Source organism: Cavia porcellus, unplaced genomic scaffold (assembly GCF_034190915.1).
Source record: "Cavia porcellus strain 051 isolate PalLab524CR breed Dunkin Hartley unplaced genomic scaffold, mCavPor4.1 scaffold_11, whole genome shotgun sequence".
NCBI classification, from domain to species: Eukaryota; Metazoa; Chordata; class Mammalia; order Rodentia; family Caviidae; genus Cavia; species Cavia porcellus.
This window is the reverse complement of record NW_026947494.1, coordinates 57319436-57463614: the sequence shown is the minus strand read 5'-3', so window position 1 is coordinate 57463614 and position 144179 is coordinate 57319436. Positions and strand designations below refer to the sequence as shown.

The following is a 144179-nucleotide window of genomic DNA, read 5'->3' as shown; positions in this document are numbered from 1 at the left end:
GTGATAGTTCCTGTGCAACTAGGGTTTTGTTCATCAAGTCTTTGCCTACACAAATTTGACAATGTTTCCAACTCTCTTTTTCCAGGTCATACTAACCTGTGGGGACAGTGTTAGAACACCTAGGTGAGAGTGGCAGTCACCAACAGTTTTGACTTTGAGGCCCTTCTAGGCAGGATCATCAGGGAAGAGTCAACCCTTCCCTTCCCCTCCTACCTTTTAGGCTCTCTGCTGGTCTTTGTCTTGGTTCTAGGTGGTAGAAGTTTTCTCCCTGAAGACTCTCAGCTCTTCAAATGCCTCTTCTGCTACTGACAACACTGCTTTTTGTCTCGAGGAGTAGTGGCCACAGTTGGGAGTTCATGACTGTGGTGCTGTGCCCGGGAACTCCCTTCCCATCCCTTTTATTAATGCTACTGTTTTCCAGCGGAGGAGCATCCTAACATGGGTTTTTTCTTCCCTGCTTTGGTCAGTACTGGGGCTGGAACTCAGGGCTTTGCATGAGTCAGGCAAATGTTCTATCTTTGAGTTATATCACCTGTCCATGAAGGAACTTTAGGTAACCAGCCCCAGGACTGGGTTGAGGACATTTGAATGGCACTGCACAAAGTTCCACAATTTCTTGTTTTCATCAGCATTGAACTACTGTCTGAAGAAGACAGCCAGGTGCTTCAGTAGTTTAAATATAATGAATGCAATACAGAACTTCAAAAAGTTCTAGTTTTTTTGAGGAGTCTCAACTGAGGGGTTTCTACCTACCCAAAGACACCTCCATGAGAAATTTGGGACAGAGTTTCAGAGACTCTGCCAGTTGATCCTGAAGGCCAAGAAACCTATACATTTCTCAGGTACAGAAATTCCCTGAGAGCTGATTCTGCTCTGATGTTGCTTAGGAGATGGTGATGCAAATTAAATTCTACTTCTGAAGATCTTTTAAAGCATTTTAAAAAGAGAAATTCTTCCATAAATGTGCTGACCTAGTATTTTACTTAAATACCTAGAGTCTTAATTAAACCAATCTTTCAGCCATTTTCTACAGCAGTCCTCTAGGGGTATCAGTGTTCTCTTAAATTTCTGCAAATAGTAATGAGATTATGGAAATTAAATTTTCTGTAAGTCTGGCCATAGCTCTAGCTCCACATCCTGACCATAATTTTTCTTCTACCCTGACCTTTTATTTGCATCAGCAGATTTTGCATTAGGTGGTACGAGCTGTGTAAGTTGATTATCACCGTGTCCTTCCTTGACCAAAGGGATTTATTGAGTGCCTATATGACTGGTACCAGATACCATAAGAAATTAGGGTGAGACATAGTGGTGCAACCTGTAATCCCAGCGTGTGGGAGGCTGAGGCAGGAGGATTGCTGCAAGTTTTAGGCCAGCCTGGGCTACATAATGAGACCCTGTCTCAAAAAACAAAACAAAACAAAACAAGTAACAACAAAAGAAATGATGAGACTCTGCTTTCAAAACCATTGTAGTTTAGTTGGCCCTATTGAGTCAGGGAGGGATAGGATATAGTTTGTAGGACACTAGAAATTGCAGGACATCAGACACCGTATGTTTTGTCTGTCCAAGAGGTGACACAGACCTGAAAGACAGTACTTAAGGTTCTAGCATTTCAGGAAAGATGGAGGATAGTATAGTTTTGCATTGGATTGGTTTTCAAGTCAAAAGGAGCTTATTTTATTTCATCTGAAACATCCATTAGCTATGTGCCTTAGGCAAATGTTTAACATCTTTGTACCCTAGTTTCCTGTTCTATAAAATGTTTTTTTTTTTTTTTTGTACCGAGATTGAATTTATGACCTTGCACTTGCCAGGCAGGTGCTTAGGCACTGAACTAAATCCTCGGCCCAAGATGTGAATGTTTATATAATATCTATCTTATGTAAACTTATTTTGAGAATTAAGTGTGAAAAACAAACAAAAAACTTTTAGCACAGGGCCTAGACTGCAATAAATGACCAACAGTAATCCACCTATTGACCTCTTTATCTTAAGCAGCCTACTGGCCTCCTTTTGGAATCTATTTGTTTTTGAAAGGGCCAAATAGACTGAAATAACTGGAGAAGTATTGAACATTCAGACTCTCCCAAGGCAGAAGCACATTTATTTCTATTGAGAGCCACTGACCCTGATAGAGAAGGATCAATTGAAGAGCTTGTAAAAAACAAACAAATTTGCTACCCCTCTGGGAAATATAAAATTATTGAATTTACTGACTTTTAAGGACAAGGAACATAGTACTTTACTCAATAAATACCTTGAATAGATTTCTAAAACTTAAAGGGGCTTCAGAGGCCATCCAGTATAATTTTTTTAAAATTTAATAGATGAGATAGCTGGGGGCTAGAAATATAAACTGACTTTGTCATAATTATCCTCCTGGACCATAGGAATAAACCCTTTACTTCGAAGTGTAGCTCTTGGTATTTTTCTACTAAACTATGTATCTAGTAGAATAGGAAAGGAGGGGAGAGAAAAGACAAAGGAGCTAGAGAGCAAGGGAGATATGTGAGCTGTGATCTAAAAATATAGTGAATGTTTAAATAAATCATTTATTACAGTAAAAGACACATTGCCATTAGTCCTTCTCAGAACACTACCCTCCCTTCAAACTCACTTCTCCCATTGCTCCTGCTTCTTTCTGGAGTAGTTTTGGAAGTCTTCTTTCTTGAGTGTTTTAGTATGATTCATGGCTGCCTTAAAGTCCTGAATTGATTCAAAATGTTTATTTTTCATGGCAATTTTGACTTTAGGGGAGAACCAAAAGTTGCATGGAGCCAGATCTGGTGAATAAGATGGATTGGTATAGGTCGTGATATTTTTATCAGACTGCCTTTCTGTTGGATGACACTTGGCAGCATCATTCACCATATTTTTGAATATAACTGTGAACATACTCACAAAGGAAGATTTCCAGAACTGCTTCAGAAAGTTTGACATGTACAAGTGTGTTCAAAGTGAAGAGGACTATTTTGAGGGGGCTTAATAGCAATTACTATAATTTAAAGTTACCATTCACTGTATATTTTGACCACCCCGTATACATAGGGAGAGGAAGGGAAGGAGGGAAACAGAGAAAATAAGAAAAAGAAGAAAGAAAGCAGGGCATTTCCAGCAGCAGTAAGGTTTCATTAAGTATCTGTTATGCCAAGCTAATTTGCTCTTTAATGTGCTTTTGTTGTAAGATGTCTGAATAGACAACAGAACCTCATACCTGGTTGAGGATCTATTGCAATAATCCAGGTGAGAATTATCAGTGACTTGATCTAAGATGGCAGCAATCTAGAGATGAGTGCCAAGATTGAATATGGGATTTCACATAGATAGGGGATATATTTTGGAATTGGATGTTGGGAGATAAAAGAATGGAGGAGTACAGGGGGAATCCCAACCTTTTGTCTTGAGTAATTAGGAGGGATGGTGACATCCTTTTTTGTGATAGGGAAGTCTTTGAACATACCATGTTGGACACACCCAAGAAGGGTTCTGAATATGCAGTTGGATTGTTTGAGAATTAGAGATTGGAGAGAATAAGGCTGGAGATATCAGTTTGTCAGTATAAAGATATTTATGGGACTAAATGAGGTCATCTAGAGCTGGACTAAAAATAGAAAAGAGCAGAATGCTATGTACTGCACCTTTTGGAGAGCTAGCCCGAGAAGATGTGCCAGCAAGTGAGACGTAAGCATTGTTACTTGGAAACATTTTAAAAATGTGGGTTATTGGGGTTTTTAAGAAGTAATTTAATAGAATTATTTATAATGGAAGAATGACAATGGATAAATGTGCTCTGGATAGTAGGGTGGATAGGTGAGTTAGAACTTTGCCTGCTAAAAGTAGTAGCAAAGACTAAATTAGTGGGGACTCAACGATTTGTAGGATGCACCTCTGATCTTTCCTCTATCCCATGAATGTAGTTAAACATCCGTTCAGCAAACTTTGGGTCAGTTAGGAAGACAGAAAGATCTTTGCCACAACAGACTAATTATTTTTTCACCAGCCATACTTATTTGCCAAGACATTAATTACAGATAGATTTGATATTTCCATGCCAATGGAGCATCAATATTTTCTATCTGCCTACCTATATTTACATGTTGAATGAGGACTTGACTATAGATCTTATATGTTATGAGAAACCTGAAACATTGGAGTAACTTTATTCTTTATAGTAATTGCCATAGCTTTCATAGGATATGTCCTACCATGAAGACAAATAGCCTTTTGAGGTGCTACAGTTATCACAAATCTACTTTTGGCTGTTCCTTATATTGGAATTAACTTAGTAGAATTTGAGGTGGATTTTCAATTGATAAAGCAACCTTAACACAATTTTTTGCTTTTAATTTTACCATTTATTATCACAACGTTAGTAATAACTCTTAACAATACCTCAGGCATCCACTCAGGTAAAAGTTCATTTTATCCATACTATACACTTAGTAATGAATAAAACACCTAAGATATCTTTAATTGTACTAATTTTAGTTTTATTCTTTCCTAACTTATAGGAGGCCCAGAGAATTACATACCCACATGCCTGCTTAACATTCCTCCACATATTAAATCCTGAGTATTCCATATACACACATGCAACCCTATGTTCCATCCCCAGTAAATCTGGAGGGTTACAGGCTCTAATATTTCCTATCTAATATTAGTTATCATTCCTACTCTTCAGTTATCAAAACAATGAAGTATAACATGCTGTTCTTTAAGTCAATTCCTATCTAAATTCTAGTAGTAAATTTACCTGTACTCACATGGATGAGAGGCCAGTCAGTACAATATTCATTTACTATTATTTATCAGCTAGCATTGACCTTATATTATTTGATTATTTTAATCTTTATACTATTAGTAAGCTCACTAGAAAATAAGCTACAAATATGATGAGTCTTTGTAGTATAAATATTTCTCTAGTCTTGTAAACTAACAATGGAGAATTCATCTTCTAGGAGATTAAAATCAAGAAAGAAGTTTACAGCTTCGACACCAGCAACCTAAATTGTGATTTTAATTAAGCTGTTTCTTCATCAATGTTGTATTCATCTATTGTACCATTTTAAAAACATACTGTTCTTTATGTTTTGTGCTTTAATGCATTGCCCCATTAATAATATATCAAATATCAGCTATACTACATTATAATATATGATCATTAAAATAACCCCATACTTATAAGTAAGGACATAGAACTAAGAAAATACATAGGCCATTAACTTACTTATCCAAACTACAATTCAAAACTATATGAAAATTATCCAAGTGTCTACTAACTTTATGTTGTAGTCAAGCTTTGCAAGAGAAACAATTTAATACAGAATACATAATTTATAAGATTTCTTTTTTTTTGTGGTGCTGGGGATAAAAACCAGGGTCTTGTGCATACAAAGCAAGAACTCTACCACTGAGCCATATCCCCTACCCTATAGGATTATTTTACAATAGTTACCAAAAAAGTGAAATACAAAAGAGTGCAGGATATCTGTCCACACACTAAAGACCCAAAGAATTCATTTGAGGCCTGGATCCATGGCAATGTTCTACATGAGTCCAGCTAAAGACCTCAAGTCCATGAACATGCCCCTGTTGAGTCCAACAGGAGGCCTAGAGCCCACAACGATGTCTCATACAAGTCTGTTTGACAAATCTGCACTGGGAAGGGCCAAAGGTCAGGGGTGGAAGCTAGAAAGTATGTGCCAGTGGGATGAAGGATCTGTGCCAGCAGGCTGAGGGATCTGCACTGAGGCCAGGAAGCAACACTCAAAGTAAAAACCAGAGCTCCCCCAAAAAGTATCATGGCCATCCTCAGTGACAATGAGGTCCTAGCTTCTCAGAGTATGAGAACACATAGCCGAGTTCGTATCAGGAAAGCCAGAGTGACACGTGTCTCCAGGAGATTCAACAGTGTAACATCTTCCCCTCCGGAGCCAGGAAGAGACACTCAGTGTAAGAACCAGAGCTCCCCTATTGTGAACCACAGCCATTCTTGGCAACATGAGGTCTTGAGCTTCTCTGATGATGATAACAGTTGAGTTCATTTCAGGGAAACCAGCACAACCATCCTGTCCAGGACAACAGCACCACCTCTTTCCCTCATTTCTCCTTTTATGCTGTTGGCAACAATCCTCAGGTGGGCCTTCCACACCTAGCACCATGCTGATACAGTTCAGCTGGGTGTTACAAGTTGGCCACCAGTTGTCAATCCACTACACTGTGCATAGGACACATATCTTATTACTCAGCCTTGAGAAGGAGATGAAGTGATGAGAAAGAACTTCAGATGGCTCAGAAGTTCGTAGAGTTATGGACCATGTAATCCTTGTAGTCAGTGCTGCTGACCTGCTTGGTCTGCATGGCGTTGAGTTTGGGACAGTCTGTGATACAATGTCCAAGATGCCCACAGAAGGCACAACCATTCTGTCCTCCAATGTCCAGTCTGGACTTGTCCTGGCCGTGCAGTCCTTTCAGCACTGGTGGCACCTTCTGTTTTGCTGCTAAAAGTAGGTTCTTGAGGTCAGTCAGTACTGACTCATTGCAGGCCTTGTTGATGAAGGTAGTGATAATGCCAGCATTTTCTGAGTGTCCAGTATGGCTGATTTGGCACACATAATTCTTAGTTTCCTCGCGTATATCATGATTGATGATATAGGGAAGTCCAGGACCTTGAAGGCTATGTCTGTGGCCACCAGGATATCTTTCTTGCCTCCTGAAACACTTCATTGGCTTTGGTGTATTTGTCCTGGGCTTTGCCCCATGAAGGGCCACATGGTCAACACTCTTGAGCACCAGGTACTCATGGATAGCATCTATGACTGCCTTCTCGACAAAAATGGGCATAGGTCTTCTGTAGGCACTTGAACAGGTGCACTGCTTTAGCCTCCTCTTTCACATAGTCTACCTCCTGTATGACATCCAGGCTGGTAGCCCAAGCACACACCATGTGACAGGTTTTACTAGGGCACTTTTGGCAACATTTTGAATTTTCTTTGGCATGGTGGCATGAAGGAGCAGTGTCTGCTGCTTGCCTTTGAAGTAGGAGAAGTCAGATGTTGCCCTTGAAGCCACCTCTGTCATTTGGTCAGCCTCATTCAGGGGCAGGTAACAACAGATATCTAGGCTGACCATCTTCTTTGATAGCAAATCCATGAGGCACCAGGGGTAGCCACTATCATGTGCATACCATGTTAGGTGGTCTCCATCTCCTCATTGAGGAATGTGCTCCAATGCAGAGAGCACAATGCAAGAGTGGTGAACCATCTTCCTGCAGCAGATGGCAATAGTACGCCAGGATGCCATGAGTCTGCTGGGCCAGATCCCAGGAGGGGCGAATGATGAGTCCAGAGGGCCCTCATGTGTAGAGAAAGGCAACTGCTTCTCTTGTTCCAGACAGAACATGATGACAAGGAGTGTAGTTACAAGTATTTTTCCTGCCCCGTGGAGGCGATGCCAATCATGTCCTTGCCAGATAGAACAGTGGGGATCCCCTGGAACTGGGTGGGTGTCAGGCAGAGGATGCCTTTCCTTTTTAGGCCTCACAGGATGGCCACAGGAAATTTCATTTCTTTGAAACTCTTGATGGGTGGTGGGACAGCATCTCCTGCCACCATGGTGTGGTACTTCTTCTGTATGTGCTCATGCTGCTCTTCAGACATGCTCAGGGAATAATGGGGCAGTGACCAACTGGTCTGATTAGGTCATTGTATGTGATGCTGTTGGCCCTTACCTCACTGAAATCAGGACTTAGCCCACAGCCACGCTTTCCAGGATCTTCTCTTCTTTTTCTTTTTTTTCTTTTTTTTTTAATTTTATTTAAGGAGAAAAGAAAAAAAGAGCAGGGAAAGGGTACAAGTTACACAGATTTACAGAAAAAAAATGAACAGTAGGAAATCACTAGTTAATGGATTACATATTGTCATCTTAGAAATAATTGTTCAAGTCACAAAATTAAAGCTTGTAAAGTGGACATTCCATCAATGATACTGCAAACAGTTCTGTTCATTGATCCAATTAAACTCTGTGATATCATTTTCTATCTTATACACTTAAATATACATGCAGTTATATAGTTTGGAGCACTTTCTTTTCCTCTCTTTTGTACCATGACTATTACACATTTTGGGTTTCATTGCTCCCACGGTTCTTACTACTTTTTTGGAAGAGAGTAAAACCAAATGTGACATAACAGAACAGAATCGGTCAAGTCAAAAGGGTGGACATAATAGATAATGTAAAAACATAATACAAAGTGATCAACAATGGTTACCATAATGCCTCCCGCTATCTCTAATAGAATTGCCTATATCGTTAGTTATAATACAATTGAACAAAACAGTAAAGAATAAAACCGACAAAACCAAAACATTGGAGACATTGTAGGTCTTCAAAAGTAGATAAAAGTCAACAAGAATGGGCGTCATAATGAATCTCATTATCTTCACAGCTGATGCCTAAACTTTCGAACCTGATACTATCCAGCAAAACAGAATAGGGGAGCATCAGTTAAAAACCAGATGGTGAGAGTAATACAGGGCTTTAAATCAAGGTAATGAAAAGTCAAAGTGGGTTACTATAATATATCCTGCTATTTTTTTTCCTTTAATTAAAAGGATAAAGATAAAAAAGTAAATAATGGAGTGGAGATTGAGATAAAAGAGGGCATAACAACGAAACAGCGCAGATCAAAACATAACCATTTAAGCAGAATAGTGTTTCACCACCAGATAATCCTAACCTAAAAGTGGTTATCATATTGTCTCTTTCTTTGAAATCCTTGAGTACAACTTCGTATACTGTAGCATTAAGTATATCAAAACAATGTAAAACCATTCAAGAGAATGACAGCATTACAGAGTATTTAGAATCGACTAACAGAAAATGAACAATAGTTTCTGTATAGTCTCCTTGTCTTTAAAAGGTTTTTGCTTATACTATCGTACATAATAAAGTCCAATAAGATACAGCCTATTTAGACCATTGGAGACAGAAGGACAAAAGCTAGATGAGACTTCAAAACAAGATGATACTAAATCAGTATTACCTATTAAGATGTCATTTTCTCCAAAATAGCTGTTCCTGTCATCCAATCTTCTCTGCCTCATTTCTGTTGAGCTCTTTTTCTGTCAGTATCTGTCTGTTTGTCTTCTTCATTTTGTTCTCTGCTCCATTTGTTGTGGCCTCTCTGCCATTATTTCTGGATTCTTTGTATTTTTCTTTTTTTAGAATATCCTGCAATACTCTCTGTAGAGTTGAATTGTTGGTTGCAAATTCCCCTAGTTCTTCTTTATCCTGGAAGCACCTTGTTTTTCCATCAATTTCCAGGGACAGTTGTGCAGGATATCGCAATCTTGGCTGGAGATTATTATCTTTCAAAGCTTGAATTATTTCCCCCCACGCTCTTCGTGATTTGATGGTTTGTGCAGAGAAATCTGCTGTAATTCTGATGGGTGTTCCCTTGTAAGTGGTCTGTTTCTTGTCTCTGACAGCTTTTAATATTCTGTTCTTGGATTGAATTTCTGGAATTTTTATTATTATATGCCTGGGTGTTGCTCTGTTTGGGTTGTAGGTAGCTGGGGTCCTGTATGCCTCATACATCTGAGTATCTTTACCTTTTGCTAAATTAGGAAAATTCTCCTGGATTATTTCTGTGAGTAGCTTTTGTAGTTCACTTGTTTGTGTCCCTACTTCTTCTTTTATGTTCTTAATCCTTAAGTTATGGATCCTCTTATCATCTTCTTGTCTTTGTATTATTGCTGTTTGTTTCTTTGTTATTTTTAAGAAGTTTTTCATTTCATTCTCCCATATTACAAGTCTGCCCTCCAGTTCAGATAGTCTGTCCTTAGTTTCTTTCAAGCTGTTATGCCAGTCTTCTATAGACTTCTTAGTATCTTGGTAGTCCCTTCGAACCTGCTTCACGTATTCTATGCTTTCTCTGTTTTCTCCATCAAACAATTCTCCCCTTTTTTTCTGTTCTTCCATTCCACCACCTGTTTTTTTCTTGGGTGGTACTTAGCATTTCTCTAACTATTCTGCATACTTCTAGCTTCAGGTCGTTGATAACTTCATTCCTGAATTGGTCTATGAGGCTCTCTATATGGCGCCTTATGTGTATTGGTGCGGTGTCTGCTATTGCCTGTTTCTCAGAATTGGAGGCCGAGGAGCCTTTCTTGTTGCTGCCTCTTCCCATGCTGCCTCTTCTTCTCTGTTCCTTATATATGCAAGCTTATATGAGCCCCAGCTTCTCTCCCAGTCAGCCACAGCCTGATCGAATTGCGCCAGTTAGGTGTTCCCGCTCACTGCTGTGCACCAGGGAGTTACGGACCAGGCAGCCTACGCGTCTCCCCTCCCGGCCACCGTCAGGCTCTGGGATCTGGGTTGGGACAGCCTACCAGGTCTGCCGGCAGCGTCACGCAGGCCAGGCACTTTTCACCAATCCCGCCCGAGAGGGGGATGTGTGGCTGGAGTCGCCACCGCGCCCTGCTCCCGCAGGACTGCTCGGGCCCAGAAAGTCCTCTGCTGGAGTCGAACTGTGGTAGAAAGTCAGTTTCTCTCACTCACCTCACCACAAGTCAGTGCACGCCTCCCTGCCGTTCGCAGATTGCCGTTCTCAGAGCTTCTGCACGTCTCTCCTTGCCGAGCCACTGTAGAGGCAGCCAGCCGCCGCGTGGCGGGAAACCCAAATCGCGGCTTACAATGGCGCGGGGTCCAGCCTCCACACCGAGGCTTTTCTGTTCCTGTTTTAGCACCAGGACTGCATTCCAAGTTGGTTTCTCTCAGCCCAGTTCGTTCCTGAGTCAGCAGAGCATATCTCCACCTGCTTATGTCTCCTTAGTCCGCACCATTCCTGGCTTCTGAGCCGAGTCTTTCAGAGAGCCTCCGGTAGTTGCTGTTATCTGTCCGCCATGTTCTCCCGGAAGTCCTTCTCTTCTTTTTCATCTGCTTCTACTTTACAGACTCTTGAAGGCTGTAGCCTTCTTTTGGAGGGGTGCTGGTTCAAATCCAGGAGCCTGACATTGCACTGAGGGCCCAACAGGGTGTTGTCCTCATCTCCCTGAGGTTCATGGCAATTGTCCCACTGTTCTTTGTGTCTTCACTGCGGCAGATTCTGGAGCAGTAGCTGTCAGCACTATCACAGTGGCACATAGGGTACATACACCATTTTATTGTCCTCATTCTCAGCCTTGGTGCAAGCTCACTTTCTTTCAGGTTCTGACTCTTCTATCCTTTGCAGGATCAAGAGTGAAAGTGAAAAAGACAGCTGAATGTGCTTTGGTCTGGGGTTATATAGAGTGCTGCTAGGGTGGTTCTCATGTGAGAGGGGTGATTAGGGAGGAATGGCCCTAGGGTATCACCTAGACTCAAGTGGGTGGAGTTGTAGGGGTAGTGAGAGGTGGTCTTCAGTACCTCCAGCCCTTCTAGGCTGTTCTCTCCAAAAAGGAGTATAAAATGGTGCAGAGTGAAGGTAAGTTTATCTGCAGAAAAAAGCGGTACAAAGACACTCTGAAAATTGGGGGCCTCAGAGCTCGGTAACATAATTAGTAGATTTTGAAAGACCTGGCAAGCCATACTAGATGCTCTATGAAGAAGCCTTTTTGTTAAGCCAAGCATGGTGTGATGAGGGCCTGGCCTAAAATCATGTCTGTGGGAGGGTTGGATTGCAACTGAAGAATTGGCAGAATTTTGTGACTGACTAGACATCAGTGTGAGGAAGGAGACTCATATGATTCAAGGACACTATAATTAGTTTATGCAAGGAAGAATAATTTAAAAAAATCATCAGCTTGTAACTTATCCTTTACCAGGATTATTAGCAGCTCTGATAGTTTCAATTTATATACTTTGTTCTGTATATTGATGGAATAATAATTCAGTAAAAATTATAGTGAATTTGCTCTTCCACTCTTAGAAGATTACTAATTAACCAATTAATGTGTTTCCGTTTGTATAAAAACCAATAGCTGAAGCCAAATGGAATAATAAGATCAGTTCAGGCTTCATTTTTGGTGGTTTGCCGGGTGACTCTTGATGATTCCATTTATTTATAAGGCTGTTTGTGCTTGCTTCGGTAGCACATGTATTTTTAAGGTTGCTGATCATGTGAATTTCCCTGTGAGGCCTGGAGTTATTTTACAGAACCATCCTTTCCTGCTTCACTAAATGACATTATTCTCACCCTTCAGAAAGCTGGGACTCTGAGCCAAGTGGAGACTTCTACCCAGTCTACATTTCTCTTAGTTGAAATGTGCAAGTGCCTTGCCTGAAAGACCTGGAGCGTCCCCCTCCCTAGGGACTTGGATGAGCTTCTCAATGGTTTTCCTTAGATGGAGCAGCCACGCTCATTTTCCTCAGGGGGTGGAAATAACCTTGCGAGCGCTTATTTATATAAGCACTAATTTCCATATAATCGTTTTCCTACCCTAGTTTAAACTGAGGTATTTCCTTGAAAGGAATGATTATTATTGCTTTAGAAACTCTCACATTTTGACTTTTCCAGTAGTCTCTATGAAATTAGTCCAGGTTCAAAAGTTTTACTCCATATGTCATTTGGTGCACTTTATCTCTGGTTTGCTTATATAAGAACATCAGCATTTAAACTGAAAGAAAAGTCCTACCTCCTGCCAATTTCTGAACATGACATATATTTAGATGAGCTTAATAAGTATCAGAATAGTAGAAATTTAGAGCTGAAATGGAAATTAGGTGTTATCTATTCAGCTTCTTTTCTTCTTCAGCAGAGGGAACAGAGGTCTACAGAGGTGATGTATTGGCCATGTTCCTACATCTCATCGATTACAGAGATACTGCGCTCACAATGCATCCTAACAGGTGATACATGATTTTGGTTCATAGTTACTAATGATGATAACTTTGATCACTTGATTAAGCTGACACATGCCATATTTTTCCATTAGAAAGCTATTGTTCTTCCTTTAGTGATTTTTGAAGTGTTTTGTGTGGGAAATATTTTGAGCCGATGTGTATATTTCTTTCCTCACCAAACTTTTATTGACTATTATACATTGATACTAATTGGTTGAATTAGTTTTTATTATGCTTATCAAATGGCAATTTAAAAATTCTATTATTTCTTCTGCAAGGATTAGTTGGAATTTTACTGTGAGGAAAAGTTTTCTTTTTCTTTACTTGGGCTTTTGTATTGGTTTTGACTCAGATTTTTATTTATTCAAATGGTTAGAATATAATTACTAGTAACAGTAATGTATGTGTGTTACTTATTTTGATATTCAGTTTGTCCCTGGTAGGAAAATGGGAGGTGCTTCAAGTTAGTTCCTGTGTCTTTGACATCTCTTTGTAATTTTATTTTCCATTTAATTTTTATAGTTACTATATATGATATAAAATTTGCTACCTAATCATTTTTGAATGTGTAACTCAGTGGCACTAACTGTGTAGCCATCATTATTACCTAGTTCCAGAATGATTTTTTCATCATCTCAAATAGAAGCCTTATACCCATTAAGCATTCATTCTCCATCCCTCCTGCCTGGCCACAACAAAATCTCCTTTCTGACTCAATGAATTTTCTTATTGCAAAGTTTCATATAAATGAAACTGGCCAATATGCGATCTTCTGTGTTTTACTTGGTATTTTTCATTCCAGATTCATCTGTGTTGAATTCTTTGTCAGTACTTACTTCTTTTTGTAGTTAGGTAATATTCCATTGTGTGGATATACCACATTTTATTTATCCTTTCATCCTTGATAGATATTTGAAGTTTTTATATCTTTTGGCTATTATGAATACTGCATATGGATTTTTATTGGAATACTTGTTTGCAATTATCTTAGCATATTCTTAGTATTGATTTTGCTAGGTCATAGGTAATTCTATGTTTAACATGTTGACAATCCTCTGAACTGCTTTCTACAAATATTGAATGATTTTATATTCTCATCAGTAATATATGAAGTTATATTGTATTTTTTGATTTGCATTTCCCCTGACTCATATGTTGAGTATCTTTTCACATTCATTTTTGCCTTTTTTATGTTGTCTTTGGAGGAATAAATATTGTACTTAATTTTTAGTTGTTTGTCCTTTGTTGTTGAGTTTTAGGGTTTTTTTTTTTTAATATTTCCTGGATGCTAGAACCATATCAGAAATACAGCTTGCAAGTATTTTGTCCCATTATGCAGTTTTTATTTTCACTCTTGATTCTCTCATTGATGTACAAAATGGTTTTAATTTTGACAAAGTCCGATTTATTTAGTTTTCTTTATTTGCTGTACTTTTGGTGTCATGCTGAAGAAATCATTGACAAATCTTAGGATATGAAGATCTATGTTTTCCCCTAAGAGTTAGAGTTTTAGCTCAGATGTCATGGTCTTTGATCCATTTTGAGAGAGAGAGAGAGAGAGAGAGAGAGAGAGAGAGAGAGAGAGAGAGAGAGAGGTAAGGGTCCAGTTTCATTCTTTTGCAAGTTCTCCCAGCATCATTTGTTGAAGTGACTGTTAGCCTGCTCTCTCCATCATTCTTTGAGCACTTCTTAAAATTTAGACTAGCTCTGAGGTTGCTCTCCAACAAGCCTTGGTTCCCTTTATTGAATATTATTCAGTGACAAATACTGGGGCTAGAAATCCCCAAGACTGAGCCACCATGTCCAGGTCTTTCAGGTACTAATCCTCCTAGGCTCTCTCAGTGGACAGAACTATGTATGTACGTCTCCTCCCACTGAAAAGCACAAGTTCACACCAGTAATTTCAGTTCCAAACCAAAATCGTGGAGTTCATGCCGTAACCTAGTGTGGCTCCTGAGGTTCTTGGGGTTAAGGACCCACGAGAGGATGAGAAAAATAAAGGAAGGACAAAGCTGGGGGTCAGGTAGAGCCCTTACCCTCCTGATGGGAGGAAAGGAACTGCTCAGCCACTGTAGCACCTTTATTTATATAGTGGGAAAGGTGAAGTCAATTTCAGCTCCCCTGCCTAGCAACCCACTGCTTGGCAGGCCTGGGCCCCTTGCCTTCTTGGTGAGAAACAACTTGTTTACATAGCTCGTTTTGATCTTTCTGTTTTTTCTGGGCTGGCCTTGCTGTAGCCCCACACATGTGATCAATCTCCAGCTTCAATGGCTCCCTACAAGTTCATCCTAGCTTTCTTCTTTTATTTGCAACTCTTCTTTAGAATGAAAAATCTTGTCTCCTCCATGTACTTATTATAACCAGTCTATCTCTACCTCCACTCTTCCATGGATGTGACTCAGATGATCGCCTCGCTGTATTTGGGGTTTATGCTGGGTTGCACCCCTCTCTCTTGAGCAGATACCTCTGCCTTTGTGCTTGGAGGACTTTACTGGGCCTTGTGGATGATCTCATTGTGCCCAAGCCAATGAGGTACCCGTGCTGAGCTGTTGTAGCTGCTACCACCTTCCCTGCCACCCCATCCTCCTACCTTGCTTGGATCTACTTCATGGGCGTTGGGCAAAATTATTTACAAATGAAGGAAGGAGGGAGGGAGTATAAGGGGAAGGAAGGAAGAGAAAGGGAAACAAAGAAAATCCATCAATTTCTAGGTCTTTTTTTCTGCAACCCTACAACCTTTCTTTGTGTGTGGTGCTTTTCTTGGTGTGTATCCTTTGGCAGCTGGATTGATTTACTATACAGTTTTAGCATAATGGTGTTCTGTTCTTTTCACTACATTAGAAAAAGATAAGCTTTTTTTTGGAAATTATTTTAGACTTAACAAGAAAAGTAGCAGAGGTAACATAGTTTTCTGTGTGCTTGTCACTGATGTTTCCCCTCAGCTTAACATGTTAGGTGACTACCTGTTTGTACTTGTGAGATGCTATTTCTTTTTGTTGTTGTTGTTTGTTTGTTTTTTGAGACAGAATCTTGCTATGCAATTCAGGCTGGCCTGGAACTCACTGTGTAGCCCAGAGTGGTCTCAAACTCTCAGGATCTTCCTGCCTCAGCCTCTTGAATGCTGGGATTACAGGTGTGTGCCAACACACTTGGCTGAGATGTTGTTTAATTAACTTCTGACACTTTTTTAACATGGAATCTTCTCTCAGTACAGCTGTCACTGTTTTAAGTTATTCATTTTTTCTCTCAAATGGATTTTAAGGTTGCTATTTACCCTTCTACAATTAAATTTCAATGTATCACAATTTTGATTTATTTGTTTTACTCTGCTTGGTATTTTGATTGTGCTGATTGGAAAATTCAGCAAATTTTCCTTAATTTTGGAAAATTAGCAGTAACAATGCCTTTAGATATTGCTGTCATATTTTGGAATGCTTATTTATTAAAATACTGGAGCCTCTCAATCTTATAAACTTCCCATGTTTTGTAACTGCTATTTAAATCCCTCTATCATTCAAGCAATCAAACTTTATGAGAACAGTCACAAAGTTTGAAGAGTCCAGTCCTGTTTATTGTAATTTAAAATTTAATCTGTATATTTTATCTCTGATTTTGATTATTTTAAATATTCACTTATTTTTGACCTTGACATTTTGGTCTGGGGGGTGAAACTCAGAGCTATGCACATGGTAAGCAAGTTCTGTACCATTGAGCTGCTCTAGCCCTTTTCTTTGTCTTTGTTGAAGAATTTTGTATTCTTTTTCTGGACTTGATCCCCAGCACTACAAAAAGAAAAAGAATATATTCTATTCTAGCAAAAGTCATGCTGCATTTTTTTTCTCTCTTTTTCCTCTAAATGCTCTAATTGGTGCCTTTGTTGGACCACTTTATGAAGTTAACTTTCCAGAGTGAATGCATGGGTATTAATTTCGTTGGTTTTCTTTCGTAGCAACAGTTTTTCCATTTTTAAAAAAAAATTTTGGGTTGCCAGTAATTTTAAGACTTTTTATTTTTCATTCCTCTCTCTCTTACATCCCCTCATCTACCTTTCTGTCCAGCATTTTATTTTTTGAATTTTCCCTTTACACTGGCCTTTTTATTTTGAGACAAGGTCTTACTATGTGGTCCAAGTTGATCTGGAACTCATTGTGTAGCCCAGGATAGTCTTAAACTTATGGCAGTTCTCCTGCCTCTGCCTCCCAAGTGCTGAAATTATAGGCATAGGCATATAGCTGTACCTTGAGAGTATAATATTAAGTGAAATAAATCAGACAAATATACTTAAGTCTCATCTTGTTTCTCTCATGTGACAAACCCACAGGGTAAATAAGGAGCAAAGTAGATTGAGAAGTAGGAAGACAGTCTTCGAATGGGAAGAGAAATAAGTGGGGTAGGAAGGGAAGGGAGGAAATAGAAATTTTTAAAAAGTAAAAAAGAATGGAAGGAAAACAGTAGAAACAAAGTTTTGTAAAGTGAGCGGGGAAGAATGGAAAGGAAGAGAGGGAAATGGGGAAAACAAACAAACAAACAAACAGTGCATAGGTATTGTAACCCAAATAGCGAGTTCAGTCATCCAAGTATTATAATCCTCTTTCTAGTTTTCCTCACAATCCAAAAGATTATATTTGTAATCCCATTGAGACGTTACTGGAATCCCAGCAAGTTAATTCCAATCTACCACCACCAATGCAACCCACAGCAAGAGTAAAAACACCAAGACATATTCCAAGTTAAGGGTAGCCAAGGGGTCCTAAATCTAATCCCCATAAGGACATGCAGACAAAGGCCTTGATCCTAGGTCTCTCCCAGAATTTATTATCTGTGGCTCAGGGATGCGTGATAGTGAGGATGGTGGGAATTACCTGAGTAACTTGAGCTGGCTGGCCAAGTGCAAGATTGGTGTAAGTTGCAGAGATAAGGATATGCAAAAGGATCTATTTACATAATCTAATTAAGGTAGCAGTGGAATTGTTTTGAGGGCTATCATTTCAATTTCTTTATTTTATTTTATTTTATTTATTTTTTTTTTTTATTGGTACCAGGGATCAAACTCACAACCATGGGCTTGCAAGGCAGGCGCTTATGCTGCTGAGCTAAATCCCTAGCCCCTCACTTTGATTTCTGATATGCAAACTGTTGTGCCCTGGCGAGTCATAGCCTCTTGTCTTGAGGCTCTACCCAGTTGACATTCCTGGAACTATTTGCTCTAACATCTCCTGTGTTCATATCTGTATGCGAGGAAACAGGACTGTCTGTTGGCTATAGAGATTGCATATTGGCACCTCGGCTAGCCTTATTTGCAAAGCTGAGAGCCAATTGAAGAGAGAAGGAAATACTCTAGCCAGTTTTTTACATATCAGTATAAGGAAATAAGTCTCCAAATAATCAAAGTCACAGAAATTGTTTTGGATTCAAAGGGAGTCACTGGAGTTGTCTCCCACACATAGGTACAAATTCCCTATGATGAACATGATCATTATGTATGTGAAAAATGTACCAATAAAATTACTTTAAAAAAGAGTAAGTGGTGAGGGATAAGTGTATTTAAAGCAGTGAGGGGGAACCATTCGGCAGGGGATTAATGGCAATGCATCTTTTACTTTAAAAATGCAAACATTGACTGCATTTAAAAAAATCATATCTCATATTAATACATGTAAAACACTTAGAACTAACACTGGTAAGTACTCAGCAAGCCATAGCTACTACTGCATTTTCTCTCCCATTTTCCTGATTTTGTCTTTATGCCTTTATTTCTGTGAGAGTTCCTTGACTTTATCTTCCAAATACTTTACTGACTTTTTTCTTTTGGTTCTTTTAGTTTTGATTTCCAGGGTTTTTTTTCTTAATTGTTCACTTATTCTTTTTTTGTAGTTTTCTAGTCTTACTTTAGTTTTTTGGTACTGGGAATTGAACTACGGACTTTGTACTTGTCAGGAAGTCACTGTGCTGCTGAGATATATCCCTTGGTCTCTAGTCTTACTTTAAAATCTAGTGTTTTTATGAGGTCTCCTGGAGCATATTAAAAGTTGTTTAAAAAAGCTCTCTCCCCAGCACATCATCTCATTTTATTTTTAATTTTATTTTAAAGAGAATAAAACCATTTTTACCAGACTCCCCCATCTCACAATAAAATGCATCAACAAGTCTGAAAAAAAAAAGAGAATTAAACCAAACAAAATGAGGCAGAATAAATCCCATAAAAACAAAACAATAAGAGCAACACAGGACTTCAAACAAGATAATAGAAAATCAACAATGGCTACCATAATGCCTCATGTTATCTCCAAAATAGCTGCCCATGCCATAAGACATATCAAACAAAACAGAAAAGAATAAAATCGATCAAAACTAAACAATGAAAATCATATAGGACTTCAAAGCAAGATAATTGGAAATCAACAATGACTACCATTGTTATCTTCAAAATCATTTCATTTTCATCTGGGTTGTTTTCTTCTCATGTTATATGCTTTCTCTGAAGTCCTAGGTTGCCCATTCATATTATGAATGAGGAACTTACGAGTACTTGGGTAAAGCTTGCTGAATGCTGGGCTTCTCTTGACCACTGCAAGAGATCTGTTTGATGGAAGACTCCCTTATGTTGCCAAGAGTCTTTTTAATCGTACTTGAGAAAAGTTTTCTGATCTTCTGACTGGTTTGATGGTGTTCTAAGGTGTTGAATATAAAAGATTTGGAGTTGAACTATGTTCTACATGTACTTTTAATTTCTGTGGGTTCAGCCCTCAGCCTTGATCTGTACTAGATAGAGTCTTCTATTATCAGATTCCTAGTATCTCCTTTTAATTTCACTTAAGAGAGATTCTTGAGGCTAATCGAGCTCTGAATGTGGGAAGGGAAGAGGCAGATCAGCAATGGTCATGTAAACTCACCCTTTTCTTAGTTACTCCCATTGCTGAGACAAAATACCTGACATCCAGAATTAAAGGAGGAAATGTTTATTTAGCTCACCGTCTGTAGAGGTTTCAGTCTGTAATTGGCTGATTCCAAGGCAGGGTAGCTTTGCAGAGGAGAAACAGTTCATAGTGGGCTGAAGGTAGCAAAGCAGCAAGGGAGAAGATACGCCTTTTTCTGTCCCTTACATTGTATCCAGGCTACTGGGATTAGAACAGTGCCAAACCAATCAGTGGGCTGATTTAGTAATTATCTACCCTTAATCTTAGTACCCTTAATCCTAGAATTGAACCATGAATCAATTACATAGTGTAGACCCAGACACCTCTAAAAAAGTCCCACCCATGACCACATGTGGCTTTAGCAGGACATCTAGACACAAGCTATAGCCCCCTTGTTGCTCTTTTTACTTCCTGCCTCATTTCTGCCCACCGATGAACTTGAGTGTCTGTGGTTTTTTGGTGATAAATTGTCTCTGTTAGCTTTGTCTCTGCCTGTGTTCTTGCTGCACTCCCATATATTTCAGGATTTTCCTGATGCAGTTTATAGACCCCTTTGTCTCTTAGACTTAATGAACTTGATTTAAAGAAGAGAGTCTTTCAAACTTCAGTAAAGTTTGCAGGCTACAAAGTAGAATTATTTCTTTTGATCAGAGAAAATTATTTTGCAAAATTTTTTGTTGATTTTGCATATTATCCATATAACGATTTACAAAACACAATAGAAAATACAAGCAAAAATGCAAGAAAAACCATTCATAACTTTGTTGCCAAGTTTGGTGTATCTTATTTTGGTTCAAAATATATTTGTATTATTGGGTTAGTATCTATTGTTCTATATCTTAGTCCACTGAATCATCAGTTATTTTCATGTTTAGATTCTTTCAAATCTTCTACTATTATAAAAAATGTTTTGTTATTATAAATGACATTTTTGTGAACACTTTTGTCTATATTGGTGCATTCATTTGTTAGGAAGATTTCTGGAGTTTCAGAGGTGCTTTGATTGTCTCTAACTAGGAAAGAGACGAGCCTTTTTGACCATGCCCTGGGAAATACCAGGACTTGAGTGAGTGTTATCAAGGGAACAAGGAGTCAAAGACAGCGCTAAGGATTTGGCAGGGTAGATGAATGAAATAGCTGTGAAAACTCTAAGGAAACAACTTGGAAGTACAATTTTCAGTTCCTAAGGAAAGATTTTGTGAAATTATGAAAATCTGGAAGTATATAGCTATATTTTTATTGACACCAGCCATTGAAATAAATAAAAAGAAAAATGTTATAAGGTCAAAGTGATTGGAGGACTTCATAATATATTATGGCCACTCTTATGTCTGGAATTTACTTTTTTTCTCTTTATTGCATTAGCTCCAAGTTAACTTTTTCAGCTTTGCATCATGTACTCTGGTGGTCTTCCTTATCTTCGGATTCAGGTTGTAGAACAGGATTCAAATGAGGGATTAATATTTGAAAATTGGAGCAACCAGTCAGCTAGGGAAGAAAGTAAAATATGAAAGCTTTCCCAAGGATGAATCATCAAGATGTGAAATTCAGTGTATCTGTTTAAGAAAGCAGAGCACACAGCTCCAGTGGAGAGCTCTAGTGGAGAAATATTTCTGTTCAAAACTGTGACTGTCATGAAAAATTTGGTGCTTACAAGAATATAATTTATGACTATCTAGAAAGCTGGATTTTTTCCCCAAAGCATTCTAGGTGGCTAGACTATTATGAGGTGATGGAGGTTGGATTTTTCATTCTGATTGTTAGAGCTGAAACCATCTGGTGAGATTTGGGGATCCTAGTTGTTGGGAGCCGCAGCCGACACCGGTCGCCTTACTTGGCGGACGTGAGGCCTGTAGAAAAGAGCAAAGCCTGAGCTAAGTTACCCCTCCCATCGAGTGAGCCAAGTTGGCGCCTGCTTCCTGCCCCTTGATTGCCCTGGCGACTTAAACAACCCGCTCTGTAAGATAGTCTGCCTAGCAACAACTGATGTTAGCCAATCAGCCCGCATTGCGCGCTTTGAACTGATTGGCCACTGTTACCCTATAAAAGTGAGTGCCTCTTCCGCCACGAGAAGAAGCACGAGAGAGATAGAGAAAGTCCACCGGCGAGAAAGGACTGGTGGCAGAGAGGAGGCCTCGCGGGGCCCACGCGGAGACAAATAAAGACAAGGTTGCACACCGCCAGACTTTGTCGTGTGTCTTTCCTGCCGGCCGGGAGCGACCCCGACATTTGGTGGCCCGTACGGGGACTGATCAACCCCGAGACACGGCGGTGGTGTGCAACGCTCCAGCGTGGTGCTGCCGGACAGGTGAGTTGGGGATAAGCCTGGGCTCTGGGTGGCGCGCACCTACAGGGCTTTTAGACTCCCCTCAGGCTCACGTGTAGGTGACGGGTTCTTTAAGTCACACGCGGTGAGTTACAGCCCTTAGAGGTTGAGGATGGGTAATTTACCGAGCGCGGAGGCGCGGCCCTTGGTAAAGGCCCTTAGGAAGCTTTTAAAAGCTAGAGACCTCAGGGTAGGTCAAAAAACACTGGAACTATTCATAGCAGAGGTAGATAGGGTGGCTCCCTGGTTTTTACCCACAGGGCATTTAAACCTGCCGTCATGGGAGAAGTTAGGCGGGGACCTCGCCTCGGTGGAATTGGGAGGCGATATTTCGCCGGCTATTCGCCCCCTGTGGGAAATGATACATGCGTGCCTTGACTCCTATGCCGAGTTGCGCCGCGAATTGTGTGCGTGCGCCGCTCGAAAAAAGCAGAGAGAGGAAAAAGGACCCCCGAGAGCCCTCTGGCGGGGAGGAGATAGAGAGCCATCCGCTCCGCCGTGGAGCTCTTCTCCAGAAGCGGCTCCCCACCGAGAGGCCGCTACAGGGAACCCTCCCTTCTCTCAGCCGGCACAGGAAGTGACGCCCCGTTCCACTCTGTCGCGACCGCCGTCCTATGACGTTGCGCCGCGGGGCGGACGGTATTTTCATGGGCGGCTACTCTGCCGAGCAGGCTAAGAAAAACGCCGGTTGAGGAAACGGGGGCTGGGGATTTAGCTCAGCGGCATAAGCGCCTGCCTTGTAAGCAGGCAATCGCGAGTTCGATCCCTGGTACCGATAAAAAAAAAAAAAAAAAAAAAAAAAAAAACGAAAAAGACCAAAAATAAAAAAAATAAAAAATAAAAAACAAAAAGAGGGAGTAAGCCAAGGCCTGCCTCCAAAGGCGCGGTTATCTATGGCATGACAATGGATGGGCCCGGATCCGGTGGTTAGCTGGAACCGAGGCGTGGTTTGTGTTTTTCCGCAGGAACCAGGACGAGAACCACTGTGGGTCCCAGAGAGGTTGACGCGACAAGTCCCTCGACTGAAGATCAGGCCTGTTCCACCAGAGGCCAACTGCAGACCCAACAACAAGATGAGCCCTAAAAGAACTGCAGGACAATCCCTTTTTGGGGGCCTGGAACACTAGTCACTTATCAATGAAGCCATGTACACAACTGAGTTGTTTGGAAAGTGGGTGAAATGAAAGATAGGGAAAGCAGTTGTAAAAATGGTGGAAGCATAAAGGAAATACAGAGGGCTGGTGCCTATGCACGTGTATAGATTAGAAGGGAGCTGCTTTGAGGACTGTCACACCCAGTGTTCTGGCCATAGCACCTAAAGCAGAGTGCCATGGAAGATGCTTGAAGGAAGGAAGATTCTGCCTGGACCCTGGGTAGGATGAGGCTCCAAATTAAGGGCTGCTGGAGCGTGGTTTGCTGCTGGTGGCTCTTGCTGCCTGGATAATGGCTGTTTTGTGTAGCATTTAGGTTACCAAGGGACTCCCCAGCTGAGACACTTAACTGTAGCTGTGCCAGTTAGGGGCTGCAGCAGGACCTCAGCAGGGAGTGAGAAGATCCTTGCCTGCTGAGCCCTTTGGGATTACAGCAGCTGTGTGACTGGCAAAGCAAGAGGGACCATGAGTTATGCTAAATGTAGTCCTCATCTTGTATACCTCCTAAAAAAGGCAAAACAGAAACAAAAAGCTGAGTTATTTAGGTTATTGATGTTATAGATTTCTGTATTGCTTGAATTATTCACTAAGAATAATTTCCTAGTAATTCACTGCATGTAAAAGATAGACATAGGTTCAGTTAAATTCCAATGAAATTCAGAGTATCATTCCCTCTACAGTTTTTGGTTATGAAAACTGTACAAAGGCTACACAATCATTTTATTAGATAGTTTAATACTATTGTTTTTTCATTCACCCCCTTTTTCCTCTTTTTTCTTCTCTTTCTCCTTCTACTTCTCTTTTCCCTTCTCCTTTTCCTCCTCTTCCTTCTTCTCCTTCTTTTTTGTTTTCTTGAGATGAAGTTTTGCTCAGTTCTACATGCTGGTCTAGCCTCCTGGGTTGAAGTGATCTTCCTGCCTTAGCCTCCCTACAAGACACTTCTTACTAGAATAGAGTCTTTAGAAGAGCCTTGTGAAGAAGCCAGTATTGTTTCTATTGCTATACATGAAGTGAAATGAAGCTCACAGGATTGAAATGAGTGTTTCCAAAGATTACAAAAAACAGAGTTAATGTTCTGAAAGAGAAGAAAGAATAAGTAGTTTCACTGCCAGAGGGAGCAAAAATAGACATTTGGTGTGTTTTATGTAAGCTTTTTTCTTTGCTGTAAACATATAGCATAGTATAATGTTTGATGAACATTTTCCTGTGTTATTTGGTAGTTTCTGAAAACATGACTTTTAATAGTTATGTAATAGGCCTTCATGCAGATAGCTCATAGTTCACTTAACCACTTTCTCTTGTGAGATAGTCCGGCTGCTTTCTGCTTGATGTCAAAAAGTCCTATGAGACACATGTTTGTGCCATGTCTTTGTAGACAGAGAAGCCTGGCTTATATGGGGACTGCTTGGGAAGCCCAGAGAGGCAGAGGTCACTATGATGAACAAGATAATCTAGAAGTCACCTAAGTATGCCAAAGACCTTCAATAAGGGGCACAAAGGTGGAAAAGACATTACCTCAGACAATATGGATCCAACAGTCTGATTACTACTTAGGTAGGCAAACTGTACAGGAAAGATAATACCACAGGCTGAGAATAAACCTCAACCGCTTGAATATCAGTACAGAGTTGATACAAAAACTGTTAATTGGCTTTTTTTTTGCTTTTCAAGAGCTGAGAATTTGACCTATGGAAAAGGTAGGACAGTTAAGTGTGGTGTGAATTTCTAATAAAAGAGATCAGGCTTCAGCTCCTATCCTTATCACTAGCAGTAGGAAGTTGGACCAGTCATTTTCCTTGTGATTCTCACTTTCCTTATCTGTAAAATAGGAATAATGAAAATATCATTGTCACAGAGAGTTAAAAAGGATGAAGAATGAAAAGGATTTTCTAATGTTAATTAATTATTGCTAATGGATTAATTCCAGAAGGGCACCTGCATTTTGATATCCTTTTACAGTCACTATTTAGTAAAACAGTGTACCACACAGACAGAAAGTATGTTTGCACTCCAGTATTTGGAACTTTAGAGCAGCAGAGAGTTTTGGAGCAGTAGTGAAATGTGCAAGAATTGCACATATTCTAAAGTGGGAGGGGACCCAAAGGAAATTAATTTCTTTTTTTTTTATTGGTATTGGGGATCGAACTCATGACCATGCTTGCAAGGCAAGCGCTTATGCCGCTGAGCTAAATCCCCAGCCCCAAAGGTAATGAAAAGAGCACATGTCCGATGCTGTGTCTTGCTCTCTTGAAAATGGTTCTGCATCAAGAATATTTGCAGGTCTGTGCCCTAGGGGACACTGAACGGATTGCTAGCAGAATACAGTGTTGGTCTCTCAGTGGTTCTGTGTCCTCCAGGGCTGGTGAGGATGTGCGCTTCAGGATATGTCCTAAGAGGATGAGTATTGCCCGAGATATATGATGGTGTATTTCTTTTTTGTCAAAAATCGAATTGCATGAAATTGTTTACTCACTGTGGAAACAGAGAAACTGGAAGCATCAGTAGAATGGAAAACCCTTTTTTCCTTCTTCAGGTGCTATGAAAGAGAATGTCTTTTTTCGGGGGACAGAAAGGAAGGATTGAATAGCATGAAGTATGCTAGGAGGGATGAGTGGCTGGGGTGGGATGGAGCCACGGGCCCATGTTTTAGTAGAGAAAGTGTCCTATGTGGAGGAGAAATCCTGAGGATGGGCTTCAGGGAGGCTGGAGTATATGCCAAGTGTGTTCCAAGATCAGGATTCTGCAGCTGGAGCTCGGAGGGCCATTGTGTGTGTGTGTAAGACAGCGTGTGTGTGTGTGTGTGTGTGTGTGTGTGTGTGTGGCATGAGCGTATGTGAGAGAACATGTGAGTGTGTGTGAGAGTATGTGTATATGTGGGAGTACACGAGTGTCTATGTGTGTGTGTGATAGTGTTTGTCAAGTCAGAGGAAACTGTATGTTTGAGACACTGGTGTAGGACTTCTCCAGACTTTTAACTGGGACTCCTGGATTTTTAACTTAGAACGTTTGCTGATATTAATTTATTGTGTTAGACAAGTGTGCTGTGGTGCAGTGGTGTGGAATTCTAGAATTGGCTTGTCATAGACCTTCCCTATGTGAATCTGGAAAAGTAACTTAACCTCTGGTTCCCTTAGTTCCCTGGCTCTAGAACAGAGATGGCAAGAATAGTGCTGACCTTTCAGGGTGGTTTGGAGGTTAAGGAAATGAGAGGTAGAACTCAAACACATATTTAATATGAGGTAGGCATTTAACACATACCTGACACATGAGAATGTTAAATGCAAGTGCACCTTATTAAAATATCAAGTAAAAACAAATAATATCAAGTAAAAACAAACTTCATGTACATTCTGGCTGTCATTTCAAAAAACTATCTTCTTGATATTTTGACAAGTTAAAACATTACAATCAAACATCAAAATATGTGACAAAGTCAAGTTTCTTCTCACTCTGTTCACCAAAAAGCCTTACATTCCCATAAACATGGAACTAATTTCATTAATTCTTTGGGCAAACTTTTAGAAATATTTTATATTGTGCATGTAGAAGTAAATGCAAATGTATCTCCTTTTTACACAAAATGATAGCATACTTATATAATGTGTAGTTTCTGTACTTTTCCTTTTAAACTTAGAGACAGGGAGATCTTCCACATCACTACAAAATGAACTTTCTTACTCTTGGGTTTCAAAGCTGCATAGTGGTCCATCATTTGGATGTACCATGACTTATCTTCTCATTGTCTCATACTGGACATTTAGGTTGTTTGAAATCTCTTTGAAACTGTCTCATGTGATGTTTTAAATTCCTGAATCCTTGCTGGGGATTTAGTGCAGTGGTATAAGTGCCTGCATGGCAGGTGCGAGGTCGTGAGTTCAATCCCTGATACAAAAAAAAAAAAAAATCCTGTATCCTAAAGCTCTTGCCTGGTTCTTTTTTTGAAGATGACCTGTGTATGATGGAGAAAAGGTAGAGAGAGTTCTTATGTCCTTTCTTTACGCCTTTTGTTTGTGATACTAAGTGTAGCCAGTAGGGAGGTCTTAGGGGATTGGGTTTTATACCATCAATCTTCATTAATTCATACTGACATTTGTTCTTCCCATGGCCTACTGGTACTAGAGAACATCCCAGAATGACTGGTTAATGTGGACAGTCTGGTCAGGCCCTTTCCTAGCAGAGGGTCAGTTTACCAGTAGAGGGCTCCCTCCTTTTGGGAAAAATACAAACGTCACTGGGAGCTGGGAAAGGTTTTCAGTTTAATATTCGGGCACCAAGTATGGTGATTCTCTTGCTAGTTGGAGAATATTTAGGGATTAGCTGACTACATTTTTCATTTTATTTTGGGTGTATTTATGTGTGGGGAGTAGGGGGAAGAAGACAATTTCGATTTCCCCAGGAGTCCTAGGGGAAGGGCTGTGACCTGATCCAGACCCAGGGAATTATGGTTTCACTCCCTTCTTTAGAATATGAAGCATCACAGCTTCGCTCCATGTTTTAAGATTAGAAATCCACGTGTATTTCCCAGGTTTTACTAGACTTTACTTCCTGGCATATGCTTGTGAGACCTGTTAACAGGGCACTTACACCCTGCTTATAAACTCTTGTTTATATAACCCCAAGCCTCTGCTCTTTGAGGCTGATGTTCTCAGTCAGGGGAGAATCATGTTCTCACTTCTCAGTGGTGGGGTGGGGTGGGGGTAGAGAGGATAGGGGCTGACATAAATTTAGCGTCACCCTACATAGTCTGGCATGGTTGTCCCTCTGTCCTGTGCCTCTTTCTTCTTGTCTAGTGGGTAGTCTTGCTTTCCCTTCTCAAGCAGCGCAGTTCTGAAAGCCAAGGCTCAAGATTTGCTGTGTTGCCTGGAGTCACACAGGGAGTAAACCACAGCATCAGAGCTCAAAAGTTCCTGAGCTGGAGCTTCCACCAGAGCAGCTCCTTCCCTGCTGGGCCTGAAGTGCTTAACCCTGGTCCAAAAAGGTGGAGGGTGCTGACTCAGCCCCATGGAGGAAGTTTACCCTCAACTTCAGACCTCTAACCCTATGGGAGAACCAACTGAGATCATTTTTTTGTTGACATAAAAATAGCTGAACACCGCTTTAAAACTCAGACTTTTTATTTTTATTATTTTGTAGTACAGGGAATTGAGTACTACATAGCAAAACCCAGACTGTGTTCTACCAGACATCCCCAGCCCTTTTGTTTAAATTTTCTGTTTTGAGGCAGAATCTTACCAAGTTTCCCCGACTAGACTTGAATTTGTGACCCTCTTGCCTCAGCCTAAAGGAGTGCCGGAATTATGGATATAAACTAAGACTTAGTAGAGTTTTGAGAAACTCAGTTTTTTTTTTTTTTGTCTGTCATGGATTACTTCATTTCCCCTCAAAGTGTTACATACTTGTCAAACATGTGCCCGTTTGTTTAACATACAAGTTTCTAACTGAGAAGGAATTACGGAAGGAATAGATGTTAAGAAGGAATTACAGCAGACCCGTTCCCAAAACTTTGTGACTCCACATTGATGGCTAAGTTCAGTGGTTCTCGAAGATAAGTATGGATCAGAATCCACCAGTGGGCTTGCTGAAACAGTGCTGGGCCTGCTTGGAACTTCTGACTTTAAGTTTAGGGCAGGCCCTGTATTTTTCACTTGTTTCCAGTGCAATGATGATACTATTATTGGTGGACCATGCCTGAAGAATTTCTAGCTTAGTTTTACAAAGTTTAAAAGCTTAAGATAGCAGTAATACTGTTCCTGCTCTGCTCTGTCCTTAGCTGGTAGGAGAAAGTAGCGAGTAAGAGGGCAGCTCTGGATGCAGACAAAATGCACTTCAGTATTCTCTTCTGAAAAATGTGAACAGTGGCTTCTAGTTCATGAGTTCATTGATTTATTAAAATTAGTACATGATATTGATGTATAGAATGTGTATACTAAATATCTTCTTTCTAAAAATTCTTAGGTATCTTTCAAGTCCCATGTAAAAACAAACAAACAAACACTATAAAGCATAGTAACTTTAAATAATTGAGAAGTAATAGTATTTCTCTAAATTTAAAAAATCCCCACTATTTAAGTACAGCTCTGACTTTATCAACCATTTTTATTACCCAAGGTAAAAAGAAAGTCCTAGGCCTTTGTCCACAGGAATGCTGAGGAGGTGGAGACAACGTCAGAAAGATGTTCATACTGAGGCATTGATTGGTAGCTTTTAAAAGCGTGAAACTTCAAACCTTGCCAACTGGAGGAATAGGCGAGGTTGTTTTAAAATTTGGTCCTCAAATTCCCACCCCTTGTAAAATGGCCTCCCTTACTAGCCTGCCAGGGTAATGGAAATTCCCATTCCTTGAGTTTGAGGCTGTGTGTCTCTAGAATGCAAATGGTATTTTCTAGGAGTAACAGTGTATTAATCCAATAATACTAACTCTTCAGATTAGATTATATGAGATTAGTGAGGCATTACCCTGGAAAATAGGATGTCTTTCCCAGAACGAATAGGACACAGACACAGCTGGCTCGGAGGAGAGAAGTGGAAGTGGGGCTTGGTGGAGACTTTGAGGGCACTGGAGGGCAGAAGAGAGCTGCTGGTCCAGCTAGGTGCACTCCCTGTGGCCTGGTAGAGTCCCAGCTAGACTTTCCATTCCCTGCAGCCTAAACGTTGCATACAGTTTATTCCAAGTTTGTGCTCTGAAAAACTGATTGTCTTCTGTGTCAGAACAAGGGCAGGTGGCTTTGGCTGTAGTGTCCTGTTACTCTGAGTTATTCACCTCCTCGCCAGGACCCTCTCCTTGTCTCCAGTATACAGAACCTCTGGTCCTGGAAAAGACAGAGGCATTTAGAGGAGAGGCTTGCTTTCTGGCTCAGACATAGAGTTGACCCAATGATTCTTCTCTTTCTCTTGTTTTCTGGCTCAGACATAGAGTTGATCCAATGATTCTTCTCTTTCTCTACTCCTGATGATACTTGTGTAATACTTGAAACAAGTATTACACAAATCTTATGCTAATATCATGGGAAATCTTAATACACAAAATGACGAGGCTCACTGAAGAGCAAGCTATGACTTTGTTTCATTTTAATAGTTTGTGCTGACTGGGAATCTTCAATTCTATGGGAGGTTTTGAGTGACATCTTCCTGGTTCATCTATCAGATGGATTAGGTCTGGCTTCCCACTTCACCAGCAGCTCATGGGGTTTGGCTATGACAGAGCAGCATGCATGCCACCTCACCTTGGAAAGCAGAAAGCCCACTGTGTCATTTTGTGGCCTCTTTCAGGTTCTTAAGCTTTGTTGCAGGCAGGTTATAACCTGCTGAGGTTCCTCATTCTTCTGCCAGCTCTCAGTAACCAGTTGGCCTTCCACTTTGCATAAAAACTGTTGTTGACTTGCAATGACCTGTGGCAGCACAGCTGCTAGGTGGGTTGGTTGATTGGACAGAGGACAAGGACAGGGTATGCTGGGGGTCAGCAGTCTGGATTTTGACCTCCGCCCTGCCCTTGTCCTCATTTGGCAAATAGAGGGGACAGGTCACCTTCTGCTCATTGTCCTTCAGCCCCCATTGTGTCTGGGTTTGGAGTGTGGACCGGCTCATGGCCTATGGAGGGAGTTTGGGGATGAGGAAGAAGGGACCCTTCACAAGGCCAGGTGCTGCAAGCTTGTGTGTGTATTAACAATTAACAAAACAAACAAACAAAAAACCCCAATTAATGTACAGCATGTGGAAATTCAAATATAAATGAAAGTGGATTAGAGAAATTGAAGAGATTTTTAGGTGAGTCATTTCATTGCTACTGGTACTATTGTATATTTTTATTCATTTTTCAAAATTGTATAATTGTAAGGTATACAATATATGATAGACATGTACATAGCACAGTGATTACTGTAGCCAAGCAAATAAACATACCCTTCATCTCCCATAATTACCTTTGTTGTGGTAAAAGTACCTAAAATCTACTGGTTTTGTGAATTTCCCACATAAAATATATGGAAAACTGTAGCTTTCAGGTTGCATAGTAGACCTTTAGACTTATTTATCTTACAAAACAGAATTTAGAACACTTTGTTCTATATTGGCCCATTTTCCCTGCTTCTGGTAATCACTGGTCTACTCTTTGGTTCTGTGTGTGTGTGTGTGTGTGTGTGTGTGTGTGTGTGTGTTTACTTGCTTCCATTTTTTCCATTAGATTATGCAGTATTTTTCTTTCTATGGCAGGCTAGGTTCAATGGTATATTCTCTAAATTGTTGTAAATGGTAGGGTCTCCAGTACTGCTTCATTTAGATCCCAGTTTTGTGAACATTTCCTAGAAGCAATTTCCTCAAATTCAGGTCTGTTAAAGGAGCTCATTCTCTGGAAGGATCCTGAGCTGAGGGTTAGCCTCAGGGGATAGAGCCAGCAGTTTACAAGGCCCTTGCTAGCTTTAAAATTCTCCACATTATTTCAGGATTCTAAAATGAAACTCTAAGCATCTTTGCAGGCAATTCTACAAGTGACATTGCTTACAACTGCCACTTCTTCTCCTTGGCAATGGCTGTCTTTGGTGCCTGAGTTACTGCAGAAATGAGCATGTGGGGTTCTCTTGGGCAAGTCTCTTAGACTGAGGAAGTTTGGTTGAAGTTGACACTATTGGATGTGACCCTTTTGTGCTAAGAAAGGTCAGGCAGAATGCCGTTGCCCTTGATTAATTCTCCCTCCGGGAGGAACTCTCTTCATTTAAAGCACACAAGTTCATGATTTGTCAGAAGAAGCATCATCTACACATTTTGGAGAAGGAAAAGGTTGCTGCAATAGCTTTCTGTGTGCATCTCAGAATCAAAGACCCATTGATTACATAGGCTGAATTTATGAGGATTGGGAAACATTTTCAATAGAAGTACTTTTTTCAGATGCAGAGAAGAGGATTATTCCACACTTGAATGCTGTCTTTGCCTCCTGTGTTACCCTGCCTTGAGACCACTACCTCATAAAATCTCTCTTTTATTGTATTTGGTTTTCATTGAATCTCTATGATTGGTTCCAGTTTTGAAGCTGAGAGAAATAACTTGTACAGGTGCCCCAGCAAAGAAGTAGCGGATTTGTTTTCACTGTTCTAAGTCTCCTCTTGTATTCCTTTGGCTCTACTATTCTCCCTCCTTCCATGTCTTTGGCTAGCCTCAGTGTGAACTTCATCCTGTAAGTAAACTTCCTGTTGGCCACCATGATCTTCCCAGACCTCTGTGACTTCAAGCATTTTACATTTTCACTGCTTCTGCAGGAGAAAAGCAACTTCTTTCCAATGGCTTTGTGGCCTCTCTTTCTAGGTCTTGGTTTTTCCATCTTTACAAGAGGGCTAACTGCCAGGCAGTGATCTTGCATATTTCTCTGTCTTCTACTTCAGCCAGATGTACCTCCTCATCAGAAGCTGTGATTCTAGCCTCTGATATAGAACAGGCGAGGTTCCGGGCAGGAAGTCCTCAGAAGGCCCAGGGCTCCTTGCTTTCAAACTCTTTTCTGAATGTGCTTTTGGTTGCTGCTTACACTTACGTCTCAAACATTTTTGACCAGGGCCTCCAGCCTTCTGATATTCTCTCTTCTGGTCCTTGGTTCCTTCTCCTCCCTCTTTCCTCTTCCTCCTCTTCTCTTTCTTCCCTTTTCTTCTCCCTTCCTTTCCCCCTTCTTCCTCCTTATCCTCCTTTTTTCTTCTTCTTCTTCTACAGTAGTACTGGGGCCGGGGCCTTCACACTGAGCTACATCCCTAATCCTCCTTTTTTTTTTTATGTTTTGAGATAAGGTCTTGCTAAGTTACTAAGTTGCCCAGATGAGGCTTGAATTTCTTATTCTTCAGATTGATCCTTCTGCCTCAGTCTCTCAGAGTGCTCGGATTATTGGCTTGTACTACCACATCTGGTTTAGTGCTTGACTTTTAGCTTCACCATGTAGCAGTTCTGTGAACTCAGTCAAATGGCATAACTTGCCCCAGCCTCTGTTTTCCAACCTGTAAAAAAAGGGAGTTGATAATATCTGTTTTGCATATATTATTTGTGCAGATTATGCTAGTTAATATAGGAAAAACACCTGACAAAGAGACCCTTGATATATTGCAGTTTCCATTTTTGTTGGTGCTGGATTTAGAAACAAAAGTCTTTTATTTTATTTTATTTTTTTTTGTCTTTTTCATTTTTATCGGTACCGGGGATCGAACTCACGACTGCCTGCTTGCAAGGCAGGTGCTTATGCTGCTGAGCTAAACCTCCAGCCCCAGTTTTTTTATTTTTTATTTTTTAAGAGTGAAATATATTTATTGAGAGAAAGAGAGCTTCTGTTTGAGAGACAGAAGGGGACCTAAGTGAGTTGCCAGGGACTCTGTCTTTTTTAGGGATTTTTATAGAGTAAAATCATGATGTTAGATGGGTCAAAAGTGGGGAAAAATGGGAACCTGCAAGGTGGGCATAAGGTAGGACAGAACTGTGGTCAACCAATAAGGTTAATTGCTCAGGTAAAATTGATTAAATTAGGAGCAAATAGGGGAGCGAGTCATATAGTAAGTGGACATGCTTAACAGCAGTGACTCTTCCTGTAGCGGGGTCAGATGCTGATTCCTGATTCTTTCAGGGTGATAGAGAACTATTTGGACTGTCTATCGTTAAGAAACAAAAGTCTGTAGTTTGTACATAATTTTAAAATCTAGTCTATGCAATCAGACCCTTAGGGCCGTTCACATTTCTGCCTCCATGTGCCAAAGTGCAGCCTCACACTATGCAGCCCCTGGTCTCAGAACCTCAGTGCTTCCTAACCTGGTGCTGTGGATGGAATTCAGGGCCTGGCACATAATCAGCATGCACTCTACTATGGCACTGAATCCTCAGCCTCACTTTAGTGCTTTTGATACTGCTGGATTTCGGACCTTCTCCATCTTCCTGCCACATCCTGTCACTTGTCTATGCCCCACAGCATTTGTCTGTGTCCTCAGTAGTGCCATGCCCAGGTGCTGGCTGCAGTGATACCCCCTTTGTTCATCTCAGGATGAGCGTGAGGCTCATAAGGTATAACTTAGGTGATAAAAGTGCTTTGAAAAGTCACATGGACTGAATGCACGTGGGTCATTACAATTATTATTGTTGCTGAACTATCTTCATATGACTAAAAATATCTACCCAGTCTGGACCTTCTCAGCATATTTTTATCTCTCTTGGACTTCCCCACACTGGCCGAGAAGCCTTACAGAATAAGCAACTAAAGAACTTTCTAGTAGACAGCACGGTTGGGGGTGGAGAATGCCTGGGTAATGAATTACCTTCTTTAGGGCCCCAACGGGAAATCTGGTACCCTGGAAAGCGTTAATTTAGTTCACTTGAGTGAATTCTTTAGACCCAGCAAGCATTTCATTTGCCCAGGCAGCCCATTGCGATGATGACATTAAATAATCATTATCATTACATGGAAATCCTGTCACCTTGGGGATTTCAAAAGTGTTTCTCAAGTCACATACACATAGGCAACTCAAATGTGCAGAATGTTCATCTAGAAGAAAGTGTTTGCGAAGAAAACATTTGTTTGTAATTGTCAGCACTTGGCAAAGGCAGGGAATGAAAGAATGAAATGAACCACAGCTTTGGATTCCTTCCAGTGTCTTTTCCAAGCCCAAACCTCTGGAGACAAGGAGAGAAGCCTTCCTGTCATGGACCGTAAGCTGTAGGGAGGAGAGTAGGAGCCTTCAACTCCTTTGCCCTCTGTCCAGGAAGTCATTTCAAAGGCAGCCGTCTCCAGGGAAAAGCAAGGGTCCATTGGCCAATATTTATTTATAGTCTTATACCCTGTAAACTTGTCTGCTTTTTAAAAATTAAGAGCAAAAAAAGTATTTTGGTTCTTGTTGGCTTGGATCACCTCCAGGCAGTCATATCTGTTTTCTTTATTTTGGTGCTGGTTGCTCAACATCTTTGGTCTCGTTTGAATTGGTTTCATTTCTAGGTCCTCCCTCATTATTAATGTTCTTATTATTGGTTAGTTCAATGTTAGGAGTGTCCTTGACAATCTTTTTTTATTAGTTGTTCTTTACAGCAGCCCAGTGAGGTGGATCAGCCTTCCTGAATATTTATTCAATAAATTGTCCAAGATTTCCTTTTGTTAGCTTTTGTTAGAATTTATTGTAAGCATTTTTCTTTTTTGTTTCTGATAGTAGTTGCCTTTCTGCAGGAAACTATTTCCTGCTCTTCCTTGCAGAGCCATATGAGCCAGGGGGCTTGTATCATCTGTTTTCAATTCATTTTGGTTTCTTCCTCCCTTTCCTGGCATTCTCACCCTCCTCGAAGTTATTGCTGCTTCTCCTCTCCATACAATTGGTACTGCACTAATATAAGGCAGGTGTGAGCAGGGGGCTTCCTTTTTGCTTTCTTGGCATTGGGTGCATCTCTAAGTGGCCACAGACTGTCAGTTCTTCAGTCCATGGTTTGTTACCAAGTGGGCAGTTGCTGCTACCATTTTGGGGTTGTTGTTGCTGTGGCTTGGTGTCTGATGGCTCTGTGGTGAACCACTGGAACATCAGGCTGAGCATCAGTATTGTAACAGAAAAGGGCATCAATCCTGATCAGTCAGGCAATATCCAAGTCTTCTGAAACTCTCCATGATGACCACCAGCAGCTTATCCTCCACAGCAGCTGCCACCCTCAGTCTTTCTTGCTCCTCCCATCAAAACATTTTATTATGTTTCCATCTGTGAATCCCATGGGTGCCATTTAAAACACGGAGTTGTTACTGTGTCTGTTCCCTTTTTGTTTCTACCACTGTACTTTCTCATATTTCTCTGTTGCAATCATGTTTACTGTAATTATTGTTACTTGTGATTCTCACCCTCTGGACTCTGTACTTCCTGAGAACAGAGCCCGTGCCTTATTTTCCACTCACCTCATACTGTGCAAGGCCCCAGGGAGACCTGTTGGGGTGGTGAATAAGTGTTCATTGAATGAAAATTGGATGTCTTAAATAAGTGAGAAAATACTTCTATAAACCATAAAATATTTTATAAATCAATAAGGACTATACAAATACAACTTATATGTATTATAATTGCATTTCTCTGTCTATGTAGTTATGAAGGATGTATTTGAATCTTGTTAAGTGAGACAAGAAATATTTATCTTTCAATTTTATACAAAAATGATAACAATTAGACTGAACTTTCAATCCAAAAAATGAGCTGTTTTGCCTGGGTTCTGGTGTAGGACTTGCCTGGGTACCTGTGGAGATTGAGAGAGCCCAACAGTATGTAGCAGGATAATATCCTAGTATCTTTTTTATTGGTGCATGTTTGTACTACATAACAAATACATTCAACACCTGACTACCTTTAAGATTCATTTTTAAGCTGAGTTTGGGTTATATAACTATTATTGCAGCTACTGGGAGGTGGAGGCAGTATAATCACTTGAGCCCAGGAGTTTGGGCAACATAGACCCTAGCTTTAAAAAATGTCATTTTAAAATGCCTTGCAAGCACGCAGTCGTGAGTACGATCCCTGGTACCGATAAAAATTTAAAAAAAATTTTCTCTGTTGCATAGGTGATTAGCTTAAGATATATCCTAAGTAAGACTGCATGTAATGTTCTGGGTATAGATGATTCTGTAAATTATGTTTTGTTCTGTGTTGAACCTGACTTAAACCAGTAGAAGAAGAGTTGCTAAGGCAATTAGTGAGCAGTTTGAAAATGGCCCAGACTCCAGAACTCTTCCCACTACCCCTACCCCATGGATCTCATAGATGAAAAGAAGGGAATAAAGTAGATTCTGTGTTTTTATTCCCATTCACTATCTCAAGGTATACTGCTCTACCACAATGGACTGGTTATTTCTGCAGAGCAGACGTTACAGTGGATGATTAAAAATAAGTCATCCTTATGATTCTGGCACATTTCAAGTACCCAATAAATGCTGAGTGAATAAATGAATGAATTTAACTGCCTTAATCCAGATGTTCAAGAAGTTTAACATTTGTGGGTAAAATAGGCCCAGGAAAGACTTACTAGCTTTTACTCAAGGTGCCCCGGATCAGTCAGCCACAGGGGAAGGACTTTGAGTTTGGGCCAAGCTTACTTACGAGAAGTGGCTTTTGATAAAAGTGCAGCTCTGTTATCAACATTCCCTCAACACCTTCAGCAGCCCTAGCAAGCTCCTTTTGAAAAGCAAATGCAATGTAGGCAGAAGGTGAACTGGAAAGTTAGGATACAAGTCCTGCCCCCAGCAAGAAACCCCAAATCAACCCTTTGTCTGTTTTAGAGGATGGATTTGTGAAAGACTGACAGCATTTCTGAGTCTGTGTATAGAAAGCCTAGACTGATTGCCGGAAGAAGAAGAAGAAAAACGGCGTGTACTGGAGTTGTGTTAAATGGAGTTGCCAGTAGGCTGCACTATTGGATTCTGACTTTTTGTGAATTATCCTCGTTACTGGTCACTGTTGGAACTTGTTATCTTTTGGGTCTCATTATTCTGTTAAATCAGTGACTTTAAGACCACAGAATTGCTCTCCTTCCTTCCTACCTACTTTCCTGTTCCTTATTTTCACCACTGATTCTGGTTTCTTTCCTTTTTTTTTTTCTTTTCATGTGCCAAGTTCTTTGCTTGGCAATTTTTCATCTGTTTAGCTCTTTGGGTGCTAAAGATTTAGCTAATTGGGAATTGAATGGAAGAAAAGAGTCAAGGGGGAATTTGTGTATGGAATAGATATTTTTTGTTCCTACAGGATTTGTTGTAAGCAGATAGAAAGTGTCTTTCTCACTCAAACTATCTCCAGAGTATTTTCACAAATCAATTAGCCACTGGCAGGGGCACAGACAGCAGAGGCTGAATAAGGTACATAGTGACAGAGACCTTGGATGCTTGCTCCTTCTCAAGCGTGCTGTCCATGATCATTAGGTAAACAAGCAGTAGCACTTTTACTCCCTGGAAACTGGTCCTTTTACAATCAGAACTTCAGAGCAAGGGGAGGCTCTCGGATCTGTTCCACTGCATTAATAAACTATATCCAAAAAGAGAGCTTGGAGAGAAGGGAAGCTGGCAATCCCTTTGACCTGCAAAGTGCTTCTATCTGCTTACAACAAGTCCTAGAGGAACAAAAAAGATCTATTCCATACACGAATTCCCCGTTGACTCTTTCTTCCATTCAATTCCCAATTAGCTAAATCTTTAGCACCCAAAGAGCTAAACAGATGAAAAATCTGCCAAGGAAATGAAAAGAAGTCAATCTTTTGTTTGCCTACCCTGACTCCGGAATGCTTAGGTATTCCCTGGAAGTTTCTATCATTGACTAAAGTGGAAGCCAAGTACTTCTCTCAGTTCATTAGATCAGACCCAGTCAACACCCCAAAAGATTTTTAATTTGGAGGCAGTGAGGCTGTTGAAGGGAGCCCTTTCTTCTAATTTTACAAAATAGATGTGACATACTTCCTTTAGTTATTCAGGATGCAAAGCCTCCAGTATATGCCTGGGGCCCGCAAGGTATAGACTGAGGGCCCGTAAGTTGCAGACTGAGGGCAAAGTCTGAGGGGAACACCTGAAATGTGTCCAAGGGAGTTGTCAAATAAATACTCATCAGTCACTCTGCAAGAACAAATGGTTCAGAAATACACACATCATTTCAGGAGTACTCTTTGAATTTTGAGCCCTTAGTCTGTCAACAATAGGGCCAGAGGGAGGAGCAGAGACTAGAGGGCAAGAGAGCAGGATGATCACTGCAATAGATTCAAGAGAGCAAGGATGAGCCCTGTTTTTTAGAAGATTTGGAGCCTTCCACATTAGTCAGAAAGGCAAGAGGTTGGAAAGAAAGTTGCTTCTTATATAATAGCTGAGAGCTCTTATCTCATTCTTGGGAACAAGCTGGAGGGTAGGTGGCAACTATTTCAGTCTTCGATTTCACAGTTGGCAGAGCTGAGGCACAGGGAAGGGAACTGGTCTGTCTTAGCCCACTTAGCCAGATGTGCATGTGAAGAGCATTTCTTACTGCCCCTCAATAGTTTCTGCAGGAAAATCACATCCTCCATTCACAACTTTTGCTCTGACCTCTTTGGCTGCCTCATGGAGAGTGGGAATTTATGGTATCCTTGAGGTCACCTGACAGATCTGAAGTCCCAAACCTGACCTTGACTCCTAGCTCATCTGTGATCTTTGGCAAGTTACTTAATCTCTTTTCAGCCTCAACTTGTTTTTCTTTAAAATGAAGATGACAATAGCTGTAGTACAGGTCGTTAAGAGAATTTAAAGTGTTGGAAAGCATTTAACACAGTGCCTCATGAACCTCAGTAAATGTTAATTGAATCTGAGTTTAAGGAAGAAATATATTCTGGTTTCTCTTCAAAAAAGGAAGAAATAAAATGAGCCTAGATTTCTTTCTCTGACTTCTTTTCATTTTGAAGAACAGTGTTAAGTCAGCTTTCTGTCACTGTAGCAAATATTTGAGATAAGTTAACTTTTAAGAAAAAAAAGCTCATGATTTTAGAGGGTTCAGTCCATGGCCACTTGGCACTGTTGCTTTAGCCCTGTAGTGGCATAGAATATCATGGTAGATGTTTATGGTAGAGGAGGCCTGTTTAACTTATAGTAGCTAAGAAGTAGAGACAGAAGAATGTCAGAGCCCCATTGTCCCCTCCCAGGGCACAACCTCAGATCTAACTTCCTCTCATACTTAAAGATTTCACTGCCTCCTAGTAGCACCATGGCCTATACCAATCCTTCAACATATAGATTTTTAAGGGACATTTAAAACCCAAATAATGGCAAACAGGCTACAACTTACTGGCTGTTCACAGGTTTCTCCCTACCTGTGACTCTCAAAGTGTGACTCCTGGGCCACAAGTCCCAGAGGCACCTAGGAACCCGTGAGAAATGCAAACTCTCAGCCCCCATCCTAGACTTACTGAATATGAGATGCTTGGTGGGTTAGGGAGGGTAGAAACTTGCTTCAAAAATTCCTGCAGGTAATTCTGATCCATACTCAAGTTTGAAAATCAGCATCCTATATTGATTTCATAATGGCAGGAACAAAACACATATGGCAACATCGGGCATAATCCTTGTTTCAATGTTTTAGTTCTGTCTCCAACTTTGACAGCTTCATCATATATATATATATATATATATATATATATATATATATTATTTCTATATATGTTCTGTGTTTATGCATTTGTTGAGAGAAAGGGGATTTGCTAAAGCTGACCATATCCTTCTGAACTTTTAAGACACATCTTTTCTATGAAATTGTCAAAAGAACATCGTGGATCTCTATGAGCATGCACCTAATAGAAGAAACTGTCAAATATAATCCACAGGAACCATGGTCCTTGTAATGTTGGAGTGTGCAAAGATAAAACACATTTTTAAATAAAATGCTAAGGGAATTTTTGAACTCAGACATATAAAATCTAGCAGTTGCTAAATTTATTAAATATTTAGAAGGATCCTGACAATGTTGACAACTATTGAAATGATTTCAAAACTGCTTTGAAAGCTATGTGTTATGAAGTTTGGATATTTTAGAATTATAGAGAAAGTCAACTTTTCATCTTTCCAATGGGAGTAGAAGGTTTTTTCACTTGACTAATTCCTCATGGAACTTCTTCACAGTGGCTTCAGGAGATCATCTTCAGGATAACTACTATCTCCTATTCTTGCTGTACCCACTTCTGCCTCCCTTTTTCAAAAGGAAACATTAGTTTAGTTGCCTAAGCAGCATCTGATAGCATAGAATATTTAAACCCAAAGACTTATGATCATTTTGTAGTTCAGCCCCCTCATTTTATACCAATGGAAAAACTGAAGTCCAGAGATGAAGTCTCATAATTCCAAGTTTCACGTTCTATCTCTAATGGAAGTGTCTCCACTCAGTCTGAAAGCTTTATAATCTTTAGGATATGGTACGAAAAAGGGGAGTCATGAATTAATTATTTTTCCAATACAATATCTGTTAAAAAGGTCAATCTATATGAGAGTCAGTGTTGCAATTTTCTACTTCTGTTTAAATAAATGAAGACTGTTGTGCTGGCTCATTTAAAATTATAGACATAAGAAGATGGGTTTAAGTGAAAACAAATTCCAAATAGTCTCCAACTTAACTTTCTCATGAGGAGTTCATAATTGGCAAACCATTAGCTTTCAACTGTTTTCAGAGTTAAGCTGTTCACTGCAGTGGTGAAAATAAAATAAGAGCCCATCCTTGACATTATATTTATGGTTTTTTCTCAGTAAATCTTGAATTTCCAGCAAAAATTATTGTTCACCCATATGATAACTTAAAGAAGAAAGAAAATGCTCTTCTTTGATTTTGGCATGAGGAATAGTAGGCATCTCTTACTATTCCCTAAATTTTGCTTGGCATTCTTCACACTAACATTCTGAAGTGTCCAGACAATAAGTCAAAAGATTTCTTAGATGTTCAAGGAACAGTGCATACAGCCAATATTCATTTTTTCAGGATAATGAGAAAAAATTTTGGCTTGGATTACTTGAAACTAGGCAGATCATCAGAATAAACAAAGTTAGGTATGTGTATTTCATTTTGATTATTTCTTACTTTTAGGGGGGACCACTCAGTAGTAAGGACATACTTGAATACTTATTTTACATTAGTAATAATCATAATGCACAACTATTTATTGACTATATATTATGTGCCAGGTATTTATGCTATCTTACTGCTTAAAACTCTGTATGGCAGGATTTTTTTTTTTCAGCGTGAAAGATTGCACTCAGGACTTTCACACTGAGCTACATTCCTAGCTCTTTGTTGTTTTTTAAAACGTGGTTTTGCTAAATTACTGAGTGTGTCAAAGTTGGGCTTGAACTTGTGATCTTCCTGCTTCAGTTTCACAGAATGTTGGGATTGCAGACATGTGCCACCATGCCCCAATATGGAAGATACTTTATCCCCATTTTATAGTCTAGGCAACATTAAGTAATTTGTTATAGGTGACATCGGAGTAAAGCACAAGAGACAGGACAATGTGAAGTCAGACCATCCAATCTAATATTGCTTTTTGAAGGTATAATGCTTTTCCTACATCCTTTGTTAGCAGATGTAAAATGTTGTTATGTAGCAAGGCGACACCTAATCTTTGTATAAATGACAAATTGTGAGACAATTTAGTAAGCAAAAGTCTTGAATAATGTGTCCTTCTGTGAGAGCTTGAATCTAAATGATCACAGGTGAGATTAAACATCTATAGGATAGTAAAGGGGAGGGAGGCTTTGGGAGCAGATGGCGGCTGGTAGATGAGGTCCAGAGATGCTTGGGGTTACCCTCTGTGAGAGAAGTCTGAGGAACTACTTATTCTTGAACTATATGGGATTTGGAATGATCAATACCTCTACTTTTGTGCTGCTACCCTCTTTCCAATTATTCTCTACTCAGTAGCAAGAACAATCATTTTAAAGAGTGGGAAGTGTTGCTGTCCAGTTTTAACACTTTTCGATGGGTTCCTATAGAACTCAGCATAAAATCCAGAGTCTGTATCTTTGTCTGCACTGTTGTTGTGAATACTATTTTCTCCACCTGTCCCCTCAGGACTTGAATACCTGCATACTCGGGGAGCTTCCTCCAGGAGTGCCTCTCACCTCTCTATCTGAGGTCTTCTGGCTGCTAGAAGGACAGACTGAAAGTCTCTGGAAGTTAATGGGCTAGAAGAAAGGCTCAGTCAGTGATGGACAGAGACAATGGCAGATAAATACCTCAATTATATTGAACCTCAAGTTGTAGAATGCTCAGGTGTCTTCTGTGCAGTCTCCAGAGATGCCCTGAGGGATTAAGTCTCAGTCATCCCCAATGGTTTAACTGACTAACACATTCTATCTTGACTCCCTTGCCTCCCTGTCTTATTTTCTTGATCTTTTCTTCACTTTCTAGCTCTTTTCCTGTGCTTCTTCAAAATAAGCAACTTGTATTCAAATCCTTACTCATGTTCTGATTTGGAAGAGCCCATAACAAGACAAGGGTCTTGTTTGGTCTGGTCCCTGCACGCTTCCCCAAGCTCATCTCAGAACCTTTGTACCCCTCAAATTTTCAGACATATTGTTCTTTCCATTTCTCAAACATTCTAGGCTTCTTGGTGCATCTTGTTCTTTTGAGTGGAATGTGCTGTTCCTATTCTTTCCAGGCCAGATTCCCTCTTATCAGTTTGGCGTTAGCTTAAACATTACCTCCTAACGAGGCCTTTCCTGATATCCTGGAGAAGACTTTTGAGCTCCCCTTGATTTGACTCTACACAGAAAAATGTGAATGGTGGGAGTGGCCACTTTCTGACTCCCAGTTTGATCTCCTCCTTCCTCCACACCCCCAGCCCACGCCTGTGTGAGGCTGTGCTCATTCAATGTGTGGTTTGTACTTCCCAAGTTTATCTGGGAAAAACTTGGGTTTCCCAGGGTTAAAAAGAGGCTTAACTTAGGAGGAAAGAGTGATGGCAGGACTGGTCAGAGAAACATGGAGGCTGATACTCAGGTCTGACACACCTCAGATAAGCCTTTGAAATTAAGGCTATATCTTCCGAATCTGATTCTCAGTGTGCTCTGAAGCATATGCACCAATAAATGCCCTTAGAGTCTTATAGTGATTCCTCTCACAGATCTTTGTAAGTGGGAAGAGTTCTTTTATTTTTGGAATTGACTTTGTTTTGGTTGTTGTTAAGTGAGAGGAATGAAGATGGAATCAGAGACCCTCTTGTATCTTTGTTTTTTCCATTATTTTAACAAATAGGCTTATATCCAAAGGATCATTTCAAATTTAACTATTGTGTTTCTTTTTAAAGACACCTAGGCAATTCCTTTGAGTGAAAAGGCTGCTCCTCTGCACACACAACACCTTGATGGCAGCCTCTGCACTTTCTCCCTGAACAGATCACACGTTTCCCAGCTTAGGAGGGAAGCTGAATCTAGAGATAAAGGTATAGTGGTCCATAACTGCCATTTCTAACTTGTGACAAATGAGCCTCTAAACCTGATGACAGTCATAGGTGTTACAGTTGCTACTTTCTTCTCTTTGAGTTTTTGTTGGCTTATGATATGTCAGCCCTAGGAACTTGCTATAGTCTGAATGTGTCCCCCTGCAACCATTCATGGGTTGAAACAGATCCCTAATGCAGTAGTAATAAGAAGCGAGGCCATTAGGAGATGATTAGGTCATGAATGGGATTGGTGCCTGTTCTAATCTGTTCTGTGTTGCTATAATAGAATAACAGCCTGGGTGATTTGTAAAGAAAAGAAGTTCATTTCTCACAGTTCTGGAGGCCGAGAAGTTCAACATCAGGGTGCTGGCATCTTGTGAGGGCTGTCCTGTTGTGTCATCCCATGACAGGAGGTAGAAGGGCAAGGGAAGGCAAGGGAAAGAAATCAAGAAGGGGCAGAACTTGCTATTCTAACAAACCCACTCGGTGATAACTAAATCCTACGCTAATAATGCTATTCACTCACGAGGGTAGAGTCCTTGTGAGAGTAGAGCTCTTGCCAGGCTCGTTTTCTAACATTGTTGCTCTAGGGATTAAATTTTCAACACATATTGGAAGAGACATTCAAGTCATAGTAATGTCCTCAAAAATGGGCTGAAGGGGCTCATTTTTGCCTTCCTCCATGTGGGGATACAGCACATATTATAGATAGCTAAGTTAGGCAGAAATATTGTGCAGGACTAGGCCCTTAAAGGAGTCAGTACAGATTACAGCTGTGGATGAAGACACAATCATTGAAGGCCAGGCCTATGGACAGGGACAGAATGACTACACCCACACACTTTCTGAGGGACAAATAGAAAGACTGATATTCTAAATAAGCATCAGTCACCTGGGTGGTGGACCAGGACCTTGACCCATCTCTTTCAGGAAGGGTCCTTGTTCTCTCCCTTCATACTTGTTATGTGACTTGCTTCCTCTTTGGATCAATATTACCTAAGCAACTATACTTGCAGTCTTATTAGTTGATCATAGTTTTGTCCCACCTTATATTTACCTCATGATTTTCCATTGGATCAATATTATCTAAGTGACTTTACTTGTAATCTTATTGGTTGATCCTAGTTTTGTACCACCTTATACCCTCCTCATGATTCCATATCCACCTCATTATATTGCTCTATGAAACTTCAAGAAGTAAGCCTGTGGGAACCCCACTTTCTAGGTCCCTTTCTGTCTCTGTTAGACAGAAGCTTTCTTTCCCTCAATAAATATTTCCTGCTCTGAACCTTTGTTGTTCCTTAGAATTCATCCCTTGATTCTGGGGAACATGAACTCAACATATCAGACATCTAGTGAGTTGGGAGTTACAGTATTTCCCTTATGTTATTTGGATTATTTGGAGGTCTTATGTCATCCTGATATCATTTGTATATCACAAGAAAGTGCCATTTATGAACCATGAATAAGGCCCTTTCCACTTTTTTTTTTTTTTTTTTGTCTTTTTCGTTTTTATCGGTACTGGGGATCGAACTCACGACTGCCTGCTTGCAAGGCAGGCGCTTATGCCGCTGAGTTAAATCTCCAGCCTCGAATAAGGCCCTTTCTAGACATTGAACCTACTGGTGCTTCATTTCAGACTTCCTAGCTTCTAGAGCTGTTAGAAATGAATTTCTGTTGCATCTGAACTCTCCTGTTTATGACATTTTTATTGTAGCAGCCTAAATGGGTTAAGATAGAGCTTTGGAGAGTATAGATGCCAGTGTCATTTTATCCAGGAGGACCTGAGACTTGCAGGCATTTAGTGACTTATTCAAAGCTACTACTTATTTGTGGCATCTTTGAGTTGAAAACAGGCTAAATGTCATGGGAAAATTCTTTTAAGCCACTGACTGTCTACCAGGTTCTTGTAATTTTAAGGAAATTCATCGAGGGAGGGGATTTCATGAGGTCATAAAGACACTTGAGGGAGCAGTGACCTTAAGAGAGTCACTAACCTTTACTCTGGAGTTTCACAATTTAACATTTTGCCACTGTATATTTCTCCCTTTGCAAATGCTTCCAGGATGGCAGTGATGGAGTATAACACTGATGTGTGGAAGGATTGATGTCAGCCCTTGATCTTATTTTGCCAAGGTAAGAGTGTTTCTTGCTTGGTGTTTTCAAAGCCACTGGTCTTAGATCAATGCTATTGAAGCTGTTAGCTCACTGTCATTTGAAAATTCTTTCCTTTTTTGTTAGGGCCTGAAATAACTCAATGACTAAGGAATTCCTTTGAAAACCGAATAAAACAAAAGCAAATACTTTGTCCTTTCAAATAAATTAGTCCTCAAAACAGGTGGTAAAATGGGCATGGGTCTGGATCTGTGGGACCATTATGAAGAGAGGAAGATGGCATTCACCTTCTTTGGGTTCAAATGATACTGAGAGTGAAATTTCTTCAACAATAGATGTCTACCCACTCTGGCCTGTATGCCTCCCACTATTCACCATCTGCTGCATACCACTGAAACACTGTCATTCATTTAGTTAATCATCAAATACTCCCTGAACAGTATTCCATTATGCACTGAGTTATTCCATTCTCCCATTCCAAGTTGAAGAGAGTCTAAGAGCTGGTAGGCACAAACAACTTGCCTGAAGAAATAAAATAAAAACAATATGGCATCTCCATTGAATAGAAAATCGCCTCTTCGCAGAAGATAGGAGCTTGTGTTTGTTGCATTGTTTCTGTAATGGGACTGAGAAATCATGCTGAATAATTCATGCTGTTTTTACCCAGGCCCCTTCAAAGCTCTGGCATCTCTGAGGGACATCTGGCTGAGGTGATAGTACAGATTGTTGCCATGGGCTTGAATGTTGCCAAGTGGCCTCTTGGGGACTTTTGGGGGTAATACAACATTTGAGAACACTGACTGTGGAATTAAGCAGGCCTGGGTTCAAATTCTACCTCTTCCTTTTCACCTGGGCTTGTCAGCTGACTTCTCTCAGTCTCAACTTCTTCACAGGTAAAATGAAGGCCAACTTTCTCCTCTTTGGGAACTATACATAAGAGCTTTGTCAGAGGGTGGGATGTCCCCTTTCCTGTTTAGTCCCTGGGATTTGGTTGCAGAAATCAGGGAGCTGAAGCTGGAAGGTAGCTTGTACTGGGAGAACTCCATTGTTTTTAGAAGAGGAAGAAGGCTGGCGTGAGAAGAAAGGCAGGCAGAGAAAATAAGGAGGGAGCATGAAGGCAAAGGGGCCGGTGCAATGGCGGGGCAGGCGACGGTGTAGAAACTGTGCTGCTCCCTAAATGATTAAAGTGGCGGGTGCTGCTGTGCTGTGAGTACTTTTTTACTTTTCGTGTTCTCAAGGAGGTTTGATTGTCTTTCCTTGCTCCTGGTCCAATTTTTGACACAGTCTGGAAAACTCACTGATACTTGTGACAGGTGTTGTGTGTGGTATAAAATGTGCGAGGGGCCTGGTTTTTATGTCTGTGTTGGTGAGCTGACAGACATCAGGCTCTCACTGACACCTGAATATTTTTTAGACAAGCTTTTTCTTTTATTGTTGTTTTATGACACTACATAGTGCAGGCTGGCTTTGAATTCATGGTATCCTCCTGCTGCAGTCTCCAAAATATGGAGATTACAGGCACTGTCAGTACTGGCTCTCTTTAGACAGTCTTTGTTGAGTTTTTACTCCGAACCCAGTACTGATTTATGAACGCTACGTGTATTATTTTCTTCTAGGCACCAGACAAATACTTATCAAGAAGCCAGTTGAGTCCTCACAACAAATTAAGCATCAGAGCCCCACAATGATCCCTATTTTAAAGTTGATGAAGGGCTGGGGATTTAGCTCAGTGGCACAAGCACTGCCTGGCAGGCATGAGGTTGTAAATTCAATCCCAGGTACCCCCCAAAAACTTAAAATTTAAAAAATGAGTTAATAAGCAAGATTTGAGTTTAAGGTTGAGGAAACAGAACTTGAGTGAATGGTCTGAGGTCACCCAGCTGGCATATATATTTTGAACCTGGGTCATAAAGTAAGGTACATCTTATTTCAAACTCTGGACTTTATTTATTTATTGGGTTGGTTTTTTTTGTTTGTTTGTTTATGGTTTTTTTTTTTTTTTTTTGGTACTAGGGGTCAAACTCAAAGCTTCATACTTACCAGACAGGCACTTATGTCACTGAGCTAAATCCCTAACCTTAAACTCCATTCTTTTAATTGTTAAGGTCGATTGCTTCTCAAAATGTGGTTCTACCTAATGCCATGAGGATTAGAAAATAATATGGCTGCTTAGTACTTTTGACTTAAATGACTTAAGTGACTTAAATCATATTCCCTAGTGGGATCCTTGTTTATGTGATTTGTTGAGGGAATATATTTGGGAGAAGGCACACGAGAGAAAGCTACCAGGATATTTGGTTAATCGTTATTCTGGGTGACACTGTGAGTGAGGGTGAGGCTGAAACACTGGTTTCAGTAAACTGAGGAAAGCAGGTGGCCCTCCTCACTGGGGTGCCTCGTCCTGTGCCTTGAATGCTTGGACAGTACATTCACTCTCTGCCTGATGGGACATCCGTTTTCTCTGTCTTTTGATATGGGCTTGGGTTGGAACTGACACCACTGCCTCCCTAAGGCCTTTTGGATTCAGTCAGGAGTCACACCCTCACCTGTCCTGGTCTCCAGCTTTCCATTACAAATGTTGGGAGTTTTTAGCCTTATAATTTATGTGAGCCAATTCAATCTCTCTCTCTCTCTCTCTCTCTCTCTCTCTCCTTTCTCTTTCTCTCTCTCATTTCCCTTCCCTTCCCTTCCCTCCCCTCCCCTCCCCTCCCCTCCCCTCCCTTCCCTTCCCTTCCCTTCCCTTCCCTTCCCTTCCCCTCCCTTCTCTTTCCTGCTTTGATACAATATATTCTCTTGTTTGTTCTGTTTGTTTAGAGAAATCTGACCGATGCTCTGGGGAAGAAGTTAAGTAATCACGTGGTCTCCATATACATCAACTTTGGTCCAATTCTTGAGTTCTTGATATAAATTACAGAATTGGTTCCATCTGGAGGCCAGCCTTGGTATCTGAGTTAGTTGAATCATGGCTGAGAGTTACTCCTGAGGCAGGGTGGAAACAGTGAGACAGCTCCTTGGAAAAGGGGGCAGTTGATAGTTGTCTGTTATGATAGTTCATTGTGTTGTTATCTTGAACAGACTGAGCAATGCCTAGTGTGCTAGTGCAGTGTGTTCCGGGAATGTGTGTGGATGACTGACATGTTAGCTGCAAACCAGGGGGGAAGACCCACCCACATGTAGGCAGCACCAGCCAATAGGCTTGTATTCTGGATGACCCCTTTGGACTTTTATGGAGGAGCTCTGTCCTTTGCCATTGTTGTTGGATGTTGTCTACAGTTTCTTTAGGCATCTAGCACAGACCCTTCAGCCTTCCAGTGCAGACCCTTTGACTTTCCAACAGACTCACAGTGGACTCTGATATCCAGGCCTTCCGCTTTGGACTGGATCTTTTGAATCTCTAGCAAGCAAATGGCTATTTGGTGTTCTTTTATCTCTGACTGTACAGGTGGCTATTGTAAGCTTACTTGGTAAAATTCTTTATAAATTGTATATATCAATGATGACAAACCTTTTGGAGACTGAGCATCCAAACTGCAACCCAAAACTCACTAATTTATCACAAAGTGCCAGCACTGCAATTAAACCCAAATACTGAGATTTTAGTTTAGAAAAAAACAACTCATATGTTAATATCTTTTGTCTTAAGAACACAGTAACATGTGTGCCATAGGTTCACCACCATTGATTTATATCATATATGTTATATCATGTGTATTATATTATGTCATATATATCATATACCTGTTCCTTTGGTGAACTCTAGCTAATGCATCTTGGTAACACTAATAACAACTAGGGGAGGGAGTATTGACTGGCAAGATTTGAAGTGTGCACCTGTATCATCCACTAAAATAGGTAACAACAAACAACCATTATCATCTCACATATTTTGATTGATTTTTCCTTTCAATAATATGCCAACTATAAAGGAAATGAATCAGAATATATAAAAACATTGTCAATAGGCCCTGTTTCAAATATAAGTTGCTTTTTCTCCCATCTCTGCGTGTTCATTTAAAAAAGTAGGCGTGATAATATAGCATTCAAAATTATTAAACTATAAAACCAAAAAATTCTAACTTTTTTTTCTTGTACCAGAGATTGAACCTCATTCTTGCCAGGCAGGTGCGTATGCCGCTGAGCTAAATCCCTAGCCCCCCCTCCCAATGATAAAGAGGGAAATAGAGTAGATCTTGGCCATCCTTAGCTATCTCACACTTTTCTCTCCCTTGATGTAATCCTTATTAATAATTAGGACATAACCTTTCAAATTTTTGACTCTGTACTTTCACATATATTCACACATGCACACACACACAGACTCTCAGTTGTATTTAAGGGCATGTAATTTTGCAGATTGACCTGAGACCTGCATTTTTCACTTAGCAATATGTCTTAGATATCTTCATCTATCAATACATATATTTTCCTGATTGTTTTTAATGGTGCTGCATAATTTGGGTAGCCTGTATGCATCACAATGTATTTGATGATTTCCTTATTAATGACATTTACATCTCCTAATTTTTCCTTTGACTGAAAATTTTCTTAGTTATTCTTCTCATTGCTGGAACAAAATACCCAGCACCCAAGGTTAAAGGAGGAAAGATTTATTTAGCTGCAAGTTCGTAGAGGTTTCGGTTCATAGTTGGCTGGCTCCAAGGCAGGGTGGCGTGGCACAGGCACATTGCAGAAGAAAAACTGTTCATGGCAGACAGAAGGGAGAAGGCAGCAAGACAAACAATAAGCCACAAATGATGAGCACCAAACAACAGTAGCCCTCTTCCTGCCCCTTATATTTTATCCAGGCTACTCACCTTAGGGTGGGTAGTGCTCAACTCTTTATCCTAGCTCTGGTAATCAAGCCCAACATTTATTTATTTAATCATTTTCCCACTGCTGGCTGCATAGGCAACAAGTATTTATTTTTTATGTATACCACATATGTGTGTATTTATATGTTAGGTGTGCAGAATGTGTGTGTACAATTATGTATTTATGTTTAAATAATGTATAATTTCAAATATGTAATTATATAATATAAAATATATGATGTCAACATATTATATGTAACCTTCCCTCCTTTACTGAGTGTTGTAGTCAGGGGTTGTACACAGAGAACAATTCAGATCAGGACATGGAGTTTATAATATTTTTATAATGATCACCAGGAGTTAACACCGGAAAATGCAGGAAATTTATCCACAACACCAAAGACATAGATTATTTAGTCAAGGGTCTAAACCCCACAGCACATGTCCCACATGAGTCCAGATAAAAACCCAGAGCTCAGGACATTGCCTCCCACGAGTCCAACGGGAGGCCCAGAGCCCACAAGAAGGGGCCAGTCTCTTTTACAGATCCGTGCCGGGAAGACCCAAGGGTCAGCGGTGGCAGCCAGAAAGTCTATGCCAGCAGGATGAAGGAGCTGTGCTAGTGAGATGAGGGTTCTATACTGGAGCTGAGAAGTCACACTCACAACAAAGAGTGGGCTGTCCTGAGAGGCACCACAGCTGTCCTCAGTGACACGGAGGCCCCGAGCTCCTCCGACCACAAGCACAGTCGGGTACGTGCCAGGAAACAGCGTGACAAGTTCATCCTGGAGACCAAGCAGCACATGTTTTCTCCTCCGGAGTCAGGAAGCAATGCTCGATGTGAGGACCAAAACTTCTCCAGGAAAACCAACAGCTCAGACAGCAACTCGTAGGAGAACCCACAATGCCTCCTTAATGCCTCAGTCCCTCTCAACAGCTCTCTTCTTCTCCACCTATTTATCCTGGAAACCCTCCTCAGGTGGAGCATCTTCTCTCAATGTATGCTGATGTAATCCAGCTGGCGTTAAGTTGACCACCAATTTTCAAACCACAACACTGAGTTATTTTCTTATTCTCAAAGTAGGATAAATTGATCAACTTTACAGAGCTTTGTTTCTGTTGTTGTACTGTGCCAACTACTCGGCAGTCTCTACATGAAGGAAATGTTGCAGAGATGTAGACATTGCATGTGCTGCTATGTCATGTTAACAATAAACATAGGTAATCCTGCTATGTTTAGTATGTACCCTTGAGAAATAGATCCTAAAATCGATGAAAAAATAGTGGAACCCTCTCTCTGAGGCCTGTGCTGTGTGACTGAAAGCTGCATTCTTATCATGAGGTATGTGCTTTTAGCATTTACCCTGAACACATGCAAGTTCTTATTGATGGAGATAAGAGGTAAACAGGTAAAGGTAGGGGTATTTATTTGAAGGACTGGTATTTTTCATGCAGAATCAATTAAGTGGTAGAATTAACATTCATGTAGTGGTTATCAGGAAACATTGTATAAGAACAGAGTAATTTTTAAACTTCTGCAGCAGAATAAGACTGGCTACATGTATTGAGGAATAATAATGTTACTATTATTTAACTACAATCAATGCTATTAATATTAATGGCATTACAATTAAAGTTTGAGTGCTCAGCACTCTTTTCAGTTCCTTACTTACCACTTGTTTAATCTTCATACCAGTTCTTTGAGGTGAATCTTTCAAAAAAATTTTTAGCTGATTCAGAAAAATTGTCCTTTTTACAGGGTGCCATGTGATGTTTTAATACGTGTACATATTGTTTAATGTTCAAATCTGGGTAAACGTATCTATCTCCTCCAACAATTGCCACGCCTTTGTGGTAAAAAATATGAGTCCTTTCATATACCCATTTTTCAGATGAGGAAAAAGAAGCAGAGAGATCCCAAACCTTGCTCTGGTTTTTCAGTTTATAGGTGGCAGAAATAGGGCATGACAGACCTTGGCCACAATGTCCTATAGGCTTTTGTTATGTTATCACTTAATATCTTCTCAAATGTTTGATTTTCAACAAAATTGTTTCAAGGGAACATGTAATGGACAAGATTAAAATCAAACCCATCATTGTAGCTAAAATTCTGCACAAAGAAAAGAGTTACAATTTCAATTGCTTTTCAGACATCCCCAAGGATGACCCAGAGGTTGTCAATTTTGAGGGGAGGTATTCACAGAAGAAAATTTATGGATCTTAAACTTATCTTGAGATCCAAAGGAAGCCATAAAATTATTGATGTGGCTGCACGCTTTTCGGAACAGATGACTTAGATAATGAGAGACTCCTGATAAAGAGATTTAAAGCTAAAAATACCAGTTCTGCATTTCACATACCTCATGTGGGAGGGAGATTTCCGAAAGAGCAATATCTTTCTTCACTACTCCATTCCAGATGGGTGCCCCGCATGGAAATGAGAGGGAATGGTGGCCTGTTACTTGAAGCAAAGCTGCTGGGGGAGCTGAGTGGAAGTGAAAAATGAAGAACATGCCCATTAAAAATCATCATAGGAGGGGTATTTTCATTTGAATCTTGGAAAGAACAAAATATTGCTGTTCTTTTGAGAGATCTCCAGAGAGCAATAAATGAATTTGCAGAAGTATCAGCTATTTAGCCACTGGGTCAGAAATGTTTATGCTGTCACATCTTAGTCAGGCTTGAGATATCACTTGAAAAAGTAAGCATTCATCCTATTAGACTCTCTTCTCTGTTTGCAGTTTCTATGTGCCCAAAGGAAGATTTATTTCTGAAACATGAGTGATAATATCTGAAATCGTTAGTCTAACACCCTGAAATGCTTCTTGGAAATGAGAAATTTAATTAGATCCTCTTCCTTCTGTAGTGAGGGCCTGGATATGCAGCCCAGATATCCCTTGCTTCTCTTTCTCAAACTATAATGACACTCCCACACTAACACATCCAAACTGTAACTGGCTTCTTTAGGGAGTTTGCTACATCAGAAAATCCATCTCCCTCTTTCTTTGTGAACAACCACTATTGCTAACATCTCTACCACCACCACTGCCTGTCCTAGCCATTGGCCACATCCTCTGCTAAATGCCTTATGAAGATCTTCACATTTATTTTTTAATTTATGGAAAAAGGAAACACAAAGTTTCATAACAAAATGACAGGAGAACAACAATAGTTAATATATTATCTTTAAAGTAGTTACTCAGAGTACAAGATAATGGGTATAAAAAATTCTCCAATTGATATTAGCACAAACCTTTCTTTTTTATAAACTAAGAGATACTAATAATATAACTAACTTTATTTTTCTCTTTTCCCTTCCTTCCTTTCCCCTTTCCACCATGTAGTTCTTTATTCCTTTTGAACAATTTCTTCCCATTTCACAATATCTGTTGTACATTTTAGACCGTATTTACTCTTTGAAAAGTTTCTCATGCCAGACAGACAATATGATGTTTACATATGTGAGTCTGATTTATTTCACTAATCATATGGTCTCAAGTTGCATCCATTTACCTATAAAAGTTTCCAGTTTATCCTGCTTTAAACATTGGTGCACATATATCACTGATGTAGTAGTTTTTAATTCTTTTGGAAAGATACCCAGAAGGGGAATAGTTTGATCAAGTGGGACCTCAAGTCTAGTTTTTGAGGAATCTCCATACTGATTTCCACAGTGGTCACACCAGTCTGTACTCCCACCAATAGTAGAGAAGAATTTCTTTTTCACCAGATCCCCTCCAGCATTTGTTATTGGATTGAAGATCATCACATTTTAAAACATGATTTTAAATTTTAATTGCTACTTCATAATTGTGAATGTATTTGTGGGGTTACAATGTGATGTTCTGATACACATATACCAATGTGGAATAACTAAGCCAAGCTAATTAAGATATCTATCACTTCACATACTTATATTTTTGAGCACATTTTAAATCTCTTATTAGCAGTTTTGTAATACACAATAAACTTTTATTAATTTTAGTCATCCTATAAGTTTAGTTAATTTTACTTCACCAGAAACTCCCACATTTATTTGATCATCAGACCTATTAATAGTTAAGAGGGAGAGAGAGAGGTTCTAGAGAATGCACCTTAGGCAATCTTAGTAGCTCTATGTGAACCTGTTGTTGCCCAAGTCTATGATGTCACAGGAATGGGTACCAGTGTTCTTACACAGAGAACAATACTCCTTTCTGTTCCCTAGAGCTGAACTCATTGGAATCTTCCTTTGCCCTCAGCTCCTCCTGCCTTTCCAATGTTCTCAGACCATATTTTCCAACATCTCAAGAGAGACCATCCTTTCCTTAAAGTTTTCCATTGCCTTCGAGGCCCAGTACTTCCGGTGAACAGTCTTTTCTCCAAAATGATTTCTCTCTTATTCCTAAGGATGCAGGCACATTCTGCGGCATGAGCAATAGCATGAACTGTGATGCAGTGGGCACCTGAAGCCTACCCTTAGAGCCTTATCCATGGATACACATGTTGCCATGTGGAGACATTTTGTAAGCCTGGGATAGTAACACAGATTCGCAGATGAGTGTGTGGATGGGCTTATGTGCATGCACTTAACTTTTGCCCTGCTACAGCCAGGTTGCTGAGGCCTTTCCTTGTGCTAGATGACTTTTCTTGCATAGTGAATGGGGGAGGGATACAAGCTCAGGCTGCAGGGTCAGGACAGACACTACAGTGCATTACTGGATATTCTGTTCAAGGGTTTGTGTGTTTTAGGTCTTCTACCACCTTTTGGGCTCTTGGCTCCTCTGCTGCTGAGGCACCCAGTGACCCAAGGCCCAGCACTGGTTCGTGTTCCCTGCTATATTTCTTCTCTCCAGAATGATTTCTGTCATATCATTCATAAGTGGGAACCCATCAAGTTCCCACTGCTGCTCTACCCTTGGCCAGTAAGGGAAACCAAGGCATGTAAACGTGCACCTTAGGTACAAAAGAGCAAGGGCCCCCTTGCACACAGGGGTGCTAGTCTTTGTGTGTCACTCATGTGAACTTCAGGAGAGAGATTTTAGGCAGGAATTGTTTCCCTTGATGCTCCCTGAATTAGGTCTGGCTTTAAGAGGGAAGTAGTAGAAGAAAGTCACAGTCCTTAGCTTCATTGCTGTGGAGAGGATTCAATTCATCCTCTTTCTTCAGCTTTTTTGCAGGCTTGTAGTCTGAAGCCTGAAGTCTGAGCCAAACTTGTTGAGTTTTTTTTTTGTTTTTTTTTTTTTTTTTTGTTCTGTAAGTGAGAGAAAACTTTACTCCTTCCAGTGCCTCTGTAAACCTAGGAAACATCAGAACTGGGAAGCCCTGGGGGTGGGTTCAGCTGTGAGTTTGGGGTTCCTGGGAAGCATAAGACTATGGGATGGGAGGTTCCATGGAGCAAGGGCTAGAGGTCCTCTGTGTGAGCAGATCCAGGGTGTTTCATTTGAGAAGCTTGTTCTCACTCCACTCAGCTGACCCGAGAAATGCTTGGCTTAACTGCAAGGCTGTATCAATTACAGTAATTTACATGAATTATTTACCAATTATCCTTAATTACCAGGCTGCATGATAATGATTATGCATATCATCAAATGTGTGCCACATCAACTTGGTTGTAAGATTTATTTGATTGCAATACTAATCATTGTGCACATCTGCTTAGTCTTCTTTGTGAGTTGCTTACATATTATGGACATTTTCTCACACCTTGAAAACAGTGGGGCTCACATAGGAAGGCACTTGCTATTCTTGGGTGGCTTGAAGGAACAGAGAAAGGTAAGCAGTGATAACTCATGCCTGCTTCTAACCCCAAAACTATAGATGATTAGTTTTGAAGATATAAGGCCAACTGTACTCCATTCAAATACAAGCTTCTGTCCTTGAAGTCAGGAGCTTAGATCTTACTCATGTTTCTACCTCAGTCTCCAGCAAAGTAGGACTTCAATAAATGGTTATTGAATTGACTTGAACTGAGTTTGAAATGATAGTGGGCTTCACTTCACAGCCAAAACTGAGTCTCAGCCTAAGTGTCCATCGACAAATAGACAAAGAAAATGTGGTGCATGTGTGCAATAGAATACTAGTGAGCCTTAAAAAAGGAAATCCTGTTATTGTTAATATCTTTGAGAAGTCTGGAGGACATTATGCTAATAAATAAATCAGGCTAAGAAATAAATCAGGCACAGAAAGGCAGATAAATACATTATCTCACCGATATGGAGAGTGTAAAAATTCAAACTGTTACAGTATAAAATGGTTGTTACCAGGGACTGGGGCTGGAAGGATTGGGGAGAGACAAAGGATACAAAATTTCAGTTAGATGGGAGGAGTAAATTCCACAGATCTTTTATATATCATAATGAGTTAAAAATAAGTAGATAGAGTTAATAATAAGTATTGTATATCTGAAAAATGCTGAGTAGATTTGAAGTGTTCTTGCCACAAAATCACTATATGAAGTAATTCATGTGTTAAGTAGCTTGATGGAGCCAGTCCGCAATATATACATATATCAAAACATCATGTTTTTTCCTATAAAGTCATATATTTTATTTTTAATTAAAAAAGTAAAATTATAGAAAGGATACGGAAGTCTCTTTATGTCCAAGAATGAGCCTACAGCTTTAAAAATACATATAAATTTTATTCTGCACCTTTAAAAAATGCAACTCAATTCAGAGCAACACTGCTCCAACAACTTGTACTTTATCTGGAGGAATTTATTTGCTGAAATTGCAAAAAAGAAGAAAATAAAACCAACTTTGCTTAAGAGGTCCTCTGCAGCAGCAGCGCCAATAGGCAGCTTCTAATGGGACCTACAGGGGTCAAACTTCTCCTGAAAAAGAAGCATGTATCAAGAGATGTGTTCCTGCTCCTAATCCTCATGTTTAAAAACATGTATATCGCAGGAGAGAATGCTTCACATCCTTATCAAGTAAGGCATAACAAAATTGGAAATTGGTTTGTGATTTATTGCACCTCCAGCAACACACTGAAGTATGTAGTAAAATTAACTTTTGGTATACACAGGAGCTGCTTGCACAGCATGACTAAAGAAAGACCCTGTGAGGAGGGGCAGAGGCCACAGATGAATGAGGCCAGAAATGGAAAACTTCCACTGGTTCCTGGAGAACAAACGCGCGCTGTTAGGATTTGCTAGCATATGCACTGGATCTTTGTGGCTGGGAGGCACACAGATGTAAAGCACCACGCAGGTCCTCCTGTTTGGTCCTCTGGCCACCTGGAACTGTGAACGTCCCTCTGATACAAGGATCTCTTTGTGTGTTGTCGCATGGGGCTGCTACCAATTGGCAGGCACAGAGCCCACTCAAAGTCAGGACTGCATTTGCACAAGACCATATTGTTGCAACTTTGGGGCTGTGAGGTGTTTTTTTGGCGAGCTGGGCATTTGGGCATTTTGAACACCCACAGGAGCTCAACGCTGTGGGCAGAACTGTGGATGGGGAAAATATTTGATAGGGGAGCCCTTTCTGGAAATTCCCATGTGCTGAACAAGGATATATAGTGTAATTTTGGTTTCATAGTAAAATTCCTTGAAACAGGCCCTTGGTCTGGATTGGGTTCTCAGATCTTTCCTTTAATGAAATCGCCAAATGCAACACTTTAGCACTGAGATTGCATTGCGGCAACAGAAACCAAAAAGGGGGCTAATTTACATTTGTGCCAACACCATAATGTAAATGGGTTATTAGCTATTTATGCTAAAGAGTGGCAACATAAAACATAAAGGTAGTTTTATTAACTACATCCTGCCTTCTGAAATCTGCCGTGTATAGTTTACAATCAGTGATTTTCCTCCTTCCATGCAGTATGCATTTGCTCTGCCTAATTAACATATTTATTAACAAGTTACTGCCCCTTTTCTGCAATTTGCATTTCCTAACACATCATGACAATGAAGTTAATAAGACAGTCCCACATCCTGCTTTTGTGATTCTACTGCTGTGTGGCATTAGCCTTTTTGCCTGTTCTTGCCTGCCTTCTCTTTAGGCAGGAGGTGGTTTTAAAAAAGTGTCATTTATGAACTATGAGAAGGCAGGAATGATGGGGATAATGCACAAGGCTTAGTCATCACACTGTTGGTTAGAGACTAGAGGCAGGCGTGAGCAGGGAAGTTCTCTGGCCTGGATGTCTCCATTCTGACTGCCTCAGGATACAGTAACCTTAGGTAAGAAGTCACAGGCAAAAGGAATGTAGAACCAGTCTCTGGACATTAACAAAAACATTATTTAAGTATAAAAAAGACTTTAGAACCATAGTCCTGACTGCTGCTCATGAAGGCCTTCTAGACCAGGAATTCTAAGACCTTTTTGTGCAACATCATTTTTTATGTGTTTTTAAATGACAACACCTAACTGAAAGTACATGAAGCTTTAAAATATATTCTAAAATTAAAATTAAGTAAAATAAATTTAGTTTTGAGGACTTGGGGATGGAATTTAGTATGAGGCCTTACAATAATTGGAGCTATACATAACTGTCAGGGACCCATCATTTAGATAAGTAGTAGTTCTATGCTTTTACAAGTAGCTTCACTTTAAATTCAACCCTTAACTTCTACAGCAGGACCTCCTTTTTTTTTTTTTTTTTTTTTTACTAGTGCATATTAATTATGCAGCATAATGGTTTTTGGGTGGTGTATTCATGCATGCTTGTATCGTCTTTGATCTTGTCTATCCTCCCATTGCTCCCCTTTCCCTTCTGCCCTCTCCCTGTTCCTTCCCTCTTTTCTCTGACTTCACACCTTATAACCCCTGCTGGCCAGCCACCTCCAGCATACTTGTTGTTCTCACCTGCTCTCCTCCTTTGAACTCTCCTAATGCCATTTTTTCTACTCTAATCTTAGATCTTATGTCTTACCTACATAGTTAATATTTACTTTGCAAATGGCTTGAAACACCACAAAAATGTACTGTAAATAGTCAGTCATTTAGAGATCTGATAGTTGAAAAGAGAGACATTAACATGGGTGGGATGCTAAGAATCTTCTTGGTGGTAACTGCTTTTCCTAAGGAACTTCTTCTCTCTCTTTCTCTTTATTTTAAAATGATTTTTTTTACAAGATTCTTTACACTAAAGAAAAAGGAAAGACATCCAACAATTAGGTTCTGCTTAAGTAGTACAAAGAATATTTATGTGAGTGAGTACAAAGTGCAATTGTACAATACTGGGCCATTGTATTAAAAGATAGTATTTGCAGTATATTAAAATAAAAAAAATTCAGTAATGAGCAACAACAGCCTTTAAAACAGTGTGCACACACTGATTTGATCTTTGTGATATGTGTTTATGTGTGAATGTGTACATTTAAATATGGGAAGAAGTCATAAAATCTATGCTCCTAAATATATACACAGGTTACCTCTGTGTGAGAGGTTTATGAGTGATTTTTTCTTTTTTCTTGTTCATCTTATATCCTAATTTTTCTTTTTATCTGATATTAACTTTTATTTTGAAAGATATATTTTTAAATTTTAAAAAGCAAAACAAAAGGATAGATACAGAGCTTAAGAAATTAGGACTTTAATACTAGTTGATATATTGCATATTGTTATCTTAGTAGTAGTAGTTCAGATTACAAGATTTAGGCAGGAAAAAATGAACAATGAAAGCGCAAACTGTTCTTATCAATGAATTTATAGAGATTAGGAGTATAATTATCTATCTTGTATATATCTGTATGTATATATATATACAGACACACACACACACATACATATATATATATATATACACATATAATCTCTTCCCTTCTTTCTTTTCTCCTTTCCCCTATCCCAGTTTTTTTTTTTCTTTTTGGGTACTTTCTTTCCTTGAAAGATATATATATATATATATATATATATATGTATTTTTAATCAATGCATAGTAATTATAAATATTTATGACATATAGTGTGTCATTTAAGTCCATGTGTACAATGTGTAATAATCAGATGAAGGCAAGTGGCACATCCACCACCTTAGACATTCATGATTGCTTTGTGTTGAGACCATTGAAAATCTTCTCTGCTAGCTATTGCGGAGCATTCAATTAATTGTTGTTCATCATATTTATCATAGTGTGTGATAGGACATTAGAAGTTATTCTCCTCTCCAACTGTACCACTGTACCCATTCCTCATCCTCTCTCCCCCCTCGTGCCTTTCTTAGACCCAGATTAACTGTTATCCATATTTCTATTTGAAATCAACCTTTTTACTTCCACACATAAGTGAGAACATGCAGTGTTTGTCTTTGAGTTCCAGACTTATTTCACTTAGTGTAATGTCACCCAGTTCCGTCCATGTTGTTGTAGGTGACAGAATTTGATTTCATTCTTTTTATGGCTGAATACTATTCCATGGTGTAAATATACCAAATTTAACCTTGTGACAGTTTACCCCAAGCATCATTTAGGCAGCACATTTGTTTATGTACTGACTATTCTGAGGGTCAGTAGGGCAGGTGTCATTTCAATAGTCAATTCTTGTTTGCACAAAATACTCTCATATTCCTATTTCTTTGTTTTATATTGATGATTTTTGCATACATTTTAAATCTAGAATGTTGTATTAATCTTTGATTTTTCTCTAGTGAAATTCAACAATAAATTCTGGTTATTTTCTTGTAAAAGAAAATTTAAAAAAGTAATAATCTGTGTTTACTTATGAAAATAATCTATAATCTTGTGCTACAATCTATAAAACTCTTATCATAAATACTTTAGATCTAGTTTTTATACTTTTCCAGAACTCAGTGATATTCTTTTACAATACAAAACAGACACATCTGAAACACTGAGACTGACTAGGAAAGAAGTGCCAAAAGATTTACAAAAGAAAAAACTGAAAACTAGGGCCTGGGATTTAGCTTAGCAGCATAAATACCTGCCTGACAAGTTGAGGTCATGAGTTTGATCCCCAGTACCAAAAAAACAAACATAAAAGCCCCCTGAAAACTAGTTATCAAACAGAAATGAGAGCACTTGAAGGAAGAAATGACAGTAAAGAAATTATATTATGATAGTCAGTGATTATAATAATGCTATGGCAGGTCATGACAGAGTTGACCAACATCTAATGAGCTATCCTGGAATCAAAAAGCAAGGAAAAATATTATAAAATATTTATGTACCTTCTCGATCAAACAGTATGGAATTTGTTATTTATTCAGAATATGGGCGTTCAAAAATCATTTATAGATTAGGTTAGGTATAATAGGCAAAATAATTGAAAAATATGAGATAGCGAGGCACCAACCAGGATGTCCATCTCTGATGTCTGCACCATTCTGTTTTTTAGGGTAGTTTATTGAAATTACACCACCCATGGGAAAAAAAGAAACACCAACATGACAGTATAAAGTATGTTGTTCAAAGAAAGACAGTGATGCAAAAAGAATTCATAAAGAGACTAGATACTAATGTCCAGATTGTAACATTGTGTCATGCATTGACTGTTTTAAGATATACTGTACACAGAAAAAAATATTGAATAAATTTGATAAAATTGGCATTTTTATATCTCCTGTTATAAAAATTAACAAAAATATGCAATTTTGGGTCATTATGTATTTAAATAATTGAGCTGATAAGTGGTTAAAAGCCCATCATCCACAGACTGACGCCTTGGTTAGTTCTGTGTCTTGGCAACAGAGACTAGTGCTGCGTAAGCATGTGCGCAAGGTGTTGCTTTGACATACTGCTTTTCTTTCTGGATACATTGCTGTGTGATTGCTGGATCATGTAGTAATTCTATTTCTAGTTTTTTTGAGAGGAAAAATAAGTCCCTATTTGCTATAGTGATTGTACTAGTTCACATTCATCAGTGTATGAGAAGATCCCTTTCTCCACCTCTTCAGCATTGGTTATTTTGTGTCACCATGGGCGTGAGCTCTGAGGTGAGATGAAGTCTCATCAGGTTTGGTTAGCATCTCCCCTTGTTCTTCTCATTTCATAGTTTTAGACTGGGCTGAGAAATGGCCCTCTGTACAGGCTGTGCCCTGTAATCATATCTTCTCTTCCTGTGTGCTTCATGACACCATCTCCATGAGACTCTCATCATGACTTAAACTCTTGCAGGATGAGAGGAAGATAACACAAGTGGATGAGTATAAAACCAAGCCCACGAAGGAGGGTGGATTCACTGGTAGCTTCCATGGTTTCTTAGTTCTGAGACAGGCTCCAGGTGAGACTTCTAAACTTGTCTGATGTGTATGCACTGCTTCCATAATACTCAAGCACCACTTAAAAAGCGTAGTCTTTTATATTTAAAAGTTGATTTAGATATGGTTTATTATGTTTCTTAATTAAGAGCTGTAATGTCTCTGCCAGTCCTTTGGAAGGTATTATTTTTGTGCTTTTTATTATTTGGTGAAAGGACCTTCTGAACTGTGTGTTCTCTATGCATCTCCTCTTTTTCCTGTCTGATTCGGTTAAGACTGTGGGGTTGCATCTGTGGTGGCAGCAGGCATCTGGACAGTTTGTCTTAGTTTATTGGAATAACACTTAGATGCCCAGGACAGTAATAATTCTGTGGAGCTGTTTTGTTTCCCTTTCAGTTCATGTTTGGCTAAAAGATATCCAAGTGTAGGGGCCACATGTCTGGCTGTCTTGATATAGCCTGACAGACATAATAATATTAATAAACAAAATCTCATATTAATTTTGCACTTTGACTTCTGGTTTAAAGTTAAACGAGTTAATTTTAACCCTGAGTATCAAGGAAAAGCAAAAAACCCTAAAACAGATTTATTATCATGGGATTAGGGGGCCTAAGAGTCTCATTAGTCTTTAATAGGACCATAAACCTCTTACAATAGAATTAAAAAATTCAAGTGATATTGTACACATTTCTCAGAGGCAGGGCTTGAGACAGCTATCAGATTATCAAAATGATTTGTGACCTAAAATAGGTTAGACCGGTCTTGATTTTGGATTTTAGAATTATTTATTTCATGTGGTTAGGAAAGGTATCTCGTCATTTTTAGACTCTATACTCTTACGAAGAAATGCCTTTTTATTTTAGACAATGTGAAATAATACTGTATTGTGGTCATTTATTTAAGATACATGTTTGACTATTAAAGTGATCCATCTCAGTATTGATGTTTAAATTACAATCAGAGGAAAAACACCATATGAGATTTATTCCAATTTACTTCGGAGTTTACTATAAATTTGGTTACTTACTTAAGGTATATTCATTCACTTAAGACCTATTTTCAGGTTATCCAGAACAGGATCCAACCCACATCAATTGAGTTCAGGGCCTGCAACAGAGAACCAGCAGGAAAACAAGTATTTCCCACCCCACCTTTAGTAGAACCAAGTGTCTCCAGTGAGGCAGAGGGGACTGTGTAATCTTCAGGGGGCCAGAAAGGCAGCCACAAGAAGTGATGACACTCAGTTTCTTTCTCTAGAGAGTTATATTAGGAGGAATTGGATAAATATGCAGGACAGATCTTGTGAGGGAATAACCTTTGCGTTCTGTTACTTACTCTAGTGTCCTAGGAAAAGCAAGCAGTGACTACTAATCCTTTCATCCCTGTAAGGTAATGTACCCTGGGGCTTCTCCGAGGAGAGAGTGAAATCCATGGTGCCACATAAATGTCATTTCTCTTATTATCATCTGTTATGGATTAAAAACTGGTGGTCAACTTAACGCCAGCTGGATTACATCACTATGGCATTGATTGTAGATATTTCACCTGAGGAAGGTTGCCAGCATACATAGAGATGTGGAGAAGAAGTTATGCGTTGAGGCATTGTGTGTTCTTCCATGTGTTGCTGTTTGAGCTGTTGGTTCTCCTGGAGAAGCTCTGGTCCTCACATCGCGCATTGCTTTCTGGCTCTAAAGGAGAAGATGTGTGTCGCTTGGTCTCCAGGATGAACTCATCAAGCTGGTTTCCTGGCAGGTACTCAACTGTGCTTGTCATTGGAGTAGCTCGGGACCTCCGTGTTGCCGAGGATGGCTGCGGTACTTTTTAGGACAGCTCTGGTCTTTTTTTGTGAGTGTGACTTCTCAGCTCCAGTGTAGAACCTTCAACCTACCAGCACAGCTCCTTCACCCTGCTGGCATAGACTTTCTAGCTTCCACCACTGACCTTTGGGCCTTCTCAGCACGTATCCTTAAAAGAGACTGGTATGAGTCCTTCTTGTGGGCTCTAGACCTCCAGTTGGACTCGTGGGAGGCATTGTCCTGAGCTCTGGATTTTCATCTGGACTCACATGGGACATTGCTGTGGGATTTAGGCCCTTGACTGAATATTCTATGTCTTTGGTGTTGCAGATAGATTTCCTGCATTTTCTTGTGTTAACTCTGGTGACCATCATAAAAATATTATAAACTTCATGTCCTGATTCTAATTGTTTTCTGCATAAACCCTGACTACAACATCACTGCTCTGATTTTAATTTGATTTAAAAATTTTATTTGTTCTAATTGTAGTAGTTATGTATGCTGATGTTATTTTCTGCCATTGCTTTCTATAAAGAACACAGATCTTTGCTGCTTAATAATTGAGAATGACTCCTGCTTAATAGATTCATACATTCCTATAGAATTCCAATCTTTGGTTTTGATGTCAAAGGTTAGGTGTATTATCAGCTCCTTTTAAAATTACGTTGTTTTTCTAAACTCAGTAAAGTCCAAGCAATCCGATCTAATAGTCTGATTTTTTTATGTGCAAAAATAAGAACAATGCTGAAAGATATTTTACCATTGATTTTTGGTAAAGATTCTTCTTTTCCCCCTTTGTAGTAATTCCAGAGGAGGATCTCCCCAGAGCATGGGTAAGACATGAGTCCCACTTTGTACCAGACACATGTCAGAGTCCTAAGAGTTGAAATATACCCAGTCCACCTTAACTAAATAGACTGTTATATTAGGAGAACTTGGATAAATATTTGGGACAGGTCTTGGGAGGGAATAACCTTTGCGTTCTATTTGTATTGTGGTCACCTTATACATAAGTTATTTTTAAATATTAAAACTAATAAAAAAGACCACTTCCCCGAGGAGTGGGCCATCTGGGGGAGGTGGGAGGGTGGGGATGTTTGGGGTGAGTCACAGGGCCTGTGTGTGGGTGGTTGGAGTTAGTAACTGACTGGCCTGTTGAGAATCATTTCTTGGGGTCCCTATGTCCTGGGGTGAAATCTCATATTAGGTTTGTTTCTCTGATGACAATTTAGAAAATGGTACTGTGTTGAGGGTGTTTCAAAACTCAGCCCTCAGAGTTTGAGAAATAAAGATCAGTGTGACCCGGAAGGCCAAGGAGAGAACTGTGAGTAATGTGAGGGTGTACAGCACTAAGTGGTCCATGCAATTACTGGACAGGAGGAGACTTAAGATTCAGTATACTGCTCTCAGACTTTTGTGAGGTTCTTTGGATCCTGTTAGTTTGTAACTCCGATTCTGTGTCTTTTCACTATTCATTTTCTCCAGTGTCTTAGATTTTTAATAAATCCTGCTTGAGCCAACTTGCTTATCTCAGCTGTACTAAGGGAAAATAGGAGACCATGTTGGTTGTGGACTTGGGCTCAGGAAAAAACAAGCAGGAACCCTGGGCCTATAAATGGGGATCAGTGTGGTCACAACTTGGGGGCAAGGCAGTATTGTATTTTTTTTTTTTTTGAGTTGCTATGTTGCACAGGCTGGCCTTGAACTCCTGGGTTCAAATGATCGTCCTGCCTTAGCCTCCTAAGGAGCAAGGACTCCAGGTGCATAGCACTGTGCTCAGTACTGGGTTTTTGATAAAGGGCTTGAAGCCTTGTGCTATTACTTTATAGCTGCAAAATCACACTAAACTCATGGCATCTTGGTTTTTTCGTGTATACAATCAGGATACTGTATTAATACTTGCTAGGTGAAACAGGTATTACATGAACTAAGGTAATAGAGCAAACCTTCTATCAAGGTGAGTCCTGTGTTGATAGTGATGTTGCTGTGATTCCTACTTGGCTGAGTTTTTATTTCAATATTTTAAATGCTGGTATTTAAAAAAATTTTTTAAAGAGAATAAAACCAAACAAAATAAAACAGAATAAAGCCAATTAAAGCAAAACAGTAAAAGTGACACAACTTTGAAACAAGGTAAAAGGAAATCAGTAATGGCTACCATAATGCCTCTTGCTATCTTAGAATAGCTGCCCATACCATTGACTTAATAAAATGAAACAAAACAGAACAGAATAAAATCAATCAAAACAAAACAATTAAAGTAATACAGGACCTCAAAACAAGATAATAGGAAATGAACAATGTTTATCATAATGTATCTTGTTATCTTCAAAATAGCTGCCCATGCTATCAGATATAATAAAATCAAGCAAAACAAAACAGAATAAAACCAAATCAAACAAAACAATGAAAATGAAAGGGATTTTAAACAAGATAATAAGGAATTAACAATGGCTACCATCTTCAGAAGGAGACTCCTTATAGTTGCTATATTGCATATTATTATCCTCTAAATAGATGCTTAGACTATTGTCTTTAGGCCTACAAAGTCAAACAATACAGGTATTAAAGTTGTTTTCTTACTTCAGTAGCTATCATTTCAGCCTGTGTTTCTCTGAATCAGCTGGTTGCTTATGGCGGGTAGTGGTGGATTGGGGGCTTGGCACTTCTTGTCTCTCAACTCACATACCAGCTGGCTCACTGGAAGGGATTGGCTTCTTGGTTCTCTTTCCAGGATGCCTGGCTGCCACTAGCTCACAGGAAGGGTTGGCCTGGCCCACGACTCCCACTGGCTCGCAGGAAGAGGTTAGCTTCTTGTAGGCTCTCTTCCAGGGGCACATTAAATGCTGTTCTTAATCAGAATGGGCAGATTCTTGCTTGAGATTTAAATGGCTTTGTCCCTCTATTCCTTCACCACTGCACTGTCATTTCCAACAGGAGGCCAAATGAGTCCTTTGTGTGTTGCTTTGTCTGAGGGAAGGTTTTGTAAGCCACTCTCCCTTCTTGCATTTTTATGGAAATTATAAATTAGGAGTCCTGGAGAAGGAGGTTGGGAGAGAAGATACCTGGTGGTAACACCCTTCAGAGACACAGTGGTCCCAGAGCCTGGGCTAAGTGGTTTAGGTCTGAGGAAGCAGATGCCTCTCAGTCTGTGCCTGGCATGGAAGAGCAGCTGCAAAGGAGCTGCTACACACAGCAAGGAGGCCCTTGATGCTTGGTATGTCAGGGGCTGGAAACCCTGAGACTCAGATGAATGGAGCCGGAGATTTCCACCTGCCCATTAGGGTATGTGATCAGGGATTGGTTTAATTCAATTTAAGTAAAATGAAATATTTATATATTTTTAACAGCTGATTTTTTCAAGGAGTAGCTTGAATATATCTTATCCAATTCTCTTGGGGCCAGAAGTAGCTCACATTTCAAATGTTTTCAAATTTTAGAATATTTGCATATATGTAATGACATACTCTGGGCATCTCTAACTACAAAATTCATTTTTGTTTCATATACACATCACATGAAGACAATTGTATACAATATTTTGAGTGTGCTTATGAGGTCAGGTGTAGACTTCCATTTGTGGTGTGTTCATGGTCAAAGAGTTGTAGATGTTGGAGTTTTGGATTAGGGCTTTTAAACTTGTATTACAGAGATGACTGTGGGTGGCAAGAGAACAGTACAGCCTGGACCTAGGGGTAGTGAAAGCATTCACTGGAGAACTGACAGCAGCTGACATGTTGAAAGATGACCAGGGTTTACCCATGGAGAAGGGCTGGGGATGGCTCTGGCAGCTGGGACAGCATGTGGTGATGAAGTGTGTGTGTGAAGAACAGCAGGTAATTTAGAGACACTGCAGTGAGGGTGGCCAGATGTGTTTCTAGACCAGCACCATCCCGACAGAAGCTCCTGAAGATGTATTATATTTGTTCTGAATTATGGCTGTGACAAGTGCCATTCACCGAGTGACTTACAGTAACACAGATTTATTTTAATCCTGGGGATGGGAAGTTTGCACCAGGCTAAAATAACGGCCCTAATGTGGCTATGTTCCTTTTTGGTGGTTCTAGAGGAAAATGTATTTTTTCATCTTTCCCAAATTGTAGGGGCTGTTAGTTCTTTGGCTTGTGTCCTTTCCATCAAAGCCAGCAACAGCTTGACTGTGTCTCTCACTTTGTGTCACTTGGATGTAGACCCATTTCCCCTTTCCTATTTTAAGGGTCTTTGTGGTTACCTTGAGCCCAACTGATAATCCAGAATAATTGCTCTCTTTTAAGGTCAGCTGATTAGCAGCTTTGATTCTGTTAATTCTGTTTCCTTCATTCTGTTTTTTCTCATGCAGTATGACATCTTCCTGTGTTCCAGTGATTAGGAGATGGGCATCTTCAGAAGGCCATTATTATGTCTGCAATGGATAGAAATGTTTTATATCCATCCTAATACCCATTTGTGGTTATCTAAAAATTAAAACAATTAAAGTAAATAATATCAAACACCTTTTTTTCTCATTCACATTAATACATTAATTCAAGTGTTCGCAAGCCACATGTGGTTATTAGTTACCATACTGGACAGTTCAGCTCTAGACAGGTAGGAAGGGCCACTTCACTAGGCCGTGGTCCCTCTCAGATTCTTCTATGAGAAGTTTGTTTGATGAAAAAAAGTATATATATTTCTATATTTTCAAGTAAAACCAATGTTTTGGAAAATTTACCATATTTAATCTGGAACTTTCCTGGCCCACTGCCACAGATTTCATTGATAACATGGAGAGCAAAAAGAGAAGCCCAGCATTGGAAATTTCTCAGCAAGCATATGCATGGCTGGATTTGAAGAGATTTGCCAGGGAGCAATGGGTCAGGGGTGACTCTGAGGGGAAGCAAATTGGTTAGGTGACCAACTATAAGGATGTGGGAGGATGGTTGCATATCCTTGGCTTCCTGCATTCAGGAGACATTATGTAATTTGGTTTGGCCAATGATGCTGTATCACTTGGGGAATAGAGGCATTAAAAGTCAGCTCTTACTTTGTGACTCTTTTTGCTATGCCAAGCTTTGTCACAGGATGAAGACAGCATGGCGTGAGCCACATACTAATGTGAGCAATGTATTTTTTTTTTTTTTTTTTGTCTTTTTTGTTTTTATCGGTACCAGGGATCGAACTTACAACTACCTGCTTGCAAGGCAGGCGCTTATGCCGCTGAGCTAAATCCCCAGCTCCTGTGAGCAATGTATTAATTTATATTTTTGTCAGCCCCTGTGATTTAAGAATTACTTGTTACCACAACAGAGGTTGGCCTATCCTGGTTGATAGAGATGGTGCTGGGTTTTTGGACAGAGGCCTTAAATGAATGAAATGTCTAGTCAGGGAAACATTGACTTTTAAAGCTTATGGGGTGATCTTAAGCCTTGAGCTGTATTTATATTGTTTTCTTGTCTTTATGCAACAAACATTCTCTCTTTTATCCCAAGATATATTTTTACTGTCTATGCTTTTAGGCAAATCAGGTTATATAGTACTATGATCATTTCTTGAGAATGCTCCCTAGATTTGAGTTGTGAAACAGAACATGGAAACATAATTTAGCAGAAACACAAGATTTTTCTAACTAGAGTTGTCCGAAATTGAGAAAATAAATTTGTATCTTCTAGATGAGTTTCCTCTTGGTTTATTCCATTGACTTGTCATTGGTTTGGAATTTTCCTTCCAATCCCAGTAGAGAGAATTTTAGCAACAACTTTTAGAAACAGTTGAGAGCTAAAAAGTAAGTTAATAAACATTAATTATATTAAACATAGTAAATATTATTATATTTTAAAAATTCCCCTACTCAGTAATAAGTGATGCTATCCATACACCCTGAGCAATAAATAGTAGTCATATTATATCTAATAAAATAAACTACGTCCCAGGGGCCAAAATTGGAATTGTATGCTGAGTGCAATGGGCCTTCTTCTGAAGATGGAAATGTGTCTCTGTGTGTGTATGTATGTGTGTTTGTGTGTGTGCATGTGTATATGTGGGGGTACCTTACACATGCTAGGCAAGCTGAATAATCAGAGGCCCAGTGGTGGCATGGAAATATTCTATGAGTCACTCCAGTATTTAGGTCACTTTCTGGTCCAGCTTTAGGATTGTGTATATTGTTTTTTGACCTGTTTGTGTGCATAAATAAAGCCTTGGAAAGAAGGTGAAGTTGCTGGTGAGATGGAGAATAAGAATATTAAAATAGGTGGCATGAGCCAAAAGATTTATGACTGTGTGACTGTCCACTGTTCACCTGGACAGGCTTTCTTTCTTTCTTTGTTCCCAGTAATACAAAAATACCCTTTGTTGTTCTTGGCCAAAAGCATGAATCTTAAAAACAGAGGAGCCATAGCCCATATGATTTTCATGGTCCCTCAAGTGGTGGTGGATGGAGGATGAGGACAAACAGGGTGATTGTGGCCTCTCCAGGACTCAAGATGCGGTGGACTGTTTGCATCTTCTCACAGGCTCTTCCCCTACCAAGGGAGAGTGTCAGGAGGTAGGATGCATTAGATGGCACCTTCGTTTCCTTCTGATATTCTTGTACTGTTTTCCACACGTTTTCTAATGGTATGCATATTTGTGGTCAGAAACTACATATTTTTGAAGTGTATTTGTTTTCAGTCCTGGAGATTCAACCCAGGGCCTTCACACCAAGATACATCACCAACTCCTTTATTTTTATTTTTTTTTTAATTTTGAGACAGTGTCTTGTTAAGTCTTCGGTTGCCCAGGTTGGGCTAGAACTTATGATCATCCTGTATCAGTGTCTCAGTCCTTGAATTACAGGCAGGTGCAACCAGGTCCAGCTTAAGGACCTGGTTATTATTATACAGCCACTCTGCATTTAGCACAAGGGACAGAGTTGACAATATTTTTCCCCAGGTAAGGGAAAAATTTTATCCATAAAAACTTTCTTATGCAATGAGAAAACAAAACAAAACAAAACAAAAATTATACAGCAAAACTGAATATCTTTTGTTGGTATAAAGTGACTCATGTTTCCTCCAAGAAGCAATAGTAGAATTCAACATTATTTTTCTCACTGAAGAGTTGACAAATCACAGAACCACCAATATATCATAAAAGAGACACAGGTGAAGACTTCACTAAAAATTTAGATGGCAAATTAATAAAGTAATAAATGGGTATAAATCCTCAAAGGAAGGCAGATGGAAGGAGGTATGTGTTGGAAATGAGAAAACTCATGGATCATGAAATTTGGCCCAAAATTTATGATGGCTATAACAAACATTGATTAAACATTAAATTACCCACAATTTCTCTTAAACTTCTGGGAGTGATTTAAATGCCCTGGGCCTTTCAACGAGGCAATTCAATGAAGTTCCAACCAACATTTTCTTTTGCAGTAAATTTCTGTGTAGAAGATTGATACTGTTGACTTTTATCTCTGATGTTAAAATAGTAGGTGTGTCATAAATGACTGTTATTGTGGATTCTGGAGCATCTTCCTCAAAAAATTACTTTCTAAAATGAGACTTATTATTCCATTCACAAAAATACAGAACTATGAAATATCTGGGGTAATCATAGTGAGAGATGTTTTAGTCTAATGTAAAGAAAATCATAAGCATTTACTAAGGGAAATGAGAAAACACTTTATATTGTTTGGTGAATGTCTTAAAGATATGAATTATGAAATGGATGCAGTGGTGCATGCCAGTAGTCCCAGTACTCTGGGAAGCAGAGGCTGAAAGAGTGCAAGTTTGAGCCCAGTCTTGACAACTTAGCAACCTAGAAAGAACCTGTCTCAAAAAAAAAAAAAAAAAAAAAAAAGGTAGGGAGTGACCAAAAAGATTTTTGATAACCCTAGTAACAGAGCATGTGTATTATCATGTATTAAAATGGACTAAACTACTTCACATCCTCTGGCTATTATAAAAAACTTGAAAATAAATGCTAGAGGGAAAGGAGAATGATTACAATCTGTTAGAGCCTTTGTGCGCTATTGTTGGGAAAGTTAAGTAGTGTAGCTTCGGTGGAAAAAAGTACAGCAGTTCCATGAAACAAATTTTTTTGCTTACTTACATTATTTATTCTAAATTTAGGAAGTAAATATTGTCACTCCCATTTTTTATAGTGGGATCAGACTGACTGAAATAGTGTAGTGTTCAAACAAAAGAATATTTTGCCCGAGATTATCTTCCTCTTTTTAAAAAAGTTAAGCATAGAATTAGCATTTGATCGAGCAATTCCATTTCTGGGTATATTTACTAATTGAAAGCAGAGAGTTGGGCAGATATCTGCTCATCGCACCATTATTCACAACACCAAGTAGCCATCAGCAGATGAACAGATAGACAAAATGTGCTGTCACCACACAGTGGACAATTACCAAAATGTGCTGTCACCACACAGTGGACAATTACTCGACCTTAACAAGGAAGATCACTTGATATGTGGCCCAATATGGGTTAGTCCTTGCAAATATTGTACAAGTACACTTCTCTGAGGTACCTAGAATAGTCAAATGCAAAGGTAGCAGAATGGCACTTTCCAGGAGCTCAGGGTAGAACTGAGGGTTACTATTTAATGGGTGCAGTGTTTCAGTTTGGGAAGATGAGAATGTTCTGGAGAAGAATGTTTGCAATGATTGGACAGCAGGATTATGCTTAATGCCAGTGAACCATACACTTAAAAGTAGTTTAAATGGTAAATTTTATGATGTTATATGTATTTTACTGCAATAAAAATACCACACCCCCGTATTACACAGTTACAATGTATGTGCAATATAACAACCATTGTTGAATTCCTATCATCTTATTTTGAAATCCTATATTACTATTTTTTGTTGTTGTCATTTTGTTTTTGTTGGTTTTTGATTGCTTTTTGAATTTTGTTTTTTAAAATTTTTTTTATTTTAAAGAGATTAAGACAAAAAACATAACAAAGCATATCAGAACAGAACAATTTAAGCTACACAGTATTTCACCACAAGACAACCCGATATAACAGTAAGTACCATAATATCTCTTTCTTTGAAACAGTTGAGCATACCTTCACATACAATCGTATCAAACATAACAAAATAACAAAATAGTATCAAACATAACAAAGTGCAAGAGAATCAAAGTATCACAGGACATTCAGAACCAAATAACAGAAAATGAACAATGACTACTATTTTATCGCATTGTCCATAAAAATTTGTTTATACTATCACACATAATAAAATCCAATAAAATACAACATGATAGAACCAATGGAAACAGAAGAGAAAAAGTATGGTAGGACTTCAAAACAAGATGATATTAAATCAGAACTGGTTATTATAATGTATTTTCTTCAAAATAACTGTTCATACCATCACAGATAATAAAATCAAACAAACCAGGATATAACCATTCCAACTAACAAACAAAAACATTATAAGGTTTAAAGCAATGTAATGGGGAATCATGATTACCATAAACTCTTAAATACTCTTACCATTTGTTACACTAGGGAGGCTATACAGTTTTTATACATATGAGTTTGATTTATTTTGCTTATGCGTATGGATTCAAGCTGTGTCCATTTATTTATAAATATCTCAATGTGATCATTCTTTATAGCTGAGTAGTACTCCATTGTATAAAAAATACCACAACTTTTTTTATCCATTCCTCAGTTGATGGACACTTAGGTTGTTTCCAAGATCTGGCTATTACAAATTGTGCTACTATAAACATGGGTTCACACATATCACTGTGGTATGATGTTTTCAGTCCTTCTAGAAATATGCCTAGAAGTGGAATAGCTAGATCAAATGGGACTTCCAATCCCAGCTTTTTGAGAAATCTCCAGACTGACTTCCACAATGGTTGCACCAGTCTATACTTCCACCAACAGTGCAGGAGAGTTCCTTTTTCCCCACAGCCTCTCCAGCATTTATGGTTGGTAGTTTTCTTGATCCTGGCCATTCTAATCTCTGTGTTGTTTTAATTTGCATTTCTCTAATAAGTAATGATGATGAACATTTTTTTCATGTATTTATTTGCCATTTGTATTTCTTCTCTGAGAACTGTATATTCATCTCAGATGCCCATTTTTGGATTGGATCTTTGAATTTGGGGGCTCTGATTTTTTTTTTTTAATTCTTCGTATGTTTTAGACAGAAGTCCTTTGAGGGACAGTTCACTAAGACTTTTTCCCAGTTTGTGGGTTTCCTTTACACTATGCTGGAGATTTCTTTTGACATGCAGAAACCTTTTAATAAGATGTGATCCCATTTACTGATTCTGGGAAGTATTTCCATGTGGTTTGATTCCTGTTCATGAATTCTCTACCTACCCCTATGTCTTCAAGATTTTTACCTCATTTCTCTTCCAACAGATTTACTGTTCCTGTTTTAATATTCACATCTCTGATACATTTAGATTTTAGTTTAGTGCATGGTGATAGGTATGGGTCTAGTTTTAGTTTTTGGCACATGGAGAGCCAGTTCTTCCAGCACTGTTTATTAAAGAGACTGTTGTTCTTCCAGTGAATATGTTTGGCCCCTTTATCAAAGATAAGACAATTGAGTGTGTTTGTACTTGTGGTTGTGTCTTCTAGGCTATTCCATTGATCTTCAGGTCAGTTTTTATTCCAGTACCATGTTGATTTTACTACAGTAGTTTTATAGTATAACTTCAAGTCAGGGATTGTGATGCCTCCTGTCTTGCCTTTGCCGCTTAGAACTGCCTTTGCTATTCTAGGTCTCTTCTAGTTCCAGATGAATTTTGGGAGTGATTTCTCAAGATCTATGAGGTATGTTGATGGTATTTTTATTGGAATTGCATTGAATCTGTATAACAGTTTTGGGAGAATGGCCACTGTCAAAATATTTATTCTTCCTATCCATGAACAAAGGAAGTCTTTTCCTTTTCTTAGATCTTCTTTGATTTCTTTTTCATAGTTTTATAATTTTTCCTGTATAGATCTTTCACTTCTTTCGTGAGACTAATTCCTAAGTATTTCATGTTTTTGGATGCTAGTGTGAAGGGTGTGGCTTCTCTTATTTCTCTTTCAGTGATTTTGTTGTTAGTGTATAGGAATGCTATTGATTTTTGAGTATTGATTTTTTATCCAGCTACATTGCTGAATTTATTTATTATATCTAGGAGTCTTTCAATGGAGTTTGGGGCTCTTCTATGTAGAGTATCATGTCATCTGCAAATAATGATAATTTAACTTCCTCTTTTTCTATCTTTACCTCTTTATTTCTCTCTCTTGTCTAATTGCTCTGCCTAGTATTTCCAGTACTATATTGAAAAGGAGTGCTGATAAGGGGCATCCTTATCTTGTGCCTGATTTTAAAATAAAGACCTTCAATTTTTGGCCATTTAATATGAAGCTGGCTGTTGGTATGTCATAGATGGCCTTTATCATATTGAGGTAAAGACCATCTATTCCAATTTTCTGTAAGGTTCTTATCATGAATGAATGTTGGACCTTATCACCAGCTTTTTCTGCATCTATAAAAATGATCATGTGATTCTTACTTTTGGCTTTATTGATATGGTGAACTACATTTATTGATTTATGTATGTTGAACCATCCCTGAATGGCTGGAATGAACCCCACTTGGTCATGGTTATAATCTTCTTGATGATTGGCTACATCCTCTTTGCCAAAATTTTATTGAGGATTTTTGCATCTGTGTTCATTAGGGAGATTGGCTTCTAGTTCTCTTTTTTAGTTGAGTCTTTTTCAGGGTTTATTACTAGAGTAATATTTGCCTCCAGGAATGACCTAGGAAGGATTGCTTCCCTTTCGATTTCATTGAAGAGTTTGAGGAGTGTCAGCATTGAGACTGCTTTGTATTTCTTGTACAACTCCGCAGGGAATCCGTCTGGGCCTGGGCTCTTCTTCGTATGTAAACACTTAATTACATTTTCAATTTCATTGATAGAATTGGGTTATTCAGCAGTTTTACATTTTCTTTACCCAGCTTTGGTACTTCATATGTTTCTAGGAATCTGTCCATTTCTTCTGTGTTATCAAACCTATGAGAGTAGAGAGGTTTTCAAAACAGGTGTTGATGATCTTCTGTGTTTCTACAGAGTCTGTAGTGATTTCATCTTTTTTATTCCTTACTGCATGAATCTGCACTTTTTCTTTCCTTTTTTTTAGTAAGATTGTCTAGGGGCTTATCAATTTTATTCTTTCAAAGAACCAACGCTTTGATGCATTTATTCTTTGGATTATTTTCTTAGTCTCTATTGCATTAATTTCTTCTCTGATTTTTATAATTTGCTCCCTTCTTTTGGCTTTGTGCTTGACGTGTTCTTCTTTTTCTAGATGTTTGAGGTATAGCATCAGGTTATTTATTTGTATTCATTCTGTTTTCCTGATGTGGGAACTCAGTGCAATAAATTTTCCTCTGAGGACCACTTTCATTGCATCCCACAGATTCAGGTAAGTCGTATTTGTACATTTGTTTGCTTGTAGGAATTGTTTAATTTCTTCTTTAATTTCCCCTGTAACCCACTGATTGCTCAAGAGTGTGTTACTCAATTTCTGACAACTCAATGTGTTTGTTGGATTTTTGCAGTTTCTTTTATCATTAATTTCTAGTTTCATGGTGCTATGATCTGATAACATGCATGGGATAATTTCAACTTTTTTGCATTTATTTAAATGTATTCTCTGGGCTAGTATATGGTCTATTTTAGAGAATGTCCCATGTACTGCTGAGAAGAATGTATATATTCTGATGTTGTTGGATGGAACACTCTGTGTATGTCTATCAAGTCCATTTGTTCACAGGTATGAATCATTTCTGTTATTTCTTTGCTGATTTTCTGTCTGGTTGATCTGTCCCTTAGTGTCAATGATCTGTTAAGGTCTCCTGTTATAATTGTGTTATTGCTTATTTGATTTTTCATTTCTGTTAATACTTGCTTTGTATATCTGGGTGCTCTGGAATTTGGTACATATATATTTAGGATTGTTATCTCTTCCTCTTGAAGTTTCCCCCTAACTAGTAGGTAGTGACCTTCTTTATTTCTTCTGATCATTCGTCGTTTGAAGTTCCCATTGTCTGCAAACAGAATAGTTACCCTGCTTTTTTTGGTTCCTGTTGCATGAAGTGTTGTTTTTCATCCTTTGACTTCAGTCTGGGAGTTTCTTTTTGGTTAGATGGGTTTCTTGTAGACAGCAAATGGTTGGATGTTGTTTCTTGATCCATTTCCCAATCTGTTTCTTTTAATTGGTGAGTTGAGACCATTTACATTAATGGTTATAACTGTTATATATTGGTTTATTGTTGACATGTTATCTTTCTTCTGTTGCATCTCTATCTTTCCATTCTGTTTAATTATCTGCCTTGCTTAGTGGCTTTTTCCTATGTGTATCTAGACTGTTTTCCAGTACTCTTTGTAGAGTGGGTTTGATAATCATGAAGTTCTTCAGATGTTCTTTGTCATGGAGGTATTTGATTTCTCCATCCATTTTGAAGGACAGTGTTTCAGGGAACATCAGTCTAGCCTGGAAATCATTTTTCTTTAGGATCTGAAATAGTTCACTACATTCTCTTCTTGAGTTCATTGTTTATATTGAGAGGACTGCTGTGATTCTGATAGGCTTTCCTTTATAGGTGATCTGTCTTTTCTCTCTAATAGCTTTTAATATTCTATTCTTATGTTGGATTTCTGCGATGGTGATTATTATATGTATGGGTGTAGTTTTATTTTGGTTATCACTATTTGGAGTTCTATATACTTCACTAATCCTAATGTCAGTTTTCATTCTCATGTTTGGGAAATTTTCAGCTATTACTTTTGTAATTATCCTGTTGATATCACTTGTTTTATCCCCTTCTTTTCATTTGTTCCTATCAATGTTATGTTATTTTTCTTTGCACCATCTTGCAGCTGTTGAATTATTTCCTGATTCCTTGTTATTTTTAAAAGATCTTTTGGCTGGGGATTTAGCTCAGCAGCATATGCAAGTGTGTGCTTGTGTGAGTTTGATCCCTGGTACCAATAAAAAGAAAAAGACCAAAAAAATGGTTAAAAGACCTTTCCTTTCCTGTTCACTAGCTGAAATCATATCTTCAAGGTCTGAAATTCTATCTTCAATTTCGTTGAGGTGATTTTGACAACTTTCAATGGAATTTTTGATTTCCTGTACATCTCTTTGAATCTGCTTCATGTATTCTTATATTGTTCATCCAGTGATTCTATCTTTTTGTTTTGCTCCTCTAATTTTTTAACTGTGTCTTCTTTAGTTATGTTCAGCATCTCTTTCATTGCTTTTATCATTTTCTTCTTTTACCTAGATTATTTCTAATTTGAATTCCTTTAATGCTTCCTGGAGCTGCTTGTTTATTTCAGTTGCTATTATTTCAGGTGTATGGCATATATTTTTTTCTATGTGCATGACACCTAGGCTTTCTTGGGACGGACTGGAGGTTTGAGATTGCATTTTGGTCTTTAATTTTGTCATTTTCCTATATTTCCATGTTTCAAGTGTTGTTCCAAGAGTTCCCCTGGACGTGTTGGAAATTGTCTCCTATGCCCTGGACTCCTGGGACTGAAAGAAGATTGTTGTCTCCAGGACCTCCTGTGCCACCTCTGGTGTTCCAGGAAGCTGGGAGGACATCTAACCACTGTGGATGATGGTCCAAAGCTCTCCCTGGGCAAGCACCAATATGCTGGAACTCACTTCACATGCCCTTAACTCCCATCATTGAAAAAGGTCACTGGGCCTGGTTTAGGTGGCCCTCAAAACCTTCCAAGCCTAGTCTAGTGTGGCTGGAAGCTGGGCTGGTCCTTGACCACTGGGAACAGTGATCTTAAACTTGTCTTGGGCCCCTGTCACCAGTGTGCAGGAACTCACCTCTGGCAGCCCAGTTCCCTGGATTGAAAGAAGGTCACTGGGTGTGGTCCAGGCAGTCCTGAAATCTGCAGAGCCCAGTCTAGTGTGGCTGGAAGTTGGGCAGGTCCTTGATCACTGGGAGCAATGATCTTAAATTTTCCTGGGGTGCCCACCACTGGTGTTTTTGAATTTTGTTTAAAATAAAAAAAGATTTTCACTTATCTTGACATACATAGTCAAACAAGAAACTGTTACTGAATTTAATATCTGATTACATAGCCATCATAAATAGGTTGAGAAAAGAAGAGCTATAGCTATTAAATGAATCCTGGAACAATTAGTGAAGTATTTTGGTTAAAAGTACATATTAAATATCTAGTGTTGCCTAAAATACCAGGTGGATCAACATATTCAATTAAATGAAACTCAAAAAACTAGGCTGGGCAGGGGGTAGCTTGGCACTAGAACTCTCATCCAGTGCATGCAAAGTCTTAGTTTCAGTCCTCAGCAATACACACATGCCCTCACTGCACTGCATACAAAAACATTCAAAGTTGCATAGAAAAAACAGAATAATTGTTTAATTTCAGGATGGAGATTTTCTAATTATAAAAACAACATCATTAAAAATAAACATTGATAGACTTATACACAAAATACTTCTGCATATCAAAACTGTCATGAAAGTAAAGGAAAGTGATATGCTTGGAGACAAGTTCATAGACAAAAGGTTTATTAATGTTATTCTATAAATAGTTCATAGAAATGACTATTTTTTATTTATTTGTTTCACTTCCAGAAGCAGTTCTGTAGTTTTTTTAAAAAAATTAGTTTTATTGGTATACTTTTGACATACATAATGATCACATTCATCATAGGGAATTTGTACCTGTACAAGACATATCTTGAGGTCAAGGAGAGAACATGGCGGACAGATAGCAGCAGCTACGCAGGCTCTCTGCCAGACCCAGCTTAGAATCCAGGAATGGTGCGGAGTGAGGAATCCTAACCAAGAGGAGATATACCCTGCTGACCCAAGAATGAACTGGGCTGAGAGATACCAACTGGGAATGCAATCCTGGTGCTATAACAGGAACAGATAAAGCCTGAGCATGGAAGCTGGAGCCCGCACCTTTGGAAGCTGCAATTTGGGTTTCCTGCCACCAATGCTGCATCTGAATCAACTCGGCAGGGAGAGAGATGCACAAAAGCTCTGAGAACAGGAATTGGTGAACAGAGTTAAGAGCTGGGTGGGCGGGGAGCCATGCATCGACCTCCTGTGAGTCAGGGAAACTGGGACTCTCCCACGGTCTAGGAGGCGCCAACAGCGGACATTCTGGGACTGGGCAGACTTGCTGGAACAGGGCACTGTAGTGACTTCAGTCACATATCCCCCTCTCAAGCGGGATTGCTAAGCAGTGCCTAGCCTACATGACGCTGCTGGCTGAGACCCAGTAGGCTAGCACAACCCAGGTCCCAGTGCCTGAAGGTGACCTGGAGGGGTGGGCCCCGCATAAGGCTGCCCGGTCCGTAACTCCCAGGTGCGCTGTGGTGGGTGGGAACACCTAGCCGGCGCAATTCAATCAGATTGTGGCCGACAGGGAAGGAAGCTGGGCCTCCTATATACACTTGCATATATAAGGAACAAAGAATATGGGAAGAGGGAGCAACAAGAAAGGCTCCTCACTCCCCAATTCTGAGAAACAGGCAATAGCAGACACACCACCAATAGACATAAAAGGCTATCTCCAGAGCCTCATTAGACGAGTTCAGGAATGAAGTTATTAATGACCTGAAGCAAGACATAAACAGAATAGTCAGAGAAATGCTAAGCACCACCCAAGAAAAAGCAGATGGTGGAATGGAAGAACAGAAAAAGAGGGGAGAATTATTCAATGGAGAAAATAGAGAACACATAGAATATGTGAAGCAGGTTCAAAGAGATTACCAGGAAACTAAAAACTCTATCGAAAACTGGCATAACAGCTTGAAAGAAACTAAGGACAGATTATCTGAACTAGAGGGCAGATTTGTAATATGGGAGCATGAAATGAAAAACTTCTTAAAAATAACAAAAAACAAACAGCAACAATACAAAAACTAGAAGATGATAAGAGGATCTATAACTTAAGAATTAAGAACATAAGAGAAGAAGTGGGGACACAAACAAATGGACTATGAAAGCTATTCACAGAAATAATCCAAGAGAATTTCCCTAATTTAGCGAACGGTAAAGATACTCAGATATAGGAGGCATACAGGACTCTAACTACCTACAATCCAAATAGAGCTACACCCAGGCATATAATAATCAAAATTCCAGAAATCCAATATAAGAACAGAACATTAAAAGCCGTCAGAGACAAGAAACAGATCACTTACAAGGGAACACCCATCAGAATTACAGCAAACTTCTCGGCACAAACCATCAAATCACGAAGAGCATGGGGGTAAATAATTCAAGCTTTGAAAGATAATAACCTCCAGCCAAGACTGAGATATCCTGCACAACTATCCCTGGAAATTGATGGAAAAACAAGGTGCTTTCAGGATAAAGAGGAACTAGGGGAATATGCAACCACCAATTCAACTCTACAGAGAATACTGCAAGATAGTCTAAAAAAGAAAAATACGAAAAATCCAGAAGTAGCGGCAGAGAGGCAACAATGAATGGAGCAGAAAACAAAATGAAGAAGACAAACTGACAACTAATGACAGAAAAAGAGCTCAAGAGAAATGAGGCAGAGAAGATTGGATGATAGGAACAGCTATTTTGGAGAAAACGATGTCATAATAGGTAGTGCCGATTTGGTATCATCTTATTTTGAAGTCCCATCAAGCTTTTGTTCTTCTGTCTCCATAGGCCTTAACATGTTGTATCTTATTGGATTTTATTTTATGTGATAGTATAAACAAAAACTTTTATAGACAAAGAGATTATACAGAAACCATAGTTCATTATCTGTTAGTTGATTCTAAATACCCTGTAATACTATCATTCTCTTGAATGGTTTTACATTGTTTTGATATATTTGATGCTACAGTATACAAAGTTATATTTAAAGATCTCAAGGAAAGAGACAATATGGTAACTACTTTTATGTCGGGATTATCTTGTGGTGAAACACTAATTTGCTTAAATGGTTATGTTTTGATCTGCACTGTTCAGTTATGCCCTCTTTTATCTCAATCTGCATTTTATTGTTTACTTTTCTATTCTTATCCTTTTAATTAAAGGAAAAATAAATTTAAAAAAGCAGGATATATTATAATAACCCACTTTGATATTCTATTAACTTGATTTGAAGCCCTGTATTGCTCTCACCATCATGTTTTGACTGATGTTCCTCTATTCTGCTTTGCTTGATAGTACCAGGTTCTAAAGTTTAGGCAACAGCTGTGAAGATAGTGAGATTCATTATGATGTCCATACTGGTTGACTATTATCTACTTTTGAAGACCTGTAATGTCTCCAATGTTTTGGTTTTGTTGGTTTCGTTCTTTACTGTTTTGTTCAATTTTATTATAACTGATGATATAGGCAATTCTATTTGAGATAGCGGGAGGCGTTATGGTAACCATTGTTGATCACCTTGTATTATGTTTTTACTTTATCTATTATGTCCACCCTTTTGATTTAACCGACTCTGTTCTGTTAAGTCACATTTGGTTTTACTCTCTTCCAAAAAAAGCAATAAGAACTGTGGGAGCAATAAAACCCAAAATGTGTAATAGTCATTGTACAAAAGAGAGGAAAAGAAAGTACTCTAAATGGTATAACTGCATGTATATCTAAGTGTATAAGATAGACAATGATATTACAGAGTTTTGTTGGATCATTGAACAGAACTGTTGCAGTCTCACTGTTTAAATGTCCACTTTATATGCTTTAATCTTGTAACTTGAACAAATATTTCTAAGATGACAATATGTAATCCATTAACTAGTGATTTCCTGCTGTTTATTTTTTTTCTGAAATTCTGTATAACGTGTACCCTTTTTCTGCTTTTTTTCCTTTTTCTCCTTAAGTAAAAAAAAAGACGTATCTTAATTATTTCTTTGCCATTCTGCTCCCATCCTTTCAACCCTTCTTCCCCTCTCCCTTTACAAATTTTGTTTCTGTTGTTTTCCTTCCATTATTTTAAAATTTTTTTTATTTAAAGAGAAAAAAGAAAGGAAAAAAAAAGCAGTAAGAGGGTACAAGTAATACAGAATTTCAAGAAAAAAATATACAGTAAGAAATCACTAGTTAATAGATTACATATTGTCATCTTAGAAACAGTTGTCCAAATTACAAAATTAAAGCATACAAAGTGGACATTCATACAGTTTGATTGCAGACAGTTCTGTTCAAAGATCCAACATAAACTCAGTAATACAGTTTTCTATCTTACACACTTAAATATACATGCAGTTATATCCTTTAGACCACTTTCTTTTCCTCCCTTTTTTACAATAACAATTACACTTTTTGGGTTTTATTACTCCTACAGTTCTTATTACTTTTTTTTTTGAGAAGAATAAAACCAAATGTGACAAAACAAAACAGAGTCGGTTAGAATAGAAGGATGGGCATAGTACATGATGCAAAAATAGCATACCAGGTGATAAAAATGGTTACCATTATGCCTCTTGCTATTTTAAAAAGAGTGGCCTATATCATCAGGTATGATAGAATTGACCAAAACAGTACAGAGTAAGACCAAGAAAACCTACACTGGAGACGTTACAGAACTTCAAAAGAAGATAATAGTCAAGCCATAATGGGCATCATAGTAAATTTTATTGCCTTCAAAGTGATGGCCTGTACTCTCAAACTTGATACTATCAAACAAAACAGAATATAGTAAAATCAGACAGAACAAGAAGGGGAGAGCAATACTGGGGTTCAAATCTGGTTAATAGGAAAACAAAAAAGTTACTATAATATATCCTCCTTTTTTAAATTTAGTTTCCCTTAATTAAAAAAATAAGAAAAAATAAATTAATTTTAAAAAAGGGGAGGGGGATATTGAGATATAAGAGGACATAGTAACAGAACAATACAGGTCAGAACTGAACAATTTAAATATCATTGTGTTTCACTACCAGATAACCTGACATAATAGTAGTCACCATAGTGTCTCTTTCCTTGAACATTGTTTTTTAATTTTTAAAGGCCCCTTTTTGCTTCCTTTTCTCCCATTTTCCTCCCTTGTTCTTTTGGAACAATGGGGTATTTAAACATATGCATCTGACTTATTTCACATAAAAGTATGATTCTCAAATGCATCTATTTACCTAAAAGTGTCTCCGATTTATTCTTCTTTATAGCTGTATATGACTTTTTTGTATAACAAATCGTATTTTCTTTGTGCACTCATCCATCGATGAGGACCTAGACTGTGTCCAATATTTAGATATTATAAATTTTAGTACTATAAACATGGGTATGCACATATCACTGTAGTATGATACTTTTAACTCTTCCAGGAAGTGAGGTAGAATCTCAGTGGTATTTTAATTTGCATTTCTTGAATGGCCAGTGATGTGGAACATTTTTTTTTCATATACTTATTTGCTGTTTGTACTTCTTCATCTGAAAAATGTTTATTTCAGATGCCAAATTTTGGATTGGGTTTTTAACTTAGAGAGGTCTGATTTTATTGCATTCTTTATATATTCTAGATATTAGACCTTTGTCTGAGGATGGCTAGAAAATATTTTTCCCACATTGTGGGATGGCTTTTCACTGTGTTGGTCATTTATTTTTCTGTGTAAAAGCATTTTTAATTTAATGTGATCCCAGTTGTTGATTCTTTGTAATATTTATTATGTGATAGGGACTTGTTCATGAAGTCTTTGCCTATATCAGTGTCTTCAAGAGTTTTACTTATTCTATCTTCCAGCAGATTAAATATTTCTGTTTTAATGTTTAGATCTTTGATCCATTTTAATTTTAGTTTACTGCATGTTAAGAGATATCAGTCGAGGTTCAATTCTGGCATGTACAGAACCAGTTTTTCCAGCACCATTAATTAAGGAGGTTAGCTTTCTTTCAATGAATGTATTTGGCACTTTCTGTAAAAGATAAGGTAGTGGAGAGTGTTTAGAGTTATTTCTGCATCATCTATTCTATACCATTGGTCCTTGAGTGTGTTTTATCCCCAGGACCATGCAGTTTTTCATGGTAGCTTCATAGTATAATTTCAAGTTGGGGATGTGATGCTTCTACTTTGCCTTTGTTGCTCAGAATTGCTTTTGCTATTCTAGATCTCTTCTGGTTCCAAATAATTTTAGGATTATTTTCTCTAGTTTTATGTTCTCAAATGCATCCATTTACCTAAAAGTGTCTCAGATTTACTCTTTATAGCTATGTAGGATTTCTTTGTATATAAAAATCATATTTTCTTTGTGCACTCATCCATTGATGAGGATCTGGACGATGAGGATCTTTGAGATGTGATATTGGTATTTTGATTGTATTGCATTAAATCTGTATAACAGGTTTGGAAGTATGGCCCTTTTCACTATATTAGTTTTGCCTATTCAAGAATGGGGGATATCTTTCCATTGTCTGATATCCTCTTTAAATTCCTTTTTCAGAATACTGTAGTTTTCAATATAAAGGTCTGTTACTTCCTTCATTAGATTGATTCCTAAGTATTTGATTTTTCTATTATGAAAATTGTGACTTTCCTAATGTACCTCTCTGTGAGTTTATTATTTGTGTACAGAAATGCTATTGATTTTTGAGTGTTGACTTTGTAATCTGCTACATTACTGAATTTGGTTATTAATTCTAAGAGTCTTTTGGTGGAATTTTTTGGGTCTTCTGCATAGAAGACCATGTTATCCACAAATAATGATAATTTAACTACTTCCTTTCTTATTCTTATTCCTTTTGTTTTTCTCATCTAATTGCTTTGGTTGATGTTTCCATAACTGTATTGAATAGGAGTGGTGATAATGGGCATCTTTATTTTGTTTCTGATTTTAGAGTGAAAGCTTTCATTTTTTTTTACCATTTAGTATGATATTGAGTTGGCTTTGTTTTCTTTTGATGATGGCAAAATACAACAGAAGACAGAACAAAGCCATTTAAGACAATGCAGTGAAACTGGTACAGAATTTCAGAGCAGGAGACTGGAATAACAGTAACAGGTACCGTAGTATATCTTCTTATTTTCACTATAAGTTGTCCGTTCCATCAGGTATAGCAAAATCAAACCAAAAACAGAACAATATAAAATGTATCAAAACCAAATACTGAATACAGTAAAACAATTAATCAGAGCAAAGCAAAACAGTGAAAACAATATTTGCCTTTTTCAAAGAGAATGTAGAAGGAAATCCCTCATATTTACTATATTGCATACAGTCATCCTCCCAAGAGATGCTCAGACTTCTGACCTCCAGTTGCTAATTGGAGGGGGGCGGGTAAAGAGGGAGATGAGATGTTTGATTCTCAGCCTGCACGCTGGTAGGCTCACGGGAGATGCTGATTGGTTCTCTTTCTGTTTCACCTGCTGTTCACTCACCATGGCTGCTTACCAGGAAGGAGGGTAAATTGTTGATTTATTATAGATGACCTTTATCAGGTTGAAATAAAGAGCATCTATTCCAATTTTCTGTTTTTTTTTTTTTAAATCATGAATGGGTGTTGGGATTTGTCAAGTACTTGTTCTGCATCTATTTTGCTGATTATGTGGATTTTGCTCTTCATTCTGTTAATGTGGTACATTATATTTATTGATTTGTGTGTGTTGAACCATCTCTGCATCTCTAGAATGAATTCTACTTAGTCATGGTGAATAATCTTCTTGATGATTTACTGCATTCTGTGTGACAGCAAGTTATTGAGGATTTTTGCATCTATGTTAGGGAGATTGGCCTATAGTTCTCTTTTTTGGTTGACTCCTTCTCTGGTTTTGGTATCAATGTATTGGCTGCTTCTACCAATGACTTTGAAGGTACTGCTTCCTTTTCAGTTTCAATAGAGAGTTTGTGGCATAGTGGTATTAGATCTTCTCTAAAGTTCTTGAACAATTCAGCAGTGAATCTGTGAGGACCTGGGCTTTTCTTTGTTGGTAGTTTGTTAATTACTTCTTAAATTTCATTTACTGATATTGGGTTATTTAGAATTTTTATATTATTTTGATTCAGCTTTGGAAATTCATATATAGAGAAATTATTACCATTCCTTCTGGGTTTTGAATCTTATTAGAGTACAAGTTCTCAAGTAGGTATTGATGACCTCTGGATTTCTGCAGGATCCACTGTAGTTTTACCCTTTTCATTCCTGATTGCATGGATCTGAATTTTTCTTTTGCATAATACTGGCTAAGGATTTGTTGATTTTAGTTAATCTTTCAAAGAACCAACTCTTTGATTCATTGGTTCTTTGTATTCTTTTCTTGTCTCAATTGCATTAACTTTTGCTCTGATGTTTATAATTTCTCCCTCAATTATGGTTGGGTATAACTTGCTCTTCTTTTTCTAGAAACTTGAGGTTCAACATTAGGTTATTTACTCGATCTTACTCTGTTCTTTGGATGTGGAAATTCATGGCTATAAATTTCTTTCATTGGATTGCTTTCATTGCATCCCATAAATTTTGGTATGTTGTATTGGCATTAATGCTTGCTTGTATAAACTGTATACTTTAATTTCATCTGGGAGCCAGCAGGATGTTATTTGATTACCACATGTTTATATAGTTTTTGTGGTTTCATTTGCTAGGATTTGCACTATGATCTGATTATATGCATGGGATAATTTAAAATTTTTTGAATTTATTTAAGTATGTTCTATGAGCTAGTATGTGTTCTGTTTTGGATAAAGTCCCATGTGCTGGTAAGAAGAATGTGTATTCTGTTGTCATGGGGTGGAACACTGTGGTTATTTACTATGTTCATTTGTTCAAAAGTTTGGTTCAGCTCTGATATTATTGTTGTTTTTTATGTAATTTATATATTTGACACAGTGGAATATTGTGGCACCCCACCACAATTGTATTACTATTTATCTAAGTTTCATATCGATTAATATTTGTTTTATATAGTTGTGTGTGATGGCAATTTGTGAATGTATATTGTTATCTCTTTCTCTTGGATTGTTCCTTAATAAGAATGTAGTGACTTTCTTTGTCTCTTCAGTCTTGCTTTGAAATTTACTTTATCTTAAGATTGGAGAGCAACACATGTTTTTTTCTTAGGGGGGGGTTCTGTTACATGGAGTATTGTTTTATATCCTTTAACTTTCAGTCAATGCTGAAACTCAAAGGATAGAAAACAATACTTCATGCAACAGGAACCAAAAAAAAAGCAGGGGTAGCTATTCTGTTTGCAGTCAATGTGAACTTCAAACCAAGAATGATCAGAAGAGATAAAGAATATCATTACATACAGGCTAGGGGAAAACTTCAAGAGGAAGAGATAGCAATCTTAAATATATAGGCACCAAATTCCAGAGCACCCAGATATACAAAGCAAGTATTAACAGAAATGAAAAATCAAATAAGCAATAACACAATTATAACAGGAGACCTTAACACACCATTGACACTAAGGGACAGATCAATCAGACAGAAAATCAGCAAAGAAATAACAGAAATGATTCATACCTGTGAACAAATGGACTTGATAGACATACACAGAGTGTTCCATCCAACAATATCAGAATATACATTCTTCTCAGGAGTACATGGGACATTCTCTAAAATAGACCATACACTAGCCCAGAGAATACATTTAAATAAATGCAAAAAAGTTGAAATTATCCCATGCATGTTATCAGATCATAGCACCATGAAACTAGAAATTAATGATAAAAGAAACTGCAAAAATCCAACAAACACATAGATATTGAGTAACACACTCTTGAGCAATCAGGGGGTTAGAAGGGAAATTAAATAAGAAATTAAACAATACCAACAAGTAAACAAAAATACAAATACAATGAAAGCGGTCCTCAGAGGAAAATTTATTGCACTGAGTTCCCACATCAGGAAAACAGAACAAATCCAAATAAACAACCTGATGCTATACCTCAAACATCTAGAAAAAGAAGAACAAGTCAAACCCAAAGCCAAAAGAAGGGAGCAAATTATAAAAATCAGAGCAGAAATTAAAGCAATAAAGACTAAGAAAACAATCTAAAGAATCAATGATCAAAGAGTTGGTTCTTTGAAAGAATAAATAAAATTGATAAGCTCCTAGAAAAACTTATTTCAAAAAAGAAAAGAAAAAACTCAAATTCATGCAATAAGGAGTGAAAAAGGTGAAATCAGTACAGACACTGTGGAAATACAGAAGATCATCATCTTCTACTCTCACAGGTTCGATAACACAGAAGAAATGGACAGATTGCTAGAAACATATGAAGTACCAAAGCTGGGTAAAGAAGATGTAAAACTTCTGAATAACCCAATTTCTATTAATGAAATTGAAAATGAAACTAAGTCCTTACCTACAAACAAGAGACCAGGCCCAGACAGATTTCCTGCAGAATTCTACAAGAAATACAAAGCAGACATAATGTTGACACTCCTCAAACTCTTCAATAAAATTTACAGGGAAGAAATTCTTCCTAAGTCATTCCTGGAAGCAAATCTTATTGTAGTACCAAAACTCGAGGAAAACCCAACTAAAAAAGAGAACTGCAGGCCAATCTCCCTAATGAACACAGATGCAAAATCCTCAATAAAATTGAGGCAAAGAAGATGTAGCCAATCATCAAGAAGATTATAAGCACGACCAAGTGGGGTTCATTCCAGCCATGCAGGGATGGTTCAACATACATAAATCAATAAATGTGGTTCACCATATCAATAAAGCCAAAAGTAAGAATCACATGATCATTTTTATAGATGCAGAAAAAGCTTTTGATAAAGTCCAACACTGATTCATGATAAGAACCTTTCAAAAAACTGGAATAGATAGTCTTTACCTCAATATGATAAAGGCCATCTATGACAAACCAACACCAGCGTCATATTAAATGACCAAAAATTGAAAGGCATTTACCTTAAAATCAGGCACAAGACAAGAATTTCCCTTATCACCGCTCCTATTCAAAATAGGACTGGAGATACTAGCCAGAGCAATTAGACAAGAGAGAGAAATAAAAGGGGTAAAGATAGAAAAAGAGGAAGTTAAATTATCATTATTTGCAGATGACATGATACTCTACATAGAAGACCCCCAAAACTCCATTGAAAGACTCCTATATATAATAAATAAATTGAGCAATGTAGCTGGATAAAAAAATCAATACTCAAAAATCAATAGCATTCCTATACACTAACAACAAAATCACTGAGAGAGAAATAAGAGAAGCCACACCCTTCACACTAGCATCCAAAAACATGAAATACTTAGGAATTAATTTCATGAAAAAAAGTAAAAGATCTATACAAGGAAAATTATAACACCCTGAAAAAGAAATCGAAGACGATCTCAGAAAATGAACAGACATCCCTTGTTTATGGATAGGAAGAATAAATATTTTGACAGTGGCCATTCTCCCAAAACTGTTATACAGATTCAATGCAATTCCAATAAAAATACCATCAACATACCTCATAGATCTTGAGAAATCACTCCCAAAATTCATCTGGAACTAGAAGAGACCTAGAATAGCAAAGGCAGTTCTAAGCGGCAAAGGCAAGACAGGAGGCATCACAATCCCTGACTTGAAGTTATACTATAAAACTACTGTAGTAAAATCAACATGGTACTGGAATAAAAACTGACCTGAAGATCAATGGAATAGCCTAGAAGACACAACCACAAGTACAAACACACTCAATTGTCTTATCTTTGATAAAGGGGCCAAACATATTCACTGGAAGAACAACAGTCTCTTTAATAAACAGTGCTGGAAGAACTGGCTCTCCATGTGCCAAAAACTAAAACTAGACCCATACCTATCACCATGCACTAAACTAAAATCTAAATGTATCAGAGATGTGAATATTAAAACAGGAACAGTAAATCTGTTGGAAGAGAAATGAGGTAAAAATCTTGAAGACATAGGGGTAGGTAGAGAATTCATGAACAGGAATCAAACCACATGGAAATACTTCCCAGAATCAGTAAATGGGATCACATCTTATTAAAAGGTTTCTGCATGTCAAAAGAAATCTCCAGCATAGTGTAAAGGAAACCCACAAACTGGGAAAAAGTCTTAGTGAACTGTCCCTCAAAGGACTTCTGTCTAAAACATACGAAGAATTAAAAAAAAAAAATCAGAGCCCCCAAATTCAAAGATCCAATCCAAAAATGGGCATCTGAGATGAATATACAGTTCTCAGAGAAGAAATACAAATGGCAAATAAATACATGAAAAAATGTTCATCATCATTACTTATTAGAGAAATGCAAATTAAAACAACACAGAGATTAGAATGGCCAGGATCAAGAAAACTACCAACCATAAATGCTGGAGAGGCTGTGGGGAAAAAGGAACTCTCCTGCACTGTTGGTGGAAGTATAGACTGGTGCAACCATTGTGGAAGTCAGTCTGGAGATTTCTCAAAAAGCTGGGATTGGAAGTCCCATTTGATCTAGCTATTCCACTTCTAGGCATATTTCCAGAAGGACTGAAAACAACATACCACAGTGATATGTGTGCACCCATGTTTATAGTAGCACAATTTGTAATAGCCAGATCTTGGAAACAACCTAAGTGTCCATCAACTGAGGAATGGATAAAAATTTGTGGTGTTTTTATACAATGGAGTAATACTCAGCTATAGAGAATGATCACATGGAGATATTTATAAATAAATGGATGTAGCTTGTGACCATACTCATAAGCAAAATAAATCAAACTCACATGTATAAATACCGTACAGTCTCTAGTGTAAGAAACGGTAAGAATACATAAATTATGTGGTTATCATGATTCCCCATCATATTGCTTTGAAGCCTTATAATGTTTTTATTCATTAGTTGGAATGGTTTTATTCTGGGTTGTTTGATTTTATTGTCTATGATGATATTAACAGGTATTTTGAAGAAAAGAGGACATTGTAATAGCCAGTGCTGATTTAATATCATCTTGCTTTGAAATCCTATGATGGCTTGTTTCTTCCATCTCCATCAGTTCTATCATGTTATATCTTATTGAATTTTATTATGTGTGATAGTATAAATAAAACTTTTTATCGACAAGGAGATAATATATTATCCATTGTTCATTTTCTGTGAGTTGGTTTTGAATGTCCTGTAATACTTTCATTCTCTTGCTTCATTTTATACTATTTTGTTATGTTTGATACTATAGTATATGAAGATATACTCAACTATTTCATGGAAAGTGACACTATGGTAGCTACTGTTATGTCAGGTTGTCTTGTGGTGAAACACTAGATTGTTTAAATTGTTCTATTCTGATCTGTTTTGTTATGTCCTCTTTTATCTTTTTAAAACAAAAAAATTTTCAGTCTATGAGTTTCTTTTTGAGTTGAATGTGTTTCTTGTATGCAGCATATTGTTGGATCTTATTTCTTGATCCATTCTACTAGTCTGTTTATTTTGATTCGTGAGTGGAGATCATTTACATTGATGGTTATAGCTACTATGTATTGACTTATCCTTTTCATGTTATTTTCCTGTTGTTGGTTACCTTTCTTTGTCATCTGTTTTATTTTTTGCCTTGCCTGGTGGAGTTCATTCTATTGAAATTAATGGAATTGTTGTCTTTTTCTAGAATATCCTCCAGAACTTTTTGTAATGCTGATTTTATGGATTTCTTCAGGTATACTCTTTAATGTGGAAATATCTTAGTTCTCCATTGAAAGAATTTTTTTTTTGATACAGGGCCTTGCTATGTAATTCAGGGTGTTCTTGAACTCATTATGTAGCCCAGGCTGGCCTTAAATTTAAATTTATGGTGATCTTCTTGCTTCAGCCTCTTGAGTGCTGGGATTACATTGCTGTGAGGCAAAGGAAGATTATGTATGCTTTGGGAAATTGGTGAAGCAAGCCTGCATCACCATCAATTTTGAAGGACAATTTGGGGGATTATATTATTCTGCATTGGAAGTTTTAGTGGTTGAAGCACTTTACTCCAAACTCTCTTTGACTTGAAGTTTGATGTTGAGCAGTCTGCTGTGATTCTGATGAGTTTTCTTTTATTATGTGATTCTTTTCCTCTAATAGATTTTAATATTCAGTTCTTGCTTTGAATTTTTGGACTCTTGACTATTATATGCCTTAGTATAGTTTTTTCTGACCATGGCTAATTGGAGTTTTATATGCCTTAATTATCTGGATGCTGAATTCTTCTTCCTTGGGAAGTTTTCTGGTATTAGTTATGTAACAGTTTTTAAAATATCATTTGTATTATTTTATGAATTTTCATTGATTCTGATTAACCTTATATTATTCTTCTTTGCATCATTAGCAGCTGTTGGGTTGATATTTCATGATCCCTTGCTATTTTTAGGAAGTCTTTTCCTGATGGTCACTAACTGCAACCTATCTCCTGGATCTGATATTCAAGCTGGTTGATTCTTCTGTGTATTCTTTCAATGGGATTCGTTAATCTTCTGGATGTCTGTTTTATGAATTCTATTTCTTTTATATATTGGGCATTCATGGTTTTTGTTATCCTAAACTTTTTTATTTATCTGTACCTGTTCTAGATTCACTAATCATGCCTTTCATCATGACTACCATCTTTTTAGTAATCTGTGTAATTATCTCTGATTTGTCTCTTTCTAGAGACTAATGCATGTACTTTAATTATTTATTTATTTTTTTGCTGCTATCATTTCAGAAAGTTTATCTGGGTGGCTGTTGATTCCTTCCACTTCAGTGCCCTCTGGGGTTTACCTTGGGCAAGTTGGAGGTCTAGGGTTGCATCTTAGTTCTGTTTCTTCTTTTTCCTTTTTATTTGTTTACTGCACTGATCCTTGTAAACTGTTTATGGTAGGTAGGTTTATTATTTGTATATAAACCTTCTTAGGAAATGACTACTTTTCAGAAATGTCTTCTAGGTGTACCTGGCTTTCTTGGCTTTTGAGGTTGTCCTAAGAAGAATCTTAGGACAGAGGCAGAAGCCTCTTCCATCTATTAGCGATAAGAGGCTGCTGCCTGTTTGGCCAAGCATCCAGTTCTTAGGTACGTACTATGGTATTGTTTATGGCCTCCAGACAATATTGGTACTGGTATACAAGGAAGAACAACTGATCACAACAGCTTTGTCACTTTTGTGAAAGTAGTACTGTCAGTATTAACAATAGCATCAAGCACAGTCTAGAAAACGACACACTGTGATAACTGTTAATTTGCCATCTTTAACCACAGGTTCAAGATTTATAGTTACATAACATAATCTAAAACAATTTGTAAAATTAGATATAATAAATATCTGGTCAATAGAGTCATTTTAACTTTACTAGAGAAAATTTAAAAAGGATTAGAGGAAAAATAGAGACATAAAAGAAGAGAAAGAGATTAGGAACAAGGCTGTGAGGCAAAGGAAGATTACGTATGCTTTGGGAAACTGGTGAAGCAGACAGGAGGGAAAGAAAGAAGGAAAAAATAAAACAAGAATAAGACAAAACAGGAAAAATGGAAAATAGTGTCTATATTCATGAAAAAAAACAAAAATAATCAAGAATAAGAAGAAGGAGAAGAAGAAAAAGGAGGAGAAGAAGGGGAAGAAGGAGGAGGAGGAAGAGGAGGAGGAGAAGGCGAAGAAGAAGAAAAGAAGAAGAAGAAAAGAAGAAGAAAAAGAAGAAGAAGAAGAAGAAGAAGAGAAGAAGAAAGAAGAAGAAGAAGCCCTAAAAACAAAGGCAAAAAACCATTTCTCTGTGATTTTGAGCTTGTTGTTGTCTTCTGGGATCTATAGTTCTGTGGTAGTGTTCAGTTCAGGGCGTGTCTGCTGTTTCTGATAGACAAGGGAGGCAGACTGAGCCCAGATTCATCCTGGCAGAACTGCAGTAGGGTTATGGTGAGGTGCTGCTTCTGGTGCTTTTTACTCCCCAGGAATTCAGGCTAATCCTAGCCTCCCTCTGGTTGTGAGGGTAGGGCCTGAGTTGTTCAGCCTACAACATTCTGCATGTCTCTTGCTGACTTGATCTCAGCTCCTTGATCCTGGACTACTCACTCAGTCATGGTGCAATTTCAACATTAGGAACCAGGGTTACTTGGGTCCTTCATTCAACTTGACTCTCCCTAAAATGGTGTCTAGCTAAGCACTCTCTCCTGGGGACATGGCAGTCACTCACCAGTTGCTGTAGTCCCCACCATCCACTGCTCTGTTCCTCTGGTGTGTTTCTCCCTGGAGGCCTGTGGAGTCACTCACTTTTACTGTATCTCTGTAGCATTGATCTTCCTCTCTCACACTGTGGCCTAGGAGCTGGGGAGAAAGTGCAGTTTGCCCCTCATTTTTCAAGGTGGAGATCTTTCTCTTTTCTTTTTCGGTTGCTCCTATTTTCCCTGCAGATCCTTTGTGGGTCCTGGGATCCACCTCCCTCCTTCTTTTCTTCCTCAAATTGCTATTTTCCAGTGTCTGGATTCCAAGTCTAAAAGAGATTGATTTGTTCCTATTTACTGCTTGGCCATCTTCCTGGAAGTCTCTCCAAGATAGACAATTTATTATTTTTAATTTAAAACATTTTTTGTTGCTTTTTTGAGGCAGAATTTTGCTCTGTAATTCATGCTGGCCTTGAACTCACTATATTTACCCAGTTCACGATGTAGCCCAGGTTTACCTCAGATTCATTACAATCCTCCTGCCTGACTCCCAAGTGCAGGAATTACAGGTGTATGTTGTGAAGCCTGGCCAATTTAAAGAAGGGAGAAGATGAGCATTAAAAAATCTAAAATGGGTATTTCGGCCTATTTATAAGCCATGTTGTTATTAAAATTAATTCTCAGCAGCTCTGAGTGTGCTAGGAAGTAGGTATCTTCATTTATAGCCGGTGGAGGGAAAAATTTGAACAGCTTTTCTGGAACGCTGTAGCAGGTCTTAGGGACAGAAACTAAACTTAAACTAAGTAAAAAGGAGATTATTGTTGTCAGGATTTGAAGGGAATAGATTTAATACAGGGCACATAATTTATAGGATTGTTTTATAGTATTCACCCAAAAAGTCAAATGCAGAAGAATGTAAGAGATCTGTCCTCATACTAGAGACACAAAGAATCCAGCTGAGAGCCTGGATTCCTGCACAAGTCCAGCTGAAGATCAAGAATGCATGGCAGTGTCCTCTGCAAGTCTGCCTGCAGGCCTAGAACCTAAGACAGTGTTCCATGGGACTATATTAAGGATCTACACCAATAAGGCCCAAAGGTCAGTGATGGAAGCTAGAAAATCTGCGACAGTAGGATGAAGGATCTGTGCTAACAGGCTGAGGGAATGGCACTAGGGCCAGGAAGATGCTCAAGGTAAGGACCAGAGCTCCCCCGAAGGAGAACTGCAGCCATACTCAGTGACATCGAGCTCCTGAGCTCCTCCAATGATGCCAACAGCTTAGTTCAAATCAAGAAAACCAGCGTGACAAGTTTCTCCAGAAGAATAAACAGCACAGCATCTTCCCCTCCAGTTTTCCTGTTATGCTGTTGGCAGTAATCCTCAAGTGGGCCTTCCACACTCAGAACCCTGCTGATTCAGTTCTGCAGGGTGTTAAAAGTTGGCCATTAGTTAATCTACCAGACAGAGATTCTTTCTTTCTTTCTTTCTTTCTTTCTTTCTTTCTTGGCTGTTTTAACTGAGAAATTCAAAAATTGCTGTGATTTATGCAAAATTACAGCTAGTAGTTCAAATGATTGTTTCTCTGTCTTTCTCCCTGGCCTCTGGGTGACTTGGTTCTCAGGTAGGCTGTATACATGCAAAGACAGCTGCTAGTGAGCCCAGGTTCACATCATCTTCCCCTCTGGCTGTCCCAGAGAAAGATGGAGGAGAAAGTGATATTTTTGCAACTGGCTTTATTGACTTGTAATTTGTATACCATCCAGTTCACTCACTTAAAGCAAACTATTAAGTGATTTTAGGATATTCACAGTTGTGCAACCATCACTACAATCAATTTTACAACATTTCTATCACTCAAAAAAGAAGAAATCATATCAATTAGCAATACCCCTTGTTTTCCTCCAACCCTTCAGCCTTTGACAAATTTCTATTGCTATGCTTATGTATGCCAGTGAACACCTTTTATGGTGTCAAAAGCAGAAGTTCCAGGAGGCTCTAATCGGCTTGGCTTGGATAACCTGCTCATTTTTGACTCAATTACCAGATTAATCTCTGACTCAATTACTGGGTCAAGGAAATGGGTACTTGCACCAGCCAGGCTGACCTCACCATTCCAGCTCTGAGGTCACAAGCTGGAGCTGGTCCTTCTTGGCTAATTTCTCTGGGCAGAATGACTATGGAATGGGATGGGACTCCCCAAAGGTAGGGGAGCCCAGAAGACAAATGTGTCCACTCCAAAGACAACTTGGCAGTATGTGCCCAAGTCTTTACAAGATGCATTTTTGAGGCTTTATCTTAAGAAGACTAGGAATAAACTTTCATTTATGTTGCACTATGGGGTTGGGCTGGGAAGCAGGATGAAGGCAGAGAACTGAGCTCTCTGCTGGGGGAGAAGGGAGGTGGGGTGGAGGTGAAGACAGATCACCTGCTGCAGCATGGAAAGCAGTGCTCCCACAATCTTTGGACACAGCTTCCCTGGGACACTGGTGTGATAGACAGCAGCACCTCTGCCCCAGGGACTGAGGCTGAAGTAAGGGACTCCCACCTGGAAGAAGCAGGCTTTCTGTCAGGATTCAGGGCAGTGCTGGGTTGAAATCTTGTCCTTTTCAGGGAGGCATCATTAGAGTCTTGGCAAGTCCAACCACAGGTGAGAGGGCTTGGGCCAGGTGTGACAGTGCTGTTCATTGTGAGCTGAGTATCCTGGCTGTGTCCTTGTCTGTGCATGTTCTCTCTTGCCTTTTAAACCTGGCAGACCTGATGGGAGAGGACATTTGAGTTCTCTGCAGTCAGAGCCACCAAACTGTGGCACAGCTGCCAGGAAGAATGTTATGTGGCCTGCAGACTGTCTTTTAATTCCATACGTTTGTTACTGCATATCCACAGCAGGTGAGTTCCAGGACCTGGTTTAGATAACAAAGTCCACAGATGCTCAAGTCCTGTCTATAAAATTATGTAGTGTTTGCCTGTTACTGACTTTCTGGTATACTGTTATCTCTAGATTACTTAGAATACCTAATAAAATGTGCATATGTAAATAGATTTTGTACTCTACTGTTTAGGGAGTAATGAGAGGAAAATGTCTGTACATGTAATAGGCCAACATGATTTTTTTGCCCTGTGTACTTCCAATCTGAGTTTGATTGAATCTACAGATGTGGAAACTCTGAACATAGAGGATAAATTATATACTTGTTCTTTTAAAGATAAGTAGAAGGTGAATACTTTTGTTGTTCAGGCGGTGCCTGGTGTGTGTATGTTGTGTGTGTGTGTGTGTGTGTGTGTGTGTGTGTGTGTGAGAGAGAGAGAGAGAGAGAGAGAGAGAATTTCTTTTTTAAAATTTTATTTGATTTAAAATTTGAAAATTTTAATTTATTGATTAGTACATGTTTGCAATTCATCATGACGATTTTCATTGTTGGGGACATATACATGATACATCTTAATTCTTTTCTTACAACCTTTTCTCCTTCCCTGTTCCCTTATCCTTTGGTCTCTTGTTCCCCTTCTTATTTGCAGTAGAACTATTTCCCTGTTTCTTATTATCTATCTTTTAATTTGTTGTTTATTTTACATACTTTGGATTTCTCCTGTGAGAGAAACCATATGATATTTAAGCTTGTATGTCTGATTTATTTCACTTAGAGACTATTTCTAAGTAAAACTAAACTAAATTTATAAATTTAAAGCCCAGTTTGGGGTTCAGTATTAAAGAAGTGGATACAAAGCTCCCAAATAAACAAATAAATGTGCCAGGCCATGTGTATGTGTTTGGGGTTTGGGCTGTCAGTCTGAATTGGGTTGGTAATTGTTAGAGATTTTAGAGGTACAGTGTAAAAACTGAGGGTGACTTCCATCCTAAGGATATATGCTGAGATTGGAGAGGGGGAAAGTTGTGATAACCAAGTTGACTCCTGTGCTTGCCTCCCAGGATGAGTGTTAGGAGTTCACTCCTGCTGTGTGTGATCTCTGCAACACTCCTGGCTGTGGAAGTCCAGGCTGAGGCTGAGGACAACAGCATTTTGAAGACCTAGGATTAACCCTGGTTGAGCCACATAAATTGACTTTTTTTTTTGGGTACTGGGAATCAAATTCACGACTTTCCAGCTCTGTGCCCCAGCCCCATAAATTGACTTTTTAAAATGCAGGAACCAGTATAATTTTTCTTCATTGATTCTAGACAACATAGAATGACTCATCCATACCATTTAGAAGGCAAATGGAGGCTGGAATAATAAAAACCAGGGACTGTGAGAGTGGTGTGTTGAAGAAAGAGCAGGAATTGGGTTGGTAAAAAGATTGGCATGTGTGGGGGTGGTCAACACGCTCCGCTGAGTCACATGAGAAGGACCTTCCCATATCTTGTGATATCATATCGACAGGAAATTGACATTTGGCCTGCTTGAAGGTCTCAGCTCTGGAGTAGAAAAAGATGGGAAGCAGTCCTATTTTTGCGCAGCCATGTGGCAGAGTGTTAGTTCAAGCAGTTTCATGGGGCCATGAGCATCGCCTCCAGGTTCCTGCTCTGGAGTCAAGCACTTCCTGTGTCGTGTGAAGATGAACAGCATTGGAATTTACAGCTCTGGAGTTCGTGTTTCAGCTTAGCTATTCACTGGCACTGTGAACTTGAGAAAATCCCCTAAACACTCAACCCATAAAATGGGAAGATAAAGGTGAAAGAAGAGATGAGGGTGCCGTGATGATGAGGACACAGGCAACTTTACCTGTCCCTGGCCTATTTAAGGTTGGGACGGGGAAGGTGAGGAGGAGAGGTGGGCAGCGGTCTAGGGTCTTTTCTAGTTGAAAATGAAGAGAGTCACACAAATCTCTTTTTTGAGTCATGTGATGGTTTCAAATGGTTTATTGCTACTCAGCACTCAGAGATTGCTGCGATTGGGGATTCCGGGGTACAGTGGGGAATGGCCTACCTCTTGCTTTTTGGTAAGTTAACATCAACATACAAAAGCCTGAAGGATTTCTTTCAGTTCCTTCTTGAAATTCGTGATGACAGAACGTGGACTATAAATTCTGCAGCGGGATGAGGATGAAACGTGAGGGGTTGAGGCCTTGGTTTGCCTAAAGCATCTTCGTGCTCCTAGAAAGAGGAGGACTTTCCCATCTGACCTATGAAACCTTGTCACGTGTATGTGCTTTGTCACTAGGAAGCTGGGTCCTGATGCTACTAGAGCTGGTTGTGACTCCTTGGTCACTGTGTGGCTTTGATGAAAGAATTCAGTTACGAGATAATAGGTAGCCATGCAGAAGTATATGCAGAGTTTATTGTAGAGCAGGCCTCTCTGCTCCTGTGGGAGTTTGGATATCTTTGTGTGCACACAAATGCACAGAACTAGGATGATTATCATTGTTGTATAAAGATGATGCATGCGCTTATCAACATTTTTCTTAGAAATTACTTTGGAATATCATGGTCTCAGAAGCATCTTCCTTGTTCTTTTCAAATGGTCAGTGGTCCCTCAGAAGCCATTATCACACACAAAATCTATGAAAGAAATTTATGAAAGAGAAAGCTCTAATTTAAATCAAGTCTCAGTTCAAGATAGGGAGAGCCTTTAAAGAATGCCTCTGCTGTTCCTGATCTTGTGCTATAGCAGCCAGGAACTCTGCGTACCTTGTTCTGGAAACAGGTGGCCAGGTGGCCAGGTGCCAGTATGAACATGCTCATTGTATAACCTTGAAATGTCTTTGTGCTCTATGGAACCATTTTAGGTTTGAGACCTAACAAATGATTATAAATGTATTACACACTCCGGTCTTTGTTCTTCACTTAACTGTAACTGGCACAGCGTGCTGTTTTGGACCCCCTTTCCCCCTTACAGCTGCTAGCATCTAACCCCCTGCTGAACACATGTCCTCCCCTCTCTCGTGCCTCAACCATCCTCAGTCCTTCATTATAGACCATCAGTCCCAACGAATCTCTCCCAGCCTTTCTATTGCAGGGTAGCAGAGGGCACAAGTTCCTAGACTTGGGGACAAAAGGGGAAAAGAAAGATGGTGGTGGTCATGACTTCAGGGGACAGGTTCCTTTTTCTGCTTTTATTTTGTATTGTCTCCAGATACAAAAAAAATAAAACAAAAAACACAAAACAAAACAGATTTCTCACCATAGAAATTTATTTTCTCATTGGATCTTCTTGAAGAATCTTATCAACTTCAAGCATAGATCTTAGTCCTTATGCAAAAAAGTAGCTATTTTCTTGCTGACTTTGAGTTACTTTTTCTCTCTTGCCACAGGAATCTTGAACCATTCCCTGGTTTCTCCCTGTCCTTTCTAATTTGCCTTTGATAAGGAGTGGAGCCTCCCTGAGCCAGTGGTAATAATGTCTAGTAATGTCCATGCTGCTACTGAAGCCACAAAGATGCTAGCTTTTCTCTAGGGGATTCTGAATGTGCCCAGGGTGGTCTCTTGAACCAATAGAGCAGATCTGCTAAAGACTGAGTAGAAAAAGATTAAGGATTCTTTGGGGACAGAATTTTTCAGGAAAGCAGAAGGAGCCAGGCACAATATAGTTAGCCTAACAGCCAATCTCAGATATAAAAAGGGTGTGGTCGTTTGTGCCTGTGGTTCTAGTTCCCTTCCTTAGACAGGGCTCCTTGGATATCTTGCATACATGGGACCCCAATCTCTTCTATTTCTCCACCCTTTAACATTTTTCTTTATGGTGTTTATTACATCTAAAATGATTTCACTCATTGTTTGGTTTGCTTACTTGATTATCTTTTTCTCATAAGCCAGAAAGGAAGATCCATTATATCAGGGACTTCTTTATTTCTGCGGTAGCCTGCATGAGGAGGCTGAGGAGAGGGCCTATCCTTTCACTGAGTAGGTGAACAGTAGGAGGAATAGCATTGCACTGTTTCAGGCTTTTCTTCAACTCAGTCTCATGGTCTCAGGTATGTCTCCTAGGATGAGAGAAGTTTATAGAGAAGAGCTAAAACACTGAAATTCATAAAACATCAAAACTTCATACAACTCACAGAACATCTCTCAGATCTTGGCTAATTCAAAAGCAGGACTGTAGTCCATGGCCCTTTTCTCTCTAGTTCATTGGAACCTCACAGTCACCCAGCTCAGGCTAGCATATGAGCCACCCGCTGTGGTTCTCCCTGTGGCAGCCTAAAGCTGCAAGGCTTACAGTTCCCTCTGAGGGAGCTTCCAGGAATATAGTATCTGGGGAGGGGGGGCTCAGAATCCTGTGGCCAGAAGGTACGTAGGTCATGTTTGGAGGTTCATGCCTCTTCTTCCCAATCCAGACTGTGACCATAAGTCAAGTTGTGTGATGGGGGGAATCCAATGTTGTCCTTGGGGGCAACTAATAGGGCAAAAGAAGTATGCAGGCATCCATGTGACTATGTAAGGAAGTGAGGGCAGGAAAGATGTTAGATGTTGGTGCCAGGTGAGTGATGATTTGAACATTAAGTCTTCCACTTGATAGCTTTGGAATGTGCTCAAGTTATTTAAGTCTCACTTTTATTGCTCACACCTGGCCAATTATACATGTGGTAAATTTCAGACAATCTCATGGAGCCATGGTTTTGTCCCTGGTCTTACTCTCCAGCTGCTACAAAGAATGGCTGCTAGTTAATGACTCTGGTTAACACCATACAGAACAGTGGCTCTTGTCAGCTGTGCAAATGAAGATCCTAGTCTTCTAAGGACCCCTCTCTGCTTCTTTTTGGTTGCCAGGTTGTCTCCTTCAAGGGTAGCTTGCCAAATAAATCTTACTGACTTTGAGGGAGCTGGTGTCTCCTTCTGGAGGTGGAGTCCAGGTTCTTTTCATCTTGAACAAACAATTGTATGAAATAAGCAAAAATGGTGCAAAATTTCACATTTATTTGAAACTGGGAAAATTAAAAATGAAGGGTAAAAGGAGAAACTGGCCCTGCAGAGCAAACTTGAGTTGAGCAAGAGAGGAAAAATAAAAATAAAAACCAAAATAAAAGTACAGTCTGGGGGATACAGGATGGGATAGCAAAAGGGAAGGTGAGCTTCTCATGGCATCTGTGTCCTTTTATTCCTTCCACATAACACAGAGCCCATGAGTACTTGCACGTGGGACTTGGAGAGAGAATTCTGCATTAGGTTCTTGGATCCCACAAAGTCTCCCTTCCCAGCCAGTCTAAACCATGGCTAGTTTCCTGTCTTACTTTTATTGAATCTTTTCTCCCTTAACTTCATGGTTTTTCTACCTGATTTCATATGATAACAGAACTGGTGTTTTAGTCATCTTTTTTATCCTGAGCACATGGTATGGAAGGGGACACTTGACATAAAGGGGACATTTTTAATTTAAATAAATTAATTGTTCCTGCTGGGTTGCTTTCCCATTACCTTCTAGTTTGGACTACTTCTGATCTTCTCCACATCTATATCTGATCTTGTATTTCAACTAAATAAAGAGAGAAGTCCAGATACTTTGATCTCTTCCCCTTAAGCCTTTGCTGATGTTATAAGACATTTTCCTTTCCTTCTGACACATCATATTTAGAATACATCTAAAATTTGAAAACACGTAAAGCTATCACTCGCCCTACTTATGGATATACTGGATGGGTTCCTTCTTAGAAATCTCACAAAATGTCTACAGAGAAGAACTAAATCTTTATCTTTGGTTTCCTAATTTGTAAGCCCTGCTTTAATCTTTAGAGTTTGGGGATTTAAACCTAAATTCGGTTTCAACATTTCCAGTGCTTATAAATGTGGACAGCTTCCCCACTTTGAGTCAATAGCAGTTAATTGCACGGAGGGGCATTCTGGTAAATGTGGATGAGCTGGATATGGGTCCAGTTGTCTGCTGTAAGGTGGATTAATCTAAGCCTGAGCCCAATCTCACCTGTGGGCAGACTGCATTAGTGCTGTGCTTTCTAGCTCCTGTCCTCTGGGGCCTGTGCAGGACCACTGGTTCATGACTAAATCAAACAATACCAATGTTCTACTTTAAGGGAAAATAAACTAATGGATATGAAATGTTTTCTTAATTTAAAAATTTCCTTGCACTTGATTATATTGGTTGGCTGGTAGTTGAGGCTGGCTGGGAGTAGAGTATACATAAGTACTGTAGAACTTTATGCATATTTGAGAAGTGATTCCTTAAAATTTTAGTGTTATTATTTCTTGAATGCAGATATATATACATATGTATCCTATAGTATGTTTTACTGTTGGCAAAATTATTTGTGTGGCAGAATATATATATATACTGCTTTAAATATCTATTAAGTAAATATAATATAAATTAATATTAGTGTATTTAATATAATTATTTATAAACAGAAATGTATTTATATTTGTTTACATATTTGTTTTGCTGTAACATTATTATAATTCTCTCTGGTGAATATATTGAGAGTCCTTGTGGTTAGAGTTGAATTTTCTGGCCAATGAATTGACTAAAATGATTATCTGATGACTTACTGTGTGGTGGACCCTGTGCTAGGTGTAGGGTTTATGTACTGTGATGTAACCAAGAAGCTCCCTAATGAACTGACTATATTGATCAGGTTTTCTTTAAGGCAGATGATGATAGTTAATCCACGTTTCATACTGTCTACCTTAATGAGTAGGAGATCCAGCAGTTTAAAGCAATCGATTGGCAGGAATGTATGTACAAACACTGAGAGATGCTAAGGGTAGAATTTGGAGGATGCAGGTAGACTCCCCTTTCCTCAGCCCTCCACTTGCAGCTAGGTTCAGTGACCAGACTCCACGACTCCCTGTTTAGAGATTCAGATTCAGTGAATATCTTATCAGTGACTTGTCCTTGGGAAACTACCTTGGTTTAGCTTGAGTGCTGCTACAGTTTAGATCTGGAATGCACCCAAAGGCCCCAGTATTGAAGACTTATTCCGCAGCTTTGATGCTATTGGGAGGCTGGAGGAATTTAAAGTGTTAGGATGGGGTGGTGGTGTGTGGCATGGTGGTGCTGGCCTGTAATCCCAGCACTCTAGAGGCTGATGCAGAGGATTGCTGAGAATGGAGGCCAACCTTGGCTATGAAGTAACTTCAATGCTTGGCTGAACTACATATTAAGACCGTGGCTCAAAACAGAAACAAAAACAAAAACAAGCAACACACACACACAGAACAAAAGAAAGGGCTGGGGACTAGTTGGAGGAAATTGTGGGCAGGCCCTTGCAGGGAATATTGGGACCTCCTCACCCCTGCAGGGAATATTGGGACCTCCTCACCCCTCCTTTCTTTCTTTTTACTTCCTGAATGTCATGAGATGAGCAGTTTTCTCTGTGTTCCCTGCCATAATAGGCTGTCTCACCACAGGTCCCAAAGCAATGACCAACCAACCAGGGACTGAAATGCTCAAAAGTGTGAGCCAAAAGAAACCCTTCTCTTTGTAAGTGCATTTATCTCAGGCATTTGTTATAGCTGAATTCCCGACATGTATAGCAAGGTCTCTTCCATCTTTTTAGCTATTTGAGATGACTCTTCCTACTTAAAAGTCTATTTGTAGGAAGTTAGAAGTGGGGTTTCAGTTGCTGTTAAGATACGTATAGGGTCAGGGAATGAGGAATATCTATCTCTGTTGCTCCTCTTGGTTTTCTAGCCAAGGGAGCTATTTAAGAACAGTGGCTGTGTGGATATCAGAGTCCTGCTGTATTAACTGCTGACCAATGACTCTGGTAGAAGCCAAATTAGAGACTCTGGCTAAGGCCTCGTCTTTTAGGGATTTTAATGATAACAAACAGCCTGCAGTGGCACATGTGCCATAGGTATGGTACCACTGGTCTAGTATTTGCATGAATATCCAGAGTAAGTACTCGATTTATAAATATGTGAACTTTCACAGGTGTACTGTATAAGACTCACTTTGTGCAATATGAATCATTATGACTTGTGAATGTTCTCCTGGGACAGAACTTAGCAGTAAATTGGACTTAGTGTACCATCCCCCTTTCAGATTGACCTCCATCTAGGTAGAGGTGGCCACGTCCTAACCTAGGTGCATGTGAAGAGCAGGCCCAAACAGACAGAAAATATTGTGAGGATTGTCTTAGACAGGCCCCAGCCTGCAGTAGGGGAAAAGTTAAGGTCAGGTTTCTAGATGGGGTTCAGGAGCTGGATTATTAAGGAAGAGCCCTCTGTTCCCTTGTGTGAGGGAACAGAGAAAGAGAAGGCCTAGGAGATGCCAAGTAGGCTGCAGGGCCAGGGGCACTCACGAGCTTCAGTGTTATATGGAGCTTGGGTGTGACTAATACCTCAGGATGCTTTTGCCTAAGAGGATAGCATTGATGTCAATGCTTGGGCACCTGTGCTCACTGGTGAGCGGCCACATGGATCAGAGGTGGCGGTGTCACTAGATAGGGGATGGACCAGTGGTGTTGGTCCTGATCAGTGACTCGGTCAGGATATTTGGTGGCTATGAAAGATTACCATATATTTTAGGGCAGAAATAGGAAAAAGAAAAAAGGGAAGAAACACACAAGAAGTGCTTAGCGAGAAAAGGGTTCTTCGAAGGAAAAACAGAAGATACATCTGCAAGCAGATCTGACCATAGCAACAGTGGTCAGTGGCTCCAAAGACAGTTGCTGCTTCCTTTTCTGTTTCCTTCATGGTTGATCCAGGTGGCTCACTTGATCTCATGCTGGAAGACTGACCTCAGGTGCCAGGTTCAGTGTGGTCTTGTAGCAGAAGATTGGTTCCTGTTGCAGGACTTGGCTTGATCCCATGCCCAGCTTTGTCACTGCTGCTCTGCGCCTGGGATGAATAAGTCTCCTCAGTTGGTAGGTTGTGCCCACATTGTCATGCCTTCGCCTTTTGCTATAGCAGGGTGGAATATAACCTGGGGCATTCATGGTTCTAAGCCCATCTGGGTGCAATGTCTCCACTAATTCTCTGAAGAGCATGGCAGACTCAATCATTAGGAGCACAGCAGCAGAGAGAAGGTGGAGGATGGAGTGCAGAACCAGTAGACAGGATCCAAGGAATCTGAATGGAGAGACTGCAGGATGAAGTAGATGTTTCAGGTGGGCTTGCTACAGGGGACTAGGATGCATGAATGTTTTTAACATGGTTCTCATCTCTCACGAGTGATTGCTCTGTTCTCTTGGGGGATGGAGTTCTATTGAATGAAAGGCAGGAAAGGTGGGAGGTAGAAGGTGGAAGTACCAAGGAGGATAGAGATGCCCCTCCCTTCAATAACCATTCTTACCTTCCTCAGAGGATGGTTGGTAAGGCCTAAAAAACCACGAATCTGTGTAAGTCTAAAATCCTAACTAAGCTGTTGTTAATATGTAATTGGTTTGCCTCAGTTACATGGCTTTGGCAGAGCAGAGTTCAGACATTGTGACTGGAGTTTAAGGATGTTTTCATTGGATTATGTGGTCTCCTTGTAGTTAGCACAGTTCTTTATAAACCAGGATAAGGAAAATAAATTTTGTAATCACTGTTTTATGACTTAATTCTGTAGCTACCCCATCCCCTCCAAAGACTAAGTAGTCTCTCAGAAGCTTCAGGTTTCATGCTGACAGTGTAAGAGCTTTGCCAGAATTTAAACAACTGTTTTTATTAACTCTGGCACTGTAGGGTTTAGGACCATTGCACATAAGAAGTGACACTATTCCAGTGTCAAGGCAGATGTCTGGTTTATGGTTAGTAGCATGGATGGTATGATGAGTGATGCTAGACTATTCTGATGCAAGAATCACCTTTTCTGAGCAGAACATTACCTCATATGGCCTGATACAGGGACCACTGCATAGAATATTTGAAATTTGAAGTAAACTAAGATGTAAATTACATATAATCCCATTTACTGGACTTCATCAAACTTAAAAAGAAAACTAAAATCCACAAGAAATAAATTTACAAAGCAGGCTAGTACCATGGCTAAAAGCATAGAGGCTAGCCTGTGTTCCTGAATCCTATCTTTGCCATTTGCTGGCCAGAGGATACATTCCTTAAAATCAGTGGGCCTCAGTTCACTTAATCATAATATTGGTGTAAAAACAATCCTGTCATGAGATAATTGAGCTTAAACAAGTTAGTGCAAGTGCACTTGATACATAAAGCATTGGATGAATGTGTGCTAATTATGTCTTTATATTTGACTCTCATATCCACAAATGTCATTGAAACCAAAATTTGTTATATATAGTGCATGCTGTATTTTCTATTTCCTTCTTTCATTAAATTATATAATTTACCATCCTCTTTTGGATTCTGCATCACACTTTCAAAAGCAGTGTCTTATAATTTTGGGTACAGCATTGGCATTTCTCTGAGAACAGTGCTGCAAAATAAGGGGTATTGAGCAAGGTGTGCTAGCATATGCCTGTAATCCCAGGAGCTGGATTATTAAGGAAGGGCCTGGGAGGCCGAGGAAGGTTTGAACTAAGTGTAGATAACTCAGTGGCTCAGTGAGATTTTTCCTTAGAATTTTTAAAAAGGAGATCTGGGGATGCACCTTAGTGCAAAGGGTATGGGTTTAATCCTCAGTATAGGGTTAGGTGTGTGGAAGGAGAAAATAAAGGACTTTATTATAATATCATCTGCCACCCCCCTTGTAAAATTAACTATTTTAGACTTCTAGAATCAAAAAAGGAGAGAGTCTAAAGTTTAAGGGCTTGGTTTAGAGATTGGGTGTTTGAAAACTGCAAAATGGTGAGACTGGGATATTGGAATTTTGAGGAATTCTGAGGAATTCTGAGATACTAAAGAGAGGAGGAAGAAAGTGAGCCTTTCCAGGATTCCTGCTGAGCCCCTTGAGGTCCTGCTTTCTGAGAACACAAAGAATGGTATCACTCACTAGCCCCTCTGTCTCCTGTTCTTTCTTGAGGAAAGGCTTTGTTGGCTTGTTGGGTTAAAAATAGCAGATAAATGAATGTGTTGTTCTCCTCTCTGCCCTCCCAACTCCCCAGGTATGTCATCTAAGTGTAAATAAATGCCTTTGTATTTGTTAGGATTGGGTAATTCATTTCCAAATGGGAAATGATAAGATTATATCCAAAAGATGGGAAGTATAAAACAAAAGAAGCCTTTATTCTGAAAACGCGGAGAGAGAAAACCAAAACCCTCCAGCCCTGGAGTCCGGCTTTCTCTCTGTGGGACACATGGCGTGGAGGGTATGTAAGTAGCCTCGGTTTGGGGTGGAACCTAAAGGGACATCAAGGATGCACGGGTAGCTCATTGGTTGTTTGGCGCCATAGGTAAATTCCTAGGGGGCGGGGAAGATGGAGGCACAGGTAAATTCCTAGGGGTGGGGGAGATAGGAGCTCCTTGGTTCCTCCTCTAAGGCTTCACCAGCTAGTGTCCTGTCTGGGGCAAAACTCTTTCAGGAAAGAGGCCATGCTTTTATTGTGAAACACCTTTTGTAGACTCAGGATTCCACGTGTGTCTAGAGAAGGTGAGGCCCATAAACCTAATTTATCAACAGTGAAAATCCATTATAAAATTATGTTGCAGTTTTAAAAGTGCCCTCCCTTCCTGTAATTGCCCTGATGCAATTCTATAAACTTTTGACTTGTGATATTAAATGGGTGAAAGAGAAGCCACGTCACACTCTCTCAAATGTGTTAGACTGATTAAAAATGAATTTCTAATGAGGAAGCATGTCACTAAAATTATAATTAGAATAGTGCTCCAAATGATCAAGACTTGCTTTATTTTATTTTCTGTGGCACAATATTTCCCAAAAGGTTGTAACTATGGCAGACGTGGAAAATGGAGACAGGAAAATGAGGTCATATTCAAGTGGGTACAAGGCAATCGCCAGTGGCAGCCCAGCCAAATTTGCTTCCTATGCAAATGATGGCCCCAGGGTTGGTAGAAGAGCATTAAGGTCTTTGTTAAATCCTGACTCATTGCCATCTGCTTTTCCTGCTGGGCTAAATGGGCAATGTTATAACATCTGGGCTAAGTTTATCTTTAGTGTATTCTGACTGGAAATGGTCACACAGGTTCAGTCTGATTAGAAACTGGTTTAAAGCTTGCCCATCTTGTGAATCCTCCCCTCCTTCCTTTCATGCCCAATTAGAAAATGTGCCTAAATACCTTTGGTTTGTTAAAGAGAGGGTGGTTGGGATGATGTTAGATTGAGGTAGGGACATCAGTTTACTCTCTTTTTTCTGTCGTTAATCTAGAAAGTCTCTTGTGATACCTGATGTATTCACTCATTGTTGACTTACTAAACAAATATTTCTTGAGCATCTACTTGTGTGCTCAATTTTATAGGGCTGTGGAATCACTGATGAACATGACCAAAGAGGCACCAGGGCTCCTGTGGATACTCCAGCTGAGGACAATGGAAAATAATAGGTGAATTCAAGTATTTTTGGTTTGGATAAAACTGTAGAAGAAATAAACACTCTGGCAGAGAATTTTAGTGGGATTGAGGTCATGGATAGGGCAATGATAGACTTGTTTTAGAGGAGTTGGTCCGGAAGGCTATAGGTAGGGTCTCTAAAAGTCAATTAATTACAAACCATTTTGCTGAAAGCTAATTCATTGCATGGCCCAACTCATTTTTTTTAAAAATTTTATTTAAAAGGGAAAAGAGAAAAACACAAAACAAAACAAAGCGGTGTAAGGGTACAAGTAATACAGAACTACAAAAAAAAAAAAAAAAAACAGTAAGAAATCACCAGTTAATAGATTACATATTATCATCTTAGAAATAGTTGCTCAAATCACAGTATCAAAGAATACAAAGTGGACATTCAAACAGTGAAACTGCAAACAGTTGTGTTCAGTGATCCAACCAAAAACATTAATATGGTCAGCTATTTAACACCCCTAAACACACTTGCTGTTGTATCCTTTAGAGCTCTTTTTTTTCCCTCTCTTTTTTACAACAAAATTTACACATTTTGGGTTTTATTACTCCTTAGTTCTTATTACTTTTTTTGTGGCCCAACTCATTGAAAGACTACCTCACCAAGCTTATTTGTGTCATTCTACTATTCAGTTTTGGTTTTCATTTTGATTTTCTAGTGCTGTTTGAGGACTTCTCAAGTTCTTTTGCTTAGCCGCAAGAGCCTGAGGGACAGAGAGTAAGGGAAAGTGAGAGGCAGAGAAAGGGCTCTGAGGACCATGATAAAAACACATTTATAAGGAGATATACTTGAATAGGGAGAATCGTTAAGAGATATATTTTTCATTAAGTTATTATTCATAAGGATAATACATTCATGTGAACTCTTCACATTTAAGAATATATGCAAGAAGGCACTATTTATAAAGAATATATTTGTAAAAAGAATATTTTCATTGAATATATTCATAAAACAATATATTCATGAGGAGAATATATTCATAAGAAGAATATGTTCAATTTTTCTCTGCCCAGATCCCTGCTGTCGCTGCTGGAGAATGAGAGATAGAATTGAAGGCAGAGAGGGGGAACTGAGACACAGAAAGACCAAGAGGCAAAAGTTTCTAGCACTGAAAGAAAGACTGTTAAGACATTTCTTAAGGTGATATTATGCAAGCAAAATGAAAACCAATCAACTAAACTAGAAAGTTAAAGGACAAAATGACATTAGACAAATTGGTCATTTGGGGAATGGGTCATTCAGGAAATTGGTTATTTGGGTAATTTGTCATTTGAGGAATTAGTAGATTGACTATGTAATTTATCATCTACAGTGGGATGGTGTTAAGAATGAAAGAGGTGCTATTAATAATGTTGCTGGGATGACTGATACAAGATAAAACTGTCCCAGCAAACTGAGATGCATTGTCATCTGCTTCCCAACCTCCTGGTCCAAATTGGCCTCTGATCAAGTAAGACCAGACCCACCTGAGGGCAACTGGAATCTGCTTGTCTTTGCATAATGGCCACTCAGTTGGGTTTGAGGTGGAATGTGTGGATATGAAAGTACTATCTTCTGTCTAAGTACACAAAGGCAGAGAGTATTAAGCTAAGCTTTCAGTAGAGCTGTGATTTCTTGGATGGCATCCACAGTAGTTATTACCTTTATGGGCGCCTTCCAATTCTAGGTCTTGAGGCCAAGCTCCAAACTCCAATTTCTAAAGCTGGACATCTGCAGGCAGTGCAAACCCAACATGTCCCAATAAAGCAGAACTCATAAGAAAGCCAAGCTTAATTCTCCCCTGACTTGCCCTCCTTGAAAAATATTTGCATGGTTACAGGTAAGGTTAACAGAATCCTGTGGCATCCTGTTCTCGCCATGTTCTGTTTTCCTTTAAGGCTGACCTCGGCTCTGCTCCTGATAAAAATCCCTGTAACATCCCATGGCATCCACAACATCTAGGTTTATAGCAGCCTATCCCCAAAAGATTCAAATTGTTACAAAACTGATATTACATGAGTAACTTCCTTTGTAACCCCACCTGCTTTTGTGCCACTAAACAGGCTGATCCCCAGCCACGTGTATAAAACCTGGAGCCTTCCTTTTGTTCAGTGCTCAGTCCTTTGGGCAGAAGTCTGGCTGAGTCAGATGTACCTAATCTTCTTATTTTCCAGTGGTCTCTCTGGTCTCCTAAATTTGGAAACACTGCTACTTGGCACAGAGTATGGCGAGATCAAAGAAAACTTTTGGGACAGATTTCTTTACCATTTTATATGTTTATCAGCCTGAGAAGACTTTTTTTTTTTTTTTTTTTTTTTTTTTTGCCTCTTTCTTACCTAAAACCTACTTGCTCTTTAGAGCCCGGCTCAAATGTAATTCCTGAAATGTTTTGAAATGGCCATGTTTTTTTTTCTTCCCTTATGTAAATCACCAATTACTCATCAATATTACTAATCCAGACTGCTAGTAAATAAGACTTGTAGTCAGTACCATCCAGTTTGGAATTGCATTGTTTTCTAAATATCTCTAAATATTTTTAGTGTAGTACTTAACATGTTGCTAAGTAGATAACAGGGGTTTATTTGTTTATTAGTTTACTTGATGAGTATGTATTGAGTGCCTTGTTTGTACCAGGTACTTGGCTAGGTTCTGAGATACAGCAATTAATGAAACAAAAGACTGATGCACAGAGCTTACATTTTAGTGGAGAAGGAAGGCTATGAACAGATAAGTAGGTACATAATATAATTATAGATATGGAAAAATGCTATGCAAAAAATAAGTTAGTTTAGGTGATCCCATGTTGTCTTAGAGTAATTATTAATAGCATCTCTTTTACTCCTAAAAGTGTGTGAGTTTGGAAATTAATTACTTCATAAGGTAAGCAAACAAGAGAGTCTTAGGACAGAGCAGTTTGTTTCTGTAGCCAGAAATGTCTCTGTTGGATAAGGATAGAGGCATTTGGATGTCTGGGAGAAGTTTATTGCAAGCAGTAGGAACAGAATGTGCAAAGATCCCAAGGCAGGAGTGATTCTCTAAATGATAATGTTTGCCTGCAGAGATGCAGAAAGGAGTTATATGGCTAGAACACAATGAGTGTGAAAGACATGGTAGGATAGTAGGAGATGAGGTGGGAGAGAGAACTACAGGTCAGCTCAAAGAAGAAGCCATTATATTTACTACAAGGCTTTGAGAAGGAGGCTGATGAAATTTGACTTATATTTTAAAAGGATCACTTTGGTTGTTGTGTAGAAAAAATATTTTTGGGAGAAAACAAGTGACAGAGGAGAGACAAATATGAAGCATATTGTAGTGGTTCAGATGAGAGAGAACAGTTTAGGACATACTTGTACGTTTCTGTGGCCTGCTGGATACTTCTTGAAGTCTAGAGGAAAAGCAAAGGAAAATGATTGATTTGGCCAACTTACTGCTCTGAAATATTCTCATACAACTGGGAAATCAACAACTCTCAGGCTTGACTCACAGAGGATACAGCAGACATCTTATAGAAGGTACCACTCAGGAAGGATGCTGTTTGTGGACTGTTGTCTGTAGACTGATATACTTAGTGTGACAAAGCTGTGGTTATGTGCTGCACTGGATTCAGCCCTCTGGTTGACAGTCTCCTACTTTTGCTCTGGACTTGAGAGCTCCTGACCCCCAAGAGAAGGCACATATACTGGTGGCTCTGGGCCTTGAGTATTGAATTTTGTGAGATGATGCCAGAAAGTAATTTGAGCTTAGTTGTGGCAGCAAGGGTACCTGACTGCTGTATCCTGGGCCTCGCCTGACTCAAGCTCTGTTTGAGGGTTGGGTCTTCAGTGTTTTTTGAATCTTCATGTTATAGCATGTCCTCCCCACAAAGTCCATGTTTACTGATGATGCCGGAGTTGCTTTCTGTTGCTTACAGCCAAGCTACTCTAAAAATGAGACTTTGGAGAGTGAAATGGGATTAGAATTTGGGTGGAGACTAGTACAGTCTTGGCATTACTGCCTGCTTGCTTTTGTTTTGCTAGGCTGCAAGTTCTACTGTAGATTTTCTCAAGTGAGAAACACTCAGGGATAAGACAGGAAATGTTATTGGGATGAGGGATTCCCACACAGGATACTGGGACTGATGTATTTTTGTTTTTAATTGGCACATACTAACAGTACTTTATATGTTCATGGGTTACAAGTTCATGTTTTGATATATGTGTACTCAGTGGGAAAGAGTTAGACTGTAATAATAAAGCTAAACATCTTATTAGTTTAACCTAGGAGTAACAGCCGTTAAAATAGCATCATTAAATATTACTGAATAAATCAATGAATAGATTAATGAATGAATTGAAGGCATCTGGAGGCCTGAATTCCAGTCCCAGCCCTGCCATTTACTCATTAAGTAAACCAGAGAAAATCTCTGGGTGTCAGTGTCCCCACCCATGAAGTAGTTTGGTATGTCTGCCCTGCAGAGTTCCCAGGTTATGACAGGACTCTTCATGGAAGAATGTAAAGGTGAAAGATGAGCAGATGAGAACGTGCTAAAGACACAGGTGACGGGACAGAGATTTGGGAAAGGGACAGATTCTTACCAGACTCAAATCTATAATCTATTTGGGTTACAAATGGATCAATCCAAATGGAGGAAGACTAAAGATGACTTAGGCCAGTGGTGGTGAACCTGTGCCACAGCAGGCTGCTTATATCTAAACAGCCCTAAAAGGTTCGCCAGCACTGATCTAGGCTGACTTGTAGTCACCAAATTGTCATATTCCAAGTATGGAGTTTGGGAACAAAGACTGGCTATAGAAAGATCAAAGGAGACATACAAATAACAAGATGAGTCAGGTGTGTTGGTACATACCCCCCATTCTGGGAAGCTGAGACAGGAAGATAGCAAGTTCAAGACCAGTCTGGACAATTTAGTGATTTTTTTTTAAAAGATTCTCTTACTTTTTTTTGAGACAGGGTCTTGTTATGTAGTTCAGACTAGCTTTGACCTTAGTATATAACCTAGGCTGTCTTCAAATTCACAAAAATCCTCCTACCTCAGTCTCCTGAGTGCTGGGATTACAGGTGTGTACCACCATGTCCAGCTCAAAATCCTATTTTTTAAAAAAATTTTATTTTAAAGAGAATAAAACCAAACAAAATAAAACAGAGTAAAGCTGCCAATCAGAACAAGACAGTGTAAGGGAGACAGGATTTCAAAACAAAGTAACAGGAAATTGACAATGGCTATCATAATGCCTCTTGTTGTCTTCAAAATAGCTACTATTCACACATACTAAAATTAAACAAAACAGATACAGAATAGAACCAATAAAAAAAAATGAATGCAATGCAGGACTTCAAAATAAGGTAATAGAAAATCCAAAATGGCTACCATAATATATCTTTAATCTTTGAAATAGCTGCTATGCCATCAGATACAACAAAATCAAACAACATAAAACATAATAAACCCCAACTAAACCAAACAATGAGAATCATACAGGATTTCAGAACAAGATAATGAGGAATTAACAATGGCTACCACCTTCAGAAGGAGAGTCCCCCAAAGATGTCACATTGCGTATTATTCTCTGAATAGATAATCAGACTACCGGCTTTAAGCCTGCAAAGTCAGCAAAACACTAAACACTACAAGCATTAAGTTGTCTTTTACCTCATTGGCTATCATCACAGCCTGTGTTTCTCCAGATCAGCCAGTTGTTTACAGTGGGGGTGGGGTGGGGAGGGAGATGTTAGCTCTTCTTGTCTCCCAGTCCATGTGTTGGAAGGGGCTGGCATCTGGCTCTCCCCCAGTGAACCTGTGAATGGCACCAACTCACAGGAAGTCATAGCTTCTTGTTGACTTCTTGCCCTCCTCCTCCATAGTCCATGAATGGCACAGACTCACAGGAGTGGGCTGGTGTCTGACTTTCCCCAGTCAGCCTGCATATGGCCCTGACACACAGGAGGCCTTAGCTTCTTGTTGAGAAATTACTTTTAAAACTGAATACCCCATTAGAAAATACTCACAAACCATATGTCTTAGTTACTTTTCTTGTTGCTGAGACAAAATACCCAACACCCAAAGTTGGAGGAGGAAAGGTTTATTTAGCTCACAGTTTGTAGCAGTTTCAGTCCATATCACCTGGCTCCAAGGAAGAGTGGCATGGCAGAGGGGTAACAATTCATGTGACAGAAGACAGCAAAAACAGCAAGAGCAAAAAACCAAGAGAAAGAGAAGACTCTTTCCATCCCTATAGGTCACACCCACCCCAGAGTGAGTAGCCATCATAACCATAATCCCAGCATTGGACCATGAATCAATCACAAACTCTAAAAGCCTACCTCCATGACTGCATGAAGTTTTGAGGGGACATCTAGATGCAAACCGTAACACCATGTATCTGAGAAGAAACTAATATCCAAAGTGTATCAATATATTTACAAGGCAGTAACAAGAGAACAAAGGACTCAATTTTTTTTAAATGGGTGAAGGACTGGAATAGACATTACTCAAAAGAAGGCACACAAGCGAGCAGTAAGTATATTTTTAAAATGACTCAAAATCAATAGTCATCAAGGAAATGCACATCAAAACTATATCTCACATCTGTTAAAATGGCCATTATCAAAAAGATAAAAAATAAATGTTGACAAGTATGTAGAGAAAAAGACACCATGGTACACTGTTGGTCAAAATGTAAATTAAGAGACATTATAGAAAATAGTATGAGTTTCTTCAAAACTCAAAATTAGGGCTACCATATGAGCCAGCAATCCCATTTCTGCATATATATCTAAGGAAGCGAAAGAAGAATTTCTACTTCTATGGTAACTATACCATATTTCTCAGCAGCCAAGATGTGAAAGCAATCCTAGTGCCCATAGGTAGATGAAAGGATTAAAACAGTACAGATAAACATACATACACAAAGGAGTACTATTCAGCCTTTTAAAAGAAGAAAATTCTGTACAACAAAAGAAACCACTAACTGGGTGAAGAGACATGCCACAGAATGGAAAAGTTTTTTTTTTTTTTTTTTTTACCAGCTACTTGTCAGACAAAGCACTAATGTCTAGCATATACAAATACTTGAAAAAATGAGACACCCCCAAATTTAAATACCCAGTCCAAAAAGGGGCATCTGAAATAAACACATTTTTCAGAAAGATAGGGGGAAAGATAAACTTCTTTGAGGTAGAATGCAGAGCAGGTCAACACTGATGGCTGGTAAGACTGAATTTATTAATCAAATTGATCACACAGTTCAGTGTCATCCAAACAAAAAAAGGTTTTAATGCATTTTATGGAACCAATCAGATAATGAAATGGATGGTCAAGCCAGACAAAACAGACTGAGCACATGTGTATCGATGTAGCAGGTTGTCTCAAAGGAACAGATGCTAAACATACAAAACCAAATGAATTCAGGCTGAAAAAACAGTGCAGAAAAAAAGGAAGATAGCAGGTGACAGAACAATTGCTCCTTCAAGGCTTTAAATTGTATCGGCAAATGAAGACTCCTGATTAGCTTCTGGCTGTGCTACTAATAAGGTAGAATTCTTTGAATTACCTATTATTGCAGCAACCTACAAAGCATTAGAATGTACAAAAGACAAACGAATGAGGGTTTGAAGCGATGAGTGAAGCAAATGAGTTTATAAGATAATGAAAAATGAGGATGGAAACCAGCCTTGGAATGTCACTAAGCAAGAAAAAAGTGGGGTGGCAGAAGGAGCACCTGGTAGCCCAAAAAGGAAACACATCTAGCCAGTGATAAATAGGCTGGTTCATAAAGAGAAGCCTCCCCCCCACTCTTTCCCGGCTATGTTTCAGAACAAACACTTTAAAATAGTTAATTCAATGTTTAAAAAATGAAACATGTCATGCAAAGATATTTTCTGATGACAATATCTAATTATGTGACATCAGGAGATAGCAATGGCAATGCTTTTCCTTGTCTTTCTTTTGCTGTGCCTTAGACTGCATGTTCCCCTGTGTAGATCCACACAAAATTATCAACCAGCAGCCCATCGCTACCTACATACTGGTTGCATACTATGTGGCAGGTACTGTGATGACAACAGCAGGCAAAACAAAACTCCCTGCCCGTATGGAATGGGTAGTCTGGCTGAGAAGGGAGGGAGAGGCTAGTACACAAATCACATATGTGGGAGGTCAGAGGTTCATAAAGGTGATAGAGAAGAATACAGCCAGCGGGAGAGTACTAGGGTTGTTGAAGCAAAGTATTCCTTCCTGGTCATTCCACAAATGGGCAGGAGTGACTAGGGACTGAAAAATGACCTTGGATCCTGAGCTGCATTTTTTTTACCACCAGTCCTGGGGGTTCAGCCCAGGGTCTTAACACTGAACTAAGTCCCAATCCCTTTTTTTATTTTGAAACATGGTCTTGTTACTAAGTTGTCCCAGCTAGGGTCAAACTTGTCCTCCTGTCTCACCGTCCCAGAGTGCTAGGATTACAAGCATATGCCACCATATTTATTTTGTTTAATTATAGTAAAAATTATAGTATAGTAAAGTCTAGCAAAACTATGTAGCCATCTTAACTGGTTTTAAGTGTTAAGTACCTTCATACTATTGGACAACCAGTCTGTAGATTTGCAAAATGGAAACTCTCTACCATTCAGCAACCCTGCATCTCTCCCTCCACACTCACCCTTGGTAACCACCTTCAACTTTCTGTCTCTGTGACTATGTGTGGCAAGTCTCAGGACAGATACCCGCTGACCTTATCGAGGGCACGTGTCCTGCCTCACAATCTCCATGGTCAGAGAATATCATAACCTGACTGGATGCCCTTCAATAACAGGTAATCTCTGTGTTCTGGGGTGGAGTTGGTCCCATCCAAACATACCAACAGACTCAGGGAGGAAAGGAAATAGAGGAGAATGCAAAATGACAGATATCTACTCCAGCCAGCTTCATGGAGTCACCGCCCTCCTTCCAGGAGTCAGCCTCATCCTCCTTGGGCCTCTGAGTGCTGAGACCCAAACCCAACCACCCTGGCTGCTGCAGAACCACACTGAGACCATAAAACTTTCCAACTCTTCTGTCCCATGTACCTTTTACATTTACCTTAGCTACCACCCTCCAGTCCCCCCACCATACACAAGGAGCCTTGCCAGGCCTGCCAGCTGGCTGTGACCTGCCTCCCTCTGTGCCAGGAAAGTTTAGAGTTGATCATCTGCCCCATTTGATGTTGATCAGGTAACACTCTTTCCAAACCTATAGTTCTGACTTTCTATGTATGAATCTAGTCTCCCCAGACTAAAAGGAGGGTAAAGGGTAAAGGGGAAGAGGTAAGGGGAAGGAAACGGATGGTATTACTAAGGGCCCCTATGAATTAGGCATATGCCTAATGAAACACACATCTCATCCTCACACTACCCATGCCCAGCTTTATGTTTTCTTTCAGTCCCTTCCCAGCAGAGTGAACTGCAGTCTGTTCGTAGAAGCTGTTTGTTAAATTATCAGACTTTTGCAAACAGGTTGCTAAATCACTGGTGCCTTCAAATCTGCCATGGCAGAAAGATTTATACCACAGGAACTGACAAAATGAGGGATATGTTTTCCCAGAGGGCTAGTTGTTACATCCACCACCACACTACTAGTCCCTTGCATTTATATGATACTTTGGATTCTGGGAAGCCCTGTGTGTCCCTCCTGTCAGACTGTGTGTTGCAAAACAAGTAAGCTGAATCTACCCGTAGCCAGTAAGGAGCAAAAGCTCAGAACTGGCATCTACATGCATATATGCAAGACATGTCCTTGAGTAATCTATGGGGGCTGTGATTTAAATGTGAAGTCCAAATTTCAGTCACTGGAAACATAATCCTCCAAAATCATACATTAACGGAGGGACTTTTAGGAGCGGATTTGATGAATGCACCAAGGCGAGGATGGCTTTGTTATGAGTGGGTGTTCACTGGTACACTGCTCTGTCTCCTCATGTGATTCCCCACATGGTGATATGAGACAGTGGGAAAGTGACTCACACTGGAGGCTCAGCAACCATAGGCACTGTGCTCTTAATTGCCCAGCCTCCAAAATCATCAGCTACTTGATGACCCTTTCTTAACTACCCAGTTTGAGGTATGCAGTTTCAGCAAGAGAAAACAAACTAAAGACAGTAGGAGAGGCCAGGGACAAATCCAGAATGAAAGGAGGCCTTCACATTCTTTAACCAGGGAGGTGTTTAACCATGCCTCCCTCACTGCAGGATGTACTCCAAAGGTGCCTTTTGCAGTGTCTTCCGGATTTGGTTTTGGTTTGGATTTGGGTTTTGTTGTTACTGTTGTTTCGGATTTTTAAATTTGTTTTATTTTTGTGCTATTTGGGGTTGACCCCAAGCACTATAGGATTTTGAATTATGTGTGGGCTGACTAGGGGAGAGCACCATTCATGGACTATGGGGGAGGAGGGCAAGAAGTCAACAAGCAGCTAAGATCTCCTGTGAGTCAGCGCCATCCACAGGCTGACTGACAGAGAACTAGACACCAGCCCCTTCCCAGGCATGGGCAGAGAGACAAGAAGAGTCAAGGTCTCTTTCCCTCCCACCATAACCAACTAGTGACCTGGAGAAACACAGGCTATGATGATAGTTACCGAAGTAAAAGATAACTTAATGCTTGTGGTGTTTAGTGTTTCACTGACTTTGCAGGTTTAAAGCCAGTAGTCTGGTCATCTATTTAGAGGATAACAATATTCATATGCATTGTGGCATCTATGGGGATCTCCTTCTGAAGGTGGTGGCCATTGTTAATTCCCCATTATCTTATTCTGAAATCCCGTATCATTCTCATTGTTTTGTTTGGGTTTTATTCTGTTTTATGTTGTTTGATTCTGTTGTATCTGATGGCATGCGCAGCTATTTCAAAGATAAAAGATGGTAGCCATTTTGGATTTACTGTTACCTTGCTTTGAGGTCCTATATTGCATTCATTGTTTTATTTTTATTGGTTCTATTCTGTATCTGTTTTGTTTAATTTTAGTATGTTTGAAGGTATGGGTACCTATTTTGAAGACAAGTGGCATTATGATAGCCATTGTCAATTTCCTGTTACCTAGTTTTGAAATCCTGTGTCCCTTACACTGTCTTTGATTGGCTTTATTCTGTTTTATTTTGCTTGGTTTTATTCATTCTAAGGTAAAATTTTTTAAAAAAAGAAATTCTCCTAGAAAAAAAGGTGGTTTCTCTGCCATGAGTTTTGCGTTCAGCTACTGCTGCTGCCTATACCATGAGGGTAAGGGAATAAAAAGAGAGAAAGAAGGGGTAGGGGAGGAATAAAAGAGAGAAAAAGAAAGATAGATTGAGAGCACTCAATTGAGACTAGACTTTGTATACCACCTCTAGTGTGCTTTTCTAATTGGCGGAATCTTTCCTTCATGCGCGTGTCCTTGTGGCAACAGAATATCTAACATTTTCTCCCTCCCACCAAAACCCAGTCTTGGAGTTCCCAGAGAAAGGAGTTCTTGTTGGGAAGTGAAGGCTAACTTCAGATGTCTGCTTTTAGGTTAAATACACAGTGTCCTGGTCAAGTCTTGGCACTGGCTCTTTTGCTTCTGTCGTGATGGGAGTTCAAGGAAGCCATAGGTGCAGCCTATATGGTGCTGGAGGTACCACATGGTTGCTTTTCTGCAAAAGTGATTCGAGTCAAAACTCACATCTCATGGGGAGATTCCTTGTCCTCAGTAATACTTTTAAATATTCTTACCATTAGGTTTTGGCTTCTGTGGCACAGTTAAAAACATTTTCTTGCAATTCTCCTTCCCTCCCCTTCTTTTCCCTTCCCCTCTGTCTTCTCCTTCCCTCCTCTTCCTTTCTCCTCTCCCTCCCTCCATTTTTGTCTTCCTCCCTTTTTTCCTTCCTTCCCCTAGAGCTATTTGCTTTAACTTCATGGAATTTAAAGATGATTATCTTATAGTATAGCAGGCTTCTTATTTGTAGGCCGTTAAAGATAGATGGTGCTCACCCTCTTCCAGACTTGGACATTTTGTCTTCAGCTGAATTTCCTTTATATTAAATAACTGTTAGATTTAGAATTCTGGATTAATTTTGGTTTATCATCCAGTATTAGTAAGTTAAGATATCACTGAGTGTATAAATCTGAGCAACTGATGTTCTTCCTCTGATAAGTGGGGATAATTTAGTGTGGCCTTTGAAAAATTAAATGATATAAATATATAAGTTTCAGGTATAGAGAAAGCCACCAGTGAATGTTGGGTCCATTCTTCCATGGAGTATACTAATGTGCATCATCCCTGTCCTTGTAGTGATTTCAGAATCTTTTTACTCTTCATTAGGTTTATATCTAGAGGTTTCCCCAAAGTCTCATAGCTGGGGCTTTTGGGAGGTGACTGGAGCATGGGTGTGTGATACTCTTCAATGGCTTAGTCTACTGATGGGTTTATAGCAGGGTATGATGTTGGGAGGTGAAGACAGGTGGGAAGAGGTGGGTCACTATGGATGTAGCCTTGGAAGGATATAGATTTCTCCTCTCTTGATCCATCTCTGCTTTGTGCCTGCCCTTCCCTGAACTGCTTTCCTCTGCCATGCCCCTTGGCCATTCTGCCTTTCCTCGGAAACAGCTAACTATTGACTGAAACCTCTACAAACTGGGCTACAAGAAATCTTTCATGTTTTAAGTTGTTTATGTTGAGTTTTGTGTCTCAGTGATGAGAGAAATAACTAAGCCACTGTTACTGATGGAGGATCCCACCCAGAACTTGATAGCCTTTTACTCCTATGTGAGTCAAATGCCACTCTTGAAATCATAATGAACTCATTAACTATTTTTTTCAAAACTTTGATGGGATTAGGGAAATACAACTGCTTTGGAAATGTTCAAACATGGAAGCTATATACCAGACCAAATGAAATTCTGGCAAAGTACCTCCTCAAAGGAATTAATTATGTTTTTGGAGGACTAGTGAATATATATTTTTTATATTATTTTGCTAAATTTATTTATTTTGAGGTAATGTAATAATTTAAAAGTTCACAGTATCTTGGCTTATTTTATCCCCCCCGCCCAAGGCCATAGCTTTCTTTCATTAGAGTGCCTCATTTAAAAAGCAGTATTTGTGCATTCTCTGCCAACCTTCCAAAAAATGCACTACTGGGCAGAGGAAGAGGTTGATAAATAAAAAGTAATTTGTTCATAAAATTTATAAGCTGCTGGAAATTAGGTCTTAGGAAGAAAGTGCCAACTCAGCTTTAAGTAGGAGATAATAATCAAAACAGCAAATGTACAAGTGTATTATGGTAAGAATAAATCAAATGGCAAGGCTTGATGTGAACAATATGGAAAAAATAACGAAGCAAAGAAATGTCAAATGAAGGATTATCTTCAGTCTTAAAGTATTACTCAAATCACAAATTCAGCGTAGGATTTCTGCTCTGCAAGACCTAAGGTTTCTGGTGAACAGTAACTGCACTGGGGCCAACACTACCACATCCACTACTGCTACCACCATCCCATTTGCTTCACCAGCTTCTAGCAGTTCTGCCTTTTATATTTAGGATATTTCAGTAGCCTCTTATTGCAAACTTAACGCTAAAAGGACTTCTGATAGCTTTGCTTAGGGTTCACTGAATATATAGTTAGACATGAACCTGCTTATTTAACTAGCTTTCCCAAAAAGAGTATTTGCTGAATATTTCAGTCTTGACTTCCCAAAGTAAGTGTTTCATAGAACATATATGACTTTTTTTCCTCTGAGTAAAAATAAAATTTTGGGAAAATAATACCTGACAACCTTTAGTTTATGGTAGCTCACCCTCTTAGCATGACCAGACTGGTATAATAATAGAATCAGTATATTTCACTAAATATTAGTTTAGTTAGTTTTTCTTCCTCCCCCAGTGCAGGCCCAATGAACACTGGCCATTGGCATTGGATGAAAAGAGATTTGATTGGCTTCCCCTGTGTGCATCATACCTTCATCTTGAAGTGAGGTCATCTTGTTTTTGGATCAACTCCAAGCAGGAAGGTGGGTGGACAAAAGGAAAATAACCAACTCAGGAGAGAATTTACCTGACTACTGCTATGGGAAGACAGCAGCAAAAACTTGACCTGGTAGCCATTTGAAGTCAATTCTTCTTTTTGAAGCACTTTTGTGGGTTCTCTAGGTACTCTCACTTCTGGGATTACACTCACGTGGAATCCTTCACTAAATGGATTAGTTCTTCCTTCAAGAAAAAAATCCCAAACCTGACCATTTTGCTTGCTGTGCTCCAAGCCACCACAAACTCTCCCAGATCCCCATTCTGGACCTTTCACGCTCAGGACTGGTTCTCCTTCCTCTGCCATGTTCCCTGGAGTCTTTTGTATATACAATGGAGGGATTGTCTTAGTGTGGAGCTCAGATCAGGGTATTCCTTTGTTCAGATTGCCTGGTAGTTATTGTCTCATTCAGAGTAGGCCTCATATCCTTTATTGGACAGTAGGGTGTGTGGTTCACACTGCCCCAACCCCTCTGCTCTTTCGCATCAGTCTCATAGCATTGTGCATGTTTCTCCCTCTTGGCCTCCACCTCTGCTCACCCCTCTACCTGGGATGCTGTCCCAAGATAGCCAAACAGCTTGTTCCCTTGCTTCCTTCATGTTTTTGTACAAATATCTTTTCCTCCTTCTCCTTCTCCTCTTTTTGAAATATCTAGGGATTGAACGCAAGGACTCCGTGCTGAGATACATCCTATTGCTTTTTTATTTTTTATTTTGAGACAGGTTCTCACTAAGTTACTAAGTTGTCAAGGCTGGGTGAGAACTTGAAATCCTCCTGCCTCAGCCTCTAATAATGCTGAATTACAGGCACATGCCACCATTCCCAGATGCAAATGTTTTTTTCTGAGTAAGCTCTACCTTGAACATGTGCTGAAAACTGTGAACCCTTGTCTCTCCCGGGGCTCCCTCTATACTTCTGTATTTCAATATTATCCATAATACTTGCCATATTTGATGATACACTGCATATTTTATTTATGTAATGCATTCCTTTTTCTTGAGCATACACTTAATTTTTATTAATTGTTATTCATTGTTGTATATTTAGCACTTAGGAATGTGTTCAGCATGCAGTAGGTACTTAGTACTCTTTTAGAATCCATGAAGGGTGACATTTTTCATATTTTATTGTACTACACCAGGATCCATTTCTGTATTAGTTAATACAGCAAAATATCTGAACCTGCATTTTAAAGAAGGAGAGGTTTCTTTTGGTGTTTAGTTTCAGTGGGTTTAGGCCATGGTGGACTGGCTATAAAGCAGAAACTGCCTGGTGGAGGGAGTTGGCAGAAGAAAATTGCTGGCCTCACAGAAGCCAAGAAGCAGAGAGAAGAGGAGCAGGGAACAAGAAATATGCCTTTAGATCATGTTGCCAGTGACCTCACCTGTCTGATGAGGTCTCATTTCTAATCATGAGACTTCTAGGGAACATTTAATTAATTAATTTTTTCAATTTTTATTTTAATAATACATATTTGCAGTATATAATGATTACATTCCTTGTGGGGAGTTAGTACGTGCACAAACATGTTTCAATTCCTTTTTTATTCCCTTTCCTTTCTCTCCCTTCCTATTCCTGCCATTTCTTTGTGTTCTTCCCATTTGTAAAAGATTTATCTATTTCCTGTTATCTATGTTTTATTGTGCTCTTTACTTGTATATTGGATTTACCACATAAGAGAAACTATATGTTATTTAAATGTGTGTCTCATTTGTTTCACTTACCATTATGGATTCATTTACTTCACTTAACATTATGCATCCATTTTCCTTCAGATGATTCAAGTTTATTCTTTTGAATGGCAGAATGGTATGCCATTATGTTCAAATACTGTACTTTCTTCATCAATTTGTCTGTTGATTGTCAAATAGATTGCTTCCAAGATATAACTGTTATGAATTGTGCTGCTATGAGCAAGGGTATATTATTATAATTTATTATATTTAACTCTTTTGGGAAGATACCTAGAAGTGGAATAGCCAAGTTGAATGGAATTACAAGCATTAGTTTTTTTGAGGAATTTCCATACTGTTTCCATAATGGTTGCACTAGTTTATATTTCAACAAACAATGTTGAAGTGTTCCTTTTTCCCCATAGCCCCACCAGCATTTATTATTTGATTTCTTGATGAGGGATATTCTTTCTGAAGTCATAGACTCTGTATCAGTCAGTGCCCACTAGAGGAACAGATTTATTATAAGACACACAGATACAGACACACACACACACACAGACACACATCTCTATGACTTACAAAGCAGGCTTACTATGACCATCTACAGAGTCAAGTGTGCAAGAATGTAAAAGGACTGTCTGTATGCTAGAGATCTGAAGGATCCAGTCAAAGGTCAGAAGCCTAGAGTTCACTACAGTCCCCTTTGAGTCTGTCAGGAAGCTGAAGACCATTTACTGGAAGCCTGGAGATGGATGTCTCAAGATGATGGCAAACACTGGAGCTCCTCCAAAGAAACATAAGACGTCCTTATTCTTCCTTTTTTTATTCCATCCAGACTAAAAGGATACTGGCTGGTCCCACCCATACCCAGGATCTTACTTTGGCCTTAAACACCAAGCAGGATAATGTAAGCTAAAAAAGCTAGGCATTGTGGCATATGCCTGTAATTCTAGCACTCAGGAGGCTGAGGCAGGGAGATTACTGTGCGTGGAGGACAGCATGGGTTACATAAAGAGATCAAGGCTGGGGTTCCAGTAAAGATGGCAGCTAGAAAACAGCAGGCTACAGAGGCTCCCTGAGATAGTCAACTTAGATTTCAAAATAATACAGCATGGGGAGTCCCGAACAGAGGGAGGTGAATCCTCTCAACCCAGAAAGAAACCAAGGTGAGAAGAACCAATCAAACATACAGTCCCAGTGCTACTGTTGGAACAGCTAAAGGCTTGGTGCTCCTTCTGCAGCGCCTGTACTTGCGCTGCCATGACTTACCGAGCTGCCCCAAATCCTACCGCTTTGACTCACTGGAAACACAGTCACACGGAGAGCTGAGCTGGTGGGAAACTGCATCAACCTGTGGTGAGTGCTGGGAATAAAACCATTCCACAGAAAAAGGGGCTCCAACAGACGACATTCTGGGACTGAGCAGGACTGGCAAAAACAAGGAGTAGCAGTGACTTCAGTTAGTTGCTCCCTTCCCAAATGGGATTGGTGGGGTGTGCTTGCCCTGGGTCACGCCCCTGGCTGAGACCCAATAGGTTATCCCAAACCAATTCCCTACACCCCGTGGTGCACACTAATGCAGTGAAAGCGTCAGCAGGTTGACTGACCTGGAGGAGAGGGGCTAGCATATGCTGCCCCTGTTTGCACCTCAATAGCATACTTCAGTGGGTAGGATCACCTAGCCAGCACACTTCAGAAGAGTTGTAGCCAACAAAGAAAGAAACTGGGGCCTCCTATATATACCTGTATTGAAGAAACAAAAAATATGAGAAGAGGAAGCAACAAGAAAAAGTCCCCAGCCCCCAACCCTGAGAACATTGATCCAGGAAAGGTAAATACAAAGGAGATTGAGGACAGCAAACATACAATATCAGACACAGCACCAGTGGACATAAAGAAATATCTTTAGGACCTTATAGATGAGTTCAAAAGTGAAATATTTAACCAAGTAAAGCAAGATATAAATAGATTAATAAAAGAAATGCTAAGCACCTCTCAAGAAGACTCAGATGAAAGAATGGAGGAATGCAAAAAAAGGGGAGAATCATTTGATGAAGAATATAAAAGAAACATAGAAATCATGAAGCAGGTTCAAAGAGATTACCAGGAAATTAAAAACTCCATTGAAAGCTGGCAAAACTGCTTGAAAGAAACTAAGGATAGATTAGCCAAACTGGAGGACAGGTTTGCAATGCGGGATCATGAAGGGAAAAATTTCTTAAAAATACCAAGGAAATAAGCAGTAACAATATAAAGGATAGAAGACTACAAGACGATCTATAACTTAAGAATAAAGAATGTGAATGAAGAAGCAGGGGTACAAACAAAGGATCTACAAAGGCTATTCACAGAAATAATTAAGGAAAACTTCCCAAACATAGGAAAATGAAATGATATTCAGATGTATGAAGCATAACCACAGAACTACACCCAGGCATATAATAATCAAGGTCCCAGAAATCCAATATAAAAACAGAATATTAAAAGCTGTCAGGGACAAGAAACAGACCACTTATAAGGGAAAGTCTATCAGAATTATGGCAGACTTTTTGACACAAACCATCAAATAAAGAAGAGCTTGGAGCAAAGTATTCCAAGCCCTGAAAGAAAATAACCTACAGCCCAGATTGATATACCCTGAAAAACTGTCTCTACAAATTAATGGAGAAACAAGATGCTTCCAAGACAAAGAGGAACTGGGGGAATTCGTGACTACCAATCCAACTCTACAGAGAATACTGCAGGGCATTCTAGAGAGAGAAAGAAAAGTACTAGGATTCCAGGAACAGTGGCAGAGAGGCCTCAATGAATGGACCAGAAAGCGAAATGAAGAAGACAAATAGACAACTAATGATGGAAAAAGAGCACAACAGAAATGAGGCAGAGAAGGTTGGCTATAATCTCTAATATAGATGGCCTTGATACACTAAATTTAAAAAAAAAGAGAATCACAGGTAGAGTAGATCAAGAGGTAGGATCCACCGAGATGTTCTTTATAAGAAATATAATTACCCTGAAAAATTACCCTGAAAAAGGGTATATGGACTGAAAATCAAGTATGAGAAAACAATGCTCTATGTGACAGGGAACCAGAGAGTAATAGGGATAACTAGACTAGTATTTGAGGAAAAGTAGGAAAGACAGGCATTAATAGGTAAAGGAATACAACTAGAGATCAAGTCCAGGAGGGAGAAAGTTTGGAACCACTTAGATAAATAGCAGGTTGTCCCCCTAATTTAATACTGAGGGTGTTGGTGAGACCCTGAAATGCACAGTATACCCTGGGGGAGTGAAAGGGGAGGAACAGTCTTAAAAGAGACAGCAGAAGATATTGTTAATAGTGTATCAAGAATTAAAACCCATATTACTTGCACCACTCTGCTTAGATAGAACTTATTCTGTTCCAGTTTGTCTACAAGCACTAGATCTGAGGGCACAGACAGCTATCTCCGAAATATCAGGATATAGCACAGTAATCATCTTTAATTTCCTATTAACTTAATCTGGAACCCTGTATAACTTATACTGTTAAATCATGACTGACATTAGTTAAACCTGGTTTGTTTGATTGCTGTTTGTTATCGACAGATTTTATTCAAAACTGTTATAATTGATAGTATCAAGTCTGAGAGTATAGACAACTATACTGAAAATGACAAGATTCACTACAATACCCATTCTGGTTTGATTACAATATGTTTTTGTAGTTTTACACTATCTACAAAGTTGTGTTTCTATTAATGCCGTTATGTACTGATATATTTAATTATACTATGTCTGATGATAAAGTCAATTCTATTGAAGATAACAAGAGACAACACAGTTACCATGGTAGAACTCCTTTTATATGTCTTTTTCATTTTATATGTCTATAGGAATATGTTTTGTTCTGTCCTGCTTTGTTTTTATTTTCCCCTCTAATACAGAAAGGACAGAAATACATGTTAAGTCTCATACATGTGTAGAACCTATAAACAGTTTACAAGAGCTGATCTTATGACACATGATGAAATGAACAAAAACTTTGAAGGAAAAAAGACTACAGTACCCAGTGCTGATCCAGGAGCGTCAAAATGTGAAATCCAGAGATACTGTTATTTTTGTCCAGAGTGATTTTAGTCTGCTTTGGTTTGTTTAATTTCAACATAAATGAAGATATGGATAACTGCATTTATGTTTAAGTGCATAGGCTAGATAACCATATTACTAAGATTTTTTTGGATAGTTGAACTATTCGCAATCTCACTGTTTTAATTCCCACTTATATGTTCCACTTTTGTATCTTGAACAATTATTTATAAGAGGACAATATGTAAACATCAACTAGTGATTTATTATTGTTTATTTTTTCTTTGAAAGTATATATTATTTCTACACATTTTCTGTTTTGTTTAGTCTTTCTTTAAATAAAAAAAATTTTAAAAAAGAATTCAAGGCCAACAAGAACTACACAGTGAGATCCTGTCTCAAAAATAAATAAGCAAACAAGAAGAAACTAGCATAGATACAAAAAGAAGCTCTAAACACTGCCCCAGCCCTTACTGGTAGTCTCTGGTTATACTTGGCACTATTTTAGATTGTAGTCATAAGAGTTTGTGGCTCTGAGCCCAACTAGCTCTTCTAAAAATGCGTTTTTCAGGCCTTAGTGTGTTAATTATATATTTTATAATGCTTTCAAGCACCTATCAGGTAACAATTTGGCTTCCTGTATAGGTATACCTATAGAACAAAAATGTACATATAAATACTTTAGGTTAGTCTACTAAACTATGTCACTTTTGAGATATAAAGAAACTTTTGTTATCTATACCAGACTTTAGATGTTTATGTTTTCTGAAGCTAGTCACTACAGAAGGTCTTCAAGTCTACAAAATAGAGGCCGGATCCCAGATTTTGAGTCCTGTAATATTAGTTTCAATGACCTAATGATCACATGGAAACACAGATATCTTTATTTAGTGTATTCTTTGGCTGTAGTTATAAGTTAGAGAATATTGGATTTAAAATAAGAGAGAATTGGGTTTCTTACTGAGAAAACAGCAGTCTATGTGCTTTTAAACTCTATTATTTTTGAATTTATTCTTCTGGACAAGTGGAGGTTAAATTAAATATAAAAGTCATGCCAAAAAGCCACCTAATTTTGTCTGACTTCTACAACTTTTTAGAAGCATTATTCACCAATATACTACTTTTACTTTTGGATCTTTCTTAATATGATTATAAAATGAAGTTTATAAGTCAATAATTCGGCCTCTTTTCCAGGTTACCAAAGGTTGATCAAAACGTATCTTCCTTTGTTGTCTTTTTATTTGTCAGAGTGAGACTTTTGATTCTGGCTAGGCAGGATCAGTGCCCCTATCCAGCCTGGAGCAGTTATAAGAAGATGGATGGACCTTTGACCCCTCTGTATGCCTTAAGAATAAGGACTCAAAGTCTGGTAGTGGTGATGGGAAGAATGAGGTAGAAGATAGAAAGATAGGTAGAAAATCATAAATTTGAAATTTGTTCATTTGAGGATATTGTAAATCCATAAATTAGCTTAGCTTATTAAATAAAGGGTAGGAACCTGATTTTAAGATAAAGGAACATCTGGGCATGGTGATGCAGGAATGTAATACCAGCACTCAGGAAGCTGAGGCAGGGGATTGCTGCAAGTTTGAGGCCAAGTTGGGCTACAAATGAGTTCAAGACCATCCTGAACCACATTATGAGACCCTGTTTTGAGGGTGGTGGTGGTGGTAGTGATGGTGGTATAAAGGAACAGATTGAGAAAAGGTAAAGAGTTTTTATTGAAAACACCTTAGATCACTCATTTTAAAAAAGATAGGTCAAGCTCATGCCTTTTACCTGTAAAATGGGTCATAATCTTATTGTGCAGGGTCATCCTTTTCTCCTATAAACCAAGATGGCACATCCTATAAATTCACAAGTTCCACCACAAAAAACACAAATAGTTCCAACTCCAGGCTATGATGTACCTCTCTCTGGTGGGCCTGCACTCTAATTCTTATGAGTGTATTTTTAAAATTTTGCCTAATAAGTTCCTTTATACCCCACAAAAATTATTATCCTCTTCAGGCTCTTAAAAATAGGGTTTTAGTTATTTCATGTTCCCTGCATCTCTAATTTAGAGCTTGGCACAAAATAAATTCCCAATAAATATTTATTGAATACATTAAAGAATTAAGGACTTAGGAAAGAACATTGGAGAAGTTGAAAAATACAAGCAGACTTTTTGGAATAAGGGAAGAGGATTGGGGAAGGAGGTTGGAGAAGAGGATAAAAAAAAAGATGGGGAAGGGGATTAGAAATGATTGAGGTATGATAAATACATGTGCTGATCCACCAAAATGAATGCACATTTCATTTATTATGAACATATATCAATAAAAAATTGAAAAAGAAATGGAGTAAGTATGTAACTATCACAGAAGATAGGGGAGGAGAAAGTTTTAAGGCAAAGCCAAGAGGTCAGATGTTAGGGGGAGAGGAATCCAAGGCATCTGGGATGGGTGCCTCTGAGGAGTGGAAGCAGTACACACCTCGCTATGCACGAGGTCTGAGTTGAAACAGTGTGATTTGGAGTGTTCTGTCCAGAAAATGCTTATGAGGAAATAAAGTGGAAGTTAGGCTGATCTAGAGATCCTTTCCTGGTCTTGTTGCAGTCCAGGAAGTTTATAATCCAGTAGAAATGTTAGAAACCTACCAAGCTAATTTCAATCTACTGCTTTCAGTGCAACCTACAGCCAGAATAAAGACAATAAGACATATTTATAATTATGGGGGCGGGCTACAGTGTCCTAAGTCCAGCCAGGATGAAGCCTCATTGGAACAAAGGCCATGACCCAGGGCCTAACCCAGATTTTATTAATTTGTGAAGAGGAGAGTGGCATGAGAATGAATGACTGTGAGAATGACAGTTACATGAATACCTTGAGCTGGGCTAGGTAAGAGGTCAGAAAGCAACTCTGCAATATACAGAGAGAAGGAAATTCAGAAAGACCAATCTGCATAACACAACTGAGGTAGCATTAGAGGGATGGTGTATCAGCTTTAATGTGCAATCTTTTCTGCTCTTGAAAGTCAGAGCTTCTTATCTTGAGACTCAAGCCCAATTGACAGCCCTGAAGTGGTGACTCTATATCTCCCCAGATTCAGCCATGGTTTGATGGGAGTCACAGAGCAGGACAACAGTGACTGTCACCTAACTTCAAAGATTAGCTAGCCCTATGTACATTTCTTAGAGCCAATTGAAGGGAAAAGGAAATGACTTAGCCAGCTTTGTACTTATCAGTGCATTGAGGTAGGGCCAGGTTTACCCAAAATGGAGATAACTACTCTTTATTGAAGGAGAGTTGTCCAGGTGGTCCTCCACATATATGCATATGTGTATTAGTATATTAAGGAATTGAAGTGGAGACAGACAGAGGTTAAAGATTCAAGAGATAGACTATGGCACAGGATTTAGGGAGCGGACTGGACAAGATAGCATCAAAGGAATAAGAAAAAAGCCAGTCCTGTGAAGAAACACAGATACTGCTTTCTCTGAAGTGGGAAATGCTTCTTGGCCCTACTTGGATGTACAGAAATGGACAGAGGGAGGGAGAGAGGAGAGCACCTGCCTACCTACTTACCTATCTGTCCATTGGTTTGTGTCTTTCTCCCTGGTCACTCATCCATCTGTCCCATTTCTTTCTACTTGTGTATTCATCTACATAGCATTCCATTTCCTTGGATCCCAGCCTCGCTGTCTTTGTCTTTTTGACTGATGGGAAAGCATTTGTGTCCTGAGGTGTGGCTAAATATTTCTCAAGATACTTGCAGTTTCCATGGAAAGCTTGTTGCTTTGTGTCTCTTAAACTGCCCCATACAGTGGTAAAATCACTTTGAGGTCAGTTTTAAACACTGCAAGATGAAAAGTGGCTCACTTATAATTAGAACCTTAATCTTTTTAAAGTACTTTGAATCCAAAATCTCGCAACTAATTATTGACTTCTACATAGTTTTCTTGCAGAGTAGGCAAGGTGATCATAGATAATTTCTACCTTTTTCTTGATGTACAGTAAAATTGAGAAATGCTTCTTTTTCCCATAACTACCATTTCTACTTATGGACAATGGAAAGTAAAAAGTAAAAAGTAAGTAGAAAAAATGAAAAAATAAATCTACCTTGACTTGACACTCTGTCTAGTTAACGAAGCCTACAGAAGGACTACATTAACACTGCCACCATTTTTTAATGATGGAGTAACTCAATATGTTCACTCACTCAGGTCATTTATTGATTATTAATTACCCCCAGATGGTATTCAAGTTATGAATGTAATTATCCAGAGTCTGTGTTTCCTCACTAGTCTAATATCTTGGAGCTGTTTCCTGAGTTACCCTTGGATATGTGAAGCTTCCAGACATAGTTCTGTGTCACTTGCAATCATTCTGTTAAAGTCCCCCTTAGCCGTAGGCTTGGATAGCCTGTGCTCAGTGCCTGGTTTGAAGTGTGATAGTTAAAGGTCTTACAATTACGCCACTGAAATCACACTGATAGTCACAGAGGGGTCATGGGGAGCAGATTACAGGGATTGATTTATTTCAAGCATTTAGGGGACATTCTTGCTGTCCTTTTCTCAGAATCTGTGCTCAGAGACAATTTAAAAGTAATGAGAGCTGTTAACTATATCAGAAGCCTGCTGAGCAGATGGGTTGTCAGAGGACAAGAGCCTAAGCTGATGGTAAATCAGGTTGGAGGTTCGGAGTCCAGGGCTTCCTTGGGGAAATATACTGTTATTCCCTGATGCAAAGGAGTTATTGCAGCAGCAATACAGTGACCTCAGAGAGGGCACAATTTCTAACAGGAGTGAAAACTAGGGTGAAATGGGGTTTTACAAAGCAAGATGTCCATTCTCCTGAGTAAGTGTTTACCCCTCGCTCAGCTTTGCCTGAAGTGCCCCTAGAGGAGCCTCTTGAGATGGAAGATGGACTAGTCCTTTTTTAGGGGTCTTCTCTCTGCATCTTAGTTTTATCTCACTGAGACAAAATACCCAACACCCAAGGTTAAAGGAAGAAAAATATATTTGCTCATAGTTCATAGAAGTTTCAGTCCATAGTTGACTGACTCTAAAGCAGGGTAGTATGGCAGAGGAGGACCATTCATGGTGTTGGAAGACACCAAAAGCAAAAAGAGAGGAGGGGAGAACAAACATTTTTCTGCATACCTTTTCAGTCTACCAGCATAAGGGTGGTGCCAATTCCATCACTGGGTTGGTACAGCAATCACCGACCCTTAATCCCGACAGCCTGAATCCCAGCACTGAACCATTAATCAATTACAAACTAGATTCAGTCACCTCAATAAAAGCCCCATCTAAAAGTACATGAGGCTTTGGGGGACCATCCAGAACCAAACCCTAACACTCTCCTGCCACATGGCATAAGTATTGTGATTATTTCTTCTGATTAAAAATACTACAAATTTTAGACAAAACTGGAAAGTGAAAGTCCCTTTAATTGTATTTCACAGAGTTGTAATTTGTCAGATGCTTTCCCAGAAGTTTTTTTTATAAATTCATATATCAGACATAAGCATATTTTAGATAAGTTGTATACTTAATTGTCTACAAAAATTTTAATTTAAAATATTTCATGGATATCTTTCTATGCTCATATATATAGATTCTTTTCAAATGCTTAATAGTATATGAGTACATGACTATTCCACAATTTATTTAAATAATCATTTCAAAAATTATAAACAGTTCTGCAATAAGAATTCTATACATTAATTTTGCCCTTTTGCTTAATTTTTTCTTTGGATGAATTGTAGATATCTAAAGCTAGGTGAAAAGACTATTAATGTAAAATTTTAAAGCTGACTGGTAGAATATTTATACCTTCACCAACTTCACCTATTATTATTCTGCTTTATCTATGCTAATCTGAAAATAGAAAATAGTACTTCATTATTCTACTTTATATGTCTTTGTTTCTTAATCAGGCTGAATATCTTTTCAAATGTTTTGTGGCAATTTGTATTTCTTTGTGTGAAATTGCTTTGTTTATGATTACTTATCTTGGGAGAAGAATTAATTATTTTTTTTAAAGAGCTGCTGTATAAGAACTCTTTATAAAATAGAGTAACTCTTTTATTGCTCTATATGGTATTATATTTTTTCTCCAGAATATATTTGATTGCTACTTTTACAGTAAGAGCTCATACATTGTTTCTGACAGTTGTCTCATGACATTTTTTTTTACAGTTTGGGCAGTCTCTCAAAATTTTTTCCAGAATGTATTGAGTTTTTAAAGAAAATTACTAAATTTTAAAAAATGTTTTGTATTATATTAGAGAAATATTCTATTCCTAGTTTACTCATGGGTTTAACCCAGAATGGATTTGGAATTTTAGCAACTACATTTTGTGCATTTATAAAAGAATTATCATTTGGTATTTTAACCTACTATTTATTTATTTATTTTTGGTACTGGGGATCAAACTCATGACCTCATGCTTGTCAGGTAGGCGCTGGTGCCAGTGAGCTCTATCTTTGGCCCTAATGTATTTTATTATTATTTTTTTGTTTCAGACAGGGTCTTGCTATATAGCCCAGGCTGGCCTTGAATTTGTGGCCCTCCTCCTGCCTCAGCCTTGCAAGTGCGGGAGTATAATCCTGTACCACCATGCCCAGCCTTTTAACCTATTTTAAATTGATAGATCTTTCTAATGCTGAACCACACTTGAATTCCTGAAATAAATCCTATTTAAAGATGCTATGCTATTCTTTTAGTTTGTTACTGGTCATATTTGCTAATATTGCATTTAGGATATTTGCATATGTAGATATGTATAAATGAATTTGATTTAGAGGTAAGTTATTCATAATCTTGGTCAGTTTTTTTAGCAAGTTTATACTAACTTTGTAAAACAAAATTCTTGAAAATGTTGTAATGTCAACATGTGAAAATCTGGGGGAGTGTTCATTTTGCTAATTCTTTCCACTTCTGTTTTTCCTTTAAAAATTAAAAAAGTTTATATTGAAATTCTTTTTTTGGTTTTCTCATTATTATATAAGTATTTTATTAAAAAGTCTCCTTATTTGTAGTTATATTTATTTTTTCATTGCTGATGTTCTCAAAGTTTTCCCACTTTTCATCAAATTTGTTTTTTATTTAAAGAAAAAGAAAAAATCAAAATAGAAACAAGAAAAAAGGTAGAATAACACAGAATTCAAAAACATTTAACATCATAAAGTCGCTAGTTGATACATTACATATTGTCATCTTAAGAATAGTTGTTAATGTTATAACATCAAAGCATAAAAAGTGGCTAGACACCCAAACATTGACAGTGCAAACCCTTCTGTTCAATGATTTAACAGAAATTTAGTAATATGTTCCTCTATCTTATACACTATACATATCATTATATCCTTTAGAGCACTTTCCTTCCCTTTCACTTTTACAATATCTATTATAATTTTGGATCTTATTACGCTGACAGTTTTTATTATTTTTTACACTAGAGAGACAATGTGATATTAACTCATGTGAGTCTTGTTTATTTCACTAATGATGATATTCTCAATTTGCCTCCATTTATCTATAAAGGTCTCAAGATCATCCTTTTTATACCTGAGTAGTATTTCACTGTATAAAAATACCACATTTTTTTTCATCCACTCTGAGGTTGATGGGCGTTTTGGCTGTTTCCAAGATTTAGCTATCACAAATTGTGCTGCTATGAACATGGATGCACATATATCACTGTGACATGACCTTATCAATTTTTTTTGGAAAATATCCAGAAGGGAAATAACTGGATTGAATGGAATTTCCAATCCTATTTTTTTTAGAAATCTCCATACTGATTTCCATAGTGGTTGCACCAGTCTGCACTCCTACCAACGGTGGAGAAGTGTTTTTTCTTAGAAATCAAACCAATAACAGACCATTGTAAAACCAATTGAAGGAGAATGTTGAATAGAGCATAACAATCATTACAAAACATAACAGTGAAAATAACCTTTGTCTTGAAACAGAACATAGAAGGAAATCCCCCTTATTTTCTATATTACATATGGTCATCCTCTCAAAAGATTCTCAGAACTCTGTCCACAGTTGCTGACTGTGAGCATGTTTGGGGGAGATGTTTGATTCTCAGCCTGTGTGCTGGTAGGCTCATAGGAACATCTGACTGATTCTCCTCCTAGCTGGCATCAGGGGCGCTTACCAAGAGGGTGGGCAAATTGGTGTCTAGTGAAGGCTGGTTACTGGGTATGCACAGCTGTGCCTTCAGTGTCCTCACTAGGCAGAGGGACAGATGAGCTCCTTTAGGCCTATTTTATAAGGGCACTGATGTCATTCATGATGGATCCACCCTCATGATCTAATCATCCCCTGAAAGCCCCACCTCTCAATATAACCTTGGGGGTTAGGTTTTCATCATACAAATTTTGGGGAGAAGTGAATCAAACCTAGTCTATCTTAGGGCATCTGATTTATTTTGAACTTTTTGAATTATTTATTATATCTAGTTTAGCTTACTTGATACAAACTCAGTCTGAAAATTCCTATTTTTTACTTAGCCTTTTTACAATTGTTGGTATTACTGATGTTCCTATTATATTTGTGTGTATTTTTAGATTGGTGTTTTTCTAGTTCTCTTGTCAAGGTGGGACTGTTGCTCCAATGACCTTCTAGTATTAATTGCTGAGTTTAGATTTTTCTTGTCTCCTGTTGCTTCAAGAAAAGAGAAACCAGACACTAGTCAGTGCATGGTGTCTGCACTCACGCTCTTTTTGGAATCCTGGATCTGAGTTTTTCTTCCAGCTATCATTCATTGAGGAACTATTATCAGCCAGGTTTTGAATGAGCCTTTAAAAAATGAAAAATTAAAACCATGTGTCTTTAGAGACATTTTCAAAGATACTGCTCCACTGAACAATAACTCCAAAAGGTGGTTATTACATGGAAAGACTGGAGACACTGGGGAGGGCTTCTGAGGAATGAAAGACAACTCGTAGTGTCATGCACATAGTAGACTCCAGATTATGTTCCTGCATTAATATTCACAGAGTCTCTCAAGAATAGGCTGCCAAGGCTGTTTGGAACAGTGAGCCTTCTTATTCTAATTCACTTGTTTTTCCATACTAGTGTGAGTTTCCACTCTTAAGTTGATTACTCTGGATTGGATTATCCAGAGTCTAGTACTTTTTTCTTTTACTGTTAGAGGTTAAAAAAGATCTATACTTCAGCAGTGTGTACTACATCAAGTGATTTGTCCTGCTGGTCTCTTCTTCAGGGCGTGGATTAGGGCTAGAGTAGGGCTGTCTGCCCTTACTGATATTCAGGATGCTGGAAAATGGCATACTCAGTATGACCATGTTTGTGTCTCTGGGGCCTAAAAAAATGCCCAGCTCATAGTAGTTGTTAGCTCTTAAAATAATCTGGGCTCAGAGGGTGAAAATGGACTTACATTAACAATTGAGTTATGAGGCTTTAGAATAGACATGCTTTATTTTAAAATTATGCTTTCTATAACCCCTGCAGTACTTGATATAAACAATAAAAATAAAATGTGTTTATTACTCTTCCAAGAGCTTACTCTGGGCTAAGGAGTGTGTGCTTTCAGTGGGAGAGCTCTGTGTCTCCATGGGAAGGAGGAATAATATTGATGTATGAGTGACTGCTTGCATTGGTAATGCCGTGAGGACATCCAGCCAATAAAAGTGCTCCCAAGCTAGCTGCTGGGGAGACATATAGCCCTGATCTCACTGGGGTTCCATATTTGAGAGGAAAGAAAAAATCCAGAAAACAAAACAACCACTTAAATGAAAAACACCCATCTTATATCATGGAAATACTGCCCCAATGCTTTAATGAGATCCCTTGGTGAATCAGTTTTGTATACAGGGCTGTTTGACCTCCACAGATATCTGGCTAGACCTTGATTGATTGTCAGACTTTTTAAGTAGCATTTTTTTTAAATGGTTGCAAAACTGGGATGATGAGGTCATTGTATTTTTCCATCTTATTGAAATTCTTATTAAAACAACCTAGAAGTTATAAGAATATTTAGACAATGACATCTTGAGAGATGGGAAAATTGAAGTAAGTAAATTGATAAAGGCAACAGCAATAACAAGAACTCAAACGGAAAAACCTCAAAGAGCTCGGGTGTGGTGGCACATACCTACTCTCCCAGGACTTAAGATCTTGAGGCAAGAGGATTGCTGCAAGTTTCAGGCCAACATGGTCTACAGAGTGAATTCAAGGCCATCCTGAACTGCATAATGAAACCCTATCTCAAAAAGACACACCCACACATACATAAAACAAACCAAATAAACAAAAACCCCTAAATGACAGCAACAAAAAACCTCAAAATTCCTTTCTAGTTGTGAAGAAGAATTTCAGAATTTTAAGAATTATAATTGGTTGCTAATGGCTATAGTTTATCATTTCTTTTCATTAATAGCTGTTACTTATTGAGTATAGCAATAGTTTCATATGATACAGGAAAAGTTATAAACCTTAGACATACACGAACTCTTTATCCTTGTTACAGTGTTGTAAGGTAGATGTTTTTATGCCCACTTTATAGATAAGTAAAGTGAATCTCAGAGAGGTAGAATAGCTAGTTTATGATTGGTTAGTCAGTGGAAAAGGTAGATTGTAGATCAGGCTGTGCCTAACTCCAAATTTCATGACCTTAGCTGAACTGCTAGTTACTATATGATGGTTATATGCATAGTTTGGAGTTCTCTTTGAGGAGGACTAGACAAGCAGTATGTGAGGCTGTAGTGCACATATCTTTGTCAAGCGTGTGCACCCAGGTCCTAGGGAAAACTGTACAGAAACACTATGCCTTAGACCTCCTTTGAAGAAAGTGGCCAATCAGACCTCTGTCCTACTAGAATAAGACTATGTCCATGAAGTGATCAGAAAGGGCTGTATATATTTTGGGATTCCTCCAGCTACCAACTATTGATCAGACGCTGCTAGAAGTTTTAATCTGATTAGCATGTATAAAACTGATTTCCATCTCTGGCGCCTGACTCGGGTTTCAGAGCAAGAGGAAAAAGTATGACATCACCTCTGCTTGCATCTGTGCTGGGTAGCTAATGAAATTACATGAAGAATTTGAAGAACATTAAAGTCAATGTTTGATCCTTATTATTATTAAGAGTACTTTCAAATTTACTGCACCATGAGGCAGTTTTGAAAGCATCATTTTTCATAGGGGTATTCATTGCTCTGGATTTTAGCACATAATCTGTGGGATAGGGAGAGTGCTAGCAGGGAATCCATTCTGAAATCTATAGTGTCAAAGTGCATGGAGCTCTTGCTGGAAGGAGGAGAAGGTGCTGGGATTTTCCCATGAAGAGGCATCATAATGACCTTGGATTGAAAAAGCTTAAAATGAAACAAAACATGCTTATCAAAGAATTATAAAGTACCATTGTTGCCATTAATATCAGCAAGTCTTTTTTTTTAAACAAGTTCAAATGGTCAGTGAGCAAAAAAGAGTTCAATTCACATCATCAACCACATATAGATTCTGAGTTAGCACTGGGAATATCCCAATCAGAGAAAGGACTGTCTTTGTCTTATGCATCAATATGTTTTTAGGACCCAGCTGAATGTCAACAGGCAGAAATTATTCTCTCTCTAAATCAATCAGTCAACCAATCAATCTTGATAGATCGATCAATCAGTCAACCAATCAATCTTTCTATTTGTCTATCATTTATATTAAATGTATATATACATATAGCATTAAATAGACCCCAACTGTACAACTCAATGAAATTATGCACATACACATAACAGCCATGAATATGTACACTGTTGTCACTCAAATCAAAATAGAGATTTCTTATAAGTCAGGAGTCTCTTCTATGCTCCTCACATTTCCAAAAGAAACAGCCACTATTTTGAATTCTATATCCACAGATTAGTTTTGTTTATATCCAGTGTGCTTCATGTAAATTCATGTAAATCGAGCACACACATAAATAAAAATATACAATATGCTATCTTTTTTATCTGTTGTATTTTGTTCAACTGAATGGCTATGAAATTCATTTGTGTTGTTCTTCCATGATGGATATTTGAGTTCTTTGTAATTTTTAGGGTTATAAACGAAACTGTTACAAACATCATTGAACATATCATTTGATGGGGTCTTCCTATTTATTTTATTTTGAGTGTATGTGTAGAACTGGAACTGCTGGGTTTTGAACTTTTGAATATTCTTTGATATCACTGGGTTACTTTTCACTCTGAAACTGGATGTATTTGAACAATCTATAAGAAAATAATGATCATTAATGATCATTACTGAAAACAGTATCAGTGATATGCTAGCCATAAATCATCTTTCCTGAAGACAGCTGAAATCTGTCTGGTATAATGTTCAAAATAAGTTTTATAAGATTTCCAAAACAGTGGCTACCTGACTTCTTAACCAAATACTGAATTAGGGATTCAGGAGGCTGTATTCATACTTTCAAGTTAGAAAGTCCTGTTAACTCCCTTACTAGGTTATTAGTAAGTAGCATTAGATTGTGGTAATGATACAACTAATCGAGTATCATTTGCTGTTAGTGTGAAAGGAAAACTTGTGTTTCTGGAGTTGTTCATAGCAGATAGAAGGACTGACCAGAGGATCAGGTCTACTTGGAGGATGGCTCACTGTTATGATTAATACCTTGTGTCAACTTGAGAATTTAGAAGTTTAACTAAGAGACTCAGCAGGGAACCAGGGCTCCCTCTTTATAAATAGCCTCATCCTGTGCAAGAGGAGGGCACAGAGATTTTTTTTTTTTTCTTTTTTCCAGTCCTGGGGATCGAACTCACGACCGCCTCCTTGCAAGGCAGGTGCTTATGCCGCTGAGCTAAATCCTCAGCCCCAGGCACAGAGATTTTGTGAGTGCTACACCCACCCTGGGGTGTGAGCATGGCCTGTGTACGACATAAGGGAGGAGAAGAAGCTTGTTTTCTTTTTTCCCTGGCTGTTGCCTTGAAGTGTTGCCCCTGTGCCGTGCCACCCTGCCTTGGAGCCAGATGATTATGGATTGAAACCTCTACAAACAATGAGCTAAATAAACCTTTTCTTCTTTCGTTTTGGGTGCTGGGTGTTTTGTCCCCTCAATGAGAGAAAAGTAACCAAGACACTCACTGAACCAAAGTGAAGATCTAGAAGGATTTCTAAGCAACATGTGGAAG

The 144179-nt window shown here is 38.8% G+C and overlaps 1 long non-coding RNA gene and 1 pseudogene across 1 annotated transcript; both read right to left on the bottom strand.

Moving 5' to 3' along the window:
* Nucleotides 1-5494: 5494 nt before the first annotated feature.
* On the bottom strand, nucleotides 5495-11148 carry LOC100732442 (probable ATP-dependent RNA helicase DDX41; annotated as a pseudogene).
* Nucleotides 11149-50817: 39669 nt separating this feature from the next.
* On the bottom strand, nucleotides 50818-98671 carry LOC134478113 (uncharacterized). Its single transcript, XR_010050536.1, has 4 exons — nucleotides 98544-98671; nucleotides 91369-91420; nucleotides 53398-53522; nucleotides 50818-50924 (listed from the first exon to the last, which is right to left on the bottom strand). It is a non-coding gene; the product is annotated as an uncharacterized LOC134478113 (long non-coding RNA).
* Between the last annotated feature and the right edge of the window lie 45508 nt (nucleotides 98672-144179).